Source organism: Salmo salar, chromosome 16 (genome assembly GCF_965601325.2).
Source record: "Salmo salar chromosome 16, fSalSal1, whole genome shotgun sequence".
Taxonomy (NCBI): Eukaryota; Metazoa; Chordata; class Actinopteri; order Salmoniformes; family Salmonidae; genus Salmo; species Salmo salar.
In genome coordinates, this window is record NC_138306.1 from 18,655,227 (window position 1) to 18,799,405 (window position 144,179).

At 42.4% G+C, this 144,179-nt stretch overlaps 3 protein-coding genes across 6 annotated transcripts in view; 2 read left to right on the forward strand and 1 right to left on the reverse strand.

Annotated features, from left to right (window-relative positions):
- The first annotated feature begins 571 nt into the window (after window positions 1–571).
- On the forward strand, window positions 572–51,062 carry eea1 (early endosome antigen 1). Of its 2 annotated transcripts, XM_014148247.3 has the most exons (30): window positions 572–725; window positions 12,575–12,652; window positions 12,803–12,915; window positions 13,181–13,235; window positions 13,317–13,382; window positions 13,657–13,696; window positions 13,940–14,044; window positions 14,423–14,544; window positions 18,800–18,955; window positions 21,844–21,858; window positions 22,303–22,419; window positions 31,363–31,701; window positions 31,963–32,112; window positions 32,749–32,868; window positions 33,210–33,413; window positions 34,385–34,585; window positions 34,798–34,911; window positions 35,568–35,723; window positions 35,884–36,023; window positions 37,877–38,207; window positions 38,553–38,654; window positions 38,875–39,069; window positions 39,176–39,358; window positions 39,783–39,968; window positions 40,669–40,800; window positions 41,278–41,463; window positions 43,263–43,501; window positions 44,066–44,186; window positions 44,526–44,624; window positions 45,065–51,062. In XM_014148247.3, exons 1-30 carry the CDS (start codon window positions 702–704, stop codon window positions 45,185–45,187), a joined length of 4,212 nt encoding a protein of 1,403 aa, XP_014003722.3. In that variant the 5' UTR covers window positions 572–701; the 3' UTR covers window positions 45,188–51,062. The 2 variants fall into 2 exon arrangements, with proteins under 2 accessions (XP_014003722.3, XP_014003723.3); XM_014148248.3 differs by lacking the exon at window positions 21,844–21,858.
- Window positions 51,063–52,975: 1,913 nt separating this feature from the next.
- On the reverse strand, window positions 52,976–86,338 carry LOC106573308 (pleckstrin homology domain-containing family G member 7). The gene is made up of 17 exons (XM_014148250.3): window positions 85,841–86,338; window positions 83,514–84,322; window positions 82,496–82,515; window positions 74,227–74,336; window positions 73,734–73,774; window positions 73,084–73,182; window positions 72,489–72,641; window positions 72,021–72,116; window positions 65,249–65,350; window positions 64,412–64,525; window positions 62,905–63,079; window positions 60,869–60,984; window positions 60,270–60,357; window positions 60,082–60,161; window positions 59,768–59,921; window positions 57,479–57,576; window positions 52,976–53,592 (listed from the first exon to the last, which is right to left on the reverse strand). The coding sequence occupies exons 2-17, from the start codon at window positions 84,162–84,164 to the stop codon at window positions 53,488–53,490; spliced, it is 2,202 nt and encodes a 733-aa protein (XP_014003725.3). The 5' UTR covers window positions 84,165–84,322; window positions 85,841–86,338; the 3' UTR covers window positions 52,976–53,487.
- A 19,603-nt stretch (window positions 86,339–105,941) lies between these two features.
- Window positions 105,942–144,179, forward strand: part of LOC106573309 (inositol 1,4,5-trisphosphate-gated calcium channel ITPR2) — a 178,625-nt gene continuing 140,387 nt past the window's right edge. Inside the window, exons 1-14 of one of the 3 annotated variants that reach the window (XR_006759687.2) lie at window positions 105,942–106,352; window positions 123,238–123,308; window positions 125,258–125,376; window positions 125,769–125,855; window positions 126,614–126,772; window positions 127,822–127,920; window positions 129,744–129,827; window positions 135,707–135,853; window positions 136,293–136,388; window positions 138,187–138,240; window positions 140,745–140,896; window positions 141,021–141,120; window positions 141,321–141,481; window positions 143,835–143,976. Coding sequence is in view for 2 of the 3 variants with exons in the window: in XM_045697031.2 (XP_045552987.1) it covers window positions 106,261–106,352; window positions 123,238–123,308; window positions 125,258–125,376; window positions 125,769–125,855; window positions 126,614–126,772; window positions 127,822–127,920; window positions 129,744–129,827; window positions 135,707–135,853; window positions 136,293–136,388; window positions 138,187–138,240; window positions 140,745–140,896; window positions 141,021–141,120; window positions 141,321–141,481; window positions 143,835–143,976 (1,563 nt within the window). In the remaining variant the exon portion in view is untranslated. The remainder of the gene's footprint in view (window positions 106,353–123,237; window positions 123,309–125,257; window positions 125,377–125,768; window positions 125,856–126,613; window positions 126,773–127,821; window positions 127,921–129,743; window positions 129,828–135,706; window positions 135,854–136,292; window positions 136,389–138,186; window positions 138,241–140,744; window positions 140,897–141,020; window positions 141,121–141,320; window positions 141,482–143,834; window positions 143,977–144,179) is intronic. The other 2 variants (XM_045697031.2, XM_045697032.2) reach the window with 2 other exon arrangements.

Consider the following 144,179-nt stretch of genomic DNA (forward strand, 5'->3'; position numbering starts at 1 on the left):
TATCTTACCTCATTTGCACACACTGTATATAGAATTCTTCTCTCTATTGTGTTATTGACTGTATGTTTGTTTATTCCATGTGTAACTCTGTTGTTTGTGTCGCACTGCTTTGCTTTATCTTGGCCAGGTCGCAGTTGTAAATGAGAACTTGTTCTCAACTAGCCTACCTGGTTAAATAAAGGTTAAATAAAACAAATTAAAAAAAGTTATTACCAAATTGTTTCATTTTATATTCAGCTGTGCCTTGCAAGTTATCAAAGCTTGAGTTTTGAAACAGCCTATAATAGCGCCTGAGAATAACAATATTGGCAGGCCAGGCATATAGCCAATATTATGTGTTAATGTATTAGGCCTGCCTACTGCACAAATGTAATTCATACAAAACTATTTTTATTAGGTTCATGTTAGGCCTACATTTTTAAAGACATGTTTTTTTTTAAATCTGAGCGCTACATGTCGGCTTGCTTTTTGACTGCGAATGTGATCTTTAATCAGAAAGGGATGGTGCCCATTGTTTTTAAACAATTAAATGTCTTGAACATACTTCTTACTTCAAGACAGAGCCCATCCCACTCGCCCCCTCACAGCTGCTGTACCAAGCAGTGGGCTTGTCATGTGTACGGAGTAACCAACAACGGCGTAAACTTTTCATTTGGAAGGTCGATCGCATTTCATTTGACAGCCAAACACAAATCGATACCATGCTTAGACGAATACTTCAAATGGTAAGATTCCAGAATCAAATCGGCAGGCGTGCAGTTTGTATGAAACCAAGTCCGTTTTATTGTGTTTCACAGGCCTTCCCTTCTGTGTCTGTCTGTTGTCAGCCAGCCAGGCCGACACAACAACCAGCCGAGATTGATACATGGCTCTGATGCTAGCTAGTTATTTAACGTTTAGCTAGCTGGCTCAAATGTCCACGTATAAAAACAGTTAGCGTGTTGTTACAATTCGCTTACTACTAACTTAGCTAGTAAAATATGATAGTTTGGCTCTTGCCATGGCTGATGGTTAAAATGTAGTTAGTTTACCGTCGAGAGCTAACGTTACGCAACATGCCCAGCCAGCTAGCTAGCGCTACAGGTTAGCCGTTGCAATTGTTACTACTGTTAGTTCTAGTTAACATAGTTCTCTAGAGGATGCCAAGACTAACAGGCTAGCTAAGTTAACCTATAACCGCTACCTAGATAGCGAATGTTAGCCTTCTCGTTTAGCTATGTGGGTAGATAGTTAGCTTTGTTGCTGTAATGTCAAGCAATTAATGTCAATATCAGACATTACCTCCCGAGATTTTTATAACTAACCCAAGATGGACCACAGCCTGTCGTTTTCTAATGTAACGGGCAGAACAAGCCTACACTGAAGTGCGCGTGTGCAATAACTATTCGCTCATGCACTCCTAAACAATACGTTTTTAAAACTTTTGCAAATGGTTAGTCTACAAAACTTTGTCCACTCTGTTCGTAACCCATTCTAGTTTTGGAAACAGAACTGTATTGAGATCAAATGTTTAATCGATGATAAAATTAGCGTAATGACGACAAATTCATCTCGCTCCATCTTTCTCCCACTGCCCAGCATATTTGGTATAATAGAAACGCCCACCGGATGCTTCACATTTATACATCTGGTGAAATATCTGTCTCATTGTTCCATCTGTGCTCCTACTAGCCAGCTAGCTATCGTTATCATGTGTTATGTATCGCGGATTCAGGTCCAGGTGTCATTAGTCCTTGACAGTTTGCATGTTCCAGTCTTTCTTTGACCAATCTGTGATGACCAATCCAACATGTTCAAAACAAAACGTAGTTGGAGACAAAGCTACTGAATGTTGTAAAAGTTAGCTACAGCTAGCTAGCCCCATTCCAACACTTCATGTTGCACGACCTCTGTTGTAGTGGTCAGACAGCAGAACAGTCAGTTCATGCTAAACCACAGATGGACATTCATTTCAGTGATATCATAGAGGATCTTTGATGATATTCAGATATTTATCTCTAGCCTACCTGTTAATCACAGCAAAAGTTTGTCAGTTACACTTGATCTTGTTTGCTAATTCTATCACATACTGCATTTCAATTTTATTTCACATTCCGTATGTTTTTTTCTCCCTTTCCTCTGTTATTTGGAATTGTCAAGGAAAGATACATACCCAGTAAAGTTGGACGCTGGCTAGGAAACTATGAGGTTATGGGTTAAAAACTATTGGGCAAAGATAAAGACATCAGTTCTAGGAGATACTCCCTCAATGTGATCCACATTGTCGATGCTTCCCATCCAAAACAGTTCTTTAGTTTGTGCGTATATTATGTCAACATTTGTGCTGTTGTCAGTTTGTCTTTGGCAAAAGCATTGGAAAGCACAGGGATGGGATCATAATTTTAGTCAATTATGGAGCCAAATGTACATCCCACGACCCCTAATGTATACAATACATTAAGATGCATGTGTACTACAAATACAATGGGAGAAACGCAGCAGCACATTATAGCTATTCAATCAGACCAAAAAGAGAAGAGAACATTTACAAACAATAGAACAAATATTAGTGGAATATCACACTGATTTTGATAAATTATTTGTCACAGATGGACAATATATTGGCGCTATATTGTATAGTTTTGACAATATCTCAATATTATTTTTGCACTAGTTGACTGTACCTGCACCAAAACTCTATACATTTTTCCTTTATAGCTTGTGCTCCATCTTTGTAAATAAGGAGCCATTTTGTTTTCAGAACTTTTTTATTTTCATGACTGATCAAACTATTTTTTTCATGGCTCTCTCTTGTCCCTCTGCAGCAGACATATGGTGAGCAATATATTTGAAACATCGAATCTCAATAAAATCACAGTATCGAATCGCAATCCATATAGAATTGTGAGAATCGCAATACATATCAGTACTTAAGTATTGTGAGGTCCCTGGCAATTCCCAGCCCTCGTGTTTGCCTGTTGGCTGTGAAAATGTTTGTTAATCAATGATGAAAATGTTTGTTAAACTAACTTCTGATCATTGATTATCTTCACCACATGCATTTCGTTGTTATTTTGTTTAACTCCACCCCTCACAGTCAGCATTGCTGTCATTTGGGAGCAGGTCCTTCTGCATATTCCACTACGCACAAACATATTACATTTTGTAATATCTGCCCACCCGGGCAAGAATTGGATTCATCCCAATTTTTTTTCCCTAGACAAGTGCAGTACATCACCTGTATGGATTGGAAGCTATATGGTGGAAGAATAGCACAGTGTATAAGTGTACTACTGTCTTCGAGGACCAAGATTTTGTAGTGGATGGAGTAGAGTATATGCCTCTGCACCGCAGGATCATAGGATCGAGCCTCCCTTCAGCTGATCCCACTCTCTCAATACATTGGCTGGAGCAATGCGAGGCTTATGGTAAAAGGCTGTATTAAGACTCATACGCTACAGTATTCCACCTCTATAAAAGTGTTGTCACGCACAGGCCCCACATGTGAACATCAGAACAGGGGTCTGCAGTGTAGAGGCAACCAGAAAAGCCTGGTCCTCTGAGCAGTAGTACTCTCACATGCACTGTGCTACAGTAGCTCCATCTTGCCCTCTGACAGGCTAGGTGGAATTATCACTATATTGCTTTCGTCTATCCAACACTCTCAGGTCTAACAAGTGTTTAGGGGCTAGGGTTTGATTGGGATTCAGATGTGTCAATTTGTCTTACCTAGATTCCTCACGTTCTCTTTCCTCACCACCTTTTCAAAATGGATTAGAGGGTTAGATTGGAGGTTTCTCCCTTCAACCTTTCTCCTCCAATGCATTTGAAGAGGCGGGGAGAGAGCATGCGAGAAATTAACGAAGGGCCACACAGTGGTAGCATCCCTGCCTGACTACATTGCAGATGCATGCCAGATTTCACGCCTGGGTAGGTGTTAAACATATCAACTAACCACATCATATGATATAGCAATCTGATGCCCGACTGTGCAGTCGATGACGTGCGCACAATCATTGGTTGATGTAATGCAACATCAGCAATGTAGTCAGGCAGAAACACCATCACATAATTACGCCCTCCTCCCATTCACACCAATATACTTAGGTAATAGACATGACTGGGTGACATAATAAATAAATGTAAGCAACTGAATACAATGGAAATAAATGATAAGTATACAATGGCCATTACAAGTTAAAGGTAGATTCACAATGTGACGTTACAATGAGCAGTGGGGTGACTTCTGCGACAAACAAAGAGCGAAGTGACACGAGAGCTTAAGCTCGTCAGCATGTCACACAACTATCATGCTACGAGAGTGAAGCAAACTTTTGTGCACAAGCGCAGATGCTTGCCAGTATCTGTGCGATTGCTGATGACTGCAGCAACTTTCTCTCATTCTGCAATATCTTTGGTTCACACTGCTTGTTGTGTCATGCCATATTGCTGAGTCTCAGTTAAGTATCAATACATAAACACATGCATCCACTCAGTTATTACTCTGGATAGTGCATTCACAATATGTGACCTTGGACTTCATTTGAATCAACATAAAAGCAGCATAAGTAAATGTGTGAGTTTGAAGTGGTTATTTACTCATCGCTTTTTTTGCTGACTTTCCTCCTGCTGGTCGTCACAGCCACATCTGTACTTGACATTTCATCTTGGTGTATGCCAATTGTCAAATCTGACAAGTAGGCCTAAACAAAGTAATACTCAAAATATTGTTAGCATAAATAAGTACAGTACAATGGCACCACCTACACTGAATGTTTTTTTAGAATACATGTACACAGGGGCGAAAATCTGATCAACTTTGGAGGGGACAATTACATTACATTTTCTCAAGAGCAATTCCTGAGGGGGACACCAAAAGTAGTGCTGTAACACATAGCCTACGTTTAATATGGTAAATGTATATTGAGGAACCAAAGAAATAAGGTGTTTGCCGTACTCCTAACTACCGGTACCCAAAACTACACAACTAATCACAACAGCAATACCATTGCCTTTAACAAATCTTAGTTCAGTCACCAGTTTAAGTTGAGAGTGGGGGTATCCATGGCATTTCCCAATTATGTTCCTATTTTACAAGTAAAAAAAATTGAGAACCTTTCATAATGTTGCCAAACAAAGACTCAACAAACTTACCTGAGACTCCCTGTCCCTGCATATCTGTCCCCAACTCTGCTGTCTGTGTGCCATCTGTTGCCTGCTCTGCCTAATGACATCATTGTGAAACATTTCCATTAGAATTTCATTTCTTTCTTATGAACATTTTATCAACTAGTCTTTGAGATATTAGGCTACTAGGGTTCTTACTTTGCGTTTTGGTGTACTGAAAAATACTCTCATGTCCGTCTTTTTTTCTGCCATTTTTCTACCTGGTTGGCTACACATACACAGTATGTAGGTTATTTACAGTAGGAGATGGGCTTCTATCATCTTATCTTCTATCATTCTATATGGGCTTCGATCTAAAAGGTAGCTAGCAAATGTGAAACGGATTGCAGTGACAAGAGTTGACAGCTGTATGAGTTCACCATTTACACAACATATGCTGCAACCATTTGTAATTTTAATCGTTTGTTTCATATTGGCTGGCTTCTAACAATAGCTGAAGTTGCAAAGCTAGCGAGCACCAATTCAGTGGTGTTTGCTATAATCTTTGCTACCCGGGTTAAATAAAGGTGAAATAAAATATATAAATAAAGGTTCCCTTGCGACAATTTAGCTTTTGCAACGAGACCATTAAATATATTTAAAACAATGGTAGAAGAGTGTAGTTCTGTTCAGTTTATCGCTAACCTTATCACAGGGACTTTGAAGCACTAACTTACATGCATGCTGGCCTTGGAATAAATTGACGATAGCAAAGATTCCATCTTTGACGACGCCACATAAATGGAATAGGTACTAGCTAGCTTAATAGTTAATATTTGCGCGCTAGCTCTGCATATTCAGCTAGTGTGTGTGCGCGATTGACTGGATTAACCTCACGTCAGTTACGTGCATTGAGTGCCTTTCAGACAGTAGATACGACCTCTACGTTACCTCGCAAGCTAAGGAACTGGCAGTGGATCAAACCATTGTGAGGCAAAGGGTGGGGGGGGGGGTCGCAATCTTTTGAAACTTAAAAACGAGCTATTAAGTGTATAATCAGCACAATTGCTTTCATTGCGTATTATTAATATTATTTAAATTACATAGTTATGTTTCAGTGATATATTGGGGGGCAAATCAGTTTTCCCAGGATGGGGGGTTCGTGTCCCCCCCGTCCCCCCCGGGATTTCCGCCCCTGTATGTACACATTTAGCACTTCACATTTAGCAGTCTACGGTCTCTCCTGATTGAGAAGGACAAGGAGGCGTAACCACTTAGACTATTAGGATGTTACCCTTATTTGTTTGTCATTTACTGTTTAATGACTGACTGGAGTTGCACTTACTGCAGTGATTTTAGGAATTCCAGTGGATTGGATCTTTAGTGTTATGATTGAGACATCTGCTAATCAAAAATAAGAATCAATGGCACAATGTTAACATGAAACTGTCTGTCTTACCTCTTTAATGTGAATTTTAGAAGCTTGACTCCCATTTCTGGTGTTGCTGGAAGTTGATAGACACCCATAGGCCCACACCACAGCAGTCTGGTATTCACATGGAAGAAAAACAGAGAATAAACAACATATCATGTTATAAAGTAATTTCCCTTTAAAATATACATTATTTGTTCCACAATCTCCACTCATCTTCGAGTAGGCGGAACACACAGAGCAATCTTGGTCCTTCTTACTCTGGTCTGTGCTTGCCAGAATAATGTTTGTACTTTATCCAACAATAACGTGCCAAATTTAAAGCTAAAACATCTTGTAAATAACTTGGGACTTATATGGCATTTCACTTGTCTTTAGACAGCACTCGCCTGGATGAGGTTTACCAATTACCGTTCTCATTCTGTTGACAACATGACGTATGAGGCTGGCATACGCTCCTTTCAGAAAGGGGGCGTGGTTTTGCATAACTTGGTTTTATTTGCGTAACCGACGTCACTACTACGCGACGCTCGTTCCTCAAGCGATCTGTTTTGTAGGATGTGCAACTCTTAAAAATCTACATTTTGCTCATCACTAATTTCTAATTCTGAAAATCACTTCGCTCTCGGTAGCTATGACTCACTAGCTACTTAGAACTACGACAAACCATGCTCGATCAGCTGAGCAAACCTTCTCCAGCTAGAAGCCTAGTGCAAGCTTCTTTGAATGGCCAAATGGTAACTATACTGAACAAAAATATAAACGCAACATGTAAGTCTTGGTCCCATGTTTCATGTTGTGAAATAAAATATCCCAGAAATGTTCCATACCCACAAAAAGCTTATTTCTCTCATTTTGTGCACAAATGTGTTTATATCCTTGTTGGTGAGCTTTTCTTCTTTGCCAACACAATCCTGACAAGCGTGGCATATCAATAAAATGATTAAACAGCATAATCATTACACAGGTGCATGTTATGGTGGGGACAATAAAAGGCCATAAAAATGTGCCGTTTTGTCACACAACACAATACCACAGATATCACAAGTTTTGGGGGGAACGTGCAATTGGCATGCTGACTGCAGGAATGTCCACCAGAGCTGTTGCCCGAGAACATACGAATTTCGCTACCATAAGACGCCTCCAACGTCGTTTTAAAAAAATTAAGCAGTACGTCCAACCGGCTTCATAACCTCAGACCATGTGTAACCACGCCAGCCCAGGACCCCCACATCCGGATGAAGAAACTGAAGAGTATTTCTGTCTGTAATAAAGTCATTTTGTGGGCTGCGCCATGGGTGGGCCTGGGTGTGACGATTTCCTTATATTAACTCAGTAAAGTCGTTGAATTTATATTTTTGTTCAGTATAGGTTTGACAGCTTGTTGATGGCACCAAAGTTATGGGACTGTTCTCATAAATCAGCATGTATGTCAGCTGGCACTGTGCCTCGCTAATTTGTAACATTTAAATTGGCTGTGCTATAGAACTCGCTGCACTAATCACTGCAGAACAGAACTCATTTGTGCGTTAGCTAGAACTTCACCATGCTAGGTAGAGGAAGGGAGTATTCAGCATTGTGTGTGTTTAACTAGCGTTAGCATCCCTGTCTTTCGTTTCATGTGGCTTGATTTGAGACGAGTTCAGCCAGCAAGCACACACTAGCTAGCAAATTTTCATGCACCTTTAAAATTGTATAAATGTGGATTTGTACCACAACAAAGCACCTTAGCTTGATGTAAAATTAGGTAGTGAAGACTTGCAACAACAACAACAAATCTATATTAGCTACACGTTTACAGTTGTTGGTCAGATTAAGTCTGACTCTTGAGGATGAAAGGTGGTTCAGTGGACGATGTCACCTTGGTAACATTTTCCAATGTTACGACAGCATATTTAAGATAAACTTTTTAGCTATAAATATGTGCTGTGATTTATTGATTAAACTCAACTGACGTTGCAAAAATGCATTCCATTGAATGAGCTACATTAGGGATATAACACATTTACATTTTTTCTCAACCTTTATTAAACTGCCATTCTTTTTTTTTAATCGATTTTTCGTTAGAAAAAAAACCTTTAAATTCCAGGTGATTTCACAATGCATCTGCGCTGCTGCCAGCTACAATTTGTGTCTCACGGTGCCTCCCTTTGATGGTTAAGCGTTGCACCTGTACTACCATTACTGTCCCTCAATTCCACATTGCAAAGTTTGCATTTTACAATATCGCCAATCTGCAATCAATAGCTGTATCTCGCTATTTCTTGACGTGCAATGTCTCAACTTCATTAAAGCAGGGCCTATCCTCAATGAATAGGCGGCTAGGGTATTCTAAACGCAACAGTCCGAAGACTGAGCACACACTCACAACAGCAAAGAGAGAGGAGGGGGCAGGCAGAAAGAACTCTACGTGCGCATATGTTTTAGTCATCTGTATCTCTAAATGTCTTGTCTTGCATGCCTCGCAAATTCACTGAAGTAGCCTAAAGTTCACCTCTTCCTCTCTGGTTTTATTGAAATCCCACAACTTTCCCCAGGCCTTTATAGACACCTGCTAGTTAGTATAGTTAGTTCACTGTGCCCAATAATGTTTGTACCATGTTTTGTGTTGCTACCATGTGTTGCTGCCTTGCTATGTTGTTGTCTTAGGTCTCTCTTTATGTAGTGTTGTCTCTCTTGTTGTGATGTGTGTTTTGTCCTATATTTATATTTATATTGTATTTATTTATTTTAATCCCCGTCCCCGCAGGAGGCCTTTTTGCCTTTTGGTAGGCCGTCATTGTAAATAAGAATTTGTTCCCTAGTTAATTAAAAAGTATATAACACGGAAAATATGTTTTGTGATAATTGTGGGGTAACACGTGTTTCAGTTAGGGGTTTTTGTTAACGTGTTAAGGATCCAAATCTCGTTTAAATGTTCACAGTTAACATCATTTGAATGAACATTCTACATTACCATGAAAAGTATTGCATCACAATACCAGGTAGCCATTGCGATTGTACCCATGATTGCCAGGGTTAGAGGTTCCAAGCCAATTGTATTTATTGTTTGCTACAACACTTTGCATGTTTCAGCAAGGGGCAACAACGTTTCACGTTAAGAGTCCATGTTATCGCATAAACAAACTCATCCGCATGAAAGCCAGGCAGTCCCATCTTTAGTCAGCTGTTCATTCCCAAAAATATGTATATATATACAGTGCCTTTAGAAAGTATTCATACTTTATTCTGCATTTGTTGTTACAGCCTGAATTCAAAATGTATTAAATAGATTATTTTCTCACCCATCTACACACAATACCCCACAATGACAAAGTGAAAACCATGTTTTTCGAACTTTTTGCACATTTATTGAAAATGAAATACAGAAATATCTCATTTACATAAGTATTCACACCCCTGAGTCAATACTTTGCAGAAGCACCTTTTGACAGTGATTACGGCTATGAGTCTTTTAAGAGCTTTCCACACCTGGATTGTGCAACATTTGCCCATTTATTATTTAAAAGATTCTTCAAGCTCCATCAAATTGCTTGTTGATTGTTGCTAGACAACTATTTTCAGGTCTTGCCATAGTCAAAATTGTAACTCGGCCACTCAGGAACATTCACTGTCTTGGTAAGCAACTCCAGTGTAGATTTAGCCTGTTTTAGGTTATTGTCCTGCTGAAAGGTGAATTCATCTCCCAGTGTCTCGTGAAAAGCTGACTGAACCAGATTTTCCGTGAGGATTTTGCCTGTACTTCGCTCCATTCTGCGTATTTTTTTAAATCCTGAAAATCTCCCCAGTCCTTAACGATTACAAACATACCCATAACATGATGCAGACACCACTATGCTTGAAGAAATATGGAGAGTGGTACTCGGTAATGTGTTGTATTGGATTGCCCCAAACAAAACACATTGTATTCAGGACAAAAAGTTAATTGCACGATTACTTTAGTGCCTTGTTGCAAACTGGATGCATGTTTTAGAATATTTTCATTCTGTACATGCTTCCTCTTTTTCACTTTTTTCAATTAGGTTAGTATTGTGGAGTAACTACAGTCCATCCTCAGTTTTCTCTTATCACAGCCATTAAACTCTGTAACTGTTTCAAAGTCACCATTGGCCTCATGGTGAAATCCCTGAACGGTTTCCTTGCTCTCCGGCAACTGAGTTAGGATTGACGGCTGTAACTTTGTAGTGACTGGGTGTATTGATACACCATCCAAAGTGTCATTCATAACTTCTGCTTTTTACATTTATTTTACCAATAGGTGACCTCCTTTGCAAGGAATTGGAAAACCTCCCTGGTCTCTGTGGTTTAATATGTTTGAAATTCACAGCTCGACTGGGGGACCTTACAGATAATTGTATGTGTGCGGTACGAAGATGAGTCATAAAAATCATGTTAACCCTTCTCCTACAACACACACTCGCATCATTAGCTAAATCGAATTAACATAATAAACAAAATTCCCCTTTAAAGTGTTCGCCTAAAATGACATACCCAAATCTAACTGCCTGTAGCTCAGGGCCTGAAGCAAGGATATGCCCATTCTTGATACCATTTGAAAGGAAACACTTTGAAGTTTGTGGAAATGTGAAATTAATGTAGGAGAATATAACACATTAGATCTGGCAAAAGATAATACAAAGAAAAAAACATGCGTTCCATCTTTGTGGCCTTTCTCTTGCATTTCAATGTATTATTCCAGTTTAGGTGCAATGTAGATTTTGGCCACTAGATGGCAGCAGTGTGCGCACAAAGTTTTGGACTGATCCAATGAACCACTGTATTTCTGTTCAACATTTTGTGTCAAGACTGCCCAAATGTGCCTAATTGGTTTATTAATACATTTTCAAGTTCATAACTGTGCATTCTCCTCAAACAATAGCATGTTATTCTTTCACTCAGCTTAACAAGAATTTAAGCTTTCTGCCCATAACAGATATGTCTATGTCCTGGGAAATGTTCTTGTTACTTACAACCTCATGCTAATCACATTAGCGCACGCTAGCAGAGCTAGAGCGGTGTTTGTCAGACCGTGAGACATCACGAAAATCGGTCTATTCAAGTGAACGTTGAAAGCGTCCGAACAGTTTGGCCTACGAGCTATGATGGCCCCTCTGTGAAAAGATGAGACTCGCACGAACACGATGGTGATTTCCGTTTTGCTCTACGACCCCCACTGAAGTCGGTACAGCCTCTTCTGCCAACATCTGTCAGAGCGTCCGAAAAGTTTGGGCCAGAAACTATTATGACTCTCTCACTAACACGTACATGTCAGTTGTTTTGCTCTTGGACGCCCACAAGCCTATTCTGAATTTCCCCGGTAACAGTTTTAAAACAGGAATGAAAGTATATATGGAGATAGTTTAGTGCCTAAAATAAGGGGTTAAATGCATGTTAAAAGTAAATAAATAATGTTCCCTGATCTTTCTTATCTCTCAAATATTGAACAGACAATAAAGAACAATCTAACCTTTAGAATTTTTGGGGGACTGTTTGTTGTTCCATGTTGTGAATCGGTTATTCATTGCATTTGTATGGCCTAATAGCAGTAATGCCAAATGTATATTTTCTTGATACCTTAAGGGGTCATACAATTCCAAATCAAATAGCTAAATGATCCTTGGTATGACATCTTAAAACAAATCCAGATTTTAGCTTAACAGAGGTTTAAACGCTATTGCACACAGTGATTCCATGCAACTTAGGTGACTTGTTAAGCACATTTTTACTCCTGAACTTACTTAGGCTTGCCATAACGAAGGGGTTGAATACTTATTGACTGAATTTCGCTGTATTTAAATGGTTATTTTATTTTTATGATGGTCTTCATCAATAACCTTCGGTTACATGGTTTTATGGTAATTGTGCCAGCCCTTGTCTAAGCTATTCAGTTTAAGCTAGTGCAACTGTGGAAGAAAATAACATACCAGAGCTGTTCTTCAATACCCATAACATGCCAACGCTACTTGTTTTGGTAGATTTCAGCAAATGGATGGCCTAACAAGATGCCCCCGTCTGTGACTTACTTTCATTTGACAATGTTTTGTCTCCCTCCTACAGACTCCTGGGAAAGGAGGCTCTCAGAACTCTGAGTCAGACCAGCCCAGTGCAGACCTCAACAATGACCAGACCTCTGAGGTAACACTTGTCTCGTGTAACTCACCTGACTGACTGTATTGCCTACCAAAGGGGGAACCCCTGGGCTACTGTACGACTGCACATTAAGCTATAGGGCCATGATCCCTCTCCTGTATCCTGTAGTCTGATAACATCTATGTCTGTTTGTAGGGGTTCATCTGTCCCCAGTGCATGAAGTCCCACAACTCAGCAGAGGAGCTATTCAAGCACTATGAGCTGTACCACGATTCAGGAGACCAGCCCTCACACACGGGCCCTGGCCGGTAACCACCCCTTTCTTTACTGTTTAACATAAGGGTTATACTTCGTTGCCCTCAATCTAGGCGTGTAGAATACTAGGCTTATCCTGTACCTTTTTCCTCCTATGGCCCCTAGTCATAACATTTACCAGGACACCCACACATTTTCTTCTTCCTCAATCTGTCTTATCCTTATATACTTAGAGTAATTACAAAGTGTTCTATAGAATTACAGATTATAAGGAACATTTTTAAAGCACATTTCAGGTAATGTCCTCTCTTTTTTCAGTGAAGACCTTGTGCTTCTCCGGCAAGAGTTGCAAGAACTGCAGACTTCGCTCAAGGTACGAACATACATTTTTGTGAAGAGATTATATAGATCATTTATTATGTTTATTGACCGCATGTATGTGTGTGTGATTCAGGAGGAGAAATGGTTCTCTGCGGAGTTGAAGAAGGAACTAGACAAAGTGCAAGGACACCTGAAGCAAGTAATTCCTCTAAGATGACTCATATCAAATAATATCTTAAGACGGCCACTTGCTCAGAAATTAAAGCCCTCCTCAGTTCAAATACATTTTCATGTTTCATGTCGAATTGTACCAGAATGCCTTGGGGGAATTGACATGAAATAAGGATGCGGTAGCAGTCAAGCGATAATAAAATAGCAAACTACAGTCAAATGCATTTTACAGTTAAGCAATGCTGATGCTTGATACAATGCTTAGCTGGTATGGTGTGACATCAGTATTCCTCTCTTTTCAGGGTCCACAGAATGATGGCCAGACAGGATTAGAGGATTCTGGTGAGTGAATTTAAGATCATGTTCATTAGGCCCCAAACAGAAGAAAACGTTGAGAAACAAAAAAGTACTTTATGTAATCGTCCAATAAGAAATGTTTGTTTTCATTTTCCCTTGCACAACGTTTTGCTATTGTGTGCTCAAATGAACACGACCCAGTTCTTGAATTCCTATTGTCTCGTTACTTTGATAGCGGACTTCAATCACAGAAATTGATGCGCATTCCTTTCCCTTTCCCCCGTGCAGCCTTGGCGATTAAGCTGAACGAGGCAGAGACAGAAACGTTCAACATCAAGCAGATGAAAGACCTGTTTGAGCAGAAGGCTGCCCAGCTGGCCACAGATATTGTGGGTTAGTGTGTGGCGGCCATCTTTATATCCAGCTTCAGTGTGGTCGGTGTGACTGGGAGCACTGTGTGTTGCTGGCTGACTCTGTTGGAAACCACAGTGGATGTTGTTCTCCCAACTTCATATCTGGGCCATAATGTGAATCTATTGTGTTGTGTTCAGTAGGGAGTCTGAGGTATAGTTCATTTAGCTCTAAAGCTGCTTTGGTTGAACTACGTTTAATTTCACTATTCATTGTGTAAATGTATATTTTCTGGGGAAATGCATGTTCCGTAGGCAGGTAGCTGAGGTAAGGGTTAGGATAGAAGATAAATAGACAGATTGATACTTTATTGATCTCTAAAGGGAAATTCAATTTAACGTGTGTTGGTGACCCTGATAGATGTCAAGTCTCGTTATGATGAGGAGAAGAGCCTGAGAGAGGCTGCAGACCAGAGGCTGGCGAACCTGAGCCAGGAACTGCAGAGAGAGAGGCAAGACAAGGACCGGCTCCACACTGAACTGGTAACTAACAGAGACTGTGTATACACTCTTGGACGTGCATACATAAAACCATACACACACTATCGTGTGTGTGTGTGTGTGTGTGTATTACATTTGTCGGAAGTTTACATACACCTTTGCCAAATACATTTAAACTCAGTTTTTCACAATTCCTGACATTTAATCCAAGTAAAAATTCCCTGTTTTAGGTCAGTTAGGATCTCCACTTTATTTTAAGAATGTGAAATGTCAGAATAATAGTAAATAGAATGATTTATTTCAGCTTTTATTTCTTTCATCACATTCCCAGTGGGTCAGAAGTTTACATACACTCAATTAGTATTTGGTAGCATTGCCTTTAAATGGTTTAACTTGGGTCAAACGTTTCGGGTAGCCTTCCACAAGCTTCCCACAATAAGTTGGGTGAATTTTGGCCCATTCCTCCTGACAGAGCTGGTGTAACTGAGTCAGGTTTGTAGGCCTCCTTGCTCACACACGCTTTTTCACTTCTGCCCACAATTTTTCTATGGGATTGAGGTCAGGGCTTTGTAACAGCCACTCCAATACCTTGACTTTGTTGTCCTTAGGCCATTTTGCCACAACTTTGGAAGTGCTTGGGGTCATTGTCCATTTGGAAGGACCCATTTGTGACCAAGCTTTTTCCTGACTGATGTCTTAAGATGTTGCTTCAATATATCCACATAATTTTCCTTTCTCATGATGCCATCTATTTTGTGAAGTACACCAGTCTCTTGCAAGCCTCCCCCTTTTTCCTCCAAACATAACAATGGTCATTATGGCCAAACAGTTCTATTTTTGTGTCATCAGACCAGAGGACATTTCTCCAAAAAGTACGATCTTTGTCCCCATGTGCAGTTGCAAACTGCAGTCTGACTTTTTTATGGCAGTTTTGGAGCAGTGGCTTCTTTCTTGCTGAGCAGCCTTTCAGGTTATGTCGATATAGAACTGGTTTTACTGTGGATATAGATACTTTTGTACCTGTTTCCTTCAGCATCTTCACAAGGTCCTTTACTGTTGTTCTGGGATTGATTTGCACTTTTCGCACCAAAGTACGTTCATCTCTAGGAGACAGAACGCATCTCCCTCCTGAGTGGTATGACGGCTGCGTTGTTCCATGGTGTTTATACTTGCGTACTATTGTTTGTACAGATGAACGTGGTACCTTCAGGCATTTAGAAATTTCTCCCAAGGATGAACCAGACTTGTTGAGGTCTACAATTTTTTGGGCTGATTTCTTTTGATTTTTCCATGATGTCAAGCAAAGAGGCACTGAGTTTGAAGGTAGGCCTTGAAATACATCCACAGGTATACCTCCAGTTGACTCATTATGTCAATTAGCCTATCAGAAGCTTCTATAGCCATGACATCATTTTCTGGAATTTTCCAAGCTGTTTAAAGGCACAGTCAACTTAGTGTATGTAAACTTCTGACCCACTGGAATTGTGATACATTTAATTATGTGAAATAATCTGTTAATTACTTGTCATGCACAAAGTAGATGTCCTAACCGACTTGCCAAAACGATAGTTTGTTAAGAAGAAATTTGTGGAGTGGTTGAAAAACTAGTTTTAATGACACCAACCTAAGTGTATGTAAACTTTTGACTTCAACTGTATATATATGTATGTATGTATGTATGTATGTATGTATGTATGTATGTATGTATGTATGTATGTATGTATGTATGTATGTATATGTGTGTGTGTGTGTGTGTGTGTGTGTGTGTGTGTGTGTGTGTGTGTGTGTGTGTGTGTATATATATATATATATATATATATATATACACTACCGTTCAAAAGTCTGGGGTCACTTAGAAATTTCCTTGTTTTTGAAAGAAAAGCAAATTTTTTTTGTCCATTCAAATAATATCAAATTGATCAGAAATACAGTGTAGACATTGTTAATGTTGTAAATGACTATTGTAGCTGGAAACGGCAGATTCTTTTAAATGGAATATCTACATAGGCGTACAGAGGCACATTACCAGCAACCATCACTCCTGTGTTCCAATTGCACATTGTGTTAGCTGATCCAAGTTTATAATTTTAAAAGGCTAATTGATAATATGAAAACCCTTTTGCAATTATGTTAGCATAGCTGAAAACTGATTTTAAAGAAGCAATAAAACTGGCCTTCTTTAGACTAGTTGAATATCTGGAGGATCAGCATTTGTGGCTTCGATTACAGGCTCAAAATGTGCAGAAACAAAGACCTTTCTTCTGAAACTCGTCAGTCTATTCTTGTTCAAAGAAATTAATGCTATTCCATGCGAGATATTGCCAAGAAACTGAAGATCTGGTACAACGCTGTGTACTACTCCCTTCACAGAACAGCGCAAACTGTCTCTAACCAGAAGAGAACGAGGAGTGTGAGGCCCCGGTGCACAACTGAGCAAGAGGACAAGTACATTAGAGTGTCTAGTTTGAGAAACAGACGCCTCACAAGTCCTCAACTGGCAGCTTCATTAAATAGCACCCACAAAACACCAGTCTCAACGTCAACAGTGAAGAGGCGACTCCGGGTTGCTGTCCTTCTAGGCAGAGTTGCAAAGAAAAAGCCATATCTCAGACTGGCCCATAAAAAGAAAAGATTAAGATGGGCAAAAGAACACAGACACTGGACAGAGGAACTCTGCCTAGAAGGCCAGCATCCCGGAGTCGCCCCTTCACTGTTGACTCTCTATTTGCAGGAGTGGCCGTCATGCAAATATATATATATTGCTACCAGTTAAAAGTTTGGACACACCTACTCATTCACAGGTTTTTGTTTGTTTACTATTTTCTACACAGATGGAATCATGTAGTAGGCAAAAAAGTGTTAAACAAATAAATATATTTTATATTTGAGATTCTTCAAAGTAGCCACCCTTTGCCTTGATGACAGCTTTGCACACTCTTGGCATTCTCTCAGCCAGCTTCACCTGGAATGCTTTTCCAAAGGTCTTGAAGGAGTTCCCACATATGCTGAGCACTTGTTGGCTGCTTTTCCTTCACTCTGCGGAGAGTAGCAACAGTGCTGAAATGTAGCCATTTATTGACAGTTTGTGTTACTGTGGACTGACTTTTAGAGATACTTTTGTAACCCTTTCCAGCTTTATTTATAGCAACAATTCTTAATCTTAGGTCTTCTGAGATCTCTTTTGTTCGAGGCATGGTTCTTCTCAGGCAATGCTTCTTGTGAATAGCAAACTGAAATTTGCAGGCAGCTCTAACCAAAATCTCCAGTCTCGTCTCATTGATTGGACTCCAGGTTAGCTGACTCCTGACTCCAATTAGCTTTTGGAGAAGTCATTAGCCTAGGGGTTCACATACTTTTTTCAACCTACACTGTACATTTTTAAATGATATATTCAATATAGACAAGAAAAATACAATAATTTGGCTGTTATTAGTTTAAGCATACTGTGTTTGTCTATTGTTGTGGCTTAGATGAATATCAGATAAAAATGTTATGTCATATTTATGCAGAAATCCAGGTAATTCCAAAGAGTTCATATACTTTTTTTGCCACTGTATATATACATACACACACACACACGCACACATACAGGTAGGAACCTTTCTACACATACTGTACAGCTATAGACATGTCACAGTGCAAAGAACAAACACGCAATGTTATATTTGAAAACATCTTGCACTGATTATCGTTTGCTTGTTGCCTAGATTTTAACTTACATACTAGACTATATTTCCTGAGTTTAATTTTCACCTCTTACTCAGTACTTGTTGTTAGTAAACACATTGGATGATGGGCTTTAGTTTCCGTGAAACGCATTTGTCCACAAAGATGACAGCGACTGATAAAGCTAAAAGAGGGTTTCACCGAAATTAAGCCAATTTGTTGTTGTCGGTTTGGATATCCTGGATCATCGATGTTAGCTCCTAAAAGGGTCCTTTCTTCACTGTTGTTATGGATACATGGAGTTGCACTTTTCATAAGGAATGTCTATTTTGAAAGAGGACTAGAGTTGTCTTAACAGAGTGAAGTGTATGTAACCATGTATTTTATGATAAAGGAAGTTGAACTAGTCATGACTGGGATTGCTGGGGTTACCATCTATTTCTAGGTAGTAAAAATAGAAATGAATCACAATGGAAAACTATTTCGGAGAGGACAGAAAAGGCACTTATGATGTTATGAACCTCACCCCAAACCTTTACCCTAACCCTAAAGTGGACCCCTAACCCCTCTTCGCTGCCCCCAAACCTCTTCTCCCTCTGCCTTCACCTCGGATCCTTCTGCTGCCCCCTAGCTGCAGCGGCCAGGAGTGGAGGACGTGGAGGTACTGCAAAAGGAGCTGATTCAGGTGCAGACGTTGATGGACAGGATGACACGCGAGAGGGAGGAGGAGTCAGAACACCTCAAGAGCAAATATGAGCAGCTGCAGGCTGACCACACCAGCTCAGAGGTAAGGCTCCAGGGGGAATGGCGCATCTTGCTCTTGGTTTAGTTTTGTGTTACTAGTCCAGTTTGTACTGCTAGTATCTTCACTATTCCTCAGTGCAAGGCAGGCCCAAGGGGTTAGGGCAGCTAGTCAATTAGTGCTTTGGCTCCTCTGTTTGCAGAAGGGAGACTTCAGTAAACCATGCTTGTAATCATCTTTACACACACACTGCTCCCGAGTGGCGCAGAGGTCTAAGGCACTGGATCTCAGTGCAGACAACCTGGTTAGAATCCAGGCTGTATCACAACCGGCCGTGATTGGGAGTCCCATAAGTCGACTCGGACAGATCCAGCTCACTATCAGATAGATGTTAGTTTAAAATGGAAAATGAATATGTTCATGCAACAGTTTTTTGTGCATTGATTCGTATTCTTCCCGCATCAGTTCTTTCCACGAATCAAATTCAATCACACCGAATCGTTTCAAACTAAAAGTATCGTTGCTGTATCGTGTCTGAGCCCATGTATCTACACTGAACAAAAATAAATGCAACATGTAAAGTGTTGGTCCCATGTTTCATGAGCTGAAATAAAAGATCCCAGAAATGTCCAATACGCACAAAAAAAACGTATTTCTCTCAAAGGTTGTGGACAAATGTGTTTACATCGCTGTTGGTGAGCATTTCTCCTTTGCCAAGATAATCCATCCACCTGACAGGTGTGGCATATCGAGAAGCTGATTAAACAGCATGATCATTACACAGGTGCACCTTGTGCTGGGACAATAAAAGGCCACTCTAAAATGTGCCGTTTTGTCACACAATGCCACAGATGCAATTGGCATGCTGACTGCAGGAATGTCCACCAGAGCTGTTGCCAGAGAATTTAATGTTTATTTCTCTACCATAAACCGCCTCTAATGTAATTTTTGAGAATTGGCTGTATGTCCAACCAGCCTCACAACCGCAGACTATGTGTATGGCGTCGTGTTTGCTGATGTCAGCATTGTGAACAGGGTGCCCCATGGTGGGGTTATGGTATGGGCAGGCATAAGCTATGGACAATGAACACAATTGCATTTTATTATTGGCAATTTGAATGCACAGAAATACTGTGACGAGATCCTGAGACGTATTGTGAGGCCCATTTGTTTTATTTTCATGGTATCGATGACCAACAGATGCATATCTGTATTCCCAGTCATGTGAAATTCAGAGATTAGGGCTTAATAAATGTATTTCAATTGACTAATTTCCTTATATGAACTGTAACTCAGTTAAATCTTTGAAATTATTGCATGTTGCGTTTTACGTTTTTGTTCAGTATAGATTCGTATCGAATCGTGCTTGTGAAGAGAGAAGCACATCCCTATCACATACACAGTCAGAAAACTATGTGAATAAAAAAACCAAAGGTTTTATATCCCCTTTAACAATTGTTGAATTGTCACATACTCCATTCACATGGCATTGACATCATACAAGTGTTCTCCAAGTGGATATGAAGTTTTTGTTTAACAATTTCTCAATAAACAGAAAACCTTTACTCTCATTCTACAACCTTTGCCTAGTCGTAAACACTGATTAGACACCGATTCTCCCTCACCTAGCACCTACACTTAAAAACACGTTCCAGATTGGCCACAATAACCTTCATATTCAATGTTTTTGAATAAAGGGAGGCTTGAACTCATGTTCCCAATCCTGCAGTGTCTCTTTGCATCCTTAAGTGATATTTCATGCATTATTGAACCCATAAGACTTTGGAAGGAGAAGACTAGCTATGAGTATTTCTGACCGGGTTCATCCCAAATGGCACCCTATTCCCTAAATAGTATACTGCTTTTAGGCAGGGCCCTGGTGCACTAAATAGGGAATAGGGTGCTATTTTGGACGCAACCTGTGTCCGCTCCAGGTCCCCCTCAATCTCTCTCGCTCTGCCAGTCCCCACTTCCCATCAGTCTCTTCTCTGGACTGCAATACAGACCTCTGGTTGATATATTCAACTGCACAATAAGGGATTGAATGAATACATTTGAATATTAAAAGACTTTGGCTCAGGCTCTTTTTATTTATAATTGTTATTGCGTAATAGCCTTCAGCTGTAATTAATTAACAAGTGCTGCTGTTGTGGTGAGTTAACTGCCTGGGACAGTAGTTTAGAATCCCACTGGTTCTTCTAGGTGACACATCAGCCTCTTGTTTTCTGTTTCAAAAGCAGTCCAAACATAGATAATTAGGCAGAAATATGCTAAATGAGCTTTATACACACACACACAAAAACTACTTTTTTAATTGGCTCTCCGAATAGATGACACAACTTGCATCACTTCAGTTTATTAAAAGCTGAAATATTTTGCATATGAATACATTTCATTGAAGGTCGCTACTTTTAAGGACTCACCTGACCTTTTATAATGGAATAATACATTGTGAATAAATCTCGTAGGTTCATGGGGGTCTTGCCTGGCTCATCCTGTAGTCCTACATGGGCTAGTAGACTACATTACCCATCCACCCCTGTCCTACCTGGGCTTGATCACACCACCCCCTGTCCGCAACCTGTTTTAACTGTGCTAGACTACACTACCCCCATCCACCCCGGCTTTAGTAAATCCGCTTAATAACCCCAACTTTGAAACAAAAACAGCCACTTCCTGCTTGCTCACGAGGGTCACCTAGCTGGATGATGTGCAGATTGAATCACTCGTCTTTCAAAGAAAGGTTGGTCATTGATACCCATTTGGTTGGATGTTGAGATGATTTAACCAATCGCCTAATCTCTGACCCATTTGCTCAGCTCAACTCTGGTGTTCTTCTATGTGTTGTCTACCAGTGTTTACCTGTCTCTTTCCCTTTCTTTTCTTCCACTTCTCCTCACCCAATTCTCTCCATAATTTCCCCTTGCTTTAAGATCCGGAAACTGGAGGTAAAAAGCATTCCTTTTTTACTCTGCCCCTTGATTTCCTCACCAGTTTATGGATGAATCAATGTTTCGGTGACACTGTTTTCAGGAATGTGATTTCTTTCTTTTAGGTATCCCTGCTCCCTGTATGTTTGTTTTTTTGTGTTTATGTGACTTCATACCAATTGTGATTCCTTGCTCGGATTGCTCTTCGTTCTGTATGGATGCTCTGTAGCCTTGCTGTCTTGTCTTTTCAAGAATGCCAAGTTGTGGCATGTGAATGCTTTTTTTAAAGTATTTAAAAAAATTAATAATTTGTGCTTAAACCCCCATTGCTGGTGGGTATGTGTAGTCCTCCTGAGTCTGGAGTGTTGACCACTCGACCAGAATCTGGCACATGGCATGTGAATGTTTTTCATGTATACAAAGTAAAGTATCTCACAGTTTTTGTGTGTGTGTGTGTTCCAGAAGACCATCTCCCAGCTGAAGGCAGAGCTAGAGAAGGGACCTCAGGAGGCAGCCGTGTACACCCAGCAGATTCACCAACTCCAGAGCTCTCTGAACAACCTGCAGCAACAGAGCCAGGTAACACACAATTCCAGAAGACACACACTTTCACACAACTAATACTTCCCTGTGTTTAATCAATGCTCCATCAGTCCATGTCACCACCATCACAAAGTCAGGCGATTTGCCTCCCGTTAAGAAACTTAGTTTGACACAGTTACAATCCTAACAACAGATGAAACACTACACACACGTGCGCTTCCAACTATGGATGTGCCAGCCGAAATAGCAATAGACACTAAGTCCCCAATTTACGGTGACTGCAGTCATTTTAACATGCCTTACCAACTGCCCCTCGCTAAATCGTGATAGCCTTGCCAGGCCATTCTCTAAGTCTCTTAACCCAGCCTCCTCACCCAGCCTCCTCCTCCTCTTCTCACCCAGCCTCCACCCTCTCTATCTCAATGCTCTGCTGTCACCAGCCTGTGGTGAGCTTTCATTGGCAACTTTGACATGTTGACAAAACACACACACACACACACACACACACACACACACACACACACACACACACACTGAAATATGACTGCAGGTAACCGCAGCGACGTGCCCAGTGGGGCTTTCAACTTTAAGGGCCTTTTGTTTTGGTTGCCAGATAGGGATTAGGCCCCCTGTGTCAGGCGTGTTGGTCGTGCTGCCGGCACAGCTGCTGTCTGTTCCCCAAGTAAGTCTCTGGGAGATTGGGGGGATTAGGGAGCTGGAATATAGCCCACCACGGAACCCCCACCCGGGCTCACTTGAAAAAGAGATGTACATCGCAATTTGACTTCCCTGGTTAAATAAAAGATAAATAAATAACAATAAGAAAGCGATTGTGGGATAAATAACGTTATTTTCCGGTTCCGGTGGCATCCATTGAAATGGGTGACTTTCCTGTGGCTTTCTTTTGCAAAATAGCTATGAATAAAGAAACTTATTTTCAAAGAATTGTCAACATCTAACACAATATTAAGGTGTGGGACTTCACTGTATTACAATGAACAACTAGCAGGTCTATTTTGCTCCAGCAGCTAACATAATCTGTTCGTTCACAATTCACCTGTGGGGAAAATGGTGGTTCTCAACACCCGACAACAGGAGTTGGCCGGTACTGTACGAGAGATTGTTTGTGAGGAAATTACCTCTCCCCTCAACTTGCAATAAAAACCGGTAAATTAATCTCTCGTACTGCTCACTTCTAAAGTGGATACCTACTCAACTGAAGTGGAACATTTTGGAGACCGTAGCCAATGTGACAGAGGGGCAACTCCATGACCTGGAAACAGCGTGAAAGTAATCTATCTCCTAAAAAAGACAACAATCACTCAAATCATTCATGTAAATTCAATGTGCGGGTCACAGGACTGGAAACTGGTGTGGACACAGGAAACCCAACTTCCTTCATGAGCAATCTTTTTTATGAACAGTTTGGGCAGGGGAAGCTGGGTCCCATGCCGCTGATAAACATTGCGCACCACACGTGTCCTCCACAACGGATCTGTGTATGATTGTACGAATCCACAGTTTTGAAGTCAAACTTTTTTTAATTTATTTTTAATTTCATCTTTATTTAACCAGGTAGGCTAGTTGAGAACATGTTCTCATTTGCAACTGCGACCTGGCCAAGATAAAGCAAAGCAATTCGACACATACAACAACACAGAGTTACACATGGAATAAACAAAACATACAGTAGAACAAAAGAAAACAAAAAGTCTATATACAGTGAGTGCAAATGAGGTAAGATAAGGGAGTTAAGGCAATAAATAGGCCATGGTGGCGAAGTAATTACAATATAGCAATTAAACACTGGAATGGTAGATGTGCAGAAGATGAATGCAAGTAGAGATACTGGGGTGCAAAATAAATAAATAAATACAGTATGGGGATGAGGTAGGTAGATAGCCCATCTGTAAACAGCCCATCTATGTACAGGTGCAGTGATCTGTGAGCTGCTCTGACAGCTGGTGCTTAAGCTAGTGAGGGAGATATGAGTCTCCAGCTTCAGAGATTTTTGCAGTTCGCTCCAGTCATTGGCAGCAGAGAACTGGAAGGAAAGACGACCAAAGGAGGAATTGGCTTTGGGGGTGACCAGTGAGATATACCTGCTGGAGCGCGTGCTACGAGTGGGTGCTGCTATGGTGTACAGTGAGCTGAGATAAGGCGGGGCTTTACCTAGCAGAGACTTGTAGATAACCTGTAGCCAGTGGGTTTGGCGATGAGTATGAAGCGAGGGCCAACCAACGAGAGCGTACAGGTCACAATGGTGGGTAGTGTATGGGGCTTTGGTGACAAAACGGATGGCACTGTGATAGACTGCATCCAGTTTGTTGAGTAGAGTGTTGGAGGCTATTTTATAGATGACATCACCGAAGTCGAGGATCGGTTGGATGGTCAGTCTGGAGGTTAGTTAACACAGTGTCCAAAGAGGGGCCAGAAGTATACAGAATGGTGTCGTCTGCGTAGAGGTGGATCAGAGAATCACCAGCAGCAAGAGCGACATCATTGATGTATACAGAGAAGAGAGTCGGCCCGAGAATTGAACCCTGTGGCACCCCCATAGACTGCCAGAGGTCCGGACAACAGGCCCTCCGATTTGACACACTGAACTCTATCAGAGAAGTAGTTGGTAAACCAGGCGAGGCAATCATTTGAGAAACCAAGGCTGTCGAGTCTGCCGATAAGAATGTGGTGATTGACAGAGTCGAAAGCCTTGGCCAGGTTGATGAATACGGCTGCACAGTAATGTCTCTTATCGATGGCGGTTATGATATCGTTTAGGACCTTGAGCATGGCTGAGGTGCACCCATGACCAGCTCTGAAACCAGATTGCATAGCGGAGAAGGTACGGTGGGATTCGAAATGGTCGGTAATCTGTTTGTTAACGTGGCTTTCGAAGACCCTAGAAAGACAGGGTAGGATAGATATAGGTCTGTAGCAGTTTGGGTCTAGAGTGTCACCCCCTTTGAAGAGGGGGATGACCGCTGCAGCTTTCCAGTCTTTGGGAATCTCAGACGATACGAAAGAGAGGTTGAACAGGCTAGTAATAGGGGTTGCAACAATTTCGGCAGATAATTTTAGAAAGAGAGGGTCCAGATTGGGGAAACGGGGAACTGCTGAATCAGAGGGCGACCTACAAGGTGAGATCCCAGCTACAACCTGAGATGTGGCTTCATCCAGCCGACAAAACTCATGTTGACCTTCTAGAATACAACACACATGTTTTCCATTGCCAAGGAGACTTAAGACTTCTTCAAAAAGCACATCAAGCCCAAAACACATGGGGACGAACCGACAGATCTAGGCTAACCCCAATTTGACTGGCTCAATATTCAGGTACGCTTTCCATGCACAATCACACAGTCTAGCCTATGACTATGACGCTGCCCTCAGCTTAAGAAACCCCCTCAATTGGTCAAAAGGAACACTTAAAAAAAAAAAAAAATATTGCCTATGGTCCAGGACATTTGAACAATGATGACGCCACGCCCATGAATAAACAATGGCCAATATATTGAAGTGTCATACAGACTGAGGCTGCTTCCTTGTGGGGTAGAGCGCATTGCTTCCCTATGCTCTAAATATGGCAATATAAATTGGAAGCTATTCCCCTACAATGTTTATTGTGCTACTGTTTAGGATAGATGGCCAGTCCTATATGGGCTACCACACAATTCCTTTATTTTATGTTGATGGCTGTCCCCCTCCGTTTACGCTAATTCATTTATCTCCCAGGGAGGACTTGGCCTAAAGGCCACAATTAATTATTGTGAAGATTTTGATTATAGACTGCATTTCTTGCACATACCATTATTATATATATATATATTTTTTTTTACATAGTATAGAGCACTTCAATGCATAATACCAATTGAGGGTTAATTTATGTTTAATGCCATTTAAACCATATTGTTAATAATAATCAGGACAATGAATCAGGATTGCTGTACGAGCAAATACTCTTATTTGACTGTTTAGGCTTGCATACCTGTTACAGTGCATTTCGAAAGTATTCAGACCCCTTGAGTTTTTCCACGTTTTCTTACATAACAGCCCTATTCTAAAATGTATTCAATAATTGTTTTTCCTGGCACCATCCCTACGGTGAAGCATGGTGGTGGTGGCAGCATCATGCTGTGGGGAGGTTTTTCACCGGCAGGGATTGGAAGACTAGTCAGGATTGAGGGAAAGATGAACGGAGCAAAGTGTAGAGAGATCCTTGATGAAAACCTGCTCCAGAGTGCTCACGACCTCAGATTGGGGCCAAGGTTCACCTTCCAACAGGACAACGACCCTAAGCACACAGCCAAGACAATGTAGGAGTGGCTTTGGGACAAGTCTCTGAATGTCCTTGAGTGGCCCAGCCAGAGCCCGGACTTGAAGCCGATCGAACATCTCTGGAGAGACCTGAAAATAGCTGTTGAGCGACGCTCCCCATCCAACCTGAGAGAGCTTGAGAGGATCTGCAGAGAAGAATGGGAGAAACTCCTCAAATACAGGTGTGCCAAGCTTGTAACGTCATACCCAAGAAGACTCGAGGCTGTAATCGCTGCCAAAGGTGATTTAACAAAGTACTGAGTAAAGGGTCTGAATACTTATGTAAATGTGATATTTCAGTTTTTTATTTTATACATTTGCACAAATTTCTGAACTTGATTTTTGCTTTGTCAGTATGGGGTATTGTTTGTAGATTGATGAGGGGGGAAAAAACAATTTAATCAATTTTAGAATAAGGCTGTAAGGTAATAAAATGTAGAAAAAGTCAAGGTGTCTGAATACTTTCCAAATGCACTGTACATAAACTCAGCAAAAAAAGAAACGTTCTCTCACTGTCAACTGCGTTTATTTTCAGCAAACTTAACATGTGTAAATATTGGTATGAACATAACAAGATTCAACAACAGACATAAACTGAACAAGTTCCACAGACGTGACTAACAGAAATGGAGTAATGTGTCACTGAACAAAGGGGGGGTCAAAATCAAAAGTAACAGTCAGTATCTCGTGTGGCCACCAGCTGCATTAAGTACTGCAGTGCATCTCCTCCACATGGACTGCAACAGATTTGCCAGTTCTTGCTGTGAGATGTTACCCCACTCTTCCACCAAGACACGTGCAAGTTCCCGGACATTTCTTGGGGGAATGGCCCTAGCCCTCACCCTCCGATCAAACAGGTCCCAGAAGTGCTCAATGGGATTGAGATCTGGGCCCTTCGCTGGCCGTGGCAGAACACTGACATTCCTGTCTTGCAGTAAGTCACGCACAGAATGGCTGGTGGCATTGTCATGCTGGAGGGTCATGTTAGGATGAGCCTGCAGGAAGGGTATCACATGAAGGTGGAGGATGTCTTCCCTGTAACGCACAGCGTTGAGATTGCCTGCAATGACAACAAGCTCAGTCCGATGATTCTGTGACACCGCCCCAGACCATGACGGACCCTTCACCTCCAAATCGATCCCGCTCCAGAGTACAGGCCTCGGTGTAACGCTCATTCATTCCCTCAACGATAATCGTGAATCCGACCATCACCCCTGGTGAGACAAAACTGCGACTCGTCAGTGAAGAGCACTTTTTGCCAGTCCTGTCTGGTCCAGCGACGGTGGGTTTGTGCCCATAGCCGTTGTTGCCTGTGATTTCTCGTGAGGACCTGCTTTACAACAGGCCTACAAGCCCTTAGTCCAGCCTCTCTCAGCCTATTGGGGACAGTCTGAGCACTGATGGAGGGATTGTGCGTTCCTGGTGTAACTTGGGCAGTTGTTGTCATCCTGTACCTGTCCCGCAGGTGTGATGTTCGGATGTATCGATCCTGTGCAGGTGTTGTTACACGTGGTCTGCCACTGCGAGGACGATCAGCTGTCCCTCCTGTCTCCCTGTAGCGCTGTCTTAAAGCGTCTCACAGTACGGACATTGCAATTTATTTCCCTGGCCATATCTGCAGTCCTCATGCCTCCTTGCAGCATGCCTAAGGCATGTTCACGCAGATGAGCAGGGACCATGAGCATCTTTCTTTTGGTGTTTTTCAGAGTCAGTAGAAAGGCCTCTTTAGTGTCCTAAGTTTTCATAACTGTGACCTTAATTGCCTACCGTCTGTAAGCTGTTAGTTTCTTAACGACCGTTCCACAGGTGCATGTTCATAAATTTATGGTTCATTAAACAAGCATGGGAAACAGTGTTTAAACCCTTTACAATGAAGATCTGTGACATTATTTGGATTTTTACGAATGATCTTTGAAAGACAGGGTCTTGTACAAGGGACGTTTCTTTTTTTGCTGAGTTTACACACACACACATACACACTGTTACAGGCTTTGGTGTTTGTTTTGCTCCGTATTTTTTTTACTTTCTATCCTAAGTTGTGTGGGTTTTTCTTTTAGTTTGTCTTTTTGGAGGCAAACCTAGTGGGCATCCATGGTGTTTAAAAAAATATAAAATAAAAAAACCTTTCTAGTGGCTTTGCCAACGTTCAGCGGGCACCCACATGGTTGCCTTTCAGAACCCCTTCTGAACAACTTTCTGTTTTGTTTGTTAGTTCCTTTTGTTGTGAGTGACATTTTGAGTTTGTCTTCTGGGAATGTCCCTCTCACACACACACACACACACACACAGTGAGCTCTAAAAGTATTGGGACACTGACATTTTTTGTTGTTTTGGCTCTGTTCTCCAGCACCTTGGATTTGATACATGACTGTGGAATTATATAATGACTGAGGTTAAAGTGCAGACTGTCCGCTTTAATTTGAGGGTATTTTCATCCATACCGGGTTAACCGTTTAGAAATGATATAACATTTGCACATAGTCCCCCCATTTTAGGGGACCAAAAGTATTGGGACAAATTGACTTTTGTGAATAGTAAATAGTTAAGCATTTGGTCCCATATTCATAGCACGCAATGACTACATCAAGCTTTGATGCATTTGCTCTTTTTGTTTTGGGTTTTTCAGATTATTTTGTGCCCAAAAGAAATGAATGGTAAATAATGTATTGTGTCATATTGAAGTCACTTTTTATTGTAAATAAGATCAGAATATTTCTAAAAACTTCTACATTAATATGGATACTACCACGATTAAGGATAATCCTGAATGAATCGTGACTGATGAGTGAGAAGTATACTAGATCGAATCCCCGAGCTGACAAGGTAAAAAAAAAAATATACTGTTCCTAGGCCATCATTGTAAATAAGAATTTGTTCTTAACTGACTTGCCAAGTTAAATAAAGGTTAAATAAAAAATTCAAAAATACACACAAATACAGTATCAAGACATGCTAGTTTCTGTAGAGATAAATCCGATCAAGACTGAACTATGCGATGTAGTAGGGAGTTGTATTTTCCAACAGGCCCATATTCTACATAGTTTAGCGTAGAAAATGTGGTAATTAACTACAATGACCCTAATCCATTGCGTGCCAGCTTAAACTTGTCCAGTCTGTGCGGAGCAGAGACTGAGGAGGGAACCGTGATACATTTTTTTAGAATTGAACCGAAACCAAACCGACCTCAAAGTATTAATCGCTCAGCACTACTGACAACCAACCTGAGTTCCTAGGCGGGGTGGAAAACATGTTTTCCGGATGCGGTGGGTTGGACGGAGACATGTTGGGCTGGGGGGAATGGGATGGGGAGTCTGAAGTGTAGGCCCACCTCTATTTTTCTTTACATACCAATTTTATTATTATGAAATCCTGTTTGATCAATATGATGATTTCTGTGTGTATTTTTTATTTTGAGTGCCAGCCAATGCGTACATGTTATATAAACTGAATATATTCATTTATATTTGACCTGTAATATTTGAATCCGGGCTACTGCCCTATAATACAACCTCTCTCGATCTTTCCCAACTTGTCATCCTCGCCCTATCTGTTCAGGAAAGTCAGAAAATATCTTTACAAATATTTATAAAATCAAAGATGGGAGGGAAGAGGAAAGTTCAGGAGTAACAGAGAGAAGAGGTGGATACTGGATAGAGTGAAACAACGAGGGAGGGGAGGAAAGAGGTAGAGAAAGAAAATATGCATAAAGACAGGAGACTGCGAGAAATCAGGGAGATATCAACCAAGGTTGAAACAAGGACATGGAAGGAGAGGGATGGACAGAGGGGTTGGAAGAAGTTGAAGAGGGAGCGATAGAGCCACTCGTAAACTAGGCTCAGCTGCTGTGGGACCGGAGGGGAAAAAGATCAGTGTCTGGCATTTTCTATGTCCCAGTCATGTCCCCCAGTTGCCAGCACTGTCGCTCACACCATTGTATTATATATCATTGCCCTTGTGCCAAGTTTACTGCACAGACACACCTGCCCCCACACCACACACACACACACACACACACACACACACACACACACACACACACACACACAGCCCGGTATTCAAGTTCCTGTCGTAAAATGTATTCCTCTGGAATGTAATTCCAGCCCCCTCTGCAGGTCTGTAGGGATGCAGTGTTCTTTTCAGAGGTTGAATGACCAATGTCACTATGATACGTGAGAAGGTATCTGTACATTTTGTTTTGTTTAACAGGAACTGAGCTGTTAATAAGAGTCCTGTTAAATTAATCCTAATTTCCTCACTTTAGTCAACATCTCCCAATGTCAAATATTTGAAGGAGCTGTGTGTAGAACACTTTCCATTACATTTCGTTTTTCTATTACACATGACCTTGAAATCAGAAGCGGGAGGTTCTTACGCCCTTTAGCAGATTGCCCCTCATGCTTATCCGTTCAGATTATCCCTTTCTGTCTTTCAAAACATTCTGAAACACCAGTTCTCTTCACAACCTGTTAATATATGCCATTTAGCTGACTTTTATCCAAAGCAACTTACGTAACTTATGTTAGCGTATACATCTATGTGTTTGTGATGATCTCTGCCGGAGTTGTACCCATGACCTTGGTGTTGCTAGTGCCATCGTCTTACCGACGGAGCCGCACAGGACCGTAATCACTAGCTAATCACTTTACCCCCTCTGGTTCCCTCCAGCTGCTTTCAGAGAAGCTGCTGCGCAGGGAGAAGGAGTTTCAGGAGCTGGAGGAAGGCCTGAGGGCCGAGCAGGTCTCCAAGAAGACAGCCCAGGCCAGCCTGCACCAGAGGGAGCTGGAGGTGCAAGAGCTCCAGGCCCGGGCAGTGGGTGCCGAGGCCAGCCTGCAGAGAGCCCAGGCAGAGCTGGGGGAGCGGGGGGAGGAAGCCGAGAGGCTCCGAAGGGAGGTGGCTGAGCTGGAGGCCAAGCACAGGGTTGTGAAGACTGAGAGGAAGCAGCTGCAGCAGCAGAGGGAGGAGAGGGAGAGCCAGGGCCTGGCGCAGCAGAGTGAGATCTGCCAGGTTAGTGAGTAACACATGCTCACGGTCAGACACCAAAAACGTACGTGTCAGACTCTCACACATGCCTATAAACACACACACACACACACACACACACACACACACACGTGCGCGAGTGAGCGACGCGCACAGGTAAACTTGTGCACACACACACATAGGTCAGACACACAAGTCTTTGCTTATCAATGATACTGTATATTAGGTATAAGCCTCCCTCTTCTTCTTTCCATCCTCTTCCTCCCCTCCTCCTCTGTGTTGTAGCTGCATGCTAAGCTGCTGGAGGCGGAGCGGCAGCTGGGGGAGGTGCATGGCCGTCTGAAGGAGCAGAGGCAGCTCTCTGGGGAGAAACTGAAGGACCGCGAGCAACAAGCCGCCGACCTGCAGATCAAACTGTCCCGCTCAGAGGAACAGGTAGGGACACCACATGAATTTCGTATAAGATGGGTATAGACAGAATTACTGGAACGGACATTCCCATTTAAAGGGATACTTAGGGATTTTGGCAATGATCCCCAGAGGCAGATGAACCTGTGGATACCATGTGTATGTCTCTGTGTACAGTATGAAGGAAGTTAGAGTTTTGCGAGCCAATACTAACTAGCGTTAGCGCAATGACTGGAAGTCTATGGGTATCTGCTACAGACTTCCAGTTATTGTGCTAACGCTAGTTAGCAATTGCGCTAGCGCTAGTTAGCAACTTCCTTCAAACCGCACACAGAAACATACAAATGGTATCCACAAGTTAATCTGAGTAGATAAAGGGCCTCATTGCCAAAATCCCAAAGTATCCCTTTAAATCCATGTTCTCTGATGGGTGGACCAGCGGTCATATTGACCATGTATTTTTATGGGAGCGGTAGAGTTGAACAGAGACCGATACTGTTATATGATGGATATGGACATAGGAGGACCCAGGATTGTTGCACAAGGTCCTTTATAGATTGGCCTGCCTATTAAAAGTGACTCTCTGTAGGTGGGGGTTTAGAATGAGGCCATAAACAGAGGTACTGTATTGGGTTTGACCTCTGCATGTGTGTCTTGCTTTAGTTGAAGGAGAACAGCAGTAAGACATTGGACCTGCAGCACCAGCTGGAGAAAGCTAAGCAGCAACACCAGGAGCTCCAGGGCCTGCAGCAGAACACTAACACCAAGCTGCGAGAGGCACAGGTACTACCGGACATGTCAACGTAGCAGTTCAAGAAAAGTATTTTGCCAGTACAACTCACCTCTTTCACTGTGTGTATAGTAGAACCTATGTGAAGTGATGCTCAGCACCAGAAAACCCACCACACATTAGTACAAGGTCACATTTACTAGGGCACACCTTAGCAAAACAGAAAACAACATTTCTTGTTGGACAAGCCCATGTCGTCCCACCCTGTTTCAGTCAATTTCTTTTCCTGTCTGATGCCTAATGAACATGACTAACGACTTCTGCTTAGAAAATGCTTCAGACAACACGTTTGTTTGACTCTTCTCCCTCTGCCGCTTTGTCCCTGTCCTGTTAGAATGACCTGGAGCAGGTGCTGCGTCAGATCGGGGACAAGGACCAGACGATCCAGAACCTGGAGGCCCTGCTGCAGAAGACCAAGGACAGCGTGAGTCAGCTGGAGGCTGAGAGGGAAGACCTGGTGGCCAAGATCCAGGCCGGGGAGGGAGAGACTGCCGTGCTCAACCAGCTTCAGGAGAAGAACCACACACTACAGACGCAGGTAGGGCTGGGCGGTAAACCGTATTTTACTATATACGGTATTGATGTACAGACCGGTTTGGATATTTACTTTACCTCACATAACATTATTTCAATGTTTGGTTTGTTAAATGTAATATACATGTAATAACTGAGTGATGAAACAAAACAAAAAAAGGTTGGCAATCTTCTGTTCTTACCGCCAGTAAGAAACTAACAGTAGAAAACTGCTAATGTGCTAGCAAGAGCTGCACATGTACTTTTTTTGTCATGAATTGTGCCTGTGAGGCAGCACTGGTGCTAAATGCACCATAGAAATCAGCACAATGCCCCTTGTGGCGAAAGTAAGAACTGCCATTGAATCCATAAAAAAAAGACTTTAACAGTGTAAAACAATCAGCAGAAAGAATGTATCATGCACTACTCATGAAGCATATTTAGAACATAAAAATAAAAAAAAGAGACGAATATCGTAATATGATAATTTGGCCATATCACCCTGCCCTAGACGCAGGTACAAGCAAGACGCACGTGCCCACATGCACAGACAGACGTGTACACACACACAAAACAGAGCACACACGTAATGCAGTACGATGAACCGTAGAGGTGTGTTGTTCCGTTAATGTGCATAGGTGTAAATTCATCCAGTGTAGATGCGTATAGATTGCATGTGGATTACTGTTGAGGTGCTATTTGGGTTGTTAATTAGATTCATTCCGACATTTCTTAATTTCTTTGAACTTTTTGGATTATGTGTGTTGTTTTGTATTACTGCACTGTTGGAGCTAGAAAACACAAGCATTTCACTGCGCCTGCGATAAGATCTGCAAATCTGTGTATCGAACCAATAAACTTTGATTTGCTTTGAGGTAGTGTTAAAAGAACACTACTGATGTGATCCAATGTACCATAGTAAAAACATACAGTACCCTAATCATGATCTGAGGAACAACTAATTGTCTTGCTATCTTTCTGTTTTGGGGGCTATAGGTCACACACCTGACAGACAAACTGAAGAACCAATCGGAGAGCCACAAGCAGGCCCAGGACAACCTCCACAAGCAGGTGCAGGAGCAGAAGACCCTCCTGCGGGCGACACAGGACCAAGCCCAGGCTGTGGAGACCTCTATAAAGGAAGTGAACACCCAGCTGACCGAGAGCAGGGAGAAGGTGGCCCAACTGGACACACAGGTATGGTGAATGGACTTATGGCTGGATAAATATTCTACCTCCCCCTTTGTCCTTGACTGGAGAGAGGCACAGACAGAAGTGGCCGAGCTGGGGGTCGAAACCCCGTCGCCAGGCAGTCATGTGAAAGAGTGTTAACCACTCAACCATAGCGTTAAGAGCGTTTATCACTCAGCCAGATTCTGGCTTGAAAAGTTGTCTTGTTGTTTCCCCAGTTGAAGGCTAAGACCGAGATGCTGCTGTCGGCCGAGGCAGCCAAGGCAACCCAGAGAGTAGACCTGGAGAACCACCTGGAGACAGCCCAGCATGCACTGCAGGACAAGCAGCAGGTCAGCCATAGTTTCTATGTCTGAGGTCAGCTCACTCAAAGTACTGCAGGCTGAGATGGGTGACGTCAGCAGAATAGACTCATACTAGATGGAAATCTGATCTACCACAATACTCCTTCAATGGCGATCTGTCTCTTGACATAATATCAGCGATTCATTTTTTTTCTTAAATGAACCTGAGTCTGTGGGACATTGTGCCCTAGATGAGGGCTAGTATAACCGGTGTGAAATGGCTAGCTAGTTAGCGAGGTGCGCGCTAATAGCGTTTCATTCGGTGACGTCACTCACTCTAAGACCTTGAAGTAATTATTTCCCTTGCTCTGCAAGGGCCGCGGCTTTTGTGGAGCGATAACTATCAATGCTTCGAGGGTGACTGTTGTCGATGTGCCCAGGTAGGGGCGAGGAGAGGGACGGAAGCAATACTGTAACACTAGGCCCCATTCCAATTCTTTAAAAGTAAATCCTTCCTTCCTTCCCATCCTTGAAGTAATCACTGATTAAACAGGACAGGGGATTGTCATGTTGTGGAGCCCTTGTATTCTCCTTGTGTTCTCCTGTCCAATCATGTAGTCAATGATTACTTCAAGGAAAGAAGGATGCGCTTTTAGAGAATTTGAATGGGGCCCCCAGTAACCTAATCTCTCCTGTCCTTATAGGAGCTGAGTAAGAGCCAGGCGTGTGTGGAGGAGCAGGGCCGGGGGCTGCAGGCGAGACAGGAGCAGTGTGGCCAGCTGGAGGCCAGTCTGAAGGAGGTCAAAGACAAACTACTGATCTCAGAACAGCGCGTAGAGCAGCTGGAGGTGCGGGCCAAGGTCTGTTAAATGCACTCACACACACATTAGATTTTTGTTTATTACGATATGAAGGGGTTTAGGTCATACACACATCTTGGTATCAGGGTTGTAGTAGAAAGTCACTGTGAGGTCACTGAAATGGCTGTGTGTGTGTGTGTTCTTTGTCCGTGTATGACAGAAAGCGGAGGCGGAGGGGGGGGAGCTGCGTGCTGCCAGGGAGCAGGCCCAGCAGGAAGTGCAGAAGCTCCAGAAGCAGGGGTCAGAGGTCAAGGGAAAGCTGAAGGAGCTGGGTTGCCTATTGGAGACTGAGAAGGCTGGGTGAGAACTTACTGCACCTTCTTTATGCTGTCACAGTCAGGTTACCATGCCAATGGACACGACAGGGTCAAAGTTCATTCGGAAAGAATTCAGACCCCTTGATTTTTTCCCCCCCACATTTTGTTACGTTACAGCCTTATTCTAAACTGGATTTAAAAAAATGAAATCCTCATCAATCTACACATAATACCCCATAATGACAAAGCGAAAACAGGTTTTTAGAAAGTTTTGCAAATGTATTAAAAATAAAAAACAAATACCTTATTTACATAAGTATTCAGACCCTTTGCTATGAGACTCAAAATTGAGCTCAGGTGCATCCTGTTTCCATTGATCATCCTTGAGATGTTTCTACAACTTGATTGGAGTCCACTTGTGGTAAATTCAATTGATTGGACATGATTTGGAAAGACACACACCAGTCTATATAAGGTCCCACAGTTGACAGTGCATGTCAGAGAAAAAACCAAGCCATGAGGTTGAAGGAATTGTCCGTAGAACTCCGAGCCAAGATTGTGTCGAGGCACAGATCTGGGGAAGGACACCAAAAAATGTCTGCAGCATTGAAGGTCCCCAAGAACACAGTGGCCTCCATCATTCTTCAATGGAAGAAGTTTGGGACCACCAAGACTCTTCCTAGAGCTGGCCGTCCGGCCAAACTGAGCAATCGGGGCAGAAGGGACTTGGTCAGGGAGGTAACCAAAAACCCGATGGTCACTCTGACAGAGCTCTAGAGTTCCTCTGTGGAGATGGGAGAACCTTCCAGAAGGACAACCATCTCTGCAGCACTCTACCAATCAGGCCCTTATGGTAGAGTAGCCAGACGGAAGCCACTCCTCAGTAAAAGGCACAAGACAGCCCTCTTGGAGTTTGCCAAAAGGCACCTAAAGGACTCTCATACCATGAGGAAGAAGATTCACTGGTCTGATAAAACCAAGATTAAGCTCTTTGGCCTGAATACCAAGCTGGAGGAAACCTGGCACTATCCCTACGGTGAAGCATGGTGGTGGCAGCATCATGCTGTGGGGATGTTTTTCAGAGGCAGGGACTGGGAGATTAGTCAGGATAGAGGTAAAGATGAACGGAGCAAAGTACCGAGAGATCCTTGATGAAAACCTGCTCCACAGCACTCAGGACCTTAGACTGGGGTAAAGATTCACCTTCCAACAGGACAACGACCCTAAGCACACAGCCAAGACATCGCAGGATTGGCTTTGGGACAAGTCTCTGAAAGTCCCTGAGTGGCCCAGACAGAGCCCGGACTTAAACCCGATCGAACATCTCTGGAAAGACCTGAAATTAGCTGTTCAGCGACACTCCCTTACAACCTGACAGAGCTTGAGAGGATCTGCAGAGAAGAATGGGAGAAACTCCCCAAATACAGGTGAGTTTCTGAATACTTATATAAATGTGATATTTCAGTTTATTTTTTTATACATTTGTTAACATTTCTAAACCTGTTTTTGCTTTGAGTAGATTGACGAGGGGGGGAAAAAACAATCAATTTTACAATAAGGCTGTAAGGTAACAAAATGTGGAAAAAGTAAAGGGGTCTGAACTTAGAATGCACTGAATCATCTCCCGATGACAAGGAAAATGACTGTTGCAGCAACAGTCCACCTGAGTATAAATGAAATGTGGTTCTGGCCATCGACTATAAACCAAGCTTATCAAATCAAATTCAAATCAAATTTATTTATATAGCCCTTCTTACATCAGCTGATATCTCAAAGTGCTGTACAGAAACCCAGCTAAAACCCCAAGCAGCAAGTAATGCAGGTGTAGATTGTTTGTCATTGTACCACATCCAGTACTCTTTGTGACTCTTTGTGACCAGTCTCTGCTTCTCTCAGGACTGCTGCTTTACAGGTGGAGCTGAAGAGAAAAACCTTCTCCCTGAGTGACACGCGACAGCAGCTGGAGCAATGTGAGCAGGAGAAGACCTCCCTCCAGGCCAACTTGGACAAGCTAGCCCAGGAGGGGCAGGCGCAGCAGGCAGAGCTGGACAGGAAAGCCCAGGGCTTGGCCAGAGAGCTCCAGACGGCCCAGCAGGAGAAGGAGGCCCAGGGGAAAGAGCTGGCGGCGGTCAAGGATGGCCTGGCTAAGGCCTACAAAGCCATGAAGGACAGCCAGAGCCAGCTGGACAAGGAGAGGAAGAGCAGCAAGGCAGTTCTGGAGGAAAAGGTGGGTTTAATGTGGTGTAGCGTGGTAGACCTCCATGTGGAAGGCACAGACAGCAATGTGAAGGAGTCAGGAAGCTACTTGGGTCCATATTCATAAAGTGTTAGAGTGGGAATTCTAATATACTGTAGGATCAGTTTTGCCTTTTAGATCATAATGAATAAGATTACATGGACAGGGGTGGCCCGGATCCTAGATCCACACTCCTACAATTTAAGGGCCCTGTTCTTCTAGAATGTATTTGTCAGTGTTATCGGCAGAAGTCTGTTAGACTCTAGGCCAAATCCAACATAAAATTATCTGTTTTAACGTGAAAATAAAAATGTCTCGAATGTGTTCCTGTTTTAGGAGAAGTCCCATGAGAAGGCCAGACAGGAGCTGCTGAAGGCCACAGAGGCCACCACCAAGGAGATGGCAGAGGTCAAAGGGCAGCTGGACAAGATCAGAGAGGTAAGAAGCCCATAGACATTAATACATGGTCCCATTCATTAGGCACCAAATGGAAGAAAACTGACAATAAGGAGGGACTACCTGAGCTTGTCCAATAGGAAACCCTTCATTTTTGTTTCAGTTGCAAAGTGTTTTTCTATGGTGTGCCCTAATGAACACGACCCAGATAGCGATTGTCCATGCTCTCACAATGGGTTCTATTTTGTGTCTACCTTTGCAGGCAGAAAAAGGGCTGAATATGCAGCTGACTGCATTAACAGAGCAACACACCAAGACCCAGGAGGCCCTGAAAGAGAAGGAGAAGGGGGTGCAGCAGCTACAGGCACAGCTGACGACAGCCCAGGGGTCCTTCAGCCAGGAAAAGAAGAAGCTGGAAAGCCAAGTGACCAAGCTGCAAGGATCACATGCCAAGAAGGTAAGATTACGTACACACACACACACACACACACACACACACACACACACACACACACACTTAATTCCATGTATTTTACATGTTTTGAACTAAATGTGTATTCCAGGCTGAGGAGGAGGGTCGTCTGAGGGAACAGGTGTCAGCCCTCGGCCAGGATTTGAGCTCTGAGAGGGCCAGAACCACTGAGCTGCAGGAGGTTCTAGAGCAGAGTCAGCAAGGCCTGGCCAAGCTGCAGTCTGAGTACTACGGCAAGGAGTCAGAGTTGTCATCTCTCAGACAGGACCTCAAGGTGGGTGGGAGACCATGCAAGCATAGAAATATCCTTACTAGAACGGGAATCCACATTCAATTATATTTCAATGGAGGGCGGTCGGGATCAGTGGGAGTTAGACAGGAATTGTCATTGTGTGAGAAGAAGAATCGTTGTGTGAGAGGAAAATATGTGTGAGAAGACAAAGGTAGTTAAGAGGAATCAATGGAGAGACCGTTTCAGACCGCATGTACATATTGATCATGGTCTGACTCACGTGTCTGCCAGGACACCGTAGGTATAGGATCATATAAATCAAAGCCTTTTTGACTTTTTTACATAATGCTAATCTAATTTGAAGCGTGGTATGCACATAAACCTGTCGAGTGTGTGTGTGAGCCGTGCCTGTTTGCCGTGTGTATGTACTGTATATAACCCATGCCTGTGTGTACTCTCTGTTCAGGCTTCTGAGGAGAGGCTGACCCTGTCCCAGGAGGAGTTATCTGCTAACCGGGTCCAGCTGACTGGTCTGGAGGGGCAGGTGCAGGAGGTAAAGGCTGCCAGGGCCTCCCTGGAGCAGGAGCTGGCTAAACGGGACCAGAAGCTTGGCCAGCAGGAGACAGCCCTCAAAGACTTGCAGAAACAACAGGTTGATTTGATTGTATTCGTACACAGTACATGCAGACCCAGGGTCCTGCTCAAAAGTTCCCCTGTCCATATAATCATATTGGTTATGAGATCCAGGAGGGAAGAGATTATTGTTTCACTTGGGGGTATTCCATTTGGTTTTGTGTAATGAATCTCTTGTTATAATTGTTGTACATCTAATTCCAACCCAGAGCTAGGGTAGCAAAGCTACCGGTAACAGAAACTGTCAATCTATCATCATTTTTTGTCATTTATACTTTAACAACTTTTAAAATGTATTAATATATAGTATTCATTTTTTTATATCGGTGTCTGTATTGTCCATGAGTTTCTGGTAGATAGATCATATGGTTCAAGAGAAAATAGCCTAATTAATGAGAAAAGCATCTAATCAACAATGGCATTTTTTTCAATTCCCTCTGTAACTCACCAACTATAGACTTTGTTCACAACTGCCACCAGTTAACACAAAGACATTGACAACAAATACATACTGACAAATAAGTGTGTAAATAAACATATAAAGGATATTTCATGCTGAATCCCTCATATTAAACACCAATGGTTCATGTTTTACAGCTTTGTCATGACATTTTATTTTAAAATCATAATATAATAATGTACCCTCCCTTTGCAACCCTAGTCACAGCATCATGTTTTGGGGACTTTTATCAATCTGATGCCCCCCCCCCCCCACTCAGGGTGTGACCCAGGAGGAGCTGCAGAAAGAGAGGAGCAGAGCAGAGGAGTTGAGCCAGACAAAGGCTGCCCTGGAGAAGGACACAACCAGACTGGGCTCTGAGCTGAAGGCACTCAGGGAGAGGAGTGACAAGGTGAGGCCCCTCCTTAGGCTGATGCATTTATTAATCCCTTATTATGCTTTATGGAGGGGTCGGTCCTCGATCTGGGATCATTGAACAGGTCACAGGTATAGTCACTCCATTGAATGGAATGGGGAGGGGTGGATTCTGAATTGAGCCAACTGAATCTCATTATCAACCGCTATCCTCTAGGTACTCCTGTAGATCTAAGATGATTGGATAGGTGTTCGCAAAATGGCCACAATTCCACCTGACCTCTGAGGACAAGATGGAACTGCTATCATATTGCTTACACAAGTGGTCCCCAACCAGGGGTACTTGGCCTATCCATAGGAGGTACTCATGAGACCATAGGTCTACTGGTAAAATGCACATCAGTGAGTACTTCAGGGGTACTGAGGGCAGAGCAAAATTCAGTTGGTGGTACAGTAACCAAAAAAGGTTGGGAACCTCTGGCTTACACCTATCCATTTCACCCTCTCCCCCCAGGAGTTGAGGGAGCTGCGGGAAGCCAAGCAACTGTTGATCCAGCAGAAGCTGGAGACGCAGTGCCGGGTGGAAGAGGTGCAGGCAGCCCTGGAGCAGGAGGAGACCCTGCACCAGGCCACCAGAGACCGTGTTACCCAGAGAGAGGAGAAGCTACGGGCAGAGACCCAGGAGATCCAGGCCCAGCTGGTACGCTTAGTCGCTCACCAACCTAATAATTGAGACCTTGACTTTTTCCATATTTTGTTACGTTACAGCCTTATTCTAAAATTAATTACATCGTTTTTTCCCCTCATCAATCTACAAACAATGCCCCATAATGACAAAGCAAAAACAGGTTTTAAAAAAATAAAAATAACTACAAATACACTGAAATATCACATTTACATAAGTATTCAGACACTTTACTCAGTGCTTTGTTGAAGCACCTTTCGCAGAGATTACAGCCTTGAGTCTTCTTGGGTATGACACTACAAGCTTGGCACACGTGTATTTGGGGAGTTTCTCCATTCTTCTCTGTAGATCCGCTCAAGCTCTGTCAGATTGGATGGGAGTGTTGCTGCACAGCTATTTTCAGGTCTCTCCAGACATGTTCGATCTGGTTCAAGTTCGGGCTCTGGCTGGGCCACTCAAGGACATTCAGAGACCTGTCTAGAAACCACCCGCGGGGGTCGGGCGGTGCGTGGGGTGACCGGCCTAGTCTAACGTCCTGAGTGCTGTGGAGCAGGTTTTCATCAAGGATCTCTCTGTACTTTGCTCCGTTCAAATTTCCCTCTATCCTGACTAGTCTCCCAGTCCCTGCCTCTGAAAAACATCCCCACAGCATGATGCTGCCACCACCATGCTTCACCGTAGGGATGGTGCCAGGTTTCCTCCAGATGTGACGCTTGGCATTAGTTTCATCAGACCAGAGAATCTGGTTTCTCATGGTCTAAGAGTCCTTTAGGTGCCTTTTGGCAAATTCCAAGCGAGCTGTCATGTGCCTTTTACTGAGGAGTGGATTCCGTCTGGCCACTCTACCATAAAGGCCTGATTGGTGGAGTGCTGCAGAGATGTTGTCCTTCTGGAAGGTTCTCCCATCTCCACAGAGGAACTCTGGAGCTCTGTCAGAGTGACCATCGGGTTCTTGGTCACCTCCCTAACCAAGGCCCTTCTCCCCCGATTGCTCAGTTTGGCCGGGCGGCCAGCTCTAGGAAGAGTCTTGGTGGTTCCAAACTTCTTCCATTTAAGAATGATGGAGGCCACTGTGTTCTTGGGGACCTTCAATGCTGCAGAATATTTTTGGTACTCTTCCCCAGATCTGTGCCTTGACACACAGCCCTGTCTCAGTGGTACAGACAATTCCTTTGACCTCATGGTTTGGTTTTTGCTCTGACATGCACTGTCAACTGTGGGACCTTATATAGACAGGTGTGTGCCTTTCCAAATCATGTCCAATCAATTGAATTTACAACAGGTGGTAAATCAAGTTGTAGAAACACCTCAAGGATGATCAATGGAAACAGGATGCACCTGAGCTCAATTTCAAGTCTCATAGCAAAAGGTCTGAATGCATATCTAAATAAAGTATTTATGTTTTACATTTTTAATACATTTGCAAAAATGTAAAAATAAAATAAAAACACGTTTTTACTTTGTCATTATTGGGTATTGTGTGTAGATTGATGAGCAAAAAATGAATTGAATCAATTTTAGAATAAGGCAACAAAATGTGGAAAAAGTGAAGGGGTCTGAATACTTTCTGAATGCACTGTACATGTGATGATTGACATTTTAATGCTATTTGCTGGTGGAAATGTATCATATGTACAGTAGCTCTACTAACATAAAACACACACCAGCCCTTAGTGCTTTTACGTGCTGTGTTTCACTGTGTGGTGGTGTCTTTTAGGTATTGTCACTCAGATGTGTTGTAGAGCTCCTATAGGTGTGGCTTTTCTCATCTGACTTCTAAATACCCTGTTCTCCCTCCCTCCTCGCCTCCCTAGGCGTCAGAGCGTAATGCTCGGGAGGGGCAGGCGAAGCGGGGAGAGGAGGCGGAGGCGCGGCTGGGCCTGCAGGTGACGGCGCTCAACGAGAACGTGGCCACGCTGAAGAGGGAGTGGCAGGGGAGCCAGCGGCACTGCGGCGAGCTGGAGAAGCAGACGGACGAACTGCGGGGCGAGATCGCCGTGTTGGAGGCCACCGTGCAGAACAACCAGGAAGAGAGGCGTGCGCTGCTGGAGAGGTGAGAGGGAGAGGGGAGTGGGTGTGAAGTTCTCTCCAGAATTACTGTGTGGTGTGTTTATACCAGAAACTACCTTGAAGCAAGAAATCGCCTAGATCTACCCTTGTGGGTGTCTTCGAAACAAAAGGGCAAGTTGGCTGTTTTTTTAAAAATTTATTTAACTAGACAAGTCCGTTAAGAACAAATTCTTATTTAGAATGACGGCCTGGGTGACAGGGGCCCCTGCCTTGTTCAGGGGCAGAACGACAGATTTTTACCTTGTCAGCTTGGGGATTCGATCCAGCAACCTTTCGGTTACCGGCCCAACGCTCTAACCACTAGGCTACCTGCCGCCCTGACACCTTGCAGGATAGGCCAACTGATTTCCGGTAGTTGCTAAAAGTCGTGCCGTCATTATAACCTCACTGTGATGCAGCAGAAGTTGCTTTGGAGGTGACTAGTGCTTTGATTTATTTTCTTTCTTCCCTCTAATTCTTTCTCTCTCTCCCTCTTTCCTAATTTTCTCTCCTCCTGTGGTAGCTTTTAGCCTTCAACCATTTTTACTGTGTTATGGCTGTGTTTCAGGTGTGTGAAGGGTGAGGGGGAGATGGAGAAACTGCAGGCCAAAGTAGTGGAGATGAGGAGGAAACTGGATGATACGACAGCCGCCATGCAAGAGCTGGGCAGAGAAAACCAGTCACTACAGGTAACAATACAAGATACGTAGCACCACGTTACACACGTATTAGGACTTCAGATGCATCGTTTCTTTATGACCTGTAGCTGAACTCGGTCTTTATTAAGCACAATACGGAGTCCACATCCATGGAGTCCAACGACCAATTATTATGTAATTGTATTCATCTCATTTAATAGGCTGTTATGGATGTCACAATAGAACGCGCCGCTCTGCGGCTTCGAACTCTGTAGGACAAATAGCTTGTAATAGAGCTGTGTGTTGTAGTGGGCATGCGTTTTAGTGGAGCTAGTTTTCATGCTGTGTGTATGCAGGTGCTCTAACCCCTCTCCTTGTCCCCGTCTGTAGATAAAGCAGTCACAGTCTCTGACCAGGAAGTGGGCAGAGGACCACGAGGTACAGAACTGCATGGACTGTGGGAAAGGCTTCTCTCTCGCCATTAGGAAGGTGAGTTGTATTACACGGCGGTCTGTTCATTTGGGCAGATCTTTTGCAACAGGAATGTTTAGCAACAAAGAATTCATGTTTCTTATTGGACAAGTTCAGGTAGTCCCTCCCTGTTTCCGTCAATTTTCTTCTGTTTGCTGCCTTATGAACACGACCATTGTAATTGTTTTTACGTTTATGTTAGAATGAACTGCTGTGCAGAGCCGTGGTTGAATGATAACGCTCCCAACACATGTACAAATCTCCCCACCAGTGACCGGTGTTCAATCCCCCTGTCCACCCTTCCCACTATTTCTCCCACTTACCTCTGTCTCTTTCTGATTTCCGAACTGTCTCAATAAAGTTCAAATACATAGAGAACAAAAGAGTAGTCGGCATAGCCTGACTGCCCATCCTCCTAACTGACTCTCTCTACTCCCAACTCTGACTCCCCCCCGCAGCACCACTGCAGACACTGTGGCAACATCTTCTGTGCAGAGTGCTCCGCCAAGAACGCCCTCATACCCTCCTCCAAGAAGCCTGTGCGGGTTTGTGAAACATGCTTCGAAGATCTCCAGGCCTGACACCCCTCTCCCCCCTCCCCCCCAGTAGCCCAGCAACGGCATGTCTCATGATGTCCATTTTCTATGTGCATTCATCTGGACTGAGGAACCAACACCAGTCTCTCTATGAACCCCCATTGGACCATGCGAAGCAAACAGACCTACTGAGCTTTGGAGAGGAGTAACCTGGTGATGGGATGGGAGTGCAGAAGAAGTGGCCAGTCACTATAGGGACCGCTGGTCTTAACAAGAGGTTTAGCAGGGGTCTCGACGTCACACAAGAAGATGGGAACATAATGGAAGAAGCACTGCAGACATTCCTGAGCTATATGATGGAATAGGCCACATCTGTATAGTGCCTTTGCCGCTCCTGACCTGAAGTCGGTCAGAGTATGGTAACAGGGAGAGCTCAACAGCAACCATCCATTACTCCACACATCTAGCTCGAACGGCAGCCATCTTGGTTTGGCATTGTTATCATCTTTAGCATTAACAAGACAGTTGACTGTAAGTTGGGTCTTGAAGGGTTGTGAAGGCAGGGGTTATACCGACTAACGGGTTACGTTAACGAAAGGATATAGTTACCTTGAAAGGTGGAAAGCAGTGGTTCTGTTTGTTTTAGAAGTATTTTGTTCACGACCAAAGAATGTCTAACTGGAGGAGTCCAACAGTCCTGAGAGATGGCATGATATGAAGCTAAATGGAAAGCCTGGATTTTTCATACCTTTATTTATTTCAATTACTTTTTAAATCTATCTGAAAGCTTTGGATTTCTGACTCATAAGGTCATACATTTTATCAAGAATTCAGACATCCTTGATATACATCAGATTTTTTTTTTCAATGCTGCTCATCTTTCTACAAAACTGAATTACTTTTTTTTGTTTTTCACTGTCCACGTGGTTGGTTGCATGTGCTTTTTCTGTTGCCTGTATCCCATTCAACATCATGACTACTGCAGGGGCTGTGTGTGCTCTGCTTTGAAGCAGAAGCAATAACTGTCCACGTGTATCTTGTGTGTATATGTGGTGCTTTAGGAATGAATGTGTATCAGTATGTGTAGGGCTGCAGTGTTGTCAGTCTGCATGGTGACTGTTTAAACCTTCTCTTTAAGACACTTTTGTACATGTCAATGTTGATTTACACTAATTGCTAACTCTTTACGATCTGTCAAACAGAACTGATAACACTTAAAAAATCTAGTCCTCATTCAAGTATTTTTAATGGGGGATTCTCATGAAACTAGTTTTAAACATCTGTAGCAAATTGAGTTGCAAAAATCAACTATAATTCTGGAGACAAAGTCCAGTTTTTGGCAGTGTTATTTTAAATAAAGTTGACATTTTCACCCCAAATTCTCATTACCGAAATGCATCTGTATTGAATTCTGAGGTCATTTTATACTAGTTCAAGTGGACATGTATCATTATCGTAACACTTTCAAGTTTCTGTAAATAAACTTTATTCACTCATGATGCATCATCTAGACCAGGGTTTCCCAAACTCGGTCCTGGGGCCCCCCCTGGGTGCACGTTTTGGTTTTTGTCCTAGCACTACACAGCTGATTTAAAATAATCAAAGCTTGATGATGAGTTGGCTATTTGAATCAGTTGTGTAGCGCTCGGGCAAAAACCAAAACGTGCTCCCAGGACCGAGTTTAGGAAACCCTGATCTAAGGGTTTAACTTTAACTGAGCACAAGTTAATGTATCCGCTTATATGCCTTCAGAATTAGGTTCTTATTCTCAAACAACCCCTTTACCCCACTTGGTCTTCTCATTACTGATATGGCTAAAAAGCTCAAATTGGGAAAAATCAGAACCGTTACCTTATAAACATGGAGGCATGAATGGGCTTTAGTGATGTGGTCAATTGTTTGCTGACTCATAATGGCTGTCTCCTAATATTTGCAGATTGAGCTAAGGGCCTCTCATTACCGAAACAAATGTCTCAATAAATATGGGGTGTAAAAACCCTGTTTAAATTACATCTAAGCCACAATCAGCAGTTTGTTTCAGCAAAGAGCAACCCCACCACAACGGAGAATATCCCCAATTTTGACATGTGTACCTGTTTTCACACTTACCTGTACTGTTGTTTAATATCCCAAGACAGTTTTTGTTCCATATCGCACCTATTTAGGCATATTGTGTTATGCCGTTTGCCCATAGGATCCCATTCAATCCAGAAATACATCTAAAACAAATGTACCACAAATATCCACGTCCTAATACACCAATATTACTTGTAAAGACCTTGGAGAAATATATTTTTTGCAGTTACATTTAAGTCTGCTTTTGAAAATACATGCATATACAGTACTTATACTGAAATAAGTGGTATTTTAGTCAATTACATTAAGATCAGTGATTTTAGTATTATGCAAGGATTATTTGGGATTAACAAATGATGAAACTGATTTGTTGGGTTACTGAATCTCTGGTAGAGATCAGCACAGGTTTTTCAATGGCAAATTATGCAACACTCATTTCCGAAACCTGCTCATCATTACCGTAATGCGGAAATGTTAGGACACATTTATGCAATTTTGTCTTAATCTGATGTGTACATAAATGAAATAAAACAATTTGAATGTATACAAAAGTTATTGATTCAAGAAGGTTGTTACGGTAATAATATTTTACGAAATACATTTTAAATATGTTTAACTCAGGCCTTTTCATTAGGGAAGCAATGTTAAAAATATTATAAATTGATTTGTTTTACTTTTTGGGAGTTTAAAAAGTGTTGCGGTAATGAGAATTTTTGCATTGGTAGTTGTAAAATGCATTATCTGATCAAAAAACAAGACTAATAAGTAAACTACATATCCTAATCTCGGTGATCCAAGAGGACATTTCTTTTTTAAATGTCAGTTTCATGAGAATGACCCTGAAAACGGTGCCTTCAGAAAGTATTCACACCCCTTGGGATTTTCCACATTTTGTTGTTATAAAGTGGGATTAAAATATTTATTTGTATTTTTTGTCAACGATCTGTCAGAGTGGAAGTCAAATTCTAACGTATGTAAAAACAACGTATGAAAAATAAAACTCTTGATTACATAAGTAGAGAACCCTGAGTCAATACATGTTAGAATCACCTTTGGCAGCGATTAAAGCTGTGCGTCTTTCTGGGTAAATCTCTATGAGCTTTGCACACCTGAATTGTATAATATTTGCTTATTGTTCTTTTTAAAATTATTCAAGCTCTCAAGTTGGTGGTTGATCCTTGCTAGACTGCCAATTTAATTCAAAACTGTAACTAGGCCACACAGGAACACTCAATGTCGGTAAGGAACTCGGTGTATATTTAGCCTCGTGTTTTAGGTTATTGTCCTGCTGAAAGGTAAATGTCTCCCAGTGTCTGCTGGAAAGCAGACAACTAGGTTTTCCTCTAGGATTTTGCCTGTGCTTAGCTTTATTCCATTATATTTGTATCCTAAAAAAACTCCCTAGTCCTTGCCGAAGAATAGCATACCCATAACATGATGCAGCCACCACCATGCTTGAAAATGTGAAGAATGGTACTCAGTGATGCATTGTTTGATTTGCCCCAAACATAACACGTTGTATTCAGGACATAAAGTTAATTTGGCAATTTTTTTAACGTTTTTCTTTAGTGCCTTATTGCAAAACAGGATGCATGTTTTGGAATATATTTATTCTGTGCCGGCTTCCTTTTCACTGTCATTTAGGTTAGTATTGTGGAGTAACTACAATGTTGTTGATCCATCCTCAGTTTTCTATCACAGCCATTAAACTCACTGTTTTAAAAGTCACTATTGGCCTCATGGTGAAATCCCTGAGTGGTTTCCTTCCTCTCCGTAAACAGAGTTAGACCTGTGTCTTTGTAGTGACTGGGTGTATTGATGCACCATCCAAAGTGGAATTCACAACTTCACCATGTTCAACGGAATATTCAATGTCTGCTTTATTTTTACCCATCTACCAAATAGGTGCCCTTCATTGCGAATCATTGGAAAACCACCCTGGTCTTTGTGGTTGAATCTGTGTTTGAAATTCACTGCTCAACTGGGGGCCTCACAGATAATTGTATGTGTGGGGTACAGAGATGAGGCAGTCATTCAGAAATCATGTTAAAAACATTGTACACAGAGACCATGCAAATTATGACTGGTTAAGCACATTTTTACTCCTTAACTTATTTAGGCTTGCCATAACAAAGGGGTTGAATACTTATTGACATTTCAGCTTTTCCTTTTTAATTCATTTGTAAAAACCTAATTCCACTTTGAAATGATGGGGTATTGTGTGTAGGCCAGTGACTAACTCAATTTAATACATTTTAAATTCAGGCTGCAACACAATGTAGAAAGTCATGGTTTGTGAATATTTTCTGAAGGCTGAATACTGATTTGAACTGCTCCTGCACTGTCTGGTCAATCCACAGTAAATGATGAAGGCTCTTAGTTGAAAGACTGCCATGTTATTGTGAGTGACTTGGTCAGCCGTCTGGCTTGCTGTATGTCTACATGTCTGGCTAGCCGATGGGCTGGCGGTCCATCTAGCTCAGGGTTTCCCAACCCCCCACCCCCCGGACTGTGTCCGTCTGCCTAGCTGTGTCTGGCTAGCTGGCTTTGAAGGCCTGAACACCTTTTTCTTTCAATGCCAGTCCTCCATCTACTCTGGGTTCAAGAGGTCATTCTCAAACACGTGGCATTCTACCATTTCATTTTGATCAAGTAGACTCCTGTCTTAGCATGCATATCTGCATTAAATTGGTTTTGTCTACCTCAGATTGGCACAGGCATATAAATAGCACTATGGTTAACCTGAAAGATTCTTTTTCCATGTTGTAGAGATCAAGTTTCCCAGCTTGCTGGATGCATTTAATAGTGTTGTTGTCACGAAGGCCAAGAGATTGGAGGTCTAGGCTGCACCTCATCATATTCTGGGTTAAGAGCAGTTACAGGCACAGCCTGTGCCAAGTATCTGCCCACTAACTCCACCCTTAGTTTAGAAGTGGTCAGCGACCCTGGTCCTGGAGGGCTACAAGGTTAGTGCAGGCTTTTGTTCCAGCACTAATACCTTTTTCATAGCAACTGCTCATCAATACTTTAAATTGAAACGGGTGTTTCAGTGCTGGCTGGAGCAAAAACCTGCCCCTCTAACTCAGTCATAGGGTTTACCATCTTATTGTACGTCATTGTCACTTACTAATACCAAGGCTATAGTAATTATCTTTGTAAAAGGTTTTTGTCCCATAAGAAAATTAAAGGTTAACACTTGCGTGTGTATAAAGAAATGTCGACAAATGTAACGTAAAAAGAAATCCATAGTCTTACTGAATTCATTTTAGGGAATGGCACTACACAAATTATTCTGGCTTGTTTCACGTGGATGCTGGCCGTCGTCATGCATGATGTATCGATTGTCTTTAGTTCATTCCTCGTCCACTTTAGAGGATATCATGGCACCGTTTATATACTTTAGAAATTCGTCTTTCCTCATTTCCTTCAGGTAAGCACAAATCTATAAGTGGATAGATAGATGAAAGGGTAACACTCACTTCCACCGATCTGTGACATCAAGGAAGGATACATTTCTGGTGTATTGCAACAGGGCCCGTATGTAGCGATTGTGCCTGAGACTCACGTTACCCTGCATTCATCAACCAATGGTTGCGTGCCATGTCACACTGACATTTCTTTAACGGATATGTAAAATATCTATTCAGGCATTGTAAGCTCTGGAACGGGGTCCTCGTTTGTCATGGTGACAGTCAGGAACCCTGTGTTCCCTTGGACCACTGACTACCTGACCTGGAAGAAGGGATGTGTGTCTGATTAAGGAAAGAAATAATATAATTTGACTAGATGTACCATTTGTTTTCTAATTTTCCATCATGACGAAATAAAAGGGGTCTGTATTTTCCTTGGTGGTCAGTGTGTGTATATCAGTGTGTTAACTAGCATATCTATGATTTCTCACTCACTTGGGTGATAATGACATGGGTCAGTTATACTGTTCTGACTTGTGATGTACAGTCGTGGCCAAAAGTTTTGAGAATGACATAAATATTCATTTTCAAAGTCTGCTGCCTCAGTTTGTATGATGGCAATTTGCATATACTCCAGAATGTTATGAAGAGTGATCAGATGAATTGCAATTAATTGCAAAGTCCCTCTTTGCCATGCAAATGAACTGTATCCCCAAAAAAAACATTTCCACTGCATTTCAGCCCTGACACAAAAGGACCAGCTGACATGTCAGTGATTCTCTAACACAGGTGTGAGTGTTGACGAGGACAAGGCAGGAGATCACTCTGTCATGCCGATTGAGTTCAAATAACAGACTGGAAGCTTCAAAAGGAGGGTGGTGCTTGGAATCATTGTTCTTCCTCTGTCAACCAGGGTTACCTGCAAGGAAACACGTGCCGTCATCATTGCTTTGCACAAAAAGGGCTTCACAGGCAAGGATATTGCTGCCAGTAAGATTGCACCTAAATCAACCATTTATCGGATCATCAAGAACTTCAAGGAGAGCGGTTCAATTGTTGTGAAGAAGGCTTCAGGGCGCCCAAGAAAGTCCAGCAAGCGCCAGGACCTAAAGTTGATTCAGCTGCGGGATCGGGGCACCACCAGTACAGAGCTTGCTCAGGAATAGCAGCAGGCAGGTGAGAGTGCATCTGCACGCACAGTGAGGCAAAGACTTTGAGGATGGCCTGGTGTCAAGAAGGGCAGCAAAGAAGCCACTTCTCTCCAGGAAAAACATCAGGGACAGACTGATATTCTGCAAAAGGTACATGGATTGGACTGCTGAGGACTGGGGTAAAGTCATTTTCTCTGATGAACCCCCTTTCCGATTGTTTGGGGCATCCGGAAAAAAGCTTGTCCGGAGAAGACAAGGTGAGCGCTACCATCAGTCCTGTGTCATGCCAACACTAAAGCATCCTGAGACCATTCATGTGTGGGGTTGCTTCTCAGCCAAGGGAGTGGGCTCACTCACAATTTTGCCTAAGAACACAGCCATGAATAAAGAATGGTACCAACACATCCTCCGAGAGCAACTTCTCCAAAACATCCAGGAACAGTTTGACGAACAATGCCTTTTCCAGCATGATGGAGCAGCTTGCCATAAGGCAAAAGTGATAACTAAGTGGCTCGGGGAACAAAACATCGGTATTTTGCGTCCATGGCCAGGAAACTCCCCAGATCTTAATCCCATTGAGAACTTGTGGTTAATCCTCAAGAGGAAAAACAAAAACCCACAAATTCTGACAAACTCCAAGCATTGATTATGCAAGAATGGGCAGGCATCAGTCAGGATGTGACCCAGAAGTTAATTGACAGCATGCCAGGGCGGATTGCAGAGGTCTTGAAAAAGAAGCGTCAACACTGCAAATATTGACTCTTTGCATCAACTTACATTTACATTTTAGTCATTTAGCAGACGCTCTTATCCAGAGCGACTTACAGTAGTGAATGCATACATTTCATACAATTTCATACATTTTTTTTTGCTGGCCCCCCGTGGGAATCGAACCCACAACCCTGGCGTTGCAAACACCATGCTCTACCAACTGAGCTACAGGGAAGGCTTCATGTAATTGTCTTCAATATGTAATTGTCTTCAATTACAAGCCTTCGACGCTTGTAATTATACTTCAGTATTCCATAGTAACATCTGACATATCTAGACACTGAACCCTGCAAACTTTGTGAAAATTAATATTTGTCATTCTCAAAACTTTTGGCCACGACTGTATTGTTAGCCATAGACACATTACCACAGTTTGAGTGAATGCATACATTTATGTATTCAGCAACAAAGGACAAAGTCATCACTTCTCATTTTCAACAATTTATTGTTATCTTATGGTACCACAATGCAATTTCAAAGCAAACATGAATTTTACAAATTATCCTGCTAATACTTTACAACGGCTTAGGCGGAACTACAGTGCATGACAGAGTAATAGTCCTTGTCTAGGGCAGTGGTCACCAACCCTGGTACTGGAGAAATTCACCAGGAGTGCAGGTTTTCATTCCAGCCCAGCACCAACCAACGCACCTGATTAAACTAATCAAATGTCTCGACAACTAGCTAGTTTAATCAAGTGCATTTGTGCTGGTATGTACTTAGAACCTGCATACGTATACCCCTTTCACACTACAGCCAAACTGAGCCAAGCCAAGTTGTCCTGGGCTGGCCTGGTTACATATCCACCACAATTCTAGAACTCTGCTGGAAAGGACAGTGTGAAAAGAAAATCATAGCCACCTATGGTTCAGGACCTATAGTGGGAGGCCCCAGAAGCAGTATTTGTGGTCCCCTGTTGTAGTGAACTTCAGATGGCTCAGATCTGGGAGGACTCTACCCACAGTGAGGAGCTCTTCACCCGGGGAGGCTGCTGGGAATTCAGTGTCATCACTGCGCCCTCTATCTCTGACATCCACACCCTCTGGAAATGAACACATTTTTGGGGTTTGTTTATTGTTCCCCTTTCAACATTGTTTAGTTATTTTTTTAAATCGTGTGTTGTGACCTTTGAAATTAACTTGACACACACACGGTAGCATGAGGATACTTGGCTCTCCAACTCATGCCTGGGGTTGCAAAGCAACCAGTCATTTTGTTAATTGGCAACCTATCGTGACTTTGGTCATTTATACTTGAATAACTAGATTTTTTTGTATGCATTAATATGGACAAAGATTTTTTTTAATGAGTTTCGAGTAGATAGACCATATGGTTCAAAAGAAAATAGCCTAATTAATAAAAAATAAATAAAAGCATCAATCAACAATGGGATTATTTTCAATTACCTCTAACTCAACCAACTAGACTTTTCAGTTGTGATGCTAAAATATTGATAAATACATAGACAAATGATATTTCATGCATTCACTATGCCCAGATTCAGACCAGAGTGATGCGCGTGTAAATGGAAAGTTCCTTTTTATGCACTTCTCTATGCATATTCTGACCTTGAATTTAAATATGAAAATAGCATGCTATTCGTTTGGGGTGGAGATCTAAGAAATGAAAAGGTGTCAACCGATAAGCCGTATTTTGACCTCGTCTTAATTCCACCACCTTTACACGCAAGGAAACCATGAATAAGGTTGAGCGAACCTGCCCGTTCTAAGTGCGAAAAGCTTATTTGTTTCGATACAAATAACAGCATTCTCCACGCACTGTGATTTCTAAATGGATAAGAGCTAGGTAAATGAGTAATCCGTTTGGAGAGGATTGTAAATACACACAGTAATTGTTTTAGATGATTTTTCCTTATGATCCCTGGAGATGAATGTGAAAACAGCCATATGGAAGCAAACTGAAAATCCTCATGTATTGCAGCCCCTTTTCCACAACGAAATAGGCTATAAATAGACGTGTCGTTATTCAGATGTGTCCTCAATTTGATGTTTGCGCTTTAGAATGTTTTAATTATAGCCTATGGTGCCGCTTCTTTTCTCCGTTTTACTTGACAATTTGTATCATGTTATATTAGCCACTATCAGGAGGCACCATCAGTAATACCAACATACATTTCTAACTGTCACTTTAGTATTAGTTTTACTTCAACTTGTATCTTTATTTTCACATTCCATTTACCTTTCTTTCCTCTGTTACATCCGTGTAGTTGTTTCTGAGGGTGGCTAGCATTAGTGGATCCTATTAGGCTAATGTTGTGCAATAACTTGGGACCTAGTGGAATTCAGACCACACGCAGCGGGTTAAACCTGGAGCACAGTTTACGATGACTGGACCGTTGTCAATACAGTTCCGTGATTAGTGAGGATAAGGGTAGATTTATTGGACTTGTTCAACCCTTATTGTAAACTTTTTTTCCACCTTCCAAAATTTCATGGCTTGAACTTGAATATGACAACTTTCAGGGTGAATCAAACCACTTTTTAATTCATTAATATATTTAGTGCGTAAAGGCTCTCCAAACCTGCTTTTTGAATTTTTATTCATACATGCTTTCCAAACCCCAAAAGTTGCCTAAATAATCTACAAGACCAGAGTATTTTTACATCTACCAGTTGGTGTTTAAACAGAGACGAATATACATATATTATTTAGATGGCTTCATTTTTTATTTAACTAGACAAGTCAATTAATAACAAATTCATTGCCTACCAAGAAGCAAAAGGCCTGCGGGGATGGGGGCTGGGATGAAAAATGTAGGACAAAAACACATCACAACAAGAGAGACACCACAACACTCCATACAACAACAAAGCATGGCAGCAACACATAACACAGCAACACATAACACAGCATGATAGCAACACATACACAGCATGGCAGCAACACATAACACAGCATGGCAGCAACACATAACACAGCATGATAGCAACACAACAACATGGCATTAGCACAAGATGTTAGCAGCACAAACATTGTTAGGCGCAGACAACACAATAAATCAAGTGTCAGTAAGAGTGTCCATGATTGAGTGTAGAGATGGAGATAAAAAAAACTGTCCAGTTAGTGTTTTTTTGCAGCTCACTCCAGTCGCTAGCTGCAGCGAACTGATCCCTATTTTCGAACTTGTTCTCAATGTATTCTAGTCTGTCAACAATGTCCAAATTAAAAAAGGTACACCATTAAGATAGATGCACTGACAATCCTATTGAATGAAAACTCCAGGAGAAAATCTGTTGGCCAGCAAGTGGGAGGGTTTTCAGCAGTTGAATTACATTTATTCAGTGTGCAGAAGGGAACCACGACTGCAAAGCGTGTTATGCACCTGCACAAGGTAAGTCTGAATACCAACTACTGAGCAGTGTGTAGGAAAGGCAGGCATAACTTCCTAAGTTGGAATCGGGACCTAAATTGCTGGTTTATATTAAGGATAATGTTTTACAGTTTAGTCTTATTTTAATAATCTTATTGAATTATTTCATATTTTCCATGTGATAAGGCCAGAGATAGACAGCTGTGATAATCTCAAGTACCCAAAGGGGCCACTAGATGTCTTGTGACAGATTACCTAAAATCATTGAAAGATACAAAAATTCTGGTAGTTTACTGGTAAACTTTCAACTTTTCCAGTAATATACCCACCTTTTGCAACCTTACTCATGCCTAGTAATGAAGGAAATTCCACCTAACTTAGATGTGTCAAAGAGCAAGGTGATTCGGACAGTATTGGAATACACACTTCTCTGCTAGTGTCCGAACGTCTGATGACCAACTAGTGCTGAGCGATTAACCAAAATGTAGGTTATTTTTCGTTTTTTTAACTAATTGACTTAAGTCTGTTCAATTATGTGAATTCCATTTCAATCTGTTTTTTTCCCCTGTGAGCTCAATGTGCAGTTTCTTTAGAGATAAATCAGATCAAGCCTGAACTGTGCAATGTAGTAGGGAGTTGTAGTTTCCAACAGACCAATATTTTGCAAAGTTTAGTGCCCCAAAAAACATGGCATTTAACTACAATGACCATAATCCATTGTGCACCCTCTTAAACTTGTCCATCTGGGTGTAGCAAGACAGAGAAGAGAGAACGAGCAATCGATATAGATAGAAAGCAGTTAATTGTCGAGCTTGAAAATACATGATCTTGATTGTTGGTATTCAGCAGTCATAAAATGATGCCTTATTTACTTTGAATAACTACAAAAATAGTGATTTTGATAGGCAGCAGCTCTATGGAAATGAGATGAAATAGTCATCAAATAAAACTAATATTTTATTCAAGTAATGTGAATACACGATGGTTAATATAAGCAGTAATGTGCAGTCACTACCATCATGGGACTTGTATTAATTGTTTTATTCTGTGTTACAGCATTCATCCCACATAATGCAGTGCTTTTAATGTCAAAAATACATTTAAACAAAAAGCCATGATTTTTTTATAACCGACCGCAAAATCGCTCAGCACTATGACAAACACTAACTGGTTCGAGTCACTTGATTTCTGGAAAGATAGCAATTTGTATGTTTGCTCAGAGAAAACCTCCTAGATAAATATAGACTGTAAATAGCTCAACAATGATTATTATCATTCGGCATGGGAATGAAACATGGTGATGAATGAAGGATAACACAGGGATTTATATGGCAGTAATCAACTAGCAACTCAAATGAATAAACGTTGAACCTGCAGTGAGTATGTTGAGATGGGAATGTCATGATAGTGATAAATCCACGCCTTACATCTGATCACATAACGAAATGTCCGTCACCATGGTACAATTACATATGAACAACCAAATTGGAATGCAACCCAATTCTCATTGTAAAAACACTACTGTCCATACAGTGTTTTTGTTAGACCTACAACATGTACAGTGTGCTACTTTAAATTCAGAGTGCTCTTACTGTACCTTGACGGCCTCGGACGGCGCTTGTAGAATGAAGGCAGCGATACACTGCTGGTAGCGGTTCTGGTGCATGATGATGAAGGATTGGGGTAGCCCTGACACTGAGAAGAGAAGGATGAAACGTGTCGGTGTCATATTCATTAGTGCACACTGTAGAAAAATGTAAGTATTTCAGAAATTGAAAACAAGCGCTTCATATTGGAAGTTCAGGTGGTCCCTCCCTGTTTTGGCCAGTTTGCTTCCATTTAGTTTCTAATTAATACAACCAGTTTAAATATAAAAGATGCTCTTATCCAGAGCAATTTACAGTAGTGAATGCATACATTTTCATACTGGTCCCTGTGGGAATCGAACCCATAACCCTGGCGTTGCAAGTGCCATGCTCTACCAACAGTCACACAAGACCAGGTCTGTTGAAAACGCACATAAGCAGTACAGAAGAAAGACTCAGGACTGATACTGTAATCGATTACAGATTACTAATCTGCAGTTTAGATAACTGGATTGCACAATACAGAGGCCTGCGAAAGTATTCACCCCCTTGGCATTTTTCCTATTTTGTTGCCTTACAACCTGGAATTAAAATTGATTTTCGGGGGGTTTGTATCATTTGATTTACACAACATGCCTACCACTTTGAAGATGCAAAATATTTTTATTGTGAAATAAACAAGAAATAAGACAAAAAAAACAGAAGACTTCAGAGTGCATAACTATTTACCCCTCCAAAGTCAATACTTTGTAAAGCCACCTTTTACAGCTGCAAGTCTCTTGGGGTATGTCTCTATAAGCTTGGCACATCTAGCCACTGGGATTTTTGCCCATTCTTCAAGACAAAACTGCTCCAGCTCCTTCAAGTTGGATGGGTTCTGTTGGTGTACAGCAATCTTTAAGTCATACCACAGATTCTCAATTGGATTGAGGTCTGGGCTTTGACTAGGCCATTCCAAGACATTTAAATGTTTCCCCTTAAACCACTCAAGTGTTGCTTTAGCAGTATGCTTAGGGTCATTGTCCTGCTGGAAGGTGAACCTCCATCACAGTCTCAAATCTCCAGAAGACCGAAACAGTTTTCCCTCAAAGATTTCCCTGTATTTAGCACCATCCATCATTCCTTCAATTCTGACCAGTTTCCAAGCCCTGCCGATGAAAAACATCCCCACAGCATGATGCTGCCACCACCATGCTTCACTGTGGGGTTGGTGTTCTCGGGGTGATGAGAGGTGTTGGGCTTGCGCCAGACATAGCGCTTCCTTGATGGCCAAAAAGCTAAATTTTAGTCTCATCTGACCAGAGTACCTTCTTCCATATGTTGGGGTAGTCTCCCATATGCCTTTTGGCAAACACCAAACGTGTTTGTTTATTTTCTTCTTTATGCAAAAAATTTTTTCTGGCCACTCTTACCTAAAGCCCAGCTCTGTGGAGTGTACGGCTTAAAGTGGTCCTGTGGACAGATAATCCAATCTCCGCTGTGGAGCTTGCAGCTCCTTCAGGGTTATCTTTGGTCTCTTTGTTGCCTCTCTGATTAATGCCCTCCTTGCCTGGTACGTGAGTTTTGGTGGGCGGCCCTCTCTTGGCAGGTTTGTTGTGGTGCCATATTATTTCCATTTTTTAATAATGGATTTAATGGTACTCCGTGGGATGTTCAAAGTTTAAGATATTTTTTTATAACCCAACCCTGATCTGTACCTCTCCACAACTTTGTCCCTGACCTGTTTGGAGAGCTCCTTAGTCTTCATGGTGCCGCTTGCTTGGTGGTGCCCCTTGCTTAGTGGCGTTGCAGACTGTGGGGCCTTTCAGAACAGGTGTATATATACTGAGATCATGTGACAGATCATGTGACACTTAAATAAAGTCCACCTGTGTGCCGTATAACTAATTATGTGACTTCTGAATGTAATTGGTTGCACCAGATCTTATTTAAGAGCTTCATAGCAAAGGGGGTGAATACATATGTACGCACCACTTTTCCGTATTTAAATTTTTTTCAACAAGTATTTTTTTTAAATTTCACTTCACCAACTTGGACTATTTTGTCTGTGCCCATTACATGAAATCCAAATAAAAATCTATTTAAATTACAGGTTGTAATGCATGTCATTTTACTGTTTACTCCCTGCTATATCCTGTGCATTGAATGAATAAACTTTGATGTGACAATCACATTAAGATTGGAAAAAGCCAAAATGCTAGTGTGTTATTAGGACATGTGGCCTTAAACTGTGGCAACTACATCATTGAATGCTGGACTTTTTCAATTCCTATATCATGCAGGTGTTGATCCCTCCCCACCTGCTGCGTTGAGTTGGTCTACGCTCCTGAGCTGGAGGCGGTCCAGCGAGATGGGCTGGTCCAGGACGGTGAAGGTACAGCCCTCCTTCAGCAGCTGGTCCAACTCCTGGTTCTGAGGGAGGCGCAAAGGATTCTGTTCAGGACCTGTGGACTTCTAGAGGGGGGTAGGAAGTGAGAAAGGGGGTGGAGGAGTGGGAGAGCGTGAGAGAAAATCGAATTTGGTGATCAAAGAGGATTAAGTACTATACGAAAGTAGTTAAGTTACAATACATATGTAGGTAAGCATCTATGTGAGAAAATCGTATAGGTCCTACCTTCTTGTTCCTCTTGATCTTGGTGATGAGGAGGAAATCGTCAAAGAGAAACAGGTACACATCGTGCAGCTTGGCATTCTCTGGTGGTAACATATGTAGAGATGATGTCAGGACATGGCTGATGTAAAACTACAGTACTTCAACAGTATTTTAACTAGTCATGACTGATTACTCTGTATGTCACCGACCTGTGAGCACTAGTTTGCCCTCATGCAGCAGGCTCCGATGAGCGATGAGGTTTTCGAGGGTGACCGCTTTCAGGAGATGCTTCAAATTCTGTTCATAGCCAAATGAAGGTCTAAGGTTAGGTTGTGGGTAGACGCATGATTTGTTTGCATTCTAACGAGTTCATATGTGGTGGCAGTATATTTTATTTTGATTATATCCCACCGTTATATCTCTTGCATGCATATCTAGCTTTGCGGATCACGATGTTCAGATATCACTTGATCTTTATCTGAAAAAACTAAGACGCTTCAGACAGCCCTTCTCTTTACATCAATGCATTGATATCATTCAAGATACAGCTAAGTTGTTGTTGTACTGTATCTGACTCGTGTATCAAACGTTAACCATATGATCTGTTCTATTCTCATCCGAACCCAAGAACATTAATTTGTCTTGCCCAAGAACAGCGTCATTGGAAAGCTTAAGTACAGAGGCCCATGTTCCCCCAGGAACTAACAGGATTACGTCAATTAAGTGAATTTTACTCTATTATGTATTTGTGCAAACCCAGTTTGGTATTCAAAGCTCAACTCTCTCATTATAGTGAATGCACCCTTACCTCAGGGACGAAGGCCCGCTTGTCTCTCTCCCACACTGGCAGCCACACCAGGGCATCTCTCAGCTGTTTCACCTTCTGGTAGTTGTCCAGCCATTTGACTTTGCCCTCCAGATCACCTACAAAACACACACACACACACACACACACACACACACACACACACACACACAAAACATAAAACAACACACACCCACAACACACAACACACCCACAGGGGGAGGGGTGTGTGTGACACAAACAAACCAATGAGGACACTAAACTGCATTCCACTCCAGCTCTCTGTTTGATAGTGAGCAGTTCACACTACTTAGGAACCCAGATTCTGGCAGGCTTATTCCTGGCTTTGGAACACACAGAACAATCTTAACAAGGGTGTCACTGTTGTCATCAGATAAAATTCATATAATTTATGTCACTTCATTTTAGTTTAATAATATAGTACTACTTTGTAAAATATTCAGCTATGTGCACAATTTTTTATAAATTCGTCTGGCATTGGCAATGAAACAAACCAATTTGAAATAGTATCTCTGATGTTGATACGGATATCATTAAATAATGACGACAGCTGATTGTCTCAACATGGGTGTGATCTATGATGCTCTAGTCATAGATTAGACTGCGTAGACACCCACCACACCCATTGAACATTGACCGATTCATTCCAGCCTGCCATTGTGACAGTGCTATTCCCAGGCCACATCAACTCACTGTATACCTCTGTTATTGTCTGTACAGTCACACCCTGGCTATGGGAAAGAACTTTGAAGCACACGGTAAACACACAAACTAGTTTGGAATAGAAAAACGGGTTCGATATACAAGAACAATTACATTCAAGGTACAATACTGGTACATATTTCTCCACAGCCGGTCCTGTCCATCTAGTTATAGAGAGAACCACCAAAATGCATCTGCAAGTACAGGCACGAAGAGAAGACGTCAGCTGTGACAGATTTTGTCTGCTGCCCAACAAACAAACTGGCTATTTGGTTACCATTTCTAAGAGACATGTATTTGTATAGACTGTATCCCGTACAGAAGACTGTGTGTAAATTAACTTTCCCACAGTGTATATGTTGCTACGGGCCTGAAGATGTGAGTTAAGCCAGGAGGTGTAAGTGGCTGTCAAAAGCCCACATAGCTCTGTCAGAAAACACCCTAGAGCTGATGGCCTGAACCTGAATGGCAGAGCTGCTGTTTCCTATGTAGAAATAGAACTCCTACAATGGTAACCCAATTCAAGTCAAGGGGGGTGATAGAATTCAAAATGGCCAGCGGTCATCCTATTTCTAAGGTTCTCTCTATAGTAAGACACAGGAGAGGCTGGCTGACTGACTGACTCTGCTTGTGTATGTTCAAGTTTCCTTACACGGAAAAAACGTTAATGTTGTGGTTAGAGAGAGAGGAGCCTCTAGTGATGACTGACTACTGTTAAATTAGGTTTAGATGAGTCACCTCATAAAATCGACCATTATGCAAATAACCCAGATAATCCAATAATGTCTTCACAGAACCCCAAATCAGCTTTATTTACACTAATAATATGTGAGCCATTGACTATAGAGAGTCAGTGTGGTGCTTGAGGGGTAACGTAGTTAAGTGCAGTAAGAATGTGCAATAAAGTAGTGTGGTAAGGTTGCACTGTTTTGTAGAAATATCAGATTAGCCTGAGAGACTGACCATGTTGTACACGATGTAGCCAATTATCTGGCAAAGCTATTTTGTTATTCTCATTGGATGTGATGGGGAAATAAGACTTTCGCTGTTTTAAATTGAAAATGTACAGCTGTGAAGCGGGCAGTGTTACAGGTGCTGTGTGGGTGTTTTGAGTGAAAAAGACAGAAGAAAACCAAACAGTATAAAAGCACAGCCCCCTTCATGATTGACACATCATGCTGAAAATATCAAAGAGCCTCATCAGATGCATCTGTTCAAGGCCAGGCCAATAGGACATATGGAACAGCAGCCTGTGTAGTGATGGGGTTATACAATACAGTGTTTCAGTGGCAAGGGTGAAGGAGAGGGATGCTCACATATGGAGGTGTCCACCTGCTCCACCACACTCTGCAGGGCGCTCTCCTCCTCCTCCGTCCGGCTCCTCTTCCCCACGTTCTTCAGCAGCAGGGGGTAGCGGGTCAGACGTTGCAACGGCGCCACCAACAGGTCACGCAACTGCAGCCTGCGACACTCCTGGTTCCTCTCACACCACTAGGAAGGAAGGGGAGAGAGAGACAGAGATATCATCTTTAACATCATCCTCAGCTCTGGCATCTTCCACCAAATTTGGAACCAAGGACGAATCACCCCAATCCATAAAAGTGAAGACAAATTTGACCCCAATAACTACCGGGGGATATGCGTCAACAGCAACCTTGGGAAAATCCTCTGCATCATCATTAACAGCAGACTTGTATATTTCCTCAGCGAAAACAATGCACTGAGCAAATGTAAAATTGGCTTTTTACCAAATTACCGTATGACAGACCACGTATTCACCCTGCACACCCTAATTGACATGGGAGAGAGAGGAGAGAGCGTAGGGGGGGAGAGAGCGCGTAGGGGAAGAAAGGGGAGAGAGCGCGTAGGGGAAGAGAGGGGAGAGAGCGCGTAGGGGAAGAGAGGGGAGAGAGCGCGTAGGGGAAGAGAGGGGAGAGAGCGCGTAGGGGGAGAGAGGGGAGAGAGCGCGTAGGGGGAGAGAGGGGAGAGAGCGCGTAGGGGGAGAGAGGGGAGAGAGCGTAGGGGGAGAGAGGGGAGAGAGCGTAGGGGGAGAGAGGGGAGAGAGCGTAGGGGGAGAGAGGGGAGAGAGCGTAGGGGGAGAGAGGGGAGAGAGCGTAGGGGGAGAGAGAGAGCGAGAGAGTAGGGGGAGAGAGAGAGCGAGAGAGAGGGGAGAGAGCGTAGGGGGAGAGGGGGGAGAGAGCGTAGGGGGAGAGGGGGGGAGAGAGCGTAGGGGGAGAGGGGGGAGAGAGCGTAGGGGGAGAGGGCGTAGGGGGAGAGGGCGTAGGGGGAGAGGGCGTAGGGGGAGAGGGCGTAGGGGGAGAGAGCGTAGGGGGAGAGAGCGGAGAGAAAGAGTTAACAAAGCCAAATTAAGTACTATAAGTAGGTTGATAAGTAAGTGTGACAAAATCTGATATTGAGAGAGAAAGCGATTGAGTAAGAGCGTGGGAGAAAATAAGAGAGAAGAGAAGAGACAGGTCAGGAATAAAAGGGTGAAAGAGAGCGAGTATTAGGGAGAACTGAGGGATGGGGTAGGGTAGGAGTGAAAGTGAAGTTGTGAGAAAGACAAATTATCTCAGCTGAGAGCAAAAAAACAGCAGGCTTGCAAAAAAAGAGTCTCAATCGCAGGAGACTAATTGTCACATTCCAATTGTCAGCAAGCCCCAGCCCCAGTGTTCGTTCACACTTGACCCAGTTCTATCCTTAACTTACTGCATTATTGTGTGTGGTTGTTAGGGACAGGGTACAGCACAACCTTGCCAACCAACCAACCCTGATTTATAGTTCCAAATAAGCAGCGCTTGGCGGCTGTGGCCTGCATTGTACCTTCACGTAGGAGCCAAAGTCCTCTCTGTGCTTCAGGCTGTCCAGATAAAAGAGTGCAGTGGAATAGTTGAGGCAGTACTTCTGCAGACAGTGGCATATGCTCTCCCGGATCGCCTGCCAACAGATAGATATATGTAAATGGTTAGCTAAGCAGTAAGCGCGTAGAGAAACAGAAAAAAAATCGCATTAAAGTTTATTGGCCGTGTACACAGATTTGCCGGCGTTATACCACAGTGGTTTCCATCTTTTTGGGTGACTCCCCAACTGAATTCTGCTCTGCCATGAGTACCCCTGAAGTACCCCCTAATGTGCATTTTACCATGGTCTCACGGGTCTTCTCGAGTATTTGGATAGGCCAAGTACCCCCAGGGGTCCTAGTAAGATGACTGCATTTACTAAGTCGCTCTGGATAAGAGCGTCTGCTAAATGACTCAAAACGTCAAAAATGTACCCCAAGTTGGCAACCACTATTATAGCAGGTGCAGCGAAATGCTTATGTTACGAGCTCCAACAGTGCAGTAGAATGTCTAATACAATACAAATAATGCAAACAATTCCCATCAAGAAATAACAATCCAAAGCAGATCTATATTAGAGTGAGCATGTGTGGGGTGGCGTGTAGAGACAGTATATCATTTGGAAAAGAAAAAAAGCTGCCGGGCCACAGGAAAAACGGTGCTTCGTATTCATAGATCATTTCATGGAGGGTGATGAAGAGATTTACGTCTAGTATACCATATTTGAGTAGGTCACTTAAGATAAGAATACGAACATAAAGTAAATGGTAGAATAGAATATTCTGTGTGTGCTTGTGCATTCAAGTGTGTGTGTCCATGCCTTGTGGAGGAGCTCCAGCAGGGTGGGCCCGGCCCCTGCTACTGGGATCTTCCAGGACTCCTTGATGACATGCAGCAGGCTGGTGAGGAAGCCAAAGCTCACCTGGGGAACAACACATCACATTACAGAGTCCAAAAGAAAATGTAATATCATAGATAGACAAAGTCTACATGAAGATGTCATGCCACAGACTATTCATATAATAGAGTTAATTCAATACTCCAATGTCTTTCCTCAGCAAGTATGTAATCGTACTGCAGGTGACTATCTTGTTGAAAAAATGTAAAGCAAAGCAGCACTCTCAAATTTCTATATACATTTTCTTTCAGTAAACGGGGCGGCAGGGTAGCCTAGTGGTTAGAGCGTTGGGCTAGTAACCGAAAGGTTGCAAGTTCGAATCCCCGAGCTGACAAGGTACAAATCTGTCGTTCTGCCCCTGAACAAGGCAGTTAACCGACTGTTCCTAGGCCGTCATTGAAAACAAGAATTTGTTCATAACTGACTTGCCTCGTTAAATAAAGGTAAAATAAACACTAAGAGACCAGACCATGAGAATTAAATCCTTCAACATGTAGCCTAGAGTAAGATGATGTCGATGAAGATTTGAAGTCGTGATGGGGAATATTTAGTGATTTAACTTTTGAATTTCATTTTTATGTGTGGTTGGCTTGTGGTAAATCATCTCCCATCCAAGACCCAGTACCAAAACAAAGCACATTCCCCTTCGCCCCCTTTACTGTCATGGTCAGTCATCCCTCTGGGACATGGGTAGCTAGTTAACCATGCCTATCCCGTACGGCTAATAAAAAAATACGAACTTGAAGTACTTTACTCACAGTAGTGTCTACCTCGCTGCCTCATGACAGCACGCTATGGCTCTATCATTCTATCATTCTGCATTGAAGACAGTAGCCACACAGGATCACCACCAATCTGATCTGGGTGGTGTTGGAGTGGGACGATTGTGTTAGCATGACGACTCAGTCCCACAAGACACCTAATAGAATGCTATACTATACTATACTATACTATCATAGTAAACAATAATGAACATGCCAAACACATTTTCCAAGCTTGTGATAATAAAGCTCTTTTAATCTAATCGACAGGGCTGACACAATTATTATATAACCGATGGCTATAGATGAAGACAGTCATGAGAATTAAATAACACATTCATAAACAGCAGTCAAAAAACAAATCATAAGACAAGGTTTTGAAGTGTCTGTCCTATATCTAGGAGATATAAGAAAGCGCAGGAAAAAACACACAAATATAAACTCATAAAAAAAGAAAAGTCCCTTTTTCAAGACCCGGGCTTTCAAAGATAATTTGTAAAAATCCAAATAACTTCACAGATCTTCATTGTAAAATGGTTTAAACACTGTTTCCCATGCTTGTTCAATGAACCAAACAATTAATGAACATGCACTTGTGGAACGGTCATTAAGACACTAACAGCTCACAGACGGTAGGCAATTAAGGTCACAGTTATGAAAACTTAGGACACTAAAGAGGCTTTTCTACTGACTCTGAAAAACACCAAAAGAAAGATGCCCAGGGTCCCTGCTCATCTGCGTGAAAGTACCTTAGGCATGCTGCAAGAAAGCATGAGGACTGCAGATGTGGCCAGGGCAATACATTGCAATGTTCGTACTGTGAGACGCCTAAGACAGCGCTACAGGGAGACAGGAGGGACAGCTGATCGTCCTCGCAGTGGCAGACCACGTGTAACAACACCTGCACAGGATCGGTACATCCGAACATCACACCTGCGGGACAGGTACAGGATGGCAACAACAACTGCCTGAGTTACACCAGGAATGCACAATCCCTCCATCAGTGCTCAGACTGTCCGCAATAGGCTGAGAGAGGCTAGACTGAAGGCTTGTAGGCTTGTTGTAAGACAGGTCCTCACCAGACATCACCGGCAACAGCGTCGCCTATGGGCACAAACCCACCGTCGCAGGACCAGACAGGAATGGCAAAAAGTGCTCTTCACTGACGAGTTGCATTTTTGTCTCACCAGGGGTGATGGTCGGATTCGCGTTTATCGTAAAAGGAACGAGCGGTACACCAAGGCCTGTACTCTGGAGCGGAATCGATTTGGAGGTGGAGGGTCTGTCATGGTCTGGGGCGGTGTCACAGCATCATCGGACTGAGCTTGTTGTCATTTGCAGGCAATCTCAACGCTGTGCATTACAGGGAAGACATCCTCCTCCCTCATGTGGTACCCTTCTTGCAGGATCACCCTGACAATGCCACCAGCCATACTGCTCATTCTGTGCATGACTTCCTGCAAGACAGGAATGTCAGTATTCTGCCATGGCCAGTGAAGAGCCCGGATCTCAATCCCATTGAGCACGTCTGGGACTTGTTGGATCAGAGGGTGAGGGCTAGGGCCATTCCCCTCAGAAATGTCCGGGAACTTGCAGGTGCCTTGGTGGAAGAGTGGGGCAACATCTCACAGCAAGAACTGGCAAATCTGGTGTAGTCCATGAGGAGGAGATGCGCGCACCCCCCTCCCTTTGTTCAGGGACACATTATTCCATTTGTTAGTCACGTCTGTGGAACTTGTTCAGTTTTTGTCTCAGTTGTTGAATCTTATTTTCATATTAATATTTACACCTGTTAAGTTTGCTGAAAATAAATGCAGTTGACAGTGAGAGGACGTTTCTTTTCTTGCTGAGTTTATGTATTTATGGATGTATACACATGCATACAGTTGAAGTCGGAAGTTTACAAACACCTTAGCCAAATACATTTGGCAATTCCTAACATTTAATCCAAGTAAAAATTCCCTGTTTTAGGTCAATTAGGATCACCACTTTATTTTAAGAATGTGAAATGTCAGAATAATAGTTGAGAAAATTATTTCTTTCAGTTATTTCTTTCATCACATTCCCAGTGAGTCAGAAGTTTACATACACTCAATTAGTATTTGGTAGCATTGCCTTTAAATTGTTTAACTTGGGTCAAATGTTTTGGGTAGCCTTCCACACGCTTCCCACAATAAGTTCTGTGAATTTTGGCCCATTCCTCCTGACAGAGCTGGTGTAACTGAGTCAGGTTTGTTGGCCTCCTTGCTCGCAAACGCTTTTTCAGTTCTGCCCACAAATTTTCTATAGGATTGTGGTCAGAGCTTTGTGATGGCCACTCCAATACCTTGACTTTGTTGTCCTTAAGCCATTTTGCCACAACTTTGGAAGTATGCTTGGGGTCATTGACCATTTGGAAGACCCATTTGCGATCAAGCTTTAACTTCCTGATTGATGTCTTGAGATGTTGCTTGAATATATCCACATCATTTTCCTACCTCATAATGCCATCTATTTTGTGAAGTGCACCAGCAAAGCACCCCCACAACATGATGCTGCCACCCCGTGGTTCACGGTTGGGATGGTATTCTTCGGCTTGCAAGCCTCCCCCTTTTTCCTCCAAACATAACGATGGTCATTATGGCCAAACAGTTCTATTTTTGGTTCATCAGACCAGAGGACATTTCTCCAAAAAGTACGATCGTTGTCCCCATGTGCAGTCGCAAACCGTATTCTGGCTTTTTTATGGCGGTTTTGGAGCAGTTGCTTCTTCTTTGCTGAGCAGCCTTTCAGGTTATGTCGATATAGGACTCGTTTTACTGTGGATATAGATAATTTTGTACCCGTTTCCTCCAGTATCCTCCCAAGGCCCTTTGTTGTTGTTCTGGGATTGATTTGCACTTTTCCCACTAAAGTATGTTCATCTCTAGGAGACAGAATGTGTCTCCTTCCTGAGCGGTATGACGGCTGCGTGCTCCCATGGTGTTTATACTTGCGTACTATTGTTTGTACAGATGAACGTGGTACCTTCAGGCGTCTGGAAATTGCTCCCAAGGATGAACCAGACTTGTGGAGGTTTTGGCTGATTTCTTTTGATTTTCCCATGTCTAGCAAAGGTAGGCCTTGAAATACATCCACAGGTACACCTCCAATTGACTCAAATGATGTCAATTAGCCTATCAGAAGCTTCTAAAGCCATGACATCATTTTCTGGAATTTTCCAAGCTGTTTAAAAGGCACAGTCAACTTAGTGTATGTAAACTTCTGACCCATGGAATTGCGATACAGTGAATTATAAGTTAAATAATCTGTCTGTAAACAATTGTTGGAAAAATTACTTGTGTCATGCAAAGTAGATGTCCTAACCGACTTGCCAAAACTATAGTTTGATAACAAGAAATGTGTGGTGGTTGAAAAACGTGTTTTAATGACTCCAACCTAAGTGTATGTAAACTTCCGACTTCAACTGTATACATACGTACATTAGAGGTCGACCGATTAAATCGGCACGGACGATTACCGATTTCAAGTGTTCATAATCAGTAATCGTCATTTTTGGACACAGATTATGGCCGATTACATTGCACTCAATGAGGAGACTGTGCGGCAGGCTGACCACCTGTTACGCGAGTGCAGCAAGGAGCCAAGGTAAGTTGCTAGCTAGCATTAAACTGACCTTACAAAAAACAAACTACACATGGTTGATAATATTACTAGTTTAACTATCTTGTCCCGCGTTGCATATAATCAATGCGGTGCCTGTTAAATCATCATTGAATCACAGGCAACTTCGCCAAACGGGTGATGATTTAACAAGTGCATTCGCGAAAAAAGCACTATCGTTGCACTAATGTACCTAAACATAAACATCAATGCCTTTCTTAAAATCAATACACAAGTTAAAAAAATAATTTCAACCTGCATATTTAGTTCAAAGAAATTCATGTTAACAGGCAATATTAACTAAGGAAATTGTGTCACTTCTCTTGGTGTTCAGTGCAAGCAGAGTCAGGGTATATGCAGCAGTTTGGGCTGCTTGGCTAGTTGCAAGCTGTGTTTAGACCAGTTCTTCCTAACAAAGACCGTAATAAATTTGCCAGAAGTTTACATAATTATGACATAACATTGCACAATCTTCAATGTAACAGTAATATTTAGACCGATAGAATACGGAACGGTTCCGTATTTCACTGAAAGAATAAACGTTTTGTTTTCGAAATGATAGGTCATTAATATGGTCAAATCCGGAACCTAAGGCACGTATTTCTGTGTGTTTATTATATTATAATTAAGTCAATTTGATAGAGCAGTCTGACTGAGCGGTTGTAGGCAGCAGCAGGCTCGTAAGCATTCATTCAAACAGCACTTTCCTGCGTTTTCCAGCAGCTCTTCGCAATGCTTGAAGCACAGCGCTGTTTATGACTTCAAGCCTATCAACTCCCGAGATTAGGCTGGCAGTACTATAGTGCCTATAAGAACATCCAATAGTCAAAGGTATGTGAAATACAAATGGTATAGGGAGAAAGAGTCCTATAATAACTGCAACCTAAAACTTCTTAACTGGGAATATTGAAGACTCATGTTAAAAGGAACCACCAGCTTTCATATGTTCTCATGTTCTGAGCAAGGAACTTAAACATTAGCTTTTTTTTTTTTTTTTTTAAATCGCACATATTGCACTTTTACTTTCTTCTCCAACACTGTTTTTCCATTATTTAAACCAAATTGAACATGTTTCATTATTTATTTGAGACTAAATTGATTTTTATTTATGTATAATATTAAGTTAAAATAAGTGTTCATTCAGTATTGTTGCAATTGTCATTATCACACACACATATATAAAAATCGTCCAATTAATCAGTATCGGCTTTTTTTGGTACTCCAATAATCGGTATCGACGTTGAAAAATCATAATCGGTCGACCTCTAACATGCATAGATACACACTTCAGACAAGTCCTGTGACACTTGTGGGGGGGGTCGTAGAGCAAAACAGAGACCACCATTGTGAAAGTCTCCTCTTTACATAGAGTGGTCATAGTAGTTTGCAGGTCAAATAATTCGGATGCTACAGATGTTTTCGTGAGAATACTGATTTTCGGGATGTCTTACGGTCTGACAAACACTGCTCTCGCTCTGCCAACTTTCACTGCAGATGTGGAAGTGCGACATCAGTGGATGCTATGGATTGAGACGCATCCAAAGCAAAAAAAACACATTCCAAACTGACAGATTTTGATGAGGATTTTTGTATTATTTTACTTTGATTGATGCACTGTTGGCGTCAATCGACTCTACGGGTAAAAAAAATATCATACTTTAGGAACAAACAGATGACTGAACATGGGACGGTTTCTGTGATAATGGACTCAACAACGTGATAAAAGTTTGTTGCTCCTTGCTGAAACAAGCAAGGTACTGTAGCAAACGAGTCTTTGGTTGCCTAGGCAATGCCCCCCCCCCACAATGCAGCAGCAGCACACATAGAAATAGAATGAATAGAACGGGCTTGGAACCTCTAAAACTGGCAATTTGATTGGTAAACTCATTACATGGGTACACTCAATGGCTGCCTGGTATTGTGATGCAAAAATGTCCATGGTATGTAAAATGTTCATTCAAATGATGTTAACTGATGTGGCTCATGCAATGGAATGTATTTATTTTTGTCAACAAATCATAGCACATATTGATGGTTACACTTCCTGCTTTGCTCCAATGGGTACACTTGCAATGGTTGCCAGTCCCATTATGCTATCATTGACTTGAATGGGGAGGCCCATTCTATATCAGCACATGCAGTCAGGAGAGGAAAAGAGGAAGTATTTGAACGGTTATTAAGGAGATGCGGTCATTTGGCTGGCCAGTTACTGTCATCCAAAACTCCATGATATTCACAGCCCGACTAATCCAATCTAATGTAATATACAGTATGTATCTCCACGGTCTCACCAGACACAGCTCGTTGAGGTTGGCAAACAGCCTCCAAGTGTCCACGTCAGACAGGTAGTCCCTCATCTGCAGGTTGGTCAGCGTGGCCAGAAACACCTGAAGGACAGAATATTTATTTATATTTTTTATTAAACACATTAAAAACAAACACATTAGAAATATATTAGATATTACACAAAGGAACACAAACAAGAGGGAGGGGTTGGATCTGTTTTTGCTGTACTCAATTTCATCGTAGATTGTAACATTTCATCACAATAAAGCTGAAGAAAGAGTTCCCCAACAAAGTATATTTTAGAAAGGGGCAATGTCAATTCAAAGGAAAGGCCCATTCGAACCATCACAACATGACATTGGTGTTCAAAAAGCCACAAAAAGCACAAGGTGTTTGGTTGCAATGGTGAGCTGCCATTCCTGTTCAAAAGTGTGTGGGGGGGAGGGGGGGGGGGCGTATCTCTAGTAAGTCACCTCTTTGAGCACCATGAGCTGATCCAGGAAGTAAACACACTCGCTGGTAAAGAGTTCCCAGATGGCTTCCTGTCTCTTGTAGTCTTGAGGGTCACAGTCAGACATCAGCTGAGATGAATCGCAGTCCCTCAGGAACTCCTCTAGAGAACAGTCCTGGGGGTGGACGGAATAATAAGACAGATGGATGGTTGGATAGATGTTATTTGAATAATACTAAAACCATCATGCATGGGGGGGGCTGAGTCGTTGTGGTTTTAACACGGATATGCCAGTGCGGTCATAAGTACAAGGCGGCAGCATTCTGTAGCCTGTCTTGTTACTATCCTCAATGCTGTAAGTCTATTATCATCTGCTGTCTAGCTACAGTTTAGAAACGTACGCTTGTCATGTGCGTAGGCCAACAAAGTCGTATTCCCGTTCAATGTGTCATTTATATGTTTCAGGGGCTTCCCTGTTCCTGTAGTAATTCCTAGGAGCACTGACTCAATGATGACTGGCTCCCAAGTTACAAACGCAGACATGTAACAATAAGATATTACACAGCTAGGAGGAAAAAGGGCTTCTTCAGCTCTGGTGTTCATATGGTTTTCCTCACCTTGTACTTCTGGAAGTCTGTGTCCCTCCAGTCTTGAATCTGTTCCTTCAATAGATATTTCTCAATATCAGATGCAGTGCATGTAGTCTTCCCTTTAGTCTGAGAGGAACAACTACAGGTTAAATGTTAAAAATTACTTGAACAATCAATTCATTCTTTACTATAGGTATGAGTGTCTGTCTAAGTGGGAATGTGTGTGTGTGTGTGTATAGTAAGAGTGAATGTGTGTATGTTTGTGTGTGTGTACGTGTGTGTCTGTGTACGCAAACGCATGTGTGCATGGTGGAACAGTGAACGACAGTACACACCAATAGTGTTTTGTGTATACATTTTCCCATCTATCTATCAGTCTGGTCAAACACCTTCAATATGAATTGATTTGGATTGAATTGGTTTGGCTCAGTGTTGTTGACACATTATGAAATCTCAGGAGGCCATGAGAACAGAGGGGAAGAAAGTGTATTCATTAATATGCTTTGATTAAAAAAGTGGGTCAGAGAACAATATCCTTAATTCCATTGCAGCTTCCTGAGCACACTGACAGCTTCAAAGCAATAGCAACCAAAACCACAAACAACTAGACTGACTGGTGGCAGGTCACGCTAGCTAGGGCGAGTAGCAGGGGGAGAACAAACAGGCAGCACACATACCGTGCCACGTCTGGAGAAAGGCCACTTGGGTTTCTTGGTGTCTGTGGAAATGGAGAACATGGTTTTGTCATTATCTACAAAGGCCTGGCTTCATAGTTCTTCTGTTGCGAAAATGTGACAGAAGAAAAAAAAAAAAGTGATCCACATGACGTAGATAGGATTTTACAGGAAATCAAGTTTTAAGTGTAAACAGCCTTATCATTTTGCCTGAATGTGGCAATAATCTGAAAATAGTTAAGGAATGTTACTTATATATTTGGGTAAGTGAACTTCTGATGCAGTTACTAAAGTTATACCTAGGTAAAGATAGGAATTAGTATTCTAATCCCTAATTCCTAATATTAAATAGTCATTTAATAGGCTCTCCTTGTAGGTAACTAAAATAATATAATAAATAACACTGTAGGCCTACAATCTGGGTTTATAAGGAATCAAAAACAAGCTGTTGACAAAAATTAGCAAAAAAGTGCAGAAACTAAACTTCGGCGTTAACCTGAGAAGTTCAGTATGTCCGCCACCCCATTGGACACAAACAGGTCCCCCGGCGAAACGTCCAATCCGGGTAGACTGACCACCACAGAACTCCGCCTCCTCTCCTGTAGTCTGGGGGAAACAGGAAGAGATCAGGATATGAACAGAGAGACCGTTTGTAGAACATTCTGACCAATAAAGGACCGTTTCCATACAAAACTGACCAATAAGGCCGCATAGTATCCAAAGACTTTCTAACTAGTGTGACTAACAGTATTTTAGGTGTGATGTATACAGTATGTCAAAATGAGGTGTCAGTGAATAATGGCGTAATAAGTGAGGTGTAATACAACGTGAGGAAAAGAGTAGGTCAGTGAGGTACAGCATAATACAGTTAGAATATTCTGTCTATGTACCCCATTATGTTAATAAATGTACCTAATTTATTACACATTGTCATTATTACAACTGTATTATGCTGTACCTCACTGACATACTCTTATTACGCCATTACTCACGGTTATACGATGATACACCTCATTTTGACATACTATAATGCCTCCGGATCTGGCAATACCGGTATATAGTTTGGTTTGCTGTGTTTTATATTCTGGCTTGTTATTATTATTTTTGCACCTTGGGGTAGGAAAAGTGTTTTACTACCACTACACCCACTACTACTATCCACTACCACCACACCCACTATTCACTACCACCACTATCACCACCACACCCACTATCATCACCACTACTACCACACCCACTACTCAACTACCACCACTATCCACCCATATTATGTAGGCAAATCATGCCACTGTTCACAAACTCCTTATTCGCTTGCTTGTTCACAGTGCACTGAGTACACATGGTATTTCAACAATGCAGAAATGCCTAAAGGAATTCAGTTATTTCTGGCTAAACGGTCTTCTTGGCAAATTCTCCAGTAATAATGACAATGAGTAAATGTGTAATAAATTAGGTATATTTATCAACATGGGGTCAACAGACAGAAAATTCTCAGAGAATTGGATCTGACCATGAATCAAGCAGAATTAAAGACTGCCAATTAAAGCCCTCATGCAGTCTTTGTAATTGTATTTTTAAATCATCACTGTATGTCTAATAAATCAGTGTGTTTTGTTAATGAAAATTACTCCAAAATACATGTTTTATAATATATTTCCCTGAGCGTCCTTTGGCCCGTTAAATGCTCAGTCTGATCATGTGGGCGTTAGGAAACAAATATGACTATATTGACATAGACAGGCGTGATTGGCGGATAGGATGGTCTAGAGCCCACCCCCATACCCAGACGAACAGTCATTGGTCATATTGTGACATGCCATGGGACAAAAGTTCCATCCCACCTGAACAGGCCGAAAGTCCAGCCTTTAATTATTTATTTTTACACAGCTCATACACAAAAAAGGCATCATCATTTTCGCAATTTGTGTGTGTTATTTAAACTTTTTTTTGTGAAGGAAATACCTTCCTTTTTTTTTTTTCAAAGGAAAAAATCGTTTTTAACTGCACTATACCTTTGAGGAATTAATGTGTTGTTGACATCTTATGCATTAGTTATGTAATTTATGGTAGAAAGTATGTCATTTTTGTACCTAAAAGATAGACAAAAAAAAAACTACTATTAATGGAAAATTAAACACTAATATATCTTGAGTAGGTAAGTATTCAACCCCATGAGTCAATACATGTTAGACTCATATTTAGCAGGGATTACAGCTGTGAGTGTAAGATGGCGCTGGAGAAAAAGGCAGACGTTTTACGTGCCCCCAGCCGATTGTGCTTTTTTGTTTGTTTATTTGCAAAACATTTTTTTTACTTAATGTTGCCGCTACCGTCTCTTATGACCGAAAATAACTTCTAGACATTAGGACTGTGATTACTCACAGTCAAACGAGTTTGACAAGCCCGATGCAAAGGATATACTGCTTCCTCGGGAACAGGCCCCAATCCCTGTGATCTGTGTGAAGAGGAGGCGGAGAAAGAGGGGCCGAAGGGCGGGCTGCCTTCTGAGAATTCGTAGGCGATCAAATAAACCCCCACTTTCCTCCATTCTGCTAGCAAATGTGCAATCCTTGGAGGATAAAATCGACCAGTTACGCGGAAGATTAAACTGCCAACGGGACATAAAAAAACGAACATCTTATGCTTCAAGGAGTCGTGGCTGAACGACGACAATCTAAACATACAGCTGGCTGGTTATACAATATACCGGCAGGATAGAACAGCGGCGTCTGGTAAAACAAGGGGCGGCGGACTAAGTATTTTTGTAAATAAGAGCTGGTGCACGATATCTAAGGAACTCTCGAGCTATTGCTCGCCTGAGGTAGAGTATCTCAAAATAAGCTGTAGACCACACTACTTACCGGGAGAGTTTTAATCTGTATTTTTCGTAGCTGTTTACATACCACCACAGTCAGAGGCTGGCACTAAGACAGCATTGAATGAGCTGTATTCCTCACCCAGAGGCGGCGCTCCTAGTAGCCGGGGACTTCAATGCAGGGAAACTTAAATCCGTTTTATCAAATTTCTATCAGCATGTTAAATGTGCAACCAGGGGGAAAACTCTGGACCACCTATACTCCACACACAGAGATGCATACAAAGCTCTCCCTCGTGCTACATTTGGCAAATCTGACCATAATTTAATCCTCCTGATTCCTGCTTACAAGCAAAATGTAAGCAGGAAGCACCAGTGACTAGATCAATAAAAAAGTGGTCAGATGAAGCAGATGCTAAGCTACAGGACTGTTTTGCTAGCACAGAATGGAATGTTCCAGGATTCCACCGATGGCATTGAAGAGTACACCACATCAGTCATTGGCTTCATCAACAAGTGCATCGATGACGTCGTCCCCACAGTGACCATACGAACATACCCCAACCAGAAGCCATGGATTACAGGCAGCATCCGCACTGAGCTAAAGGGTAGAGCTGCCGCTTTCAAGGAGCGGGACTCTAACCCGGAAGCTTATAAGAAATCCCGCTATGCCCTCCGACAAACCATCAAACAGGCAAAGCGTCAATACAGGACTAAGATTGAATTGTACTACACTGACGAGCGTCAGAGCCGGATGTGGCAGGGCTTGCAAACCATTACAGACTACAAAGGGAAGCACAGCTGAGAGCTGCCCAGTGACACGAGCCTACCAGACAAGCTAAACTGCTTTGAGGCAAAAAACACTGAAACATGCATGAGTGCGTGAGCTGTTCCAGAAGACTGTTTGATCATGCTCTCCGCAGCTGATGTGAGTAAGACCTTGAAACAGGTCAATATTCACAAGGCCGCAGGGCCAGACGGATTACCAGGACGTGCACTGCGAGCATGCGCTAAACCAACTGGCAAGTGTCTTCACTGACATTTTCAACCTCTCCCTGTCCGAGTCTGTAATAACAACATGTTTTAAGCAGACCACCATGCCTGTGTCCAAGAACACTATTGTAACCTGCCTAAATGACTACCGACCTGTAGCACTCACGCCTGTAGCCATGAAGTGCTGGTCATGACTCACATCAACACCATCATCCCAGAAACCCTAGACCCACTCCAATTTGCATACCACCCCAACAGATGATGCAATCTCTATTGCACTCCACACTGCCCTTTCCCACCTGGACAAAAGGAACATCTAGGTGAGAATGCTATTCATTGACTACAGCTCAGCGTTCAACACTATAGTGCCCTCAAAGCTCATCACTAAGCTAAGGACCCTGGGACTAAACACCTCCCTCTGCAACTGGTTTCTGGACTTCCTGACAGGCTGCCCCCAGGTGGTAAGGGTAGATAACAAACACATCCGCCACGCTGATCCTCAAATCAGGGGTGCGTGCTCAGTCCCCTCCTGTACTCCCTGTTCACTCATGAGTGCACGGCCAGGCATGACTCCAAAACCATCATTAAATTTGCCGATGAAACAACAGTGGTAGGCCTGATCACCGACAACGACGAGAGCCTATAGGGAGGAGGTCAGAGACCTGGCATTGTGGTGCCAGGACAACAACCTCTCCCTCAAAGTGATCAAGACAAAGGAGATGATTGTAGACTACAGGAAAAAGAGGACTGAGCACGCCCCCATTCTCATCGACGGGGCTGCAGTGGAGCAGGTTGAGAGCTTCAAGTTCCTTAGTGTCCACATCACAAACAAACTAACATGGTCCATGCACACCAAGACAGTTGTGAAGAGGGCACAACAAAACCTATTCCCCCTCAGGAGACTGAAAATATTTGGTATGGGTCCTCAGATCCTCAAAAGGTTCTACAGCTGCACCATTGAGAGCATCCTGGCTGGTTGCATCACTGCCTGGTATGGCAACTGCTCGGCCTCCGGCCACAAGGCACTACAGAGGGTAGTGCGAACGGCCCAGTACATCACTGGGGCCAAGCTTCCTGCCATCCAGGACCTCTAATCCCAGGCGGTGTCAGAGGAAGGCCCTAAAAATTGTCAAAGACTCCAGCCACCCTAGTCATAGAGTGTTCTCTCTGCTACTGCATGGCAAGCGGTACCGGAGCACTAAACCTAGGTCCAAGACGCTTCTAAACAGCTTCTACCCCCAAGCCATAAGACTGCTGAACATCTAGTCAAATGGCTACCCAGACTATTTGCATTGCCCCCCCCCCCCCTTTACACCACTGCTACTCTCTGTTGTTATCATCTATGCATAGTCACTTTAATAACTCTACCTACATGTACATCCTACCTCAACTAACCGGTGCCCTCACACATTGACTCTGTATCGGTATATAGTCTCGCTATATTTTACTGCTGTTCTTTAATTACTTGTTACTTTCCCCTCTTATTCTTATCTGTATTTTTGGAAACTGCATTTTTGGTTAGTGGCTGGTAAGTAAGCATTTCCAAAAAATTGATTTGAGTTTTTCTGGGTAAGTCTAAGGGGGCAATTCAGACCAGTTACGCACAAGTAAATTTGACTTTTTTCCTTTTTATGCACTTCTCTCTCTACATGTATTCTGACCATGAACTTAAGCAAGGGGAAATTGCCCGAGCAAGTTACACATTTGGGGTGGAGATCAAAGAAAGAGGTGCCGTATTCTGACCTTAACTTAATTCCCTAAGAATTCCACCACCTTTACGCACAGGGAAACAATTGAATAAGATTTAGCGAACCTGCCAGTTCCAAGTGGAAAAAGCATCTACTTTATTTTTTCTGATTGCTGTTATTTCTTTCTCAATGCACTGTAATTTAAAAATGGATATGATAAGTAATTTGGAACCAAACAGAAAATCATATCAACTTAACATGTGTTGCAGCCTCTTTTCCACAGTAAAGTAGGCAATAAATAGCTCTGCCGCTATTCAACATTTTAATTGTATGAACTCATAATTTGCGGGGTTGAAATTTGGAGACCCAAGCTATAGGCTTCCGTACCACCGAACCTACAGAGTTAATTTATACGCTTTAGAATGTTTTAACTATATGCCCGGGCTTACCTCAGTTCCTTTTTACAATTTGTTAAATATGAGCCACTATCGGGAGCCACCGTCAATAATACCTACATACAGTACCAGTCCAAAGTTTGGACACACCTATTCATTCAAGGTTTTTTATTTATTACATTGTATAATAATAGTGAATACATCAAAACTATGAAATAACACATTGAATCATGTAATAACTCAAAAAGTGTTCAACAAATCAAAATATATTTTATATTTGAGATTCTTCAAAGTAGCCACCCTTTGTCTTGATGATAGCTTTGCACAGTCTTGGCATTCTCTCAACCAGCTTCACCTAGAATGCTTTTCCAACAGTCTTGAAGGAGTTCCGACATATGCTGAGCCCTTGTTGGCTGCTTTTCCTTCACTCTGCGGTCTAACTCATCCCAATTGGGTTGAGGTCAGGTGATTGTGGAGACCAGGTCATCTGATGCAGCACTCCAACACTACCCTTCTTGGTCAAATAGCCCTTACACAGCTTGGAGGTGTGTTGGGTCATTGTCCTGTAAAAATACAAATAAAATGATAGTCCCACTAAGCACAAACCAGATGGAATGGCGTATTGCTGCAGAATGCTGTGGCAGCCATGCTGTTTAAGTGTGCCTTGAATTCTAAATGACTGACCGTGTCACCAGCAAAGCACCCCCACACCACCTCCTCCATGCTTCATGGTAGGAACCACACGCAGAGATCATCCGTGGTTTCTTTGCAGCAATTCGACCATGAAGGCCTGATTCACGCAGTCTCCTCTGAACAGCTGATGTTCAGATGTTTCTGTTACTTGAACTCTGTGAAACATTTATTTGGGCTGCAATCTGAGGTGCAGTTAACTCTAATGAACTTATCCTCTGCAGCAGATGTAACTCTGGGTCTTCCTTTCCTGTGGCGGTTTCATCATAGCGGTTGATGGTTTTTGCGACTGCACTTGAAGAAACTTTCAAAGTTCTTCACATTTTCCGGATTGACTGACCTTCATGTCTTAAAGTAATGATGGACTGTCGTTTCTCTTTGCTTATTTGAGTTGTTCTTGCCATAATATGTACTTGGTCTTTTACCAAATAGGGCTATCTTCTGTATACCACCTCTGCCTTGTCACAACACAATTGATTGGCTCAAACACATTAAGGAAAGAAATTCCACAAATAAACTTAAGGTACACCTGTTAATTGAAATGCATTCCAGGTGACTACCCCATGAAGCTGATTGAGAGAATGCCAAGCGTGTGCAAAGCTGTCATCAAGGCAAAGGGTGGCTACTTTGAACAAAATCTAAACTATATTTGGATTTGTTTAACACTTTTTTGGTTACTACATGATTCCATATGTGTTATTTCATAGTATTGATGTCTTCACTATTATTCTACAATACAGAAAACAGTAAAAATTAGGAAAAACCCTTGAATGAGTAGGTGTGCCCAAACTTTTGACTGGTACTGTGCATTTCTAACTGTCACTTAAGTGTGTTTCCTTTAATATGTAGGCCACATTTTACATTATTCCCTTCAGTTTACCTTTCTTTCATGTCTGTGTAGTTGCTCCTGTGGGTCGCTAGCAATAGTGGATCATATTAGGCTAACGTTGTGCAATAACTTGGGACCTAGTGGAATTCAGACCACACGCAGCGGGTTAAACCTGGAGCACAGTTTACGATGACTGGACCGTTGTCGTTACAGTTCCGTGATTAGTGAGGATTAGGGTAGATTTATTGGACTAGCCTATTGTTCAACCACTATTGTATACTTTTTCACCTTCCAATATTTAATGGATTGAACTTGAATAAGGATGAATCAAACCACTGCATTTTTGTGCATACAGGCTCTCCAAACCAGTTGCTACTCACCCTAAACTTTGTCTAAACAAACAAACAAAAAAATCTGAGTATCTATCAGTTAGTGCTGAAACAGAGACAAATATGCTTTTATTTAGACAGCCTTCTTTGATCCCTAATATTCTGAACCCGTTCTCTCAATGTATTCTAGGTGACCAAGTCTAGAAGCAACAGGACCCTAAACTGCTTCTACCCCCAAGCCATAAGACTGCTAAATAGTTACTTAAATAGTTAACCAATAGCTACCAGGACTATCTGGATTGACCCTTTATGCACTAACTCTTTTGACTCATCACATACACTGCTGCTACAGTTTATTATCTATCCTGTTGCCTAGTCACTTTATCCCTATGTACAGTATATGTACATATCTACCTCAATTACCTCGTACCCCTGCACATCGACTCGGTACCCTGTGTATATAGCCAAGCTAGCGTTGCTCATTGTGTATTTATTCCTTGTGTTATTATGATTTATATTTTCCCTCTGCATTGTTGGCAAGGGCCCGTAAGTAAAGATTTCACTGTTAGCCTACACCTGTTGTTTACAAAGCATGTGACTAATACAATTGTATTTGCTTTGAGTATGTTGACAAAATGCCAATTAAAGGTTAAAAGGGATGGCTTAAGATAAATGTAGTGAAAACTCGACAAGAAAATCTGTTGGCCAGCAAATAGGAGGGTTTTCAGTGGTTGAATGTATTTCATGCTAGGTCATGTTCATTAGGGCACAACAAAGCAAAACATTTTGCAATGGAAAACAATAATTTTTTTACCCTCAGTTTAGTGCTTAATGAATACGATCCTGGTTTCCTAACTGTGTGACATAGTTCAGAGCTAGTCGGTTATAGGCAAATTCCCCTCCTGCCATGAAATAATGTCCAGGTAGTGTGGTAACTGCAAGCCACAGTGCAGGTATTTTTGGCTAAGCCAAGTGGGGACACATAACATTCAAATCACTCTGTGGAATTGCATGCAACACACCTACCTATTATGGCAAACCCTGTCCTGTAAAAAAGAGACGAAAGAGCATCGGTTAGGATAATTCTATGTTGAACATGGCTTGTTATACAGCAGATACCAATGTGAAAGCGCAAACACAGACCGTGAACGATAGCACAGTACATATATAAACATTAGGGAACGGTTTCTTGGACACAGATTAACCATAGTCTTGGATTAAGAACATTCAACAGAGAATCTCCATCGAACATGCTTTTTAGTCCAGGAATAAGATTAATCGGTGTCCGGCAAACCAGCCCTAGGAGCTCAATGATGATTAGAGCCTTGGGTGTGATTTGAAAGGTGCAGTGTACATAACACAACTCAACATTACACAGGGCTCCTGGTCCTACATAACACGGCTATATCCCTCACAAACAAATTCAACATTTCAAATCAGTGTTTTTTTTTCATGTGGTCGTTTGAATTAGAATAGCCCTATAATATCTGCAAAGAATGTAGGGGCTCTATTGAGAATGGCCCAGGTTGAATGCTGGGAGCCCAATGAATAGATCCCCCCCCCCTTTATCTTCTTCTATTGACCACTGACCCCCCCATTATTGGGTGACTGCTGACGGTGGTGAATAGGAGGCCTGTGGAGGAGCCTTGCTGCCTTCTCATGGCCCCTTGGAGCTCTGTCTGAGTGAGTGAGTGAGTGAGTGAGTGAGTGAGTGAGTGAGTGAGTGAGTGAGTGAGTGAGTGAGTGAGTGAGTGAGTGAGTGAGAAAGAAAGAAAGAAAGATTGAGGCTTGCTGGGTAGTGGGGCTGCACTGAGCTGTCAGTGCATGTAACTGCTGATTCATTTGCTGTCAAAAGCTGGCATTGTGAGCAGCCACCACAGGAGGCCAGGGAAAATGAGAGGGCTGCTACCCAGGAGGAATGTGGTGGTGGAGCTACTGGCCATCTGATTTACAAGGCTTGGATAAAAACTCATAAAGCCACAGTGTGGCATATGGCCGCAATTCATGCTCAACTGAATCATTTGTGATTATAACATTAACTCACCTGATCATCGCTATCATCAGGAAATTCAAAGTCTTTACTAAATCTTTGCACAACACGTGCAGACAGAGATTCTTGTCTCGTGCAAGTGATACCATTGTTAAAAGTCTTTGATCTATGCGATCTGCTTTTCCCCTGGCCTGCAGATGAATTGGGCTGATTATCGTGGTGGTTTCCTCCATCGGGAGTGGGACAGGCCGCCAGCGGAGACTTGTGCCTGTGTACTGGGGACAGGGGACTCAAAAGGGATGGTGTCTCTTCCGTACCCGACTCCTCTTGTGTGCTATCCATCCTCATCGGGTCACGGAAGTCCACCTGCGGACGTCGCGTGCTCCTCATCCTCCTCAAGGTGGGGGACGTGGAGATGCGAGCCGGGGCCTGTCGGTCAAACTGGGTGAGCAAGTTGTTGGCTTCGACCAAAGACGCGTGTTTTAGTTTGGAGTGCGTTCTGGCCAAATCTATATGCATGATAAACGGGTTGCTGGTCTGCGTCTCCTTATCGTCGGTGGGTTTTGAGACTGTTTGCGTCTCAACATTGGTCACCCCCATCACAGCCTTGTTCTCATTCTCTAGCCACTCAGTGCAACTCCAGTCCAAACTTTTCTCTGTGTCCTGGCCATTCTCATGCACTATAACCTGTTTCAGAGTAGACATATTGAGCAAGACGGCATTGTAGGCCTAATGTCAGAAAAAGGGTGGTCCGTTGGTGTTTTCCGTTGGTACTTATTTTTAACCAGGTGTGTTGGGGTCAGATAATCCAGGTGCATTCCACTGGCAGTTTATCAGCAAGCAACTACGTTTCAGACACGTTTCTGGGAAATAAACAAAATATCTGTATTAGGTAGGTCGAATACAAGAACCTACGAATTAAACAAAGCAGTCTGGGTGTGCAGTCAAGTCAATCTTTATTGTACAGAGTTCAGACCACGTTGTGAAACATTGAAATTATGGATATGTGAGCTGCATACTTAGCACATGTTTTGTCAACAGAGGGTGGGGGTAGGGGAAGTTAGCTTACAGTTGGTGTTCATAATGTACAGAAAGTAGGCCCTCTAACAAGCTCCATGACTACTGTTGCCTTAGCTACAGATTGTACACCAGATAATGACATAGCCAAATATCTCATTCCAAAATCATGGGCATTAATATGGAGTTGGTCCCCTCTTTACTGTTATAAGAGCCTCCACTCTTCTAGTGGAAAGCCATCCTAGATGTTGGAACATTGCTGCGGGGACTTGCATCCATTCAGCCACAAGAGCATTAGTGAGGTCGGGCACTGATGTTGGGCGATTAAGCCTGGCTCGCAATCAGTGTTCCACTTCATCCCAAAGGTGTTCGATGGAGTTTAGGTCGGGGCTCTGTGCAGGCCAGTACAAATTCTTCCACACTGATCTCGACAAACCAATTCTGTATGGACCTCGCTTTGTGTATGCCTACTGTCATGCTGAAACAGGAAAGAGCCTTCCCCAAACTGTTGCCACAATGTTGGAAGCACAGAATCATCTAGAATGACGTATGCTGTAGCGTTATGATTTCCCTTCAATGGAACTAAGGGGCCTAGCCCGAACCATGAAAAACAGCCCCAGGCCATTATTCCTCCACCAAACTTTACAGTTTGCACTATGTGTTGGGGCAGGTAGCATTCTCCTGGCATCCGCCAAACCCAGATTTGTCCGCCTGATTGCCAAATGGTGAAGCGTGATTCATCACTCCAGAGAACACGTTTACAGATGAACAGTTCTTGTGTTGACATTGCTTCCAGAGGCAGTTTGGAACTCCATTGTGTTTTAACAGAGGGCAGATGATTTTTACGCGCTTGGATACCAAAAATCTTGGCGTACAATCTGTAGCTATCGTTGCCTGTCAAAAACAAACCTGCAGTCTTACCTTCGTCATTGTCGATAGCTATGGTGTTTAAAGCTCACTTAAAATAACCCAAATATTGTATTATTGAATACAGTGCAACAGTGGAGCTGCACTACACTGCAACACCGTATCAGTTCATCGCGTGGGAAACAAAGAACGGCATAAGAGCCCCATGCACCTGATCCAACTTTCCAATACTCCAATTAGACGTTTACATTGGGCCCCTTCAACCCATGTAAAGTGCTATTCAATCAAATCAGGCAGGATTGTTTCATAAACACATGACAATTCCCAACAATAAAAAAAAAATTACCGACCTAGGAGCACTTTAGCGTTGTCGCAGTGTGCGGATTGCAATGGAGAAACCCCGCAAACCCACGAGGTGATTACAGTGAGAAAAACATTATCTGGGCTACAAAATTACCGTCACCCAATGTTAGTCTAAATAACAACAAATTACTCACATGACAAAAGTGAGAAAGGACTCGACTGAAGAAGAGCAAATCCAGCTGTGTTTACTCGGCAGTGTGTCGTGTCTCCTCTCTATTCCGCAATGTCTCATCCGCGGCGCTGCGCTCGGGGTTGTTCATGCCAATCAGACCGCCCTGTGAAACAAAAAAGTGTAGCCAACTCCTGGCACTAGTCTCGGCCACTGTTCATACTGTTCATTCTGTTCCTTTTCACATGACAAAGCTCAGAGATTTGTGTAATGCCTCGGAAAGATATCGTGCGTGCGTGTCCAATTGTTTCCTACCCGAAATTTGAATGAGTGTTATGAGTCAGCGACAAAGTTTAGTTCATACACTGGATATGTCCGCAATGCTATTATGACATGTACGGTGTAATCAGTGGGAGGAACTAAAGGACAGTTCATATGTTTTACTACTAGTCTTTTTTATCCATCGTTGAGGTAAAGGTATGTGCGTGTGAACAAAGCGAGGATCCGTTACATCACGTGCGTGCAGGGCCGTGCACAGACCTTTGGGGGTTGCTTTAAAAAATATATTTAATAAAGGTCTACCCATACTCCCCCCCCAAAAAAAAATCGACTTTCATGATTCATAGCATACCAACTGCCTCTGTAGCCAAAATGTCAACATATGCCTATTTATTTTCTACAACAAACACACTCACTTGTCATTACTAATGTAAGCAGTAGACACGGTAGTAACTAGTTCCACAGGCACCAAGTCATACACCCCGCCTATTTCTACTATTTCTCTTTTAATAATGTGTTTTAAACTAACCACACGACTAACCTTATGACTAACCCTAAATTAAGACCAACAAGCTTATTTTTGTTTTCATACATTTTTTACCCTATACCCAATTTTGACTTTGTGGCTGTGGTAACTAGTGGAAACCGGTTGACACTGGAGTGAAAATGCATTCTTGTCCGCAACTTGTTTTGTCCCCAAAAAATCCCGTACTGTCCTGATCTGATCCCGCAACAGTTCGTTAACACCGGGACTTTCCTGTTCCGTACCCGATAAAAATCACTCCCATCCCGTACAATTTTTTATGTGCAGAAATCAGAGAGTTTTTCGCAAACACCCCAGCTAGCACATAACGTTCTGAGAACCATATTTTTCTTAGAGTTTGCTGAGAGCATGTTTCTCCTATAGTTAATTTGCATACAACATTCCGACAATTTTCTGGGAATGGTGCAGGATAGTTTATTGACTTTGGAACATTCTAATCACCTTTAAGAAACTTGACCAAAAAACATTATTTTCTTGATATTTCATTACTTTAACAGAATATTTCCTAAAAGTAACAATACTTGAAAGTAGTTTTTTGGGTATCTGTACTTTACTATTTATATTTTTGACAACTTTTACACTACATTGCTAAAGAAAATAATCTACGTTACATTTAGGATCTTTAGCGACACAGCTTAGCGATGCTGTGCCTTAGACCACTGCGCCACTCAGGAGGCCCTCAAGTACTTTTTCTACCACTGTGCTTAAGTACATTTAAAACCAGATACTTTTAGACTTTTACTCAAGTAGTATTTTACTGGGTAACTTTCACTTTTACTTGAGTCATTTTCTGTTTCTTTACTTTTACTCAAGTATGACAATTGAGTACTTTTCCCACCACTGCTGCCAACTTATTTTGTGTTATCTTTTTTGAACTCCAAGCACAGATAGGACACATGGAAATACATTTCCTTAGGCATTAATCATGCAAACACATGTTTGTTTTATTGTGACACGGCGCTAGTGCGTTTCAAACCAATAATCTTCTATTCATTATCCATGGAATTAGTCCACTGCACCACCAGGGCTGTATTCCAAACACTTAAAAGACACACCCTCTCCCTTCAGCCCTCAAATTAAGTGGATACTTTGATGACGTATCTGACGAGTTGACACTTGAAAGGGCAAGGGGTGAGGGAAGAATGAAGGAATTTTCCATGGACCGCTCTTGCCCGGAAATCTGTCACTCGTTCATCCGACAGTTGTGTTTTCAGTCATCATGGAACAGTTATGTGTGCCTTAAATGTGCTACAGTCAATTATGATTGCATTTCATATCTTGGCTAGAAGATGTCAGGGAAAGTTATGTGCACAAATTAACATTTCCAAAAGCTAACCAAACAAAAACATCATTGCATTTACGAGACGTGTTTGAGCCGTCATGTGCATTAGTAGCACAATTTCTAACTTATTTACATTTGTTTTTACTTACACTTGTATGTTGACTTCTCCATAATAATGTTGGTTTTAAGTTTTGGCAGACTTTTCTTAGCGGATGTACAATCATCGCAAATTGAATTATGGGGCGTTTCAGGCCTGGAGTGAACATATTTGTACACTCGCAAACTCAATCAAAAGCGAGGGCTGAGGGGCTTACATTGCCAACTTCCCTTGCTTGGCTAATCATTTGAAACAACAACAAAGATGGCCACAGGGATTCCCCCAAGGGCATAAGGCAAGGGTAAGTGGAGGAGGGTGTCTCTTTTATGAGTTTGGAATGCAGCCCAGGATGGCGCTAACGTGCCATGTTTTTTTATACATTCAAAGCTGTTAATTTCAGTCTATTCAAACATACCTAATTTCAAAAGAAATAAGCACTCTTTAAGATCAGGTGTGGCCACTTAGTGGGCACGGCCAACACACCTGAACACACTTAACAAGATAGACGACAGAATTGCTGAGAACGCAGTGTATATGTTTTTAACTAACGTTCTCAGAATGTTCTCTGAATATTGCAAAAATGTTCTTAACGTTTTTAGGAAACGTTCTGTCATAGTAATAAAATACCAAGAAAAAAAAATGTTTTGGTCATGTTCCTTAAATGTGCTGAGAATGTTCGAAAGTCAAGAAACGATCCGACACCATTCCCAGAAATTTGTGGGAAGGTTCTATTCAAAATAACCATAGGACAACCATGCTCTCACCAAACTCTAAGACAGGGTTCCCCAAACTCGGTCCTGGGTTAGGGTTCCCTCATTAAAATGCAAATCAATTTATAACATTTTTGACATGTGTTTTTCTGTATATTTTTGTTGTTATTCTGTCTCTCACTGTTCAAATAAACCTACCATTAAAATTATAAACTGATCATTTCTTTGTCAGTGGGCAAACGTACAAAATCAGCAGGGGATCAAATACTTTTCCCCCTCACTGTATATGTACATACACTATATATACAAAAGTATGTGGACACCCCTTCAAATGAGTGGATTTGGCTATTTGTGAAGTGGAAACTTCCAGGAGCAACAACGGCAGAGCCACGAAGTGGTGGGCCACACAAGCTCACAGAACGGGACCGTTGAGTGCTGAAGCCCGTAGCTGTAAAAATCGTCTGTCCTCGGTTGCAACACTCACTACCGAGTTCCAAACTGCCTCTGGAAGCAACGTCAGCACAAGAACTGTTCGTCGGGAGCTTCATGAAATGTGTTTCCATGGCCGAGCAGCCGCCCACAAGCAATAGATCACCATACGCAATGCCGAGTGTCGGCTGGAGTGGTGTAAAGCTCGCCGCCATGGGACACTGGAGCAGTGGAAACGCGCTCTCTGGAGTGATGAATCACGCTTCACCATCTGGCAGTCTGACGGATAAATCTGGTTTGGCGGATGCCAGGAGAACGCTACCTGCCCGAATGCATGGTGCCAACTGTAAAGTTTGGTGGAGGAAGAATAATGGTCTGTAGCTGTTTTTCATGGTTCGGGCTAGGCTCCTTTAGTTCCAGTGTAGGGAAATGTCAATGATACAGCATACAATGACATTCTAGACGATTCTGTGCTTCCAACTTTGTGGCAACAGTTTGGGGAACGCCCTTTTCTGTTTCAGCATGACAATGCCCCCGTGCACAAAGCGAGGTCCATAAAGAAATGGTTTGTCGAGATTGGTGTGGAAGAACTTGACTGGCCTGCACAACCCTGACCGCAACCCCATCGAACACCTTTGGGATGAATTGGAACGGCGACTGCGAGTCAGGCCTAATCGCCCAACATCAGTGTCTGACTTCACTAATACTTTTTGTCTGAATGGAAACAAGTCCCCGCAGCAATGTTCCAACATCTAGTAGAAAGCCTTCCCAGAAGAGTGGAATCTGTTAAAGCAGCAAAGGGGGGACCAACTCTATATTAATGCCCATGATTTTGGAATGAGATTTTCGATGAGCAGGTGTCCACATATTTTTGGTCATGTAGTATATCTACCTCAATTAGCTCGTAACCCTGCACATCGACTCGGTTTGGTGCCCCGTGTATATAGCCAAGTTATCGTTACTCATTGTGTATTTTTTCCTTTTTTAAAATTCTACTATAAAAAAGAATCTCACTGCATTGTTGGGAAGGGCATTTCAATGTTAGTCTACACGTGACAAATAACACTTGATTTGATGTACTAACTGGGTGAGTGCAGGCAACTGTGTCATGAGCACTGAGCAGCAGCCAAATGGAGCAGTTGCTATGGCTACTCACATGCAGAGCGGGAGACAGGTAGATGAGCAGCTAACGGAGAAATTATATCTGATTTCTGCTTGTAAAAATGAGCAAGGGACAGGACGGAAGTCATTTATTTTTGAAAGTTTCGGGCTTATAGAATTGTTTGTGGGATCAGGACAGTACCGGGAACAAACTTGACAGGACAAGACAGGGCAGGAATACATTTTCACTCCTGTGTCAACCTCTACTGCTCTGTGTTGTGATGAGTGAGTGTGTTGTAGAAATTTTGACATTTTGGCTACAGAGGCAGTTGGTATGTTATGAGTTTTTATTTATGAAAGGGTGGGAGGCTGCCCTTTTTTATTTTGAGCACCTGAGCACCCCCCCCCCCCCCCCCCCCCCCCCCCAAGTGTGTGTGTGTGTGTGTGTGTGTGTGTGTGTGTGTGTGTGTGTGAGTGAGAGAGAGAGAGAGTGTGAAAAAGACCGAAAAAAAGAAAGCGAATCAGAATCACTTTTACAAGTACATTTATTTACACATATCCAGAATTTGACTTAGTGAATAAGTGCTACCAACAATAGACAATGTACAGACAGAATACAGATACAAAGTCAACATAGTCAACATACAGGATATCCAATATAAATACAGTATACAATGAAAAGAAAGAAAGAACCACACACCAGAATAGATTTCCCTGCTGTGGCTTCAAGATGATCTATCCTATGGACTATGGTGCATCGTCATTAATTAATTGATTAATTCATAACTGTAATCCAGGCCTGTATACTATACTGACCCTGCTTCACTAGCAGATGATTGTTATAACCTGCGAACACTAGATGGTAATGTAGGCTAGATTATATCACCATGTCACCGCTGGCTGTGTGGTTGTAAAATGATCAGTGATGCCCCCATGGCGTCCTCTGGTGTCAGTATTGGCATCCTCTGGTTTCAGTATTTGTCATGCACTCACCACTGTTCTGAAGAATAATCATCATCATCATTATAATTATCCGCAGCAGCATCATCATCTTTCTACATAGTTATGAGAACAGAGTGGTGAAGAGAATTGTATTCAGTTACATGAGATAGACATTTAATGAACAGAGTGGGCACAATTCCTTCCTACACTTACCTCGGAAACCCATACTACAATTTTGCGTAATTGCATCAGATACTCGATACCATCGTATGTTACCTGCATCTGTCCACTTGAGATTAGTTCTACACAACTAATTTATATCTGGAGGTTCTGTAACATTGCACCCTCCTGAACATGCCTGCTGATTAGTCCTTAATGAGAAAAGAGAGTTACACAACACATTCCATCTCCAAAATGTGCAAGCTGTCCAATGGACCGCAGACTCACTGGAGAATACCAGGGGTCACCAAGAGGTTAAAGGTTAAATAGTCAAGGACAAATATCCTTCAGAGAGTTTGACTTTTAAGACATATACCTTTATCTTTATGGATCATGTGATGCAGTACACACACACACACACACACACACACACACACACACACACACACACACACACACACACACAGACACACAGACACACACACACACACACACACACACACACACACACACACACACACACACACACACACACACACACACACACACACACACACGCACACACACACACACACACACACACCTTGAAGCAAAATCCATGGAAGCAGGATATCTTTAATTCTGTCAGGAATTTCATTTTTGATTTAGCTTTGCAGTCATTTACAGGTCTATTCAGAATGTAACTCTTCACTCATTAATGCATGACCATCCTCTCCCCATGAGTAGGGTATGTTGGGGGAAAACACCCCCTTAAGGAAAATGTATATTTTCTGACACAAAAAAAGCTACGTTTTCAAAGATTTAGATATGTGCATACTGGCTATCCTTAGGCAAACAAATTTAGAATGGAAATAAGTGGGCATAATGAATAGTTTTTTTGTTATTTGATAAAAACAGAAACTTTGAAACAGGGTGTTTTCGCCCCTTTACTGGGCAAAATGCTTCCTGAAGATTAATGTCTTAAAATCCAATTTATACCTTTTATTGACATTTTTTTGTAATTGACTCTTAAAAGCTAAAGTCTAGGTATCAAATTTTTTATTAAATAAAGCAAATATTGAAACAAAATGGCATTGCACATCTCACTATTAATACCCTCACTATGATGAGGTTTTGATGTAAAGGTCCCTCTTTTCATTTTTGCTCTTCCATTTTTGCCCCAAACATGCTCACCTTAAATAGTACTATTTAATTAAAGGTTCACGCCAGCTGTTTTAGATCCACTTGATTTCGATAAAAAATTATCTCGAAGTATCATCAAGCTGTTACTTGTCAATTTCTTCAATCATACTGATCAATAGGTATTTTAAAAACAGCTTGTACTGAAGCCAGAATTTCTCCTGGAAAAACACTAGCCATGGGAATAACATTATAAATATGAATGCTTTTTTGTTATGATTGGCTGATGCAAACCAGAACAAACTCACCACATGGCTACTTAATCAGAAAAGCTACTGTAACATTAGCCCAGCAATGGTGCAAGGTAGTATACAGCCAGCCTTACATACATGAAAGCCACTTTTCGGCATTTGCTATATGATCGATGAGAATCTCCATATTGCAAATGTACAGTCCCTTACTAGACGTCTGAATGTTTTCCGCTGTCCCGGTAAATTCCACCAGATGTCGAATGGAATCTTATTGCAAATGTACAAAACATCACCAATCACGACATTGCCATTTCTCTTAAACGGAAAAGACTTTGAAGACGAAACTTGGTGAGCATAGGTTTGGACTAATGGGCTGTTAGCCCAGAAACAAGATGGCGTCGAGGCCTCAACGCTTTTTGAGTTAAGGCCATTTTTCTGGGATTAAAGGTAAAAAATAGAGCGCTAATTTGAAAAATAACCAGCCATTTATCTATCGTAATTTACGAGAAATTGTATAATGTACAATTGGTGATGGTCAAAGAAATGTGTTTCTTTCTTCCAAAAAGTTACAGATCCAGTTGCGGCGTGTTCAGACGAATCCGTTAAGGTGGGTATCGGAGCTCTGCGAGATTTCTGTGATTTTCTGAAATCACACACATTCATTCAACCCTCTGTAAATCAGTCAGTTCTTAACGTAAAGACTTAACTGAATATTCAGTAAAAGCCTACGCTAAGGAGGATATGTATTCACTTTCAGCTTCCTGTGTCAACCAGAAGTGCCTTAAATTGGGGTCATAGGGGCTGTTTCGAAGGGTTAAAAAGGTCAGATCTTTCCAAAACTTAATGTGTGAGATTAGGCAACCCTCATGAACTGTAAATCAGTCATTTCTCCCAACAGATGTCAAAGAAAAAACTCTCTCTCACTCACACACACACACACACACACACACACACACACACACACACACACACACACACACACACACAAACACACACACACACACACACACACACACACACACACACACACACACACACACACACACACACACACACACACACACACACAGCAAGGATGGAGTGACACAGTGCGAGGCTTAAAGACACACAGAGCCTGCAATGGCATTACCATAATCTCTAGGCTGTGCCGAGTTCAACGAGATGCCCCGCTTGACCGTATCTCGCTCGGTCTGAGCGCAGCGACCGTGAAAAAAGTAGGCCCATAATGAAGCCTGGCCCTACATTTCAGGTGCTTTGGGTGACAGCGGGAGAACCGTTAGGGTTAGAAGCACAATTCAACCTCAGGAACATTCCTGAGGTCCTCGCGATCTGTGCAAGCCTAACCTTGACCGTGTGGCATTAACCCTTAACAGTGAAAAGAAGGTGTTTACATCAAACAGTTTGCAATGACTTCTCTCCCCATAGGAATACATTGCCTGCTCCCCTAAATTCAACCTGAAGCCTATATGGGTTATGAATGTCTTATGAACCTGTCTTCGATGACAATTCATCAGGCCACTATGAGGTCTACCTGTGTTGATTCTAAGCTTCCGGAAGTGGTTAAATTCACCTTAAAGGTGTTTTGATGTACCAAACCTGCAGTTTGTGAAAATCACTGCATTCAACCCTGTTTAAATCAGTCGATTCTTTATTAACATAAAGACTTTAAACTCAGGATTCTGTAAAAGCCTACCCCAATGAGGATATGTGTTTACTTTTAGCTTCCTGTGCCAACCGTAAGTGCCTTAAATTGGGGGCATAGGGGCTGTTTTGAAGGATTAAAAAAGTCACATCTTTCCAAAACTTCAAATGTGTGATTAGGCAACCCTCATGAACTGTAAATCAGTCATTTCTCCCATCAGATTTCCAAGAAAAACTCACACACACACACAGCAAGGATGGAGTGACATAGTGTGGGGCTTCGAGACACAGAGCCTGCAACAGTTACCTTTGTTCGGACTATCAAAGAACCGTCAGACCTAGAGATCTGAAACTTTAGAAGCCTGTTCTAGAGCTCAAGTCGATAGTGCATGGTGAGGTATGTGGCTCTAGAAGGTTCTCAGACCGAGAAACAGCCTCGTACATTTGCAATAACTTCAATTAATTTTGACCATCACGAAAATTACGACATTTAGAAAAGTCCCAGAATCGCAAGACTAGGTGCATTGAAACCGCCTCGGCCCATAGAGACGGACCCCAACGTTTCTGTCCGATAGCTCATTCAAGGACCCCATAGCAACGCCCGGAAAATGTGGATTTTCAGCACCAATTAAGATCGTTACTCGGGCATCGAATGACCTATCGAGCCGAAACTCGGGATTCGGGGTCGCCTCAGGTAGGCCTACACATAATGTCAGAACTGGACCCACAGCTAGAACGTAACTACGTGTTTTACGGTTTTATTATGGTTTAACCTCTAGAGGACCCCTTCGAGATAAAATCCCATTAACGGGATTGGTTGGACAACAACCAGTGAGATAGCACGGTGCGAAATTTAAAAAAAATTATCTCAAAATTAAAATTCAAGTATTATACGGCATTTTAAAGATACTCTACTCGTTAATCCAATCACATTGTCCGATTTCAAAAAGGCTTTACGGTGAAAGCAAAACATTAGATTATTTTAGGATAGCACATTAGCAAAAAAAAGCTATTTTCCAAGCACGGATAGCCATCACAAAATCAGATATACAGCTAAAATTAAGCAGCTAAAATTAAGCACTAACCTTTGACAATCTTCATCAGATGACACTCCTAGGACATCATGTTAGACAATACATGCATTTTCTGTTCGATCAAGTTCATATTTATATCCAAAATCCCATTTTTACATTGGCGCGTGACGTTCAGAAATGTTTTCTCCCCATAACCTCCGGTGAATAGGCACATACATTTACAGAAGAACTCATAAACGTTGACAAAATGTATAACAATTATTTAAAGAATTAGAGATAATCTACTCCTTTATGCAACCACTTTGTCAGATTTCAAAATAACTTTAGGGAAAAAGCACATTGTTCAACATTCTGAGTACAGAACTTAGCCTTCAATGCTAAGCTATACAGTTAGCCTACAACCACGGCGTCGACAAATCTCTAAAAATATGTTCAAAATATGTTCTTACCTTTGCTGATCTTCAGCGGAATGCACTCGGAAGTGCACCCACTTCCACAAGAAATGTTCATTTGTTCTGCAAAGTCCATCATTTATGTCCAAATACATCCATTTTGTTGACCCATCCAGAACACTTTACAATGCCATCTGGCGTGGATGCAAATCCATAGACGAAATGGTCAAAAGTTCCATTACCGTTTGTAGAAACACGTCAAACGATGTTTACAATCAATCCTTGAGGGTATTTTTTTACGTAAAATTGCGATAATTTTACAACCGGGCAATAGGTATTCATCCCAGAAGAAAAATAAAAAAACAACGAAGTCACGTGCACGCGCGTCATAAGACACCTGTCCTCAGACTGGCCAGTGATTGACTGAGCCACAATTTTCTGCCCGGTAACATGTGACGGAGGAAACCAGTTCCTAAAGATTGTTGACAGCCAATGGAAGAGTTAGGAGGTGCAACGTAAATCCTATGTCACTGTAGTTTTTCAAGGGATTCAAAAGAAAAACTACATTTCTAATTTCTCCCACTTCCTGATTCAATTTTTCTCATGTTTTTTGCCTGCCATATGAGTTCTGTTATACTCACATACACCATTCAAACAGTTTTAGAAACTTCAGAGTGTTTCCTGTCCAAATCTACTAATAATATGCATATTCTATTTACTGGGCCAGAGTAGTAACCTGTTTAAATTGGGTACGTTTTTCATCCGGCCGTGAAAATACTGCTCCGTAGCTCCAACAGGTTAAACTGAAGGCGCTGTGAATTATGGGCCTGCTCTGAAATATGTGATAGTTGGCTTCTAAACGAGTTGGAAAAAGTTGGTTTGGTGTCAGATGGTATCAGTTTGGTGTCAGAATTATATCTAATTGACTGATGGACGCTGACCTGCTGGGTGACTTTTGTCCATTTGCAATAAGATTCAACAGTGAAAAAACATCACCAAATGGACATGATGAAATCAACACAACGAGCAATGGAGAGGAACCACTATCACTGCCCGGCCATCCCGGGTTCATCGGGCCAGTGAGTTTTGCATTTCTGCAGTATTTTTGAGCATGTCAAATTTGTGATGGTAAATGCCCATTGAAACATGGACAGCTGTGCGCCTGGTGATTGGAATGGGTTACCAGGAGCGCATTTTTAAAATGTTTTTTATGCCTTTAGGGGGGGCAAGGGGTCTACGGTTGGGTAGGGAGCACCCCCCACCCGTGCTCATCCCTGGTCATTTTGGGAGTTTTTCAAAAAATCGTTAAAAAACAACAGAGTCCCACTTCTCCCTCATCATACATAACAAATAGACCATCTAGGTTGATTTGTGGCTTAACATAGTGCTATATATCATTTGGGCGGTATAAATGCCATTTGGACATGGTTCACTGACTTTTGGGTTTGGAAACCAACTTCCTATGATTGTACATGGCAAATGGACATAACATCCTGATTTGGCACTTTCAATACTTTCATATTGCATTTTGACATTTATTATGGCATTTGGCAATGTTTCACTGACTTTTGACTTCGACTTTAGACTTCCTATGATATCATATTGCAAATGGACAAAACATCCTGATTTAGCACTTTCAATACTTTCATATTGCATTTGGAGATTTCTTATGGCATTTGGCAATGGTTCACTGACTTTTGACTTCGACTTAGAATCATATTGCAAATGGACAAAACATATGCCTTATGGACAAGTTAAAAAAAATATGACAATAAAATATGACATAAGTATGTTCATACAGTTCTTATACATGTATAATTGACAAAAAAAATCGAAAGAATTTCGCGAAACGATCCAGAAAGCACTTTTTTAATAACCTCTTAGGGATCCCTTCACCCTCATTCCCACTCGAATCCCATTAACGGGATTGATTTGACAACATCCAGTGAAATTGCAGCGCGCCAAATTCAAACATAGAAATACTCATAATAAGAATTAATAAAACATACAAGTGTTATACATCAAAATACAGCTTAACTTGTTGTTAATCCAGCCGCAGTGTCAGATTTCAAAACGGCTTTACGGCGAAAACAGACTATGCGATTATCTGAGGACAGCACCCTGCATACAAACACATGAAAATCATATTTCAACCAGCCAGGTGCGACACAAAAGTCAGAAATAGCGATATAATTCATGCCTTACCTTTGAAGATCTTCTTCTTTTGGCACTCGAAAATGTCCCAGAAACATCACAAATGGTCCTTTTGTTCGATAAATTCCTTCTTTATATCCCCAAAATGTCCATTTATTTGGCGCGCTTGATACAGAAATACACCGGTTCCAACTCACCCAACATGACTACAAAGTATCTAATAAGTTACCTGTAAACTTGGTCCAAACATTTCAAACAACGTTCCAAATCCAAACTTAGGTATCCTAAAACGTAAATAATCAATCAAATTTAAGACGGGATATACTGTGCTCAATACCAGATGAAAACAAAGTGAAGTGCATTCCAGGTCGAGCGCAACAAAAGACTTGAGTCAATCTGAGTGACACAAGGAAAGGAATATTTATTAATTTCTCAAAAGAAAAACATCAACCAATTTCTAAAGACTGTTGACATCTAGTGGAAGCCATAGGAACTGCAAGCATATTTCTATTAAAAAGGGCTTACTGTAGAAACCTAATGGAAAACACATTGAGCTCAAAAAATGTTTCCCTGGATGGACTGTGCTCGGGGTTTCGCCTGCCAAATCAGTTCTGTTATACTCACAGACATTATTCAAACAGTTTTAGAAACTTCCGAGTGTTTTCTATCCAAATCCACTAATAATATACATATCCTAGCTTCTGGGCCTGAGTAGCAGGCAGTTTACTTTGTGCATGCTTTTCATCCGGGCGTGAAAATAGCCCAAATAGGTTTTTAAGGGGGTGATGAGTTCAGATTTTTTTTTCAGATTTTCAAAATTTGACCCTTGGGTCTTGACTTGATGTGCATTTGCAATATGAAAATTTACTGTCGAGCGCACTCGCCATCTATTGGATTTTTGCTGTGTGACACTTGGCATTTGCCATATGACACTTGCCATATGACAGTTGCCATAAGCTTTGAATTAAATGCCATCCATTTGAGTGGTATTGTACATCGTGTATATGTTTCATATGGTGCCAATATGTTCCCATTCATTTTTGTCCATTTCAGGGGGGTCTTCCCTTACATACATGAGTCAGAGTCTGACACTGAAATTAATGAGGAAGATGATGATGAGCCAGTGCAAATCCCAAGAGGTATGCAGTACGTAACACAGTGGTAAGTCTATTTGGAAATCGTTGCAACCTGTAACATTAATGTGGCTATAGCTAGCTAACTAGCTTTGCTTGATCCCAGTGCATGCTACATTTTACATCGCCTGAAAGTTCAAGTGGACAATAAAATATCCCTAATATCTCAAATCCTTTATGAAAATGTGTTGCTATGCTATAATTGTGAAAGCTGATACAGCATGCATGCCTATTAGCTTGTTAGATGGCTAATTGTTAGATTTGGCATTATACTCAACAAATAAGCTATTCTAGATGTAACGTTATTGCAAGCTAACTAGCATCTTGGCTAGATATGATTTCGTCTGAATATGCTTTCCATAGCAAACTATATGTGATTAGAATTGAGCATTTGGTGGACAGCAGTGTTATAGGACGATATTGCGTGGAATGTTTGTGTCCTTACCGGAAATTGTGGACAGTGAGCAACAGACATGCTGTATTTTGTCTGATGTTAGTTTTCTTTATGTACGGTAGGTGTACCTGTGGGCATTGTCAGACAATGCCAACCGAGGTGGAGAACATCTGCTGCCAGGAGATTCCACAGTTTTGTGTAGTATACTTTGTAGTTCATTGTAAGAGATACTTTATCAGCGTTACCATTCAATATTACAGTAGAACTTATTTCAATAGTTTATCAGATGTCCGCAGGTCCCTCCAGAAGAACCATGCCATTGTATGGTAGATCACCCTGCTCTTGGTCACCCTGGTCCCTGGTGACATTCTGTGTCAATGGGTATGCATTACATCATGTCATGAACCTACAGAGTGTACAAAACATTAAGAAAACCTTCCTAATATTGAGTTGCACCCCCTTTTGCCCTCAGAACAGCCTCAATTCGTCAGGGCATGGACTCTACAAGGTGTCAAATGTTCCACAGCGATGCTGGCCCATGTTGACTCCAATGCTTCCCACAGTTGTCAAGTTGGCTGGATGTCCTTTGGGTGGTGGACCATTCTTGATACACACGAGAAACTGATGTGTGAAAAACCCAGCAGCGTTGCAGTTCTTGGCACACTCAAACCAGTGCTCCTGGCACCTACTACCATACCCCATTTAAATGCACTTAAATCTTTTGTCTTGCCCATTCACCCTCTGAATGGCAGACATACACAATCCATGTCTCAAGGTGTAAAAATCCTTCTTTAACCTGTCTTCTCTTCATCTACACTGATTGAAGTGGATTTAACAGGTGACATCAATAAGGGATCAGAACTTTCACCTGGTTAGTCTATGTCATGGAAAGAGCAGGTGTTCCTAGTATTTTGTGTATACAGGTAAGATTATGGAGAACTGAGTCTGAGAGTGTCACGTCCTGACCAGCAGAGGGAGTAATTGTATTATATTTGGTCAGGACGTGGCAGAGGGGTATTTGTTTCATATGGTTCGGGTTGTGTGTGTTATTTAAGGGGTGTTTGGTTTATGTAGTCTGGGGTTTGAGTAATTGTTCTAGTGTTGGTTTTCTATGGTTTATCTAGTTGTTCTGTTTCTTTGTTAGTCTGTGTGGCTCCCGATCAGGAACAGCTGTATGTCGTTGTTCCTGATTGGGAGTCATATATTAGGAGTGTGTTTTTCACCTGGGTTTTGTGGGTTGTTGTCTTTAGCACTGCTGCTTTATGCTAGCCTGCGAAACTGTACATGTCGTTTCTGATTTTTCTGGGGGTTTTTTTTCTTCCATGTTCACGTTGTTTAATAAATTAATGACGAGCACTCAACCCGCTGCGTATTGGTTCACCTTTTCCGACAGCGATTTTCGCTATATCTTCAGACGAAAAGGAGCGTTACAGAGAAGACTGATTTCGTAAGTATAATGAATGTATTGAATGGAATAAGATTGAAATAAGATTATGGTAAAAAAAAAATGTTGCATCCATGATCCTCATGTAACTAAATTAACAAGTTCTTCACAACTGCATCTGAGAGGACTGTATAAGCAAGTATAATGAATGTATTAAATCTCAAACTATTGTTGTAAAAGTAATAATTTGTAGTGTCTGTTGCATCCTCATGTAACCAAACAGTAATGAACAGGTTATTCACGTAATGAGTATCATGTTCATAGAAACGCATAAAACAAGGTACAATGGGTCTTTCTTTTTCACAAGTTTGCATGTATGGACAGATGCTGGGGGATCAGGCTGTCCAAGTTGACCATGGAAGCTGCAGGTACAGGATATCGTTTGGTGTCTGACCAGTCCGAGTGCTGCGAGACTTGATGTGTTCAGTGGCTTGACTTCAGGACATGACAGGCTCATCATGGATAGAGGGTTTTTGAGAACACCTCAACTCTTCCGCTGAGGGCAGGAAAATATTTGTCTGGGAACACAAACTGTACACAACAGTTAGACAAAAGGGTTATGAATGACAGTCTAAGCAGGGTGTGAAGTTGAATTGAAGTGTAATAATGTGATTGTGTTTAAAAAAATGCATAGGGCTAATCATAGTGCTTGGAGAGGAAATATTAAATGCTCCAGTGGATTAAGGGACATGGCATCAGTTCATATCAGGAGAGAGTTGACACTGGTAGTGGAGTGGTCATCACCTCATAATTGGGGAACATGAGGGGTCTTAGCCATAAACACAAATAGCAAATACATGGAGTTACAAAGCTTTGCACACTTGGCATTCTCTCCACCAGCTTCATAAGGAATGCTTTTCCAACAGTCTTGAAGGAGTTCCCACATGAGGAGTGCTTGTTGGCTGCTTTTCCATCACTGCGGTCCAACTCATCCCAAACCATCTCAATTGGATTGAGGTCGAGTGATTGTGGAGGCCAGGTGATCTTATGCAGCACTATCACTCTCCTTCTTGGTCAAATAGCCCTTACACAGCCTGGAGGTGTGTTTTGGGTCATTGTCCTGTTGAAAAACAAATGATAGTCCCACTAAGCCCAAACCAGACCAGATGGGATGGCGTATTGCTGCAGAATGCTATGGTAGCCATACTGGTTTCCCTTGAATTCTAAATAAATCACAGACAATGTCACCAGCAAAGCATCCCCACCAAACCACCTCCTCCATGCTTCATGGAGGGAACCACACATGCAGAGATTATCCGTGTCTCAAAGCCATGGCTGTTGGAACCAAAAATCTCATTTGGACTCATCAGACCAAGGGTCAGATTTCCACCAGTTGTAACGCCCTGGCCATAGAGAGGGGTTTTTTGTTTTTTATTTTGGTTAGGCCAGGGTGTTACATTGGGTGGGCGTTCTATGTTCATTTTTCTATGTTGACTGGTTTCTTTGGATTGGCCGTGTGTGGCTCCCAATCAGGCACAGCTGTAGTTCGTTGTTGCTGATTGGGAGTCACTCATAAGTAGCCTGTTTTTCCTTTGGGTTTTGTGGGTGATTGTTTTCTGTTGAGAGTTTTTCCTGACAGGACTGGTTTGCTGTCTTTGGTTTATTTTTGTATAGTGTTCTCCTTTTTTCATTAAATATCAAGATGAACACACATCCTCCGCTGCACCTTGGTTTTATTACTACGACAGCCGTTACACCAGTCTCATGTCCATTGCTCATGTTTCTTGGCCCAAGCAAGTCTCTTCTTCTTATTGGTGTCCTTTTGCTTCTTTAATCAGTACATACGTTTTCTTCTGTGCTAACATAATTGCAAAAGGGTTTTCTAATGCTCAATTAGCCTTTTAAAATGATAAAGTTAGATTAGCTAATACAACGTGCCATTGGAACACAGGAGTGATGGTTGCTGATAATGGGCCTCTGTTCGCCTATATAGATATTCCATAAAAGTGTCTGCCGTTTCCAGCTACAATAGTCATTTACAACATTAACAATGTCTACACTGTATTTCTGATCAACTAGATGTTATTTGAATGGACAAAAAAAATGCTTTTCTTTCAACAAAAAAAATACATTTCTAAGTGACCCAAAACTTTTGAACGGTTATGTGTATGTACGGTGGTAGGCCTGATCACTGACGGTGATGAGACTGCCTACAGGGAGAAGGCCAGAGATTTGGCCCGTGTGGTGCCGGGACAACAATCTCTCCCTCAATGTCAGAAAGACCAAGGATCTGATCGTGGACTACAGGAGAAAGAGGGGAGAGCACACCCCCATCCACATCAACGGGGCTGGTCGAGAGCTTCAAATTCCATGGTGTCCACATTACTAAGGACTTAACATAGTCCTCTCTCACCTGCAGAGTCGGAGGTTATGGGCCCTCGGATCCTCAAAAAGTTCTACAGATGCAACACTGAAAGCATCTTTACTGGCTTTATCACCACTTGGTATGGGCAAATGCACGATCCTCAACTGCAAAGCGCTACAGAGGGCAGTGTGGACAGCCCAGTACTTCACTGGGGCTGAGCTTCGTGCCATACAGGACCTCTTGCACTGACTATAAACACACTCACTACACCCTCACACAAAACCCACACACAGACAGTTGAAGTCAGAAGTTTACATACACTTAGGTTGGAGTCATTAAAACTCATTTTTCAACCATTACACAAATTTCTTGTTAACAAACTATAGTTTTGGCAAGTTGGTTAGGACATCTACTTTGTGCATGACACAAGTAATTTTTCCAACAATTGTTTACAGAGATTATTTCACATATAATTCACTGTATCACAATTCCATTGGGTCAGAAGTTTACATATACTAAGTTGACTGTGCCTTTAATCAGCTTGGAAAATTCCAGAAAATTATGTTATGGCTTTAGAAGGTTCTGATAGGCTAATTGACAACATTTGAGTCAACTGGAGGTGTACCTGTGGATGTATCTCAAGGCCTACCTTCAAACTCAGTGCCTCTTTGCGTGACATCATGGGAATATCAAAAGAAATCAGCCAAGACCTCAGAAAAAAATTGTAGACCTCCACAAATCTGGTTCATCCTTGGGAGCAATTTCCAAACGCCTGAAGGTACCACGTTCATCTGGACACACAATAGTATGTAACCGATGTGAAATGGCTTGTTAGTTAGCGGTGGTGCGCGCTAATAGTGTTTCAATCAGGTGACATCACTCACTCTGAGACCTGAAGTAGTTGTTCCCCTTGCTCTGCAAAGGCCGTGGCTTTTGTGGCGCGATGGGTAATGATGCTTCATGGATGTCAGTGGTTGATGTGTGCAGAGGGTCCCTGGTTCAAGCCCAGATTGGGGCGAGGAGAGGGACGGAAGCTATACTGTTACAAGTACGCAAGTATAAACACCATGGGAAGACACAGCTGTCATACCGCTCAGGAAGGAGATGCGTTCTGTGTCCTAGAGATGAATGTGCTTTGGTGCGAAAAGTGCCAATCAATCCCAGAACAACAGCAAAGGACCCTGTGAAGATGCTGGAGGAACCAGGTACAGAAGTATCTATATACACAGTAAAACGAGTCATATATCGACATAACCTGAAAGGCCGCTCAGCAAGGAAGAAGCCACTGCTCCAAAACCGCCACTGCACATTGATCGTACTTTTTGGAGAAATGTCCTCTGGTCTGATGAAACAAAAATAGAACTGTTTGGCCACAATGACCATCGTTATGTTTGGAGGTAAAAGGGGGAGGCTTGCAAGAGCGAAGAACACCATCCCAACTGTGAAGCACGGGGTTGGCATCATCATGTTGTGGGGGTGCTTTGCTGCAGTAGGGTCGGGTGCACTTCACAAAATAGATGGCAACATAAGGAATAAAAATGTATGTGGATATATTGAAGCAACATCTCAAGACATCAGTCAGGAAGATAAAGCTTGGTTGCAAATGGGTCTTCCAAATTGACAATGACCCCAAGCATGCTTCCAAAGTTGTGGCAAAATGGCTTAAGGACAACAAAGGGTATTGGAGTTGCCGTCAGAAAGCCCTGACCACAATCCTATAGAACATTTGTGGGCAGAACTGAAAAACCGTGTGCGAGCAAGGAGGCCTTAAAACCTGACTCGGTTACACCAGCTCTGTCAGGAGGAATGGGCCAAAGTTCACCCAACTTATTGTGAGAAGTTTGTGGAAGGCTACCTGAAACGTTTGACCCAAGTTAAACAATTTAAAGGCAATGCTACCAAATACAAATTGAGTGTATGTAAACTTCTGACACACTGGGAATGTGATGAAAGAAATAAAAGCTGAAATAAATAATGCTCTCTACTATTATTCTGACATTTCACATTCTTAAAATAAAGTGGTGATCCTAACTGACCTAAGACGGAATTTTTACTAGAATTAAATGTCAGGAATTGTGAAAAACTGAGTTTAAATGTATTTGGCTAAGGTGTATGTAAACTTCCGACTTCAACTGTATATGTCTGTATGTGTGTATATATATGGCGATTTTTGCATGTAAATCTTGGTAGGACAAAAAAAAAAAAAGTGGGATGCATGCCAGCAAAGCCACAACACTAAACAATACATTGATTGCACAGTAACGGTGACAAACAGTTCTATATATTTAATAGACACACATACAACACTTTGTAAATAGCAAATATTACATCAATTTACATCAATAGTTTTGTTGGGGGGATTTGAAAATTAAAGATGAGACAGATTAATAAATGTTTTGTTGAGTACAAAAAGAGTGGTGAAAATTACAGGCAGGGGGCGTTTCACCTCAAGAGACACCCTATCCTAAGCTACTTTAGACGGTTCGTCACTAGGTACCACAGCCACAAAGTCATAAAACCCCATTTCTACAATTGATCTTGTTAAAATGTGCATTTAAACCTAACCACAATACCAATCTTATACCCAACCGTACATTAAGACCAAAAGCACATTTTGTTTTCATAAATGTTTAAGATGTAGCCAATTTGACTTTGTGACTGTGGTAACCCTTTTGACGGGATAGGCAGGCTGCTCTCTATCTGCAGCTCTGACAGAACCAGTCTCCTCCCTCAAAGTTGATACGAAAAAAAGAACTTTATGCTGTCTGTCACACGGGAAGAAGTTGGATTCATGAACTAAAACTATTTTTTTATATACTAACTCAAAGTTTTTGCATTGTCTTTTTCAAATTTGGACTGGAGAAAACAGCAAAACATGTCTCGTTTTGGGGCGTTAGTCTTTTCAATTTGACGAGTGAAACGCAGGTTTGTTGCCAAGCTACACTGTAACGTGTCAGCAGACCACTTCATCAAAGCAAGACTACTGCATGTCCTGCTTACCTGGAAAGCCAACTTTTGGACAGAATTAAGCGAAAATGTCAGACAACAGATCTAGTTTTCTTCATATTGGAGACATTGTGTCGCTTTACGCGGAAGGCACTGTCAATGGCTTCATCAGTACATTGGGGTATGTTCCCTCTAATTAAATATTATGTAAATATAAACCATGTTTTATTCAAATGTGACAACCATGGCATGTAAGCGTACAGGCTCGTTTGTTGGCCAATACATGAATTGAGTCAATGTCGGTAACACATGGCGATGTCAAAGGTTCAAACATCGGAAGTTGAAGAAAAGGCCTAACAAGCGAATCCATCAAGGAGGAAATGCCGCCTATGAACCTCACACATTTATGCAAATATAACAGGAATGCAAAGCATTATAATGAAGTAAACTGCATACAAGAAGGCCTGTGCCTCTCCAGTGTAGCCAATGCGTGTGCAATGTCCAGTCACACATGCTTTCAGACACATTATTACTCTTTGGACGCCAAATGGTTTCTTGGGAGAATATCGCGCTGTGAACCATTACGTACTCAAAATAGTATTCAGCTTTTTCACGGAAGGTCGTGGCTCTCTTGTCAGAGCAGCACGCACTGTGAGACAGCTGAGGAATTTCACTTGATTGCTCACACCTGTTTGATCAACATGTCTTCCTTGACCTGTAATGTAGTGAATTTGTATATGTTCACCAGGGTGTCCCCAATGCAACTTGAATAATGGTTAGGTCGTTGAATGTACTCTTGTGGCCAATGCTTTAATCTGCACAGTCATGGATAGGAAACGTTTTAAGAACTTTTCCTATTTGTTTTGCTCATCACATTTTTGACTTTGGGGTAATGAACACATTTCCAAATGTACAGAGAATTTGAGAGGTACTTTCATGTGTTTTACCAAACAGTGAAGGGTCAAATAAGGTCTGCCTAGTTTAGAGTAAATTTATGGCTTTCTGTTAGTACAGAAGATAATTGACTAGTCTACTCTGAGTGTGGGAGTACTGGTTGCTGAACCAGAGCAGGCCCAAAACTGACTTGGTGAAATGGTGTATTATTGTAATTTTTTAAGCCATTGAAAGTTCACTATCAGTAATAACAGCTAATTCCAAGGACCATCAGAGATTTTCTACAAGTATTGACTCTCAGAAGATAATTGACTAATGGTTGTCAGCTTTGATATTATCTTGAATTTACAATGTACCACAAAGACATGAGTTTCTTCTTGTAAACACTATAGTGCTTATTGAAATGCGGCTCCAGTGCATTAGAGAATTTCTATGCTCTGCCGTCTAGGCCCCAGAACAGGCAGGTGTGAATACACTCGTTCTGTGGAAAGAGTCTGCCCTACCCACCTCTCACTCACATTCTCTCTGCTCTCTCTCTGTGTCTGTGCTTTTAAACAGCCACGCCAAAAGCATAGCAGGCATTTGCCTAACCATCACTGTTACCATAGTTACTCCATGGATAGCAGTCTGAAAGAAGTCTCTATAAAAATGACACAATCGTCTCTACAAGGCAGAATGTTGAATAAAGTGATATTTAGACTTTACCGGTTGTACATGCTGTTGGTCCTTTTGGTGGTATGAGGTGGAGATGGGGTATCCACAGGAAAGTGTTTATCTGAGTTTTTGCTGCGCCGGTAGTTTCTGTCGCTTGTATTTTCAATCTGTTGATACATTGCACGTGATGCACAATATGTGAACAATAGCCGAATGTAGTCGACCGATGCGTGTTTACTCGCAATCAGCTGGAAGTGTGTGCTGTTCGGTTAGGCTTGGCCATATTGTGCAAGTGTTGGCCGAGTGCGCATTGCATCAGTATTGAAAATTAAAAACCCGAAATACAGACCAGCGTACTGAAGGTCGGGTTGATAAAATATTCCTGTGGCTATTTTGTATCAGATTACCTCTGACATAGGGACAAATTGGAGGACAACAGTTAAAGTAAGTTGAAATGAAGTTTGGGAATGCTGAGCCTACATGTTAGAGAGGTGTAAGTATTTACCTCTCGGGATTCTAAAGCGGCTCAGCAGGCATGAGCCTGGAAACCCGATGTTGAATTGTACGTCAGGCATAAATTAGCGTTTGGATCAGGAAAGTTTCATTTCATGAGCTCAACAAGCCAGAAAGATGAATAAAATTATATTTGAACTAACTTGACCTGTTGTCTCACAAGGACCAACCACATGGACAATCTATCCTCAGGAATGTATAATTATGTTAACTTTTCAAAGAACTGGTTGTGCATTCAGATTTCTATCAACTGGAGCATGCAAGATGAAAATGCATGCACGAGATGCATGCTTCAGGTGATAGAAATCTGTTCTTTGGAAAGTAGCTGTAATAAGTGAAAACTAGCTGTTATTGGCAGAGGTTTGAAACTCTCTTATTGGACTATTAACTAACTTACCACCTGGTCATGTCGCCAGGCAGGCCAAAGCTCCATCCCACTAAAACAAGCTGAAATTTCAGGTGGTCTATTCAAAAAGCGTATACATTAAAAGGGCATTATCATAATTTTCACAGTATTATTCCAACTTCAATGTGGAAATGTATATAAAACACAGGAAAGTCACGTTTTTGACCTCACACGGCCTTTAAAATAGAATTTGATTCAACATTCTGGTTTGTAGAGGTCGTGAGAGGAACATTTCCTGATCCAAACGCTCATTTCTGCCTAACGTTGAATCCAATGCAATTCAACGTGGGGTTTCCTGGCTAACGTGAGCAGGGGATCACTCCTGAACTCCTCTCTTGATGTCTACGATCATGTTGGTAACTCGGAACCCCATTGTGTTTGAGACACAACAGCCTCATTCCAGTAACTTCAAAATGCCTCCTTGTTTCCATGTGATAATCACTGATGTGTAAAGTGAGTGGATAAATCAATCTCATTGCTTTCACCAATCATACTATGCTAGATTTGCAATGCCAAGCAGGAAGGAATGGAAATGGGGCCAGTGTTTAGATGGGGACAGACTGGCTTGTAACCTGGGTGGATGAAGCCTATAAAGGCCACAAACGGACTTGTGCCAACAATATGAATCATGACTGACATTGTGTTACTGAAAAGTTGCAGTCAGGTAACTTGTCAAGGCCCATCTCAATGCAAATGTCAGGGCCATAAAATGTCAATGCAAAGTGCATAGTAGAGAGCTCTGCTGTTTTGAACGAAAGGCATAAAGTCAGTAATGAATCAGTGATTCATTAACTAATGCAGTCTGACGTAGCCAGGTCTGTATGGTGTGCTTTATCAACACTACACACACCTAAAAATAAGCCTCATTCATGGCCCAGAAAGTCATTGGTAGAGTTCCTGCCCGACTACATTGCAGGTGCATGCTCGATCTTACAAAGCCTGGACAGGTATGCAACATATCAGCTAGCCACATACCATACGTAAGGCCATGCTTTTTGGTATGGAAATGGAGGCACTGTGCTTCGACTGTTTCAGTATTATCCACGTGTTGCTGCAGGTAGGACATCCCTAGGAAATGTTCTGTAATTGACACAACCTGAACCCAGGTTCGATACCCGATCAGGAATTCACTAGAATATACTTCCATAGCTGGTTTCGTTGACTCTCTCCATTAACTGCCCCTATTTGACACATTTTTAGCTACAACTTCAACAAGTCCGTTGGAGAGTATCAGCTTGAGCAAAGTGAGGTGTAGAATCACTGATCTACAAATAGCATTCCCTGCCAAATAATAGATTTTGTGCAATTTTAAGATTTGCAGAGCAATGCCTCCCCTGGCAAACACAGGCACAACCAGACAGTAATTGATTGATTGGAGACAGCTTGTGTCAATTACAGAACATTTCCTAGGATTTTCTACCAGCAGCAACACTAGTGGATAGGGCTGGAAATGCTGGCTTCTGCACTAAAATCATGGCCCTAATCATATGATTTAGGTTGTTCTCCTGTTTAGATGATGCAGATGCATTCCAGATCTTACATAACATACCTATCCAGGCATACTGTCAGCTAATCACATCATGGTTGCATCCCCTGCTCAGACATTGCATGCATCAACCAATGGTTGCGTGCCACATCGTTGACTGTGCAGTCGGGCACGAGATTGCTACAACGTGGTTAGCTGATATGTAAAATACCTATCCAGGTGCTGTAAGATGTCGGCAACATCTGAGCAGATGAACGCGCCCCATATCTTATAGCAATCTGGTGCCCGCCTGCACAGTCTGACATGGCATGCAACCATTAGTTGATGTATGCAGCGTCTGTGCATCTATTTGGGCAGAAACTCAATTGTCTGTCCCTAATGGCACCCCATATAGTGTACCCTCCAACTGCTCACCTCTCCCTCAAAGCACATTGCAGGAGAGGATCCAAGATCCTTCCCCCGGACCTCCTCCTCCAATTAGATTTGAGAATTATGTAAGGCGAGGAATTGAGGAAACCAATGGTTTGACGGCTAGTAATGTTTTCAGACATGCATGGTATCATGAATGTTGGCTGGCATTGCCATTACTACACTGCTCAAAAAAATAAAGGGAACACTAAAATAACACATCCTAGATCTGAATGAATGAAATAATCTTATTAAATACTTTTTTCTTTACATAGTTGAATGTGCTGACAACAAAATCACACAAAAATAATCAATGGAAATCCAATTTATCAACCCATGGAGGTCTGGATTTGGAGTCACACTCAAAATTCAAGTGAAAAACCACACTACAGGCTGATCCAACTTTGATGTAATGTCCTTAAAACAAGTAAAAATGAGGCTCAGTAGTGTGTGTGGCCTCCACGTGCCTGTATGACCTCCCTACAACGCCTGGGCATGCTCCTGATGAGGTGGCGGATGGTCTCCTGAGGGATCTCCTCCCAGACCTGGACTAAAGCATCCGCCAACGCCTGGACAGTCTGTGGTGCAACGTGGCGTTGGTGGATGGAGCAAGACATGATTTCCCAGATTGATTCAGGTCTGGGGAACGGGCGGGCCAGTCCATAGCATCAATGCCTTCCTCTTGCAGGAACTGCTAACACACTCCAGCCACATGAGGTCTAGCATTGTCTTGCATTAGGAGGAACCCAGGGCCAACCGCACCAGCATATGGTCTCACAAGGGGTCTGAGGATCTCATCTCGGTACCTAATGGCAGTCAGGCTACCTCTGGCGAGCACGTGGAGGGCTGTGCGGCCCCCCAAAGAAATGCCACCCCACACCATGACTGACCCACCGCCAAACCGGTCATGCTGGAGGATGTTGCAGGCAGCAGAACGTTCTCCACGGCGTCTCCAGACTCTGTCACGTGCTCAGTGTGAACCTGCTTTCATCTGTGAAGAGCACAGGGCGCCAGTGGCGAATTTGCCAATCTTGGTGTTCTCTGGCAAATGCCAAACGTCCTGCATGGTGTTGGGCTGTAAGCACAACCCCCACCTGTGGACGTCGGGCCCTCATACCACCCTCATGGAGTCTGTTTCTGACCGTTTGAGCAGACACATGCACATTTGTGGCCTGCTGGAGGTCATTTTGCAGGGCTCTGGCAGTGCTTCTCCTGCTCCTCCTTGCACAAAGGCGGAGGTAGCGGTCCTGCTGCTGGGTTGTTGCCCTCCTACGACCTCCTCCACGTCTCCTGATGTACTGGCCTGTCTCCTGGTAGCGCCTCCATGCTCTGGACACTACGCTGACAGACACAGCAAACCTTCTTGCCACAGCTCGCAATGATGTGCCATCCTGGATGAGCTGCACTACCTGAGCCACTTGTGTGGGTTGTAGACTCCATCTCATGCTACCACTAGAGTGAACGCACCGCCAGCATTCAAAAGTGACCAAAACATCAGCCAGGAAGCATAGGAACTGAGAAGTGGTCTGTGGTCCCCACCTGCAGAACCACTCCTTTATTGGGGGTGTCTTGCTAATTGCCTATAATTTCCAACTGTTGTCTATTCCATTTGCACAACAGCATGTGAAATGTATTGTCAATCAGTGTTGCTTCCTAAGTGGACAGTTTGATTTCACAGAAGTGTGATTGACTTGGAGTTACATTGTGTTGTTTAAGTGTTCCCTTTATTTTTTTGAGCAGTGTATATGCGTCACATGCAACCTCAGCTCAACTGGCTTTGATAAGTCTATAAATCCATATTGACATATGATAGTAACGTATAACCTCTTACTTCAAATAAGTTCCTCAGCTCACACCTTCTTTTACAAACACTCAGAGTTCCCCTCAGGCTGATTCTTTGCCTAAGTCCAATCCTCTTCTGCTGTGCTTATCTTGCTGACATAATCAAGCAAACACACCAAACAAGTCCACACATTCTAGTTTAGTAGCACTAGCTCATTTGGATGCATAAGGTAGCCTGAACTGTGCATGAACTGTTCATGGACCACTATTTCAGCTACATAGCCTAAATGACTGCGGTTAACTTCATCCATGCTCTAAATGTTATCTGGTTCGTAGTGTACATGTAATGTCAGTCTTATATTGGCAGGTTACACATCATTAGGTTAAAGGAGAGCTGTGCATCACCAGCAAGTTGAAGCGTGTCCAGAGATCTGTTGATTTAACAAAACTCATTGACCAGTAATTTGGCCATTCTACAGCTTTTTACTATCAGAAGATCTCAGTGTGGTCACACATTGTGTATTTTCTCAGCCTTGTCACGGTCTGGCGTCCTTTGTCTTGCCATAATGTGTAATGGAGCGATAATTTGCCTACCTTGTCCGTATCCTGTCAGCTGGATGTGCTGCTGGTTCTTTTTTAACTGAGCTCCAGGACCAGGGTCGCATTCATTAGGTCATGCAATGGAAAGTGTTTCTTATTGGAGTCTAAGTAGTCCTTCCCTGTTTACGCCAGTCTTCCATTTTGGTTCCTAATGAATATGACCCAGTTATTTGAAATGCGCTGGCTGTCATGGCACTGGTTAAAGCCTGACTGTTTCAACTGAGCAAAGTTATAGGCCTATTCATTAGGGCACACTGTAGCAAAACATTTTGCAATGTAAAATTTTTAAATGTGTTTCTTATATTCGACAAGGTTCAGGCAGTCCCTCCCTATTTCAGTCCGTTATTCTTCCGTTTGGTGCCTAATGAATGCGACCTCAGGCTCTCGGTACTTGAGGTTACTCATTAATGCGCTAAACAGACTGAGGAGTCTTTAGTTTATCTCGAGTCTTCCTGTTTTGCTGTGTAGCACATGATCTGACATCCTATTGTTTCTCATTTAGATGAGACTTTGATATGGGAGCTGAGGAATAGGAAATATGCACAGCAACAGCCAGCCAGTTAGGATTAAATGATCAAGAGCCATGGCAGCAAGAGGAACTACCTGACTGACTCACTGCACAGGACTGCTAACTTTGTCTGAACCAGAGGGACCGTGCCTTGCGTTTTCCCCTTGGCCATTCATCTACTCAACTATGTCCTTGTAATCCAGTAAAGTGTCTAAGATAAGTTAGGGATGTGACAAATGAAACAATTTCTTAATGTTTAAACATACATTTTTCTTTTAAATCGGTTTCCCGTTAAAATACGAAATTCATAGAATTCCATGTGACTTCACAATGCAGCTGCACTGCTGCCAGCAAAGGTTTGGGTCTAAAGATGTGTCTCTTTAAGGTGGTTAAGCATTGCACCTGTTCTACCATTACTGTACCTCAATTCCACCTGGAAAAGTTTGCATTTCACCACCTTCTCATTTAACAAACATTTCCTGAATTGTTCCATGGGAAGTTAAGCCCAGGGAAGTTTGGGAATTTTGTTTATATTCATCAAAAAAGTTAGCTTATAACAGTGAACATTTTTTGTGGGATACACATCAGGCAATTCTAGGTCCTGTGGCATATTTTGGTTAAACTATCCCCAATTCAATGGAATTGCAACCCTCTGGATGCACAGTGCATTCTTCCATCACACGTGCAGCTGATCTTGCACACTAATGAGATGCTATTGATCCCACACTACTACACTGTCTGAGCCAAGGCCTACATGATTTATGGTAAGTTTTGATTGCAATACTGGGTGGGGTGAATATATTTTCTGACACATTCAACTGCCAATGTTTGTCTATGGAGATTGCATGGCAGCGTGCTCGATTTTATAGACCTGTCAGCAACAGGTGTGGCTGAAATAGCCGAGGGGTGTCATGGCCATGTAGTGTGTGTGTGTGTGTGTACTGTGCCTTCGGAAAGTATTCAGACCTCTTGACTTTTTCCATATTTTGTTACGTTACAGCCTTATTCTAAAATGGATTGAACAATTTTATGGGCTTTCCTCTGACACCGCTTGTAATATACAGCTGAATTCGGAAGTTTACATACACTTAGGTTGGAGTCATTAAAACTCATTTATCAACCATTCCACAAATTTGTTGTCAACAAACTAGTTTTGGCAAGTCGGTTAGGACATCTACTTTGTGCATGACACAAGTAATTTTTCCAACAATTGTTTACAGAGAGATTATTTAAATTATATTTCACTGTATCACAATTCCATTGTGTCAGCAGTTTACATGCACTAAGTTGACTGTGCCTTTAAACAGCTTGGAAAATTCCAGAAAATGATGTCATGGCTTTAGAAGGTTCTGGTAGGCTAATTTACGTAATTTGAATCACTTGGAGGTGTACCTGTGGATGTATTTCAAGGCCTACCTTCAAACTCAGTGCATCTTTGCTTGACATCATGGGAAAATCTAAAGAAATTAGCCAAGACCTCAGAAAAAAATTGTAGACCTCCACAAATCTGGTTCATCCTTGGGAGCAATTTTCAAACGCCTGAAGGTACCACGTTCATCTGGACACACAATAGTACGCAAGTATAAACACCATGGGAAGACACAGCTGTCATACCGCTCAGGAAGGAGATGCGTTCTGTCTCCTAGAGATGAATGTACTTTGGTGCGAAAAGTGCCAATCAATCCCAGAACAACAGCAAAGGACCTTGTGAAGATGCTGGAGGAAACCGGTACAGAAGTATCTATATCCACATTAAAACGAGTCCTATATCGACATAACCTGAAAGGCCGTTCAGCAAGGAAGAAGCCACTGCTCCAAAACCGCCATAAAAAAGCCAGACTACGGTTTGTGACTGCACATGGGGACAAAGATCGTACTTTTTGGAGAAATGTCTGATGAAACAAAAATAGAACTGTTTGACCATCGTTATGTTTGGAGGAAAAAGGGGGAGGCTTGCAAGCCAAAGAACACCATCCCAACCGTGAAGCACGGGGGTGGCAGCATCATGTTGTGGGGGTGCTTTGCTGCAGGAGGGCCTGGTGCACTTCACAAAATAGATGTCAACATAAGGAATGAAAATATGTGAATATTCAGAAGCAGCATCTCAAGACATCAGTCAGGAAGTTAAAGCTTGGTTGCAAATGGGTCTTCCAAATGGACAATGACCCCAAGCATACTTCCAAAGTTGTGGCAAAATGGCTTAAGGACAACAAAGTCAAGGTATTGGAGTGGCCATCACAAAGCCCTGACCTCAATCCTATAGAAAAATTGTGGGCAGAACTGAAAAAGCGTGTTCGAGCAAGGAGGCCTGCAAACCTGACTCGGTTACACCAGCTCTGTCAGGAGGAATGGGCCAAAATTCAACCATCTTATTGTGGGAAGCTTGTGGAATTCTACCCAAAACGTTTGACCCAAGTTAAACAATTTAAAGGCAATGCTACCAAATACTAATTGAGTGTATGTAAACTTCTGACCCACTGGGAATGGGATGAAAGAAATAAAAGCTGAAATAATTCATTCTCTCTACTGTTATTCTGACATTTCACATTCTTAAAATAAAGTGGTGATCCTAACTGACCTAAGACAGGGACTTTTTACTAGGATTAAATGTCAGGGATTGTGAAAAACAGTTTAAATGTATTTGGCTAAGGTGTATGTAAACTTCCGACTTAAACTGTAGGTCCTGGATTGAGGACGCTTGGCCCCAGTGATGTGCTGGGCCATACGCACTACCCTCTGTAGCGCCTTATTGTCAGAGGCCGAGCAGTTGCCTTTCCAGGCGGTGATGCAACCGGTCAGGATGCTCTCGATGGTGCAGCTGTAGAACTTTTTGATGATCTGAGGACCCATGCCAAATCTTTTCAGTCTCCTGAGGGGGAAAAGGTGTCGTCGTGCCCTCATCATGACTGTCTTGGGGTATTTCGACCATGTTACTCCAAGGAACTTGAAACTCTCGACCCTCTCCACTACAGCCCCGTTGATGTTAATGAGGCCTGTTCGGCCCGGCTTTTCCTGTAGTCCACAATCAGCTCCTTTGTGTTGTTCCCGTTGAGGGAGAGGTTGTTGTCCTAGCACCACACTGCAAGTTCTCTGACCACCTCCCTATAGGCTGTCTCATCGTTGTCGGTGATCAGGCCTACTTCTGTTGTGTCGTCAGCAAACTTAATGATGGTGTTGGAGTCGTGCTTGGCCACGCAGTTGTGGGTGAACAGGGAGTATATTAGGGGACGAAGTACACACCCGACGGGCCCCAGTGTTGAGGATCAGCGTGGCATACGTGTTGTTGCCTACCCTTACCACCTGGGGTCTGCCAGTCAGGAAGTCCAGGATCCAGTTGCAGAGGGATGTGTTTAGTCCCAGGGTCCTTAGTGCCCATCACTAAGCTATGGTGTTGAATGCTGAGATGTAGTCATTGAACAGAGTTCTCACATAGGGTTTCCTTTTATCCAGGTGGGAAAGGGCAGTGTGGAGTGCGATTGCATTAGCTGTGGATCTGTTGGGGCGGTATGCGAATTTGAGTGGGTCTAGGGTATGCGGGAGGATTCTGTTGATGTGATGGTGCCAGGTTTCCTCCACTGTTTTAAGATGGTCATACTAAGGATTGTTTTGATTTAGAATTTTTTAACCCTTTAAGGCAGCGTTTCCCAAACCTCAGTCCTCGTGAACCAAAGGGGTGCATGTTTTGGTCTATGCCTTAACACTACACAGCTGATTCAAATGATCAGATCTTGATGATTAGTTGATTCTTTGAATCTGCTGTGTCGTGCACCCTTGGAGTCCCGAGAACCAAGTTTGGGAAACCCTGCCTTAAGGTATTATTTGATGGAACATTGAATTTGGCCTAGAGGGGTATAATAGTTTCTAGGCCAAAGTGTTACAGACTTTAAAGTGAGAAGACTGTTTTTCAGCCCACAGGACTGCCGCTGACTAGATGTTTTTTTTTCTTCTTTTTTTCCCGCACCATTCTTGGTAAACTCGAGGCACGGTCGTGCGTGATAAGCACAGGAGGCCAGCCGTTTCCGAGATACTGGAACAGGCGCACCTGGCACTGAATATCATACCATACTCAGTCGCTCGGGTCACTTTCTTTTGCCCATTCTAACGTAAAATCAAACAGGAACTGGATGCCTGTCTGCCTGCTTTATATAGCAAGCCACGGCCATGTGACTCACTTTGTAGGAGCGAACCATTTTCGTGAACGGGGTGGTGTACCTAATAAACTGGCCACTGAGTGTATACAGTGAGCACATTTTGGAGCAGAGGGTGTTAAATGTAGCATAGCCTACTTGTGTTTAGTTTCAATCAAAGCACATATTTTGCCTAGTGGCGCTCTGAGTTTTGGCCACGTGGCAGAAATATGCGACCATTCGCACAATCATCCTGAAATCTCATAAGAAATTAGGTGCTGTTTTTTGCCTTCCAGTAATGTTATACTATGCTGTTTTATATTCGGGTCTGTTATGTAGAATGCTGTAATGTGATCTTGCAGACCATTGAATCAGCTTTGATCTAACTTCGCCAGAGTAACCTGTTCTTTATGAGTAGAGCGGAGTGTGCGAAAAGTAGAGAATATTGCAGATGCACAGAAGCTACGGGACCTTTAGCTGTTGGGAAGAGGGGTCCAGAAATTCTCCACAGCCACAGTTTTAACTTTAGTAGTGCATGTAAGAAGAATGCAGTTAGCTACCTAGCAATTTTCCCCTCCCATGTTAGCTAGTGATAGCTACTGTTGATGATGCATAAGCTAGGCCTATTTGCAACATCTCCATCTCCTGGCTGCATTTACCCGCCAGATTCAGTAGCATGAACATCTGAACATAATTCATTTTAGGTAAATTTAGAGTCAAATATAATAGTTTCAGTATAGTTTGTTTTTCAAACTTGTTTTTAAATTTTCATTTTTTTTTCTCATTTTACCCTTGATGTCTTGTTTTGCATGTCTCGCAAATTTACCAAAGTAGCCTAAAGTTCGCCTCTTCTCTGGTTTTATTTAAATTACACAACTTTCCCCAGGCCTTTACAGCCTGATTGTTTAGTTACTATAACACAGCAAAGAATAGCTTTAGCGATAATTGCACTGTGATTTACATTTTATGGGGGGGACAGTTTTAAAAAACGTTTTTATTTTTATTTTTTAAACACCACTGCTGTTTAAATCGGGCTGAGCTTAAATCTATGAATGTGTTCAAATCTGGAGTCAAATGAGGATATGGATATCACAAAGGAGGAGCGATACAAAAGTTACTGAATATGCTAGAAGTAACGTGCGGAAAATGAAAACACCCAAGACTAAGCTATTTGTAAATATTTTTCAATTGTAGGGCAAGGGCATGGAACTGCATTGGATAGTTTCATTGGAGGGCTCTTCCCCCTCAGGAGGCTGAAAAGATTTGTCATGGGCCCTCAGATCCTCAAAGTTCTAAAGCCGCACCATTGAGAGCATCTTGACTGGCTGCATCACTGCTTAGTATGGCAACTGCAAGGCACCCAACAGCAAGGTGGTACAGAGGGTGGTGAGAACGGCGGTACATAACTGGGGCCGAGCTCCCTGCAATCCAGGACCTCTATACCAGGCTGGTCGGACTTCAGCCACCCTACCGCATGGCAAGCGGTATCAGTGCACCAAGTCTGTAACCAACAGGACCCTGAACAGCTTCTACAACGCATGCCATGACTGCCAAACAAGACTACTAAATAGCTAATCGAATGGCTACCTGGACTACCTGCATTGACCCTTCTTTGCACTAACTCTCTTGCACTGACTCTATGCACACACACTGGACTCAACCCATACATACTTACACTGACACTCCAACACACACACACACACACACACACACACACACACACACACACACACACACACACACACACACACATGCATACTGACGCCACACACACCTTCACCACATACGCTGCTGTTATTGTCTTATCTATCCTGTTGCCTAGTCACTTTATCCCTACCTATACTGTATGTAAATAGCTAGTTCAATTACCTCGTAACCCCGCACATCGACTTGGTACTGGTACTCCCTGTATATAGCCATGTTCTTTTTATTTTTAACTCTGAATTGTTGAAAAAGGACCCTTAAGTAAGCTTTTCACTGGTAGTCTACACCTGTTTACGAATCATGTGAGATGTGATTTGAGACAACAATCTGCTAGTGATTTTTGTAGCAGTGCAGACTACCAGAGATGATTGATTGACACACACACACACACCAAGGATGAAACTTGGACCACGAGGAGAAGCTTGAGTCAACACAGTAAGAGGGTGCCTCACTGGGCTTCCTTTCACATACTGGGCTTCCTTTTCACAACTTATCTTCAAGTTGCCAGATGGTTCTGTTTTTGTTTAAGGCTGGCAGAAGATTAGCCTGGTCCCAGATCTTTGTGCTGCCATGCCAACTACAGTGCCTTCAGAAAGCATTCATAGTTGACTAGGCCACTCAGGAACATTCAATGTCGTCTTGGTAGGCAACTCCAGTCTGTATTTGGCCTTGTGTTTTAGGTTATTGTCTTGCTGAAAGGTGAATTAATCTCTGTCTGTTGGAAAGCAGACTGAACCAGGTTTTAGCTTTATTCTGTTTATTTTTATCCTAAAAAAAACTGCCTATTGCTTGCCAAAGACAAGCATACCCATAACATGATGCAGCCACGACCATGCTTGAAAATATGAAGTGGTACTGTGATGTTGTGTTGGATTTGCCCCAAATGTTATTTGCCACATTTTTTGCAATTTTACTTTAGTGCCTTATTGCAAGCAGGATGCATGTTTTGGAATATTTACATTTTTTACAGGCTTCTTTCTTTTCACATTTCGATTAGTATTGTGGAGTAACTACAATGTTGATCCATCCTCTGTTTTCTCCTATCATAGCCATTAAACTCTGTAACTGTTTTAAAGTCACCATTGGTATCATGGTGAAATCCCTGAGAGGTTTCCTTTCTCTCCAGCAACTGAGTTAGGAAGGACACCTGTAACTTTGTAGTGACTGGATGCCTTGTATCACTGTCCAAAGTGTAATGAATTACTTCACCATGCTCATAGGGATATTCAATCTCTGCTTTAAAAAAATATATGTTTTGACCCATCTACCAATGTGTCCTTTGCAAGGCATTGGAAAACCTCCCCTGTAATTTGTGGTTGACTCGGTTTGAAATTCACTGCTCGACTGAGGGACCTTACAATTATCTGTATGTGTGGGGTACAGAGATTAGGTAGTCATTCAAAAATCATGTTTAAACTATTACTGCCATTATTAGTCCATGCAACTTATTATGTGACTTGTTAAGCACATTTCTACTCCTGAACTTATTTAGGCTTGCCAGAACAAAGGGTTGAATACTTATTGACTCAAGACATTTCAGCATTTCATTTGTAAACATTTCTGAAAACAATTCCAAATGATGGGGTATTGTGTGGAGACCAGTGACACAATCTCAATTTAATCTATTATCAATTCAGTCTGTAAAACAACACAATGTGGAAAAGGTCAAGGCGTGTGTATACTTTCTAAAGGCATTGTATATGGTCAATTGGGCATTACAATGACCACCAAAGGAGTTGGCAAGAGAGTACAAACAGATCTGTGACGAGGCTAGAATGACATGTGACACGTTTTAGAATAACACACCGTCTTTCACAGGATGTAGCCAGGTCATATTTTAAAACCTTTTATTTAACTAGGCAAGTCCTTTAAGAACAAATTCTTATTTAGAATAACGGCCTACCCCGGCCAAACCCTACCCTAATCCGGACGACACTGGGCCAATTGTGCGCCGCCCTATAAAAGCTAGAAGTGAAGAACAGCGGCACATTCTCTGCCAACAGAATCATGTTTAGTTGATCTTGTGGTTTCAACGCCTGGGGAATTTAGTAAACACGGACACGTAGCTGTTAAGTGTGGATGGAGAGTGTGTAGTTATACAGTCAAAGATCATTTTTCTGTAGATGTTTTTTTTGTAAATTGTCAGAAAAACAATTTCTGTGGCAGGCTGGTGGCCTAGTCGCATAGCAAATTCAGACATTGACTACAACAGCCAGGCATGCGGTGCGGAAACAAGGCGGTTAGCTGTTAACCCATAAACATCTAGGCCTTATCAGTCACACACAGAAGCCATGCGCTTTTCCTGTGGCCGCACCAGCCTGTGCCCCACCACAGCATTTACACAATCGACAGTTTCCTTTTCAACTAGACCAGGGCCTGTATTCACCAAGCATCTTAGAGTATTAGTGCTGAGCTATGATCAGTTTTTGTATTTTAGATCTGAATTAATATGATTACATAGATAGGGGTCAACCTGATACTAGATCAGCACACATGCTCTAGCGCTTTTTGAATACTGGCCCAGTTATCATTGTAGAACACAGTAACCATCTGTTATAGTTAGTTACACAATAATGAAACCTGGCAATGCTCTGAATTCAACATGACATCCAATAAAGATCATCACATGCGATGCGTGCTGATATCTTCCTTACATGCTACAGGTAACTGACAAAATAAAGGAAACCCCAACATAGTGTCCTAATCTAATTAAGGCGTTGGGCCACCACGAGCCGCCAGAACAGTTTCAACAAGTGCCTGGAACTCTATTGGAGGGATGCAACACTATTTATCCACGAGAAATTCCATAATTTGGTGTTTTGGCGCCGCTCCTGAATCTCCCATAAGTGTTCAATTGGGTTGAGATCTGGTGGCTGAAATAGCCATGGCATATTGTGAAACAGCAAGTTGAGCAGTCTTCGTCACTGATGCTCAAATGTGCCCCAACAATTACCCCTCTTTCAAAGTCACGGAGATCTCTTCTAGCCATGGTAGCCCAAATAATGAGCAACTGGGCCTGCCCTGCACTTTCATACATGACCCTAAGCATGATGGGATGTAAATTGCTTAATTACCCCAGGAACCACACCTGTGCGGAGCGCCAGCTTTCAATATACTTTCTCATTTACTCAACTGTTAACTTTATTTTGGCATTTCCCTGTATGTTGGTAGTGGGTAAATCCATTTGAAATCAATCAGTTCTTGACAGCATGTCTTTTGATTTAAACAAATTCCATACATGTTTGCCCATGGAAGAAGTGGCCAGAAAGGGACCTTTTGGACCTAGATATTACACAACATTCAGGAGATAATGGTGCTCAAAGTAGACTCCTTTTACATATCTGGTACCCCATTGAAATTAAATTGTAATTTCTAATTACTACCACAAAGATGGCTGCCAGTCCACCCTCCGCGTTGAATGTCAACTTAAATGGTCATGTCTATTCTGTTATCTATATTTCTATGATTTCAATAGGCTTTCTGTGGAGGATTGACATTATTATTTAGAACAGATATTCCCATTCAAGTCAACATTCTCTGACTTCTGGACCTCCAACCATCTTTGTGGTACCATTTGAAAGTTGACATTTCTATTTTATTCCAATGTTAGTATATTCATCAGCCAAAACATGACACAAAAATAATAAATGTCTCAACCGAGGGCGGGCACAACACGAAAACCTCAGAAGTAAAATAGGGTCTAAGCCTTAAAGGTTTTCCCAAACTCTCCTGGGGCCCCCTGGGTGCATGTTTTTAGTTTTTTGCCCTAGAACTACACAGCTGATTTTCAAATAATCAAAGCTTGATGAGTTGGTTATTTGAATCAGCTGTGTAACGCTAGGGCAAAAACCAAAACGTTGCACCTGGGGGGGAGGCCCCAGGACCGAGTTTGGGAAAACCTAATTGACATAAAAGGTTAAATGAAATTTGTATAAAAAAAACTAAAATGGTGTGTGATGTAGGATGTTATTATGTTTTTCCCAGGCTTGTTGATGACAGGTGTGTGGTGCAGCCGGACGCAGGAGACCTGGCCATTCCGCCCAAAAAGTTCAGAGGTGAGTGGGAGGAGTCAATGACTAGCTGGCCAACCACAGAGGACTGCGTTGTAACTCATATAGTTGTATTTGAATGAATTAACTCACCACTTTTCTGCCAAGTTAGCAGTGATGGGTAGTTTAGTAGTACAGCGTGCCAAGGTTACTGCAGTCCACACACACACAGACACCCTCCCAAGGCTGAGCAGGCCACTATAGCCCCATGTTGTTTTAACAGTGTGGTTTATAGGATGAAGTTTAAGTGTTTAACTGACTTTACAGAATCCCATTGAGTAAACAGCCACTAACCACAAACATGCTATATACCCCCACCCAGTCACACACTCAAGTCAGTTAGTGACACACTGCCATGCAAATTACACTGAAAAAATATATAAGTGCAACATGTAAAGTGTTGGTCCCATGTTTTATGAGCTGAAATAAAGATCCCAGAAATGTTCCATACGCACAAAAAGCTTATTTCTCAGAAATGTTTACATCCCTGTTAGTGAGCATTTATCTTTTGCCAAGATAATCCATCCATCTGACAGGTGTGCCATATCAAGAAGCTGATTAAACAGCATGATCATTTCACAGGTGCACCTTGTGATGGGGACAATAAAAGGCCACTCTAAAATGTACAGGATCTTCTGAGAACAGCCACCCGGACAGCTGATGAAACTGGGTTTGCACAACCGAAGAAGTTCTGCACAAACTGTCAGAAACCATCACAGGGAAGCTCATCTGCGTGCTCGCCGTCCTCACCAGGGTCTTGACCTGACTGCAGTTCGGTGTCGTTAACCGACTTTGACTTTGATGGCCACTGGCATGCTGGAGAAGTGTCCTCTTCACCGATGAACCCCAGTTTCAGCTGTACTGGGCAGATGGCGTTGTGTGGGAGAGAGGTTTGGTGATGTCAACGTTGTGAATAGAGTGCCCCACGGGGGGTTATGGTATGGACTGGCATAAGCTACGGACAACAAACACAATTGAATTTTATCAATGGCAGTTTGAATGCGCGGAGATACCGTGAAGAGATCCTGAGGGACATTATCATGCCATTCATCCGCAGCCATCACCTCATGTTTCAGCATAAAGCACGGGCCACATGTCGCAAGGATCTGTACACAATTCCTGGAACCTGAAAATGTCCAAGTTCGTCCATGGCCTGTATACTCACCAGACATGTCACCCATTGAGCATGTTTGGGATGCTCTGTATTGGCTTGTACGACAGCATGTTCCAGTTCCCGCCAATATCCAGAAACTTTGTACAGCCAATGAAGAGGAGTGGGACAACATTCCACAGGCCATAATAAACAGCCTGATCATCTCTATGCAAACGAGATGTTGCGTGAGGCAAATGGTGCCCACACCAGAAACTGACTGGTTTTCTGATCCACACCCCTACCTTTACATTTAAAAACAATCTGTGACCAAAAGATGCATATCTGTAACCCCAGTCATGTGAAATCTATAGATTATTTATTATTATATATTTTTTAACCTTTTAACTAAATTCTTTGTTTCAATGACGGCCTAGGAACAGTGGGTTAACTGCCTTGTTCAGGGGCAGAACGACAGATTTTTACCTTGTCAGCTCAGGGATTCGATCTTTCAACCTTTCGGTTACTAGTCCAATGCTCTAACCACAAGGCTACCTGCCGCCCCAACATATAATTCATAAACGCTTAAAATACAATACGAATCTGTTTTTTACCTCATTAAGCCATGATTAGGGCCTAATGAATGTATTTCCTTATATGAACTGGAACTCATTAAAATCTTTGAAATTGTTTCGTGCCGCGTTTATATTTATATTCAGTGTACATTATGTGTAGTATGTTTGTCTGTGTGATTCATGTATATGTATTCCTCACTCGCCTCCCTTTCTGTTTCTTTGTGTCTTTCTTCCTCTTTTTCTCCCAATTTCTTTCCCCCATCCATCTCTCTTTTTGTCTCTTTCTCCAGACTGCCTGTTCAAGGTATGTCCGATGAACAGGTACTCAGCTCAGAAGCAGTTCTGGAAAGCCAAACAGGGCAAACAAGGCAACAATGACACAGAAGCAGACCTATTCAAGAAGTTACAGGTATGACCTTTCTCCAAGTCCTAGTGTAATTAATTCACGGTCCTGGGCACGACACCCACAGGGAGTACAGGATTTAGATCCATCCCAGTACTAACACAACTGATTCACCTTATCAAGGGCCTGATCATTACTATCGTTGATTTGTCTAATCAAGTATGTTAGTAGTGGGCTAGAACAATAGTCTGCAAACCCTGTGGGTCCCCAGGACCTGGATGGACAAGCACTGCTTTAAGGCAACCAGGATCAGTTTGAGCAAGGCGAGGCACACATTCGCTGATGGTGATCACATAAGAAGTAGTAATTTGGGATGCAACGTGATTTGTAGATCGGTGATTCTGCACAATCTGGCTACAGTGTAGTTAGCCTCAAGCATGTTTTTCTTAATTTCCCAGCATGCAGCAGAACTGGAACAGAAGCAAAACGACACCGAGAATAAGAAGCTGCTTGGAGAGGTGGTCAAGTACAGTAACGTCATCCAGGTAACGGCCAACTATAGCCAACTCCCCTTTCTTATCAGAGACGATATCTTGGTTTGCTTTGTGCCCGTAACCTTGTGTATGTTTTCACTTTGTTACCAAGGCTGCCTTTCTGTCTGTAGTCTGGCTTCTAGTGCCTCACATTGCCAATGAGGTGATTTAACAGACAACATTTTGTATGGCACATAGTAAATTAAACTTGTATCATTTTCAATTTTCAGTCAACTGCGGGTTTGTTCCATGTGGTTTCACGAGGTTCGTGGCCTCCAACTTCGCTTAAAACTGTCGTATTAAAGCATTCCAAAGGAATTGGTTTGGTCAGGTCCAGTCTCTTGCCACATGATTTGGCTGTTAGAAGATGAGGCTTTTTCATTTAGTGCTCTGTGTGCTTTTTTAAAGCTAAAGCCAATTTGAATGATCTATTCAGAAAACAGAATATTTTATGTGATAAATAGAATTTGGGTAATGTTCTGATCCCTCATACCAAGCAGAAACTGAATTGAAAGGCTTTTGTGGTCAATTCCAAATAAAGTATTGACAAATTCTGAGCTCATAACAAATTGAAATGATTAATTAACCCTACATCTCACTTTGATAAAGAGTACCAATTTCATACGGTAACTGTTTCCTAGCAATAAATGTGTTTGGTAAAGATTAGAGTTAGGTGTTGCGGTGGGATTCAAACCAGGGACCTTGTGTATGACCTTGTGTTGTGAATGATGTGTCCTAGTGAATTGGCCCCATTTTCTTTTCCCCCTCAGCTTCTGCATATAAAAAGTAACAAGTACCTGACGGTGAACAAGCGTCTGCCGGCGCTGCTGGAGAAGAACGCCATGCGTGTGTCTCTGGACCCATCCGGCAATGAGGGCTCCTGGTTCTACATCCAGCCCTTCTGGAAGCTCCGCAGCGAGGGTGATAACGTAGGTACCTTTAGTGCTGATCTTGGATCAAGTTCCCCTTGTCTATACAATCGTGATAATTTGTGATCTGAAAAGCAAAACTGATCTTAGATCTGCACTCTTACTCTGAGACAATTTTTGAAAAGGGGTCCTGACCTAACTGTAACTATAGGCCACTGCAATCCCGAACATGTGACCAAACGTGGAACAACTCCTAGCCCTACTTACCATAGATATGTTATGGCAAACCAAACCTCATGATGAACCTCAGTATTGTTGAGATGTTTAAGTTGTGAGACAATCTTTTTTTTATTTTTTATTTTTTGTTTTTTTTAGGGGCTGTCTTAATATTGCAATTGTCCTGTTTTAATTAGATTGGTATTATGTCCATGTCAACGTAATGTCTTCATCCTGCTGAAATAACTCGACTGGTTGTCTCCTCTCCTTTTGCTTTAGCATCCTATGGTGGAAGGTATTCTTCTTGTTTGAAGTGCATGGTGGGCGTTTAGGCCATGAGACTTGCTGTGAAAGCATGGTAGCACTAGCTTTGCATGAGCATTGGAAAAACTTAAGTACGTGTTTGCATTTCCACGACTCTTCTACATTTTTTTTCCCTCCTTAACTGCTATTGACTAACAAGATCTGGGCAATTTAGATTACAGCAACGCTATAGATACTTAGTCTGTTTATTATGATATGTAAGTGGTTTGAATGTAGATGTTTGAGACTATGGTGCATACAGTACACTGCGTTCAGCGATTCCCGCTACCACACACATTACTGTATGAATGAATGTCAATGCGCTGTGTACACTCCACAGGCTACATTTCCTTCATTTTACAATGGTTTGTGCTCATCTGCTGTTGTTGTGGGGAATACTTATCTCTACATAGATGGGTAACCCTTTGCATGGGACAGGGAGTGACTGTGGACCTTTGCTGTTTGATGTGTGTCAGGTCATCTCATTCCTCTGTCCTGTGATTTGCCTCATGTGTATTATGTTTTATTCTACTTTGCTCTATTCGTTATAATGTGTATGCTAGTGTCTGACCTGTGTGCTTGGTCCCTAGGTGGTGGTGGGAGACAAGGTTGTCCTGATGCCTGTGAATGCAGGACAGCCTCTCCACGCCAGCAACATTGAGCTGCTAGACAACCCCGGCTGCAAGGAGGTAAGATCCATTGAACTGTTTTATTTAGAGCTATAGTACTGAGTGACTATGTAAAACATTTACTGGATACTCTGCATGGCAAAAGGGTGCGGAAGGATGACAGCCATGTTATCTGTCCCAGCATGCAATCTCCAACAATTCCTGTACTGTCGTGTTTTTGAAGACTCCAAAAAAGCTGCTGGTCAGCAGGTTTGCCTTTGAAGCACATAGGATGAGCGAGTGGCATTGTTTGAGTCCAGGCGGCAATTTGAATCTCGGCATGTTTTTGTTTAGGCGTGTCTTTGTTTTCTAACCTTATCCTAACCCTTACCTTAACTACTTGCTAGTATACCTAAACTTATGCTAACCACAACATTTACCCTAACCACTGGCGTCTAACCCTAACCATTCGCTAAATCAACTGTATCATAACATGCGTTTGGAAAGCTGCCTGGTTATAGGTATTAAGAACATTAAATCTAGTGGTAGCGCCGCAGACTCTAGTCCACACATAGGCGCTGGTAACGGGGTTACGAATGCCACCTCTGCCCCTACTCTCTCTCTCCCTCTACCTTCCGACTATCACTGTCCATAAAAAAATACATTCTGGTTGCAGAACTGGCAAAGTTGCAGGTATGGCATACCTGCTGACCAGCAGCTACACTACATAACAAAATGTTGCTGCTATAACAGCCTCCACTCTTCTGAGAAGGCTAGATGTTGGAACATTTCTGCAGGGACTTGCTTCCATTCAACCACGATCATTAGTATGGCCAGGCACTGATGTTAGGCCTGGCTCGCAGCCCACGTTCCAATTCATCACAAAGGTGTTCGATGGCGTTGAGGTCAGGGCTCTATGCAGGCCGGTCAAGATCTTAACAAACCATTTCTGTATGGACCTTGCTTTGTGCACTGGGGCATTGTCATGCTGAAACAGCAACTCTGTTGCCACAAAGTTGGAAGCACAGAATCGTCTAGAATGTCATTGTGTGCTGAAGCGTTAAAATGTCCCTTCACTGGAATTAAGGGGCCTAGCCCGACCCATGAAAAACAGCCCCAGACCATTTTCTCCTCCACCAAACTTTACAGTTGGCACTATGCATTCGAGCAGGTAGCGTTCTCCTGGCATCCGCCAAATCCAGATTTGTCCGTCAGACTGCCAGATGGTGAAGCGTGATTAATCAATCCAGAACGCGTTTCCACTGAGTCCAATGATGGCGAGTCTTACACCACTCCAGCCGACGCATGGCATTGCTCATGGTGATCTTAAGCTTGTGTGCGGCTGCTCGGCCATGGAAACCCATTTCATGAAACTCCCGACTAACAATTGTGCTGACGTTGCTTCCAGAAGCAGTTTGGAACTTGGTATTGAGTGTTGCAACCGAGGACAGGAGATTTTTACGCTCTATGCGCTTCAGGACTCGGCGGTCCCGTTCTGTGAGCTTGCGTGGCCTACCACTTTGCGGCTGAGCCGTTGTTGCTCCAAGACATTTCCACTTCACAATAACAGCACTTACAGTTGACCGAAGGAGCTCTAGCAGGGCAGAAATTTGATGAACTGACTTGTTGGAAAGGTGGCATCCTATGACGGTGCCACATTGAAAGTCACTGAGCTCTTCGGTAAGGCCATTCCACTGCCAATGTTTGTCTATGGAGATTGCATGGCGGTGTGCTCTATTTTATACACCTGTAGACAACGGGTGTGGCTTATATAGCGGGATCCACTAATTTGAAGGGATGTCCACATACTTTTGTATATATAGTGTGTCTGAGGCTCTGCAAAGATGTGTATAGTCATGACAGTCTGTTGGTCTTCCCTGCTCCTCTCCTTGGTTGAACTGTAGGTGAACGCTGTGAACTGCAACACCAGCTGGAAGGTCACTCTGTTCATGAAGTTCAGTGACTACAGAGAGGACGTTCTCAAAGGAGTGAGTACTATATCTTACCTAAATGCTTCCCATCTATGCCTACCTTTTTATGCAGAGGGTTGTATACACAGTGTGTTGATGGGGGCTCTCTGCTTGCACACCCACATTTAGGCTACAAATGTTTGATTTACAAATAAATAAAAACACTCAGCACTCCCCACACAATACCCCATAATGACAAAGTGAAAACAGGTTTTTAGAATGTTTGCAAATGTATTAAAAATTAAAAACAGATACCTTATTTACATAAGTAATCAGACCCTTTGACACTCGAAATTGAGCTCAGGTGCATCCTGTGTCCATTGATCATCCTTGAGATGTTTCTACAACTTGATTGGGGTCCACCTGTGGTAAATTCAATTGATTGGACATGATTTGGAAAGACACTCACCTGTCTATATAAAGTCCCACAGGTGACAGTGTATGTCAGAGCAAAAACCAAGCCATAAGGTTGAAGGAATTGTCTGTAGAGCTCCGAGACAGTATTATGTCGAGGCACAGATCTGGGGAAGAGTACCAAAAAATGTCTCTAGCATTGAAGGTCTCCAAGAACACTGTGTCCATCATTCTTAAATGGAAGAAGTTTGGAACCACCAAAACTCTTCCTAGAGCTGGCCGCCCGGCCAAACTGAGCAATCGGGGGTAGAAGAGCCTTGGGTCAGGGAGGTGACCAAGAACCCAATGATCACTCTGACAGAGCTCTAGAGTTCCTCTGTGGAGATGGGAGAAGCTTCCAGAAGGACAACCATCTCTGCAACACTTCACCAATCAGGCCTTTATGGTAGAGTGGCCAGAGGGAAGCCACTCCTCAGTAAAAGGCACAAGACATCCCTCTTGGAGTTTGCCAAAAGGCACCTAAAGGACTCTCATGCCATGAGAAACAAGATTCACTGGTCTGATAAAACCAAGATTGATCTCATTGGCCTGAATGCCAAACGTCACGTCTGGAGGAAACCTGGCACCATCCCTACGGGGAAGCATGGTGGTGGCAGCATCATGTTGTGGGGATGTTTTTCACCGGCAGGGACTGGGAGACTAGTCAGGATAGAAGCAAAGATGAACGGGGCAGAGTACACAGAGATCCTTGATGAAAACCTGCTCCAGAGCACTCAGGACCTTAGACTGGGGCCAACGTTCACCTTCCAACAGGACAACGACCCTAAGCACACAGCTAAGACAACGCAGGAGTGGCTTAAGGACAAGTCTCTGAATGTCCTTGAGTGGCCCAGCCAGAGCCCGGACTTGAACTCAATCTAACATATCTGGAGAGACCTGAAAATAGCTGTGCAGTGACACTCCCCATCCAACCTGACAGAGCTTGAGAGGATCTGCAGAGATGAATGAGAGAAACTCCCCAAATACAGGTGTGCCAAGCTTGTAGTGTCATACTCAAGAAGACTCGAGACTGAAATCGCTGCCAAATGTGATTTAACTGAGTAAAGGGTCTGAATACTTATGTAAATGTCATACATTTTTTGGGGGGGGATTAATTAGCAAAAATGTCTAAACCTGTTTTTGCTTTGTCATTATGGGGTATTGAGTGTAGATTGATGAGGAAAACGATACATTTAATACATTTTAGAATAACAATGTGGAAAATTCAAGTGGTCTGAATACTTTCCAAAGTATGTGCGGATGTATTGTGATGGAAGGTGGGTTTTTGTGTTTGGAAAAGTGTGGAGTTTAGTGAGTGAAAAAGGATAATGGTTGCAAATCCCGGAGCCCAGGTGTGTTTGTGAGCAGGGGTTGTGAGAGCTTTTAATTTTGTGCAGATATGGCATATACATTATAAAATAAACGATATTTATAATTGTATTTATTTATTGCCATATCATGATGGAACGGTCCCCAACCCTATACCCTAGGCACCCACCTGAGCGACCCATACACTAAGGAGTCCTTATATGTTTTATGGGCCTACTGTAAGTAGCCTGTATGCAGCCAAATCAGAAAGATGAATGTGGTCAGAGACCTACTAAAGCAGCACCGCCCCCTCACTATTCTGAGCCTGCCTGGCAGGGTTGGTCCTACAAAGCCAAAGCCCCCTGATGAGAGAGCATAATATACAAGGAAATTCTCAAAGCTGCTAATGAGAACCTTGACAACCTTGTATCTAGCCGGTGGGGATTCCCGGTGGGGTGCCCCCACCCAGGTAGTGGCAATGCTGGCAACACTAGCTGCAGTAACGCATGGGGAGGGGGTCACACTCTGACAATCAGAGAAGGGGCATATTATTGTGGCCCTGGTGGCACAAAATAATCAAAGGTCTGTCTGCACAGAGATGCGGGGGACCAGCATGTGTGTTTCAGGGGAAGGGGGTGTATCTGATCTCCTTCACCTAGTACTTGGCAATGGTTAATCAAAACTCCCTGTTTTTGCTCTATTTTGCATACCTTCTCAAACAGCTGCAACTGTATATGCAGTCGTAAATCAAGTCCTTTCTTGAGTTGGTCTCAGAGATGGGGAACTGATGATCTGAGTTTGTGGGGGAAAGGGATAGTGTGTATGTGTCCCACAACAGTTGCTATGGAGTAAAGATGTTAGGGACAATATAGGATGAATCATAGTAATTGTTTGCTAAAATAGTAATTGCTTGCCAAAAAAAATACATTTTCGTAATGGCAATCCTGGTTAGAGGTAACAATCCTTTGCATGAACTGCCTACGTTGTTACGAATATTATTGGTTAATTATGGAAATTAAGATAAGCAGGATGTTTTATATATACACTACCGTTCAAAAGTTTGGGGTCACCTAGAAATGGCCTAGTTTTTTAAAGAAAAGCACTTTTTTTTTTGTCCATTTTAAAATATCATCAAATTGATCAGAAATACAGTTTGGACATTGGTAATGTTGTAAATGACTATTGTGGCTGGAAACGGCTGATTTTTTATGGAATATCTACATTTATCAGCAACCATCACTCCTGTGTTCCAATGGCACGGTGTGTTTAGCTAATCCAAGTTTATCATTTTAAAAGTCTAATTGATCATTTAGAAAACCCTTTCGAAATTGTTAGAACAGCTGAAAACTGTTGTGCTGATTTAAAGAAGCAATAAAACGGACCTTCTTTAGACTAGTTGAGTATCTGGAGCATCAGCATTTGTGGGTTCGTTTACAGGCTCAAAATGGCCAGAAACAAAAACCTTTCTTCTGAAACTTGTCAATCTGTTCTTGTTCTGAGAAATGAAGGCTATTCCATGTGAGAAATTTCCAGGAAACTGAAGATCTCGTACAACACTGTACTACTCCCTTCACAGAACAGCGCAAACTGTCCCTAACCAGAATAAAAAGAGGAGTCGGAGGCCCTGGTGCACAACTGAGCAAGAGGACAAGAACATTAGAGTGTCTAGTTTGAGAAACAGATGCCTTACAATTCCTCAACTGGCTGCTTCATTAAATAGTACCCGCAAAACACCAGTCTCAACGTCACCAGTGAAGAGGCGACTCCGGGATGTTGGCCTTCTAAGCAGAGTTGCAAAGAAAAATACATATCTCAGACTGGCCAATAAAAAGTAAAGATTAAGATTGGCAAAGGAACACAGACACTGGACAGAGGAACTCTGCCTAGAAGGCCAGCATCCCGGAGTCGCCTCTTCACAGTTGACGTTGAGACTGATGTTTTTGTTTCTGGCCATTTTGAGCCTGTAATCAAACCCACAAATGCTGACGCTCCAGATACTCAACTAGTCTAAAGGAGGCCAGTTTTATTGCTTCTTTAATCAGAACAACAGTTTTCAGCTGTGCTAACGTAATTGCAAAAGGGTTTTCTAATGATAAATTAGCCTTATGAAATGATAAACTTGGATTAGCTAACACAACGTGCCATTGGAACACAGGAGTGATGGTTGCTGATAATGGACCTCTGTACGCCTATGTAGACATTCCATAGAAATCTGCTGTTTCCAGCTACAATAGTAATTTACAACATTAACAATGTCTGCACTGTATTTCAGATCAATTTAATGTTATTTTAATGGACAAAAAAATAGCTTTTGTTTAAAAATCAAGGACATTCCTAGTTGACCCAAAAGCTTTGGAACGGTAGTGTGTGTGTGTGTACAGTTGAAGTCGGAAGTTTACATAGACTTAGGTTGGAGTCATTAAAACTTGTTTTCAACCACTCCACAAATTTCTTGTTAACCAACTATGGTTTTGGCAAGTCGGTTAGGACATCTACTTTGTGCATGACACAAGTAATTTTCCCAACAATTGTTTACAGAGAGATTATTTCACTTATAATTCACTGTATCACAATTCCAGTGGGTCAGAAGTTTATATACACTAAGTTGATTGTGCCTTTAAACAGCTTGGAAAATTCCAGAAAATGATGTCATGGCTTTAGAAGCTTCTGATGGGCAAATTTACATCATTTGAGTCAATTGGAGGTGTACCTGTGGATGTATTTCATGGGAAAATCCAAATAAATTAGCCAAGACCTCAGAAAAAAAATTGTAGACCTCCACAAGTCTGGTTCATCCTTGGGAGCAATTTCGAAACGCCTGAAGGTACCACATACCTCATACCGCTCAGGAAGGAGACGCGTTCTGTCTCCTAGAGATGAACGTACTTTGGTGCGAAAAGTGCAAATCAATCCCAGAACAACAGCAAAGGACCTTGTGAAGATGCTGGAGGAAACGGGTACAATAGTATCTATGTCCACAGTAAAACAAGTCCTATATCCACACAACCTGAAAGGCCGCTCAGCAAGGAAGAAGCCACTGCTCTAATACCTCTGACTTTAAAAAGTCAGACTATGGTTTTCAACTGCACATGGGGACAAAGATGGTACTTTTTTGGAGAAATGTTCTCTGTTCTGATGACGCAAAAATAGAACTGTTTGGCCATAATGACCATCGTTATGTTTGGAGAAAAAAGGGGGAGGCTTGCAAGCCGAAGAACACCATCCCAACCGTGAAGCACGGGGGTGGCGGCATCATGTTGTGGGGGTGCTTTGCTGCAGGAGGGACTGGTGCACTTCACAAAATAGATGGCATCATGAGGAAGGAGACAATTATGTGGCTATATTGAAGCAACATCTCAAGACATCATTCAGGAAGTTAAAGCTTGGTCGCAAATGGGTCTTCCAAATGGACCATGACACCAAGCATACTTCCAAAGTTGTGGCAAAATGGCTTAAGGACATCAACGTCTAGGTATTGGAGTGGCCATCACAAAGCCCTGACCTCAATCCCATAGAAAATTTGTGGGCAGAACTGAAAAAGCGTGTGTGTGTGCAAGGAGGCCAACAAACCTGACTCAGTTACATCAGCTCTGTCAGGAGGAATGGGCCAAAATTCACCCAACTTATTGTGGGAACCTTGTGGAAGGCTACCCAAAACATTTGACCCAAGTTAAAGAATTTAAAGGAAATGCTATCAAATTCTAATTGAGTGTATGTAAACTTCTGATCTACTGGGAGTGTGATGAAAGAAATTAATGCTGAAATAAATCATTCTCTCTACTATTATTCTGACATTTCACATTCTTAAAATGAAAGGGGTGATCCTAACTGACGTAAGACTGTGAATTCTTACTAGGATTATATGTCAGGAATTTTTAAACTGAGTTTAAATGTATTTGGCTAAGGTATATGTAAACTTCTAACTTCAACTGTATGTATATAATTTATTTATTTACATATTTCGGGGATTGGAAATGATGCAGAAATGACATTGATGGAAGGTTCAATCTATCTGCAATATTAAATCATATCTGCCCCCTAAAGAAAGAGAAGAAATGTTGTTATAGTATCATTTATAACTATTTTTTCTCAGTTTATAAGAACTCACTCAAATAAAGTGTTAATTTAATCGAAGTGTTTCTTTTCTGTTTCTTAGCCCGAACAGCTAAACCATGTTTCGTCTCTCTATTGGTCAGGGTGATGTGGTGCGTCTGTTCCACGCCGAGCAGGAGAAGTTCCTGACATGTGACGAGTACAGGAATCAGCAGCACATCTTCCTCAGGACCACCCTGCGACAGTCTGCCACCTCCGCCACCAGTTCCAAAGCACTCTGGGAAATAGAGGTACCTACTGCACTGTGTGTTCGCATCACAATGATTGCGTTCCATTTCTCCAAAAGTGCCCTCCTCCCCACACATGTGTGGGTAGAGGGAGTTTCCACCATATTTCTTACACCATTTATTTTCTTTTTAAATCAACAAAGACAATTGAACAAGTGCATACTTAGGACATGGAATTGAGATGGAGCAAGAAGTACTTTGTCTGCTCTGAATGTAGCTCTTGATATGATTTGACGAGTAGAAACACCTATTTTGAATGGGGAGTTCCACAGAGGTAGATTTGAAATGAGTATCTACCTTGTGAACAAATACATTAAGTCCTACATCATAGTGTTATGAATTGGCTGACTAGTGATGACCGTAAGGGCCATTGTGAGTGGCTTTGTGGGATCTTTCTGGTATGATTTGTGTGTTTTTTTAAAAATGTGTTTCTCCATTGTAGGTTGTGCACTACGACCCCTGCAGAGGGGGTGCCGGCCAGTGGAACAGCCTGTTTCGCTTCAAACACCTGGCCACTGGGAGCTACCTGGCTGCAGAGGTAGGCTGTTCATTTCTCTTCGCTCACTTGCACACATGCACGCACAGGCTTAGGCGGTATCAAGGTTGTCACCTTCATGCCAACCTTGTGCCATCCTGAACACCAGGGTTGCTGTTTTTTTTCAAACCCCACTGAGCCTCTGTAATCCGAAGGTTAGGAGTACTAACAAGTACATCTCAAATCCCATAGAGAACGCATTGTGAAATTGTTTATACAGTCTGACCTGAACTATTTGCAGGACAGACATCCCAGCTCATAAAGTTATACAATTAACTCAAAAATGCTACTCACAGTTTGCTGCACGCTCAATACAAATATTAGACAGTAAGGCTAGATCCAGGAGGGGATTCTCTGCTGTTACCAAGTGAAGTTTGATTTTGGAAGAAGCTAACCACTTGGCTAACTAGCTACTAAGTTATCAAGCCAAATGTGCAACTGTAGAGCGTTTAGCACATTTTAGACATATAACTTAATAGTTATAAGATATCTCGCTGACAAACATTTAGTTGTGAATTCCGTACTGTAACTAGATCACCTGACGCGTGTTGCACAGCAGTGAGTGGCTCACAAGGATCCGGTCTCTCGTCGTTGTATGCTTGTAAACAAACATCACTTGACTGCGGACTGACTACCTGTAAGCTTCAGAATGCAAAATTATGTGACAGGTGAAATTAACAAGGCAATACTTTTTTTTTATCATGTATTGCACAAGTTGACTGTAGGTATTTCATTTAAAAGTAGCTACAAATATTACAATTTATAAAAAAAAAAAAACATGAAAGAAATTGTTTTGACGGTATTGACAAGCCATCCCGTGGCTATTTCCAAGTACCCCGGTATAAGGTATACTGCCCAAGCACACACACACACACACACACACACACACACACAATTGACAGTCAGACGGTTATCGTTTTTGTTTAAATGTCTTGCGGTATTAGTTCAGCTGTGTTGTCTATTCAGTGTGTTTTGACTTTGCTGTTCGGTCAGTGGTTGAAAATGAATGACTCATCGGTATTACAGGGTGTTGTTCACGTACATTACTTATCACATGTACATTGCTTTCCTTATCACATCACAAGATATTTGACTAAATACGTGGAATTATTCAAATGACCGACACTACCCAACCCTTATTAGATCATTTTTTCTGACGTGACTGATTGCCAGTGTATGGGTGTTTTCAACTCGGGTTAACATCCTGTCCCTACTGGTTTATAATGCCTACCTCACATGGAACTGAGAGATACCGACACACCTCAATGCAACTCTGTCTAGACTACTGTCTCTGTACTGTCTCTTATGTCAGTCCTCTCAGTGGTCAGGCTGTGAGGCTGCTGATCTTATTCGTTATGATCTGAAAGTCAACACTGATCCTATATCAGCACTTCTACTCTCCTATATCAGACTCTTTCTGAATACTGTGTGTACTTTGTGTACTCTACTGATGTACTCATGTGTGGCATGAAAAATGTAGTCAGAGGAGTTGTGATTTGGCTAGGCCTCTAGCTACCGACTGTTTAGTCTCATTATACATCTGGGATAAGGCTAGTAGTGAGACGTGAGCAGATGTTGAGGTTCCAGATGTGCTGTTGATGGCAGTGTTCCCATTGTTATGGTCCTCTCTCTGCAATGTTCTGTGTTGTGTCGTACAGGTGCAGCACTGCAAGAAGAATTTCCCCAAGGGGATAATAAAGTGGATCAAATCGGTCAACTTAATCAACAATATGTTCTTGTAGAATAGTTTGTCAGACAATGGTGTGCAGTGTGTGGGTCTGAAATCCTTCTCTTCCTATAGACAAATCCTGATTTCCGGGATGAGAGTGTGGATTCTAAAGCAGAGGTGAGTCAGGTCAGTGATACACTTTTCATGTTTTCATAGTTCTGTCTGATGGACCTTAGTCTGGACATCAGGTTCACTGATTTTAACAAAATGGTGTACGGTGCAATCAGAAAGTATTCAGACCCCTTGACTTTTTCACATTTTGTTACGTTACAGCCTTGCTCTAAAATGTATTAAATAATTTTTTTTCTCATCAATCTACACACAATACCCCATAATGACAAGCTAAAAACAGGTTTTAGGAAATGTTGCAAATGTATTACAAATATTTACGTAAGTATTCAGACTCTTTGATAGGTGCATCCTGTTTCCATTGATCATCCTTGAGATGTTTCTACAACTTGATTGGAGTCCACCTGTGGTAAATTCAATTGATTGGACATGATTTGGAATGACACCCTCCTGTCTATATAAGGTCCCACAGTTGACAATGCATGTCAGAGCAAAAACTCTAGAGCTCCGATACAGGATTGTGTTGAGGCACAGATCTGGGGAAGAGTACCAAAAAATGTCTGCAGCATTGAAGGTCCCCAAGAACACAGTGGCCTCCATCATTCTTTAAATGGAAGAAGTTTGGAACCACCAAGACTCTTCCTAGAGCTGGCCGCCCGGGCAAACTGAGCAATCGGGGGAGAAGGTCCTTTGTCAAGGAGGTGACCAAGAACCCGAAGGTCACTCTGACAGAGCTCCAGAAGGACAACCATCTCTGCAGCACTCCACCATTCAGGCCTTTATGGTAGAGTGCCCAGACAGAAGCCACTCCTCAGTAAAAGGCACATGACAGCCCGCTTGGAGTTTACCAAAAGGCACCTAAAGGACTCTGACAATGAGAAACAAAATTCTCTGGTCTGATAAAACCAAGATTGAACTCTTTGGCCTGAATGCCAAGCGTCACATCTGGAGGAAAACAGGCACCGCTCATCACCTGGCCAATACCATCCCTACGGTGAAGCATGGTGGTTGCAGCATCATGCTGTGGGGATGTTTTTCAGTGGCAGGGACTGGGAGACTCGTCATGATTGAGGGAAAGATGAATGGAGCGAAGTACAGAAAGATCTTTGATGAAAACCTGCTCCATAGTGCTCTGGACCTCAGACTGGGGAGAAGGTTCACCTTCCAACAGGACAACGACCCTAAGCACACAGCCAAGACAACGCAGGAGTGGCTTCGGGACAAGTCTCTGAATGTCCTTGAGTGACCCTACCAGAGCCTGGACTTGAACCTGATCAAACATCTCTGTAGAGACCTGAAAATTGCTGTGCAGCAACACTCCCTGTCCAACCTGACAGAGCTTGAGAGGACCTGCAGAGAAGAATGGGAGAAACTCCCCAAATACAGGTGTGCCAAGCTTGTAGCGTTATACCCAAGAAGACTCGAGGCTCTAATCGCTGCCAAAGGTGCTTCAATATAGTACTGAGTAAATGGTCAGAATACCTGTTTTTGCTTTGTGATTATGGGCTATTGTGTGCAGATGTATATTTTTTGTATCCAATTTTTAGAATGTAATGTAATAAAATGCAAAAAGTGAACAGTCTGAATACCTTCCGAATGCGCTGTATCTGAGTATTCTGCTATGTGTGATGTTTACTTAATGATAAATGAAGGTAATTCAATAGATATGTTTGAGCAGTTGAAGAACACATGACAATGTTCTCTCCTAGAAAATTGAATGCAAACCATGATAAGATAATACAAACAGTACTGCATAAAGGGTAGATCAAAAGCTTAAGGACCTGTGAATCCTCTACAAACAGTGTGTTACTGCTAAGAGAGCGACTTTTTGTGTGCGTTTCTCTCAAGTGGAAGAGGGATTTTGCCTGTCAAACACTGGGCCACCTTGTTCTCTCACACCAAGTCCTATTACACAATCCTCTCTCACACTCACCAGCATGAACAGATGCTTCTGCTTGCATCCAAACTCTCTCTCCTCCTCCTCTCTCTCTAGACCTTTTCTCACTCACTCGGTCACTCACTTTCACATGCGTGCCCACACACAATGTACCACATTTATTTCCAGACAGCTTTTTTATGCACTTTTTGTCTGCACCTTCTGCATTTGTATTCTGCCTCCGCAAGCAGCAGCACACACACCGTGTCGACTCAGACACTCAGGGGGCTCCTTACATAACGTCGGTGTGGGGGTGCCTGGTGAGGGAGGGGAGAGACGTGCTGTCTGCTCTGCTCTGCTGTTATATGCTGCTGGATGGAGTGAGTCACCAGAAGGAAGGAGCGGTGCGGAGGCACGGGGGGCGGTTCAGAGGAGCTACTTCCCATTGACATGCGGAGCGCGCTGCAGCGGTTAACTCTCTCAGTGCTGTCCTATTATCTGTCTGCAGCATCCACACAGTGCAGTCCAAACCTCATGCACTGTCTCATTGTTATTACGTGAGCTGCCATTGTTTATGGATCTGTGGCACAGGCTTGTAGATATTAGCATTGAGAATGCTAGTTGTAAGAACTTTGGTATCCACCTCCTTGTGTGTGTCTGTGCTGTGCTATCTGTCTGTCTGCAGACGGAGACGGATACAGTGTTCTCCCAGAGGAAGCGTCAGGCTGCAGAGAAGATCGCCTACACCCTGGTGTCTGTGCCCCATGGCAACGACATCGCCTCTCTGTTTGAGCTGGACGCCACCACGCTGCAGAGGGCTGACTGTCTGGTGCCCAGGTCAGACTGACCCCTGAAACACACTTAAAAGTGTTCCAAGAGTTTTGGATATCTTAAAGGACTCTTGGAAGAGATTTCAGTTACAGCCTAATAAACTTTAAACGCTATTTTGCTTTCCCGACAGGAACTCGTACGTACGGCTGAGGCACCTGTGTACCAACACCTGGGTGACTAGCACCAACTTTCCCATCGACACTGAGGAGGAGCGCCCCGTCATGCTCAAGGTCCCACATTACCCCCCCTGCTGTTTCAGTTCCACGATTGTTGCTTTTTTGTGCGTCAAAGCTCACTTATCACAATGTAGTCACAACCCCCCCCCAACCTTTCCCCATTGTAAGTTACTATTAGAAATAGTGTTTGTTGTGGAGTTTGGAAGGATTGTGGTTGAGTCTATAGGCTGATAATGAATGCCCTCTACCCACAGATTGGCACGTGTCGTACGAAGGAGGACAAGGAGGCATTTGCCATTGTCTCTGTGCCCCTGTCTGAGGTCCGAGACCTTGACTTTGCTAACGATGCCAACAAGGTCCTGGAGTTGACCGTGAGACAGCTGCAGTGTGGTAACATTGCTCAGAACGATAGGAGGTACAGAACAGTCTAGCCCTATATAGGACTCTGTTCAGAACTATAGGAGGTACAGAACAGTCTAGCCCTATATAGGACTCTGTTCAGAACGATAGGAGGTACAGAACAGTCTAGCCCTATATAGGACTCTGTTCAGAACTATAGGAGGTACAGAACAGTCTAGCCCTATATAGGACTCTGTTCAGAACGATAGGAGGTACAGAACAGTCTAGCCCTATATAGGACTCTGTTCAGAACGATAGGAGGTACAGAACAGTCTAGCCCTATATAGGACTGTTCAGAACTATAGGAGGTACAGAACAGTCTAGCCCTATATAGGACTCTGTTCAGAACTATAGGAGGTACAGAACAGTCTAGCCCTATATAGGACTCTGTTCAGAACGATAGGAGGTACAGAACAGTCTAGCCCTATATAGGACTCTGCTCAGAACGATAGGAGGTACAGAACAGTCTAGCCCTATATAGGACTCTGTTCAGAACGATAGGAGGTACAGAACAGTCTAGCCCTATATAGGACTCTGTTCAGAACGATAGGAGGTACAGAACAGTCTAGCCCTATATAGGACTCTGCTCAGAACGATAGGAGGTACAGAACAGTCTAGCCCTATATAGGACTCTGTTCAGAACGATAGGAGGTACAGAACAGTCTAGCCCTATATAGGACTCTGTTCAGAACTATAGGAGGTACAGAACAGTCTAGCCCTATATAGGACGCTGTTCAGAACTATAGGAGGTACAGAACAGTCTAGCCCTATATAGGACTCTGTTCAGAACTATAGGATGTACAGAACAGTCTAGCCCTATATAGGACTCTGTTCAGAACGATAGGAGGTACAGAACAGTCTAGCCCTATATAGGACTCTGCTCAGAACGATAGGAGGTACAGAACAGTCTAGCCCTATATAGGACTCTGTTCAGAACGATAGGAGGTACAGAACAGTCTAGCCCTATATAGGACTCTGTTCAGAACTATAGGAGGTACAGAACAGTCTAGCCCTATATAGGACTGTTCAGAACGATAGGAGGTACAGAACAGTCTAGCCCTATATAGGACTCTGTTCAGAACGATAGGATGTACAGAACAGTCTAGCCCTATATAGGACTCTGCTCAGAACGATAGGATGTACAGAACAGTCTAGCCCTATATAGGACTCTGTTCAGAACGATAGGAGGTACAGAACAGTCTAGCCCTATATAGGACTCTGTTCAGAACGATAGGAGGTACAGAACAGTCTAGCCCTATATAGGACTCTGTTCAGAACGATAGGAGGTACAGAACAGTCTAGCCCTATATAGGACTCTGTTCAGAACGATAGGAGGTACAGAACAGTCTAGCCCTATATAGGACTCTGATCAGAACTATAGGAGGTACAGACCAGTCTAGCCCTATATAGGACGCTGTGCTTCCGTGCATGGGTGTCATAGAAGGCTACAATGCGGAGCCTGGTAAATAATTGGCTACATTTTTTAGGGGCTACTTGTTTCCGAAAATCCTCTCACTGAAGGCATATCTATAATCCGTATCTCCTTGTCTGTCCATCCGGATTGTATAATGTGTGAATATCTGTAAAGAAACCATCTGAGCCTAACTTTTCTCCAAACCGGCACCTATAACTCAGCTGTGGTAGATGTCTTGAAAAACGCTCTTCCGCGAAGCCTGCCACTGTCTTCCCCAGCCGAGTTATACTGCAGGTGCTGGTTCGGAGAAAAGTTAGGCTCCACATTGTAGCCTTCTGGGACACCCATGATTGAATGTGCGGCATCCTATATAGGGCTAAGTACAGTCCTGCTGACACAACCAAGACTGGCTGTGTCTGAAAAAGTCAAATCCTCGCTTCCTCTTTTATTGTTTCTGCCAATCGCCTTAAAGCGCATTGGAGGTCGGAGGGAAGGGACTTTGGATCGTCTCCTTCCTTTCTTTCAGACGGAGCAGACTCTGAGAGTGAAAGAATCTGAGAGTGAAGAAAATGCGGAAGGAGAAAGCAAGGATTTGACTGCTAGTAACGTTTTTAGACAGAGCAATGTAATTGAAAATAGCTCCTGAGGACAACTCATGTGATAGGCCTACAGTCAGTTTAGGAGGGACAGTATGCCCCCTAGTGACACATCCAAAAGGGTTACTTACGCTTTGTCTTTGGTTTGTTAAGAATACTTTGTAATCCAATCAGGTTTATTCATTTCCTCATTCCCTGTGGCTGCTCTATGTCCGCAACAACCGTGGCTCTCTGACAGACAACGTGTTCTTTGTACTACTGTCATATCCACCAATGTTGTTCTCCTACTACCATAAAACATACTTTCAGACTGCTGAAGCAAGTGTACCAATGCTCTTTTGCGGGCCCATGTTTCCCAGGTTTGTGACCAAGCTGTTGGAGGACCTGATCTTCTTTGTGTGCGAGGTCCCCAACAACGGACAGGACGTGCTGTCTGTGGTCATCTCCAACCCGAACAGAGAGCGGCAGAAACTAATGAGGGAACAGAACATTCTAGCCCAGGTCAGCTCACTCACTCACTCACTCACTCACTCACTCACTCACTCACTCACTCACTCACTCACTCACTCACTCACTCACTCACTCACTCACTCACTCACTCACTCACTCACTCACTCACTCACTCACTCACTCACAGAATATCACCTAAACATGTATCCTCTAGCTTTGGTCTTGCTTCTGCTTTGGCCAGTTCCTGTGTCGTG

What these genes read in the sequence shown, in the direction of transcription:
- eea1 (XM_014148247.3), top strand. Translation starts at nt 702, where the DNA reads ATGCTTAGACGAATACTTCAAATG. An exon ending in TGGCCCAACTGGACACACAG is followed by an intron (nt 34,586 to 34,797) that starts GTATGGTGAATG and finishes TTGTTTCCCCAG; the next exon opens with TTGAAGGCTAAGACCGAGAT. An exon ending in AGCTGGAGGTGCGGGCCAAG is followed by an intron (nt 35,724 to 35,883) that starts GTCTGTTAAATG and finishes CGTGTATGACAG; the next exon opens with AAAGCGGAGGCGGAGGGGGG.
- LOC106573308 (XM_014148250.3), bottom strand. Translation starts at nt 84,164, where the DNA reads ATGTCTACTCTGAAACAGGTTATAGTGCATGAGAATGGCCAGGACACA. An exon ending in GGACATACTGAACTTCTCAG is followed by an intron (nt 73,775 to 74,226) that starts GTTAACGCCGAA and finishes CCATTTCCACAG; the next exon opens with ACACCAAGAAACCCAAGTGG. An exon ending in ACTTTGGCTCCTACGTGAAG is followed by an intron (nt 63,080 to 64,411) that starts GTACAATGCAGG and finishes CTTCCTTCCTAG; the next exon opens with TGGTGTGAGAGGAACCAGGA.